At 46.3% G+C, this 121,896-nt stretch overlaps 6 protein-coding genes across 6 annotated transcripts; 2 read left to right on the top strand and 4 right to left on the bottom strand.

Moving 5' to 3' along the window:
* Positions 1-229: 229 nt before the first annotated feature.
* LOC135810687 (zinc finger CCCH domain-containing protein 11A-like) lies at positions 230-12,853 on the bottom strand. The gene is made up of 7 exons (XM_065324178.1): positions 12,665-12,853; positions 4,589-4,748; positions 3,752-4,110; positions 2,334-2,678; positions 1,498-1,834; positions 948-1,059; positions 230-474 (listed from the first exon to the last, which is right to left on the bottom strand). The coding sequence occupies exons 1-7, from the start codon at positions 12,851-12,853 to the stop codon at positions 321-323; spliced, it is 1,656 nt and encodes a 551-aa protein (XP_065180250.1). The 3' UTR covers positions 230-320.
* A 7,636-nt stretch (positions 12,854-20,489) lies between these two features.
* Positions 20,490-76,752, top strand: LOC135810946 (zinc finger CCCH domain-containing protein 11A-like). The gene is made up of 8 exons (XM_065324324.1): positions 20,490-20,700; positions 22,474-22,647; positions 31,122-31,275; positions 31,639-31,997; positions 32,433-32,777; positions 34,706-35,006; positions 75,589-75,700; positions 76,173-76,752. Exons 2-8 carry the CDS (start codon positions 22,474-22,476, stop codon positions 76,324-76,326), a joined length of 1,599 nt encoding a protein of 532 aa, XP_065180396.1. The 5' UTR covers positions 20,490-20,700; the 3' UTR covers positions 76,327-76,752.
* On the bottom strand, positions 53,087-57,822 carry LOC135810945 (sialidase-like). Its single transcript, XM_065324323.1, has 6 exons — positions 57,757-57,822; positions 57,031-57,389; positions 55,632-55,976; positions 54,735-55,071; positions 54,185-54,296; positions 53,087-53,711 (listed from the first exon to the last, which is right to left on the bottom strand). The coding sequence occupies exons 2-6, from the start codon at positions 57,217-57,219 to the stop codon at positions 53,558-53,560; spliced, it is 1,137 nt and encodes a 378-aa protein (XP_065180395.1). The 5' UTR covers positions 57,220-57,389; positions 57,757-57,822; the 3' UTR covers positions 53,087-53,557.
* Positions 76,753-84,883: 8,131 nt separating the features above from the next.
* LOC135810944 (uncharacterized) lies at positions 84,884-89,932 on the bottom strand. Its single transcript, XM_065324322.1, has 4 exons — positions 89,605-89,932; positions 88,769-89,105; positions 85,989-86,100; positions 84,884-85,515 (listed from the first exon to the last, which is right to left on the bottom strand). Exons 1-4 carry the CDS (start codon positions 89,863-89,865, stop codon positions 85,362-85,364), a joined length of 864 nt encoding a protein of 287 aa, XP_065180394.1. The 5' UTR covers positions 89,866-89,932; the 3' UTR covers positions 84,884-85,361.
* Positions 89,933-94,682: 4,750 nt separating this feature from the next.
* LOC135810347 (uncharacterized) lies at positions 94,683-96,905 on the bottom strand. The gene is made up of 2 exons (XM_065323837.1): positions 96,636-96,905; positions 94,683-96,544 (listed from the first exon to the last, which is right to left on the bottom strand). The coding sequence occupies exons 1-2, from the start codon at positions 96,740-96,742 to the stop codon at positions 94,867-94,869; spliced, it is 1,785 nt and encodes a 594-aa protein (XP_065179909.1). The 5' UTR covers positions 96,743-96,905; the 3' UTR covers positions 94,683-94,866.
* Positions 96,906-110,087: 13,182 nt separating this feature from the next.
* LOC135810943 (uncharacterized) lies at positions 110,088-118,388 on the top strand. The gene is made up of 7 exons (XM_065324321.1): positions 110,088-110,315; positions 112,495-112,668; positions 113,728-113,887; positions 114,234-114,592; positions 115,829-116,129; positions 116,564-116,675; positions 117,762-118,388. Exons 2-7 carry the CDS (start codon positions 112,495-112,497, stop codon positions 117,913-117,915), a joined length of 1,260 nt encoding a protein of 419 aa, XP_065180393.1. The 5' UTR covers positions 110,088-110,315; the 3' UTR covers positions 117,916-118,388.
* Positions 118,389-121,896: the final 3,508 nt, after the last annotated feature.

The following is a 121,896-nucleotide window of genomic DNA, read 5'->3' as shown; positions in this document are numbered from 1 at the left end:
TAGCATTATGCTGATATAACATTATGCTGATATAACGAGCGGCGCTCAAAGCATTATGAGTAATATAATCAAGCATTAGCCGAAGATGCCCAAATACGTGTGCCAGCGGATAGCTGAAATAGGGCATGATGCAAAACCACTTGGGGCCGTCAGGTTAATTTTCCTGGACCGAGCCAGCCGGGAAAAAACCCTCGCGCCGACGGACGCAGTAGAGAGGGAAAAAACCGGCTGTATATCCCCAAAGGCGATTGGGCATGATGTAGGCATGGCAAATGAGGAGCACACTGTGCACTCTGACAATACACAAAATTTCTCTTAGTCTAAATCATCAGCTCCGCTTCCAGGAGTAGATCTTCGCTGTTGACTGTTTCGTCAAGATCTGGCTTATTCAAGTCGACGTAGGTTACGTCACCAACAAATTCCTTCATCGCTTTCTCAAATGCATCGTCATCCAGCAGGTTGATGTCATCGAGCCTAGAACAGTCAAAAGAATAAGAAGTTATCTACAGCCGGTAAGACAATACGAAGGGACATTCAGATACTGCTATGGGAATGTCTTGGATGTGATATACTCAAACTACCATGTTGTGACTGCAGTAGTAATAACTGAACCACTCATGTTTATAATTAAATCCCAAAAATGACGGAATATTAAAAGCAAAATTACGTCTAGCATGGGACTCAGGTAGACTGAAATGTTCACAACCATAGGAACCGAATCACCCTCAAGGATCAAGGTGCAGATGCAGCTTCTAAAGCGGTCGGAGATGAGTAAGTCAGACCCACCATACAGTTGCCTATAAAATACGGAAAATTCAATCCGCTGAATCCATGCAAATTCAATTCGCGCCATGAATCCAAAAATGTGCAGTGTGAAAGCTCGGACACATTAAGGAATGGCATGTAAGGCACAGTGTGATGAGAATTAGCCCGTAACAAGCACTTACCAATCAAATTCAGACTTGGCATCAGACTTCATAGTAGTAGTATCAGCAGTGGAAGGAACTTCACTTCCTTCACTTTGGGACACCTTCGTAGTGGCTGGGCTTTCCTTCTTAGCTGATTAGTGCAGATGAAGAAGCAAGCATTTATAATTATTTAATATATTTACAATGGATCAAGCCAGATTATAGCATCCCATTAGCCATAGAATGCTGGAACATACATATCATACACGCAAGATCACCTACTACCAACCCCTACGTCAGGAATAGCGTTAACTATTTGCAAAGCCCTTAAATTGTACTGTAGCACACTGCAGCCGTGTTGAAGCAAATGGTCTTGCCACACGAGAATGAAGCAGGACTCACTATCCGAATGTAACGAGAGGTGTAGCACATATCCCAAAGACCATACAGTAAATACCAAGCCAGGCCACACAAATAAACAACCAGAGAAAGGTATCGCTTAAGAAAAGGCACAGGAAAGGACAACAGATAGAAATTAACGTCTTCACGCACATTTCTAATACCAGCATGCATTAGCAATACAACTTACCAGAAGAATGACTGCTGAGTCTTGTTATCTTAGCAGGTGTTACTGCTTGAGTGGAACTCTTGGTAGGTGCAGTACTCAGTACTGAACTACATACACTCTTGCTTGCTGGACTGACAACTACTGATGTGGATTCCTTGCTGGTTGAATCGGCCGGTCTCCTTTGAATAGTGGAAGACTGACTATCGGCCGGTCTCCTTTGACAGGTGCCTGCTGCAGATATAGTGCTGTGACTAGTGGTCTCATGGTGCTTGCGTTTCTCAGCACGGATTTCATCTAAAGACTTGATGTGAAGACCAGCAGCGGTGGACGCTGGTGGGGTCGCTGGAACATCACCAGGCTATGGAGCAGTCAGAAGAATGACAACAGAGAGAGCGAGAGAGAGAGAGAGAAGGAGATAGTGAGAGAGCGAGAGAAAGAGAGAGAGAGAGAAATAGGGACAGAGAGAGAGAGAAAGAGAGAGAGAGAAAGAGAGAGAGAGATAGAGACAGAGAGAAAAAGACAGCTAAAACAGCTGAGAGGCCTGGCATTGGCTGATGAATTAAAAAGACAGTGCAACACGTAAACCATAATCCGCAGGACATTATGACGACGCACCTTAAAGCAATGAATGAAGTTGTGAGCTTTATTTGACACATAACTGGCGCAAAGAACTAATGGCACCTTTCCGGAAAAAAAATGAAGAAAGCAAGCCATGCACAAAATTAATAGTGGTGCACATGCAAGCTTCACTTTCAAGTTTGGTGCAAAGTTTGGTCTTGTAGTGTTGTGCACTGATGTGGTCAGTAGCATTGGGGGTACTGCAACAGTTACTAATTATACATGTTAGCAAGTAGTACCTTTTGGGTTGCTTTCACAGGCAGTGGCTTGGTGTTGGCATGCACCTTAGCCCAGGGTTCTCTTCTCTGTTCTTGTTCTGTGTCCTGCTGACGCTGCTGCTGGAGTTGCTGTTGTATTGAAAAGCGTTTGGCTCTTAGCTCCTTGACGGACAGCCCACTGGACTGAAGAGGGCACGATGGTAGTGTCTGCCTTTGAGCAGATGATGATGTCTGCCTTTGAGCAGATGATGATGTCTGCCTCTGAGCAAATGAAGATAGCATTGACAGAGGCTTCTTGGTGAAACAATTTGTATGACCAATTTTATTCAGCGACTGAACTTTGAATGTATCCTCCTTAACTTCCACCTGCAATGAAAAGCAACATAAACAGGACAGGCACAGAGCCACATACCACCGGCAAGAAGAAAAAGAACACCTGACGTCATTTAAAGGTTCAATAAGCACCCAAATCAGCCACACACAGAGAGGAAGAGATGCACACACGTTTACACAGGAACTCAAGAACGCAAAATTAATATTGCAAAGTAACCGCCAGTGAGGTTGAAGTTCTGCAACTAAAAGATAAAGGGTGAAACGACCGGGATCCTAAAAGGACACCGCCAAAGTCGTCAACAAAAAGGATGGCATATGAATCTGTTAACTTTCAGCACCAGGACATACATATCCTTGCATGTGTCCGTCAGAAAGAAAGGATTACCAAGTTGTGCTCTAGATTTATGTCTGCAAAAATGAAATATTTCCTTTTCATAAATGAAGGCAATGCCACTATAAGAAGCAAGCATATTGGTGCATGCATGCGCTGACAGTTACAGACAGCCAGACAGACACAGACAGACCGACACACATCACGCACAGTTACACCAAGTCACACACACATACACACACACACACACCTTTGACCTTTGACGCCCATCGCCGGAGGGGATGATAGCAATGCTACGGCAGAAGCCATAGCAACTTGGGCTGGGATTGCACCATTCAACAGCTTGCAAGGCTGAAGAATTGCCCGTCACTATTCAGCCTGGCCTACACCATACAGCTATTTGAAGTGATTTTTTCTGGCTAATGAATCCCTATTTTTGGTCTTTTTCATGTTTTTCCCGCACACACATCACACCACATCCTCCGGCATGCACTGGCTGTTGGTAACCACCCAGGAGAATGAAAGAAAAGTCAGGAAGAGTCTGAGAAAGAGAAGAAAGACGTGTGTGACCATATTCGTCGGGAATCGAACCCGCAACTTATCGATTGGAAATCGCTGCACATACCACTGCACCATATGGGACACACACACACACACACACACACACACACACACACACACACACACACACACATACACATACACATACACATACACATACACGCACACACAACTCATTCATTGATATACCAATGAATGTTCACTGTTATAATACCTCAGGCCTGCGTCGTTTGGCTAACGGCTTTGTTTGGTCTTTTTGCTGAACACATGCTGCCCTTTTCGTTGGTAACAAACGAATTGGACCATGCCTTGCAGGTCCAGATCCATGCTGTTGATTTGGATGATCGCGAGCATGAACCCAATGGTATCGGCTCATGGCTCGAGTTGCTCTTCTCATATCCATTCTGGAGTCAGCGGCAGTTGAGTCGGTGGCAGCCCCTTGTGTTCGGGCGTGTCGCAGTCTTTCTTGAGAATTGCCAATAGTCCGGATGGTAGGGCTGCGCTGTGCACTGCTGTCACCAGGTATGGTTATCAGCAACTTGAAATCAGGTGGAATCACCTGCGCTGGTCCAGCTGCAGAGTAGATAGGACAGTAAGGGTTAGCATCAATGATAGATTGTCTTGATGCATGGCAAGCAGTATAGATACGCCGCATCCAGCAACATTGCATTCACCATGAGCAAAAGTACGCAAGTAACCGGTAAAACGCAACTCCCGCAGCCGTTTCCGTACCAAGGACGTATAACATGTTTGTTTGATTTTCCTAATATTTCAGGTGAAATGGGCCTTGCGTTCACCGTGAGCAAGAGTACGCAAGTAACCGGTAAAACGGACCTCCCGCAGCCCTTTCCGTACCACGGACGTATAACATGTTTGTTTGATTTTCCTAATATTTCAGGTGAAATGGGCCTTCTTGCTTCATACAACTAACAGCAGTGTAGCAGCCATTTTGCCGTGCAGATTTCTATATACATAAATTAGTACCTCGTACACACGCTATTATTGTGCACGAGGGCTAAGTACAGTCTTACAGCAAACCGAAAATGCTTACCTTTGACTGGATTTCCTTGGGGTGCAGTCGTAGTGGGTTGTACTTGGCCAATTTGCAGAGGCGCATCAGGACGGGGCTTCAAAAGCTTGAATGGGCAGAACGGCTTGATGCACCCCATTTGCTGAGACTCCCAGTAGCATGGCATGCTGCCACGGTCTTTCTGCAAGACAGTCACCAAGAGCACATCGAAAACAAAGAAACTCAGAATGCATCACCGTGCACTAGGTTTCCCCAAATCGCGATTTTATCGCCTGATGGGCTTTTCGCTCGGCCCGAAAATGACCAAAATTCATCAGATTCGGCTGAAAAATCAGCTGATTGTTTGATTATCGGCTGCAAAATTGGAATATACTGGGCTCAGGTAGGGTTGGAACGATTGTGGATTCTCACCTTTCGATTACTGTTTAGCTTATTTAAAGGTGGCGCTACACCTTTCTGGCACCTTTCAGAGGGTCAAAAATCGAATTTTGACCCCATTTTCGCTTCCAGATCCTCCGGGTAGGTCACAACCGCACATCCTGAAGTGAATTGCTTCAGTAGTTTTTAAGATATGGACTTTCAAAGGCCGCTATTGTCAAAAATAGTAATTGTAAATTCAAAAAATTCAAATTTTAACGCAGTAGAATTTACATTACACATGTTTTGCATGTAACTTTGATTTCGCTGGCATTTTAGCGATGAAACTTCGCGGAAAGACTGAAAATCTACCTGGTTTTCCCTTGCTGCGCCCTACGCAGACACGGTGACTTCATGTGCACCAACTAATGACATGGCGTCCTTTCATGCGGTTTACCGCACGGATTTATGAAGTCAGACATATTCCGATTTATTTGCATCAATCGCACAAAATTAGGCACATTTCTCTTGTAAACCCTGTCAGTTTGAGAATTTAGACAAACACCGAACAAATTTTATCCGCGACGAGGATCGGGAGGAATCCATCATTATCATAGCTACTACCATCACGTCGACCGAGTGAAGATCGAAATGATAATGGAGTGGAGAGAAGAAGACCTGAACTAGAGTGCTTGAGAGACTATGTAGTGTCACATGAGAATTGCTTCGTTAGGAAGGCTCTCCTTTTGAATGGAGAAGCCCAACGTCGCTGATTTGCATCGCCGTTTTCAAGCGCTGATCTGCAGTCGGAATGTTTTTGTAAATTATTCGTAGTTGTGGACGTGGATGGATTCAGCGCTCTGTTCTCTCCGCAAGCCTACTCAGTCCAACACGAAGGACTTCCATGAGCGAAACAACGTGCTCCTCAAGCAAGTGCAGCTCGGGGTAATATGGCAAATGCCACGGGAGACCACCTCGTGCCTGCATAAGGCCAAGAATTGATGGCAAGACATCTTTGATGAGCGCCTTCGACTTCAAGGACGCAATATATCTCCTCAGCAGTAACTGCAGCGCTCTTGCTGAAAATATCACTGCAAGCATGCACTAGGCATGATTTAGTGAAGAGCTACTTGTACTAGCGATTGGAGATTTGGTTTTGGCTTCCAGGGCTGGGCATATCTGCTCCATCATGGTAACTGGTGCGTTTGTCAAGGCAGTGCCGTTTCTGCTGCTGTTTCACAAGCCATATGCGCATATGCGCAGTGAGTAGGAATTTGTTGTATGATAGCTGAGGATCACCAGCCTTCATGGACAAACCTATATTGGGACTGGTTGCTGAACAGTGCACACCTAAATCTCTCAGCAAGCTCTCTTGCTCAGCTGGTGACGAACACTATATACCCGCTGCTTTGGGCTTGCAGCCCCGTCTCCCGACCGTAGACAGATCGAAAGGCTGTCACGGTCCTGTGACCATCGGCGTACAGTTGACGCTGATGGGGCATCGGATAAAGTGCTGGCGTCAGTAATTGTCTGGTATACCTGGAATCTACATCTACAGCTGGTTTTGACTTCCAGCCATCCTTCGTTAGTTATGCTTGTGACTATCATGCCAGCAAGTCGATCAGCAGCATCACCTCGCATCTTTGATGGTGAGGCCTGCAAAACGTCACCGACCAGTGACGATGCTCAAAAGGGCACCCTACCAGAGCTGGCGCAGTGTATGGTGCAGTCTTTCATGAATCCATGAACTATGCTGTTTGGCTGCTGTAGCTCTGACGCTTGCGTGTGTGCCTTACATTAAGGGCAGCGGGCCGTCTGCTCTAGCCATTTGCCAATGCATGCACGGCTGAACGTCTACCAGCAAGCTGCAAACACTTCTCTCCCTACCACACTGTGACATAGTGGACATTGTGCGTGTGTTGTTGCATTCCTATCTGAACTGAACTGTTCTGGATGCAGAGATTTACCCACTTAGCCCTAGAGAAATATGAATAAATACTATACTACTACTATTACTAAACTTGGTATGCGGGTGTGACGCGCTGCTGCTCATCAGATTCGGTCCATGCGACGCTCGTGTTTTTAGTTTTGTTATTTTGTCTGCCTTTTTTGAATTCGTAAACCGAACAGACTAAACTATCCAGTGATCAGGTACTGGTGTGGTGGGGCGAGGTTTTGTTGGTGATGCTGCTGTCAGTGGTGGCGGCGTGCATGTGCTCGTGCTTGCGGGCGATGGCCCGCGTTTTCTCCCATGCCGCAAGTTTGTCTTGCGTTTGTGTTCTGCATTTGGACTTCCTGCCAGGCTTGGGCTTGCATTTCAAATAGTTTGTCCCACTGTGTGGCTCCCAGTCTTTGAGCGGTGTACATCCACCTCTAGAGCTCCAGAGAATGTTGGGCCCCTGGCAGTAACAGTGCATTCCATGGCCAATTTTCAAGTGTGGCAAAAATGTTCAGGGTGTATTTGGTTTCATCCACATTGAGATGAAACATTGCCAAAATGGATTCAGTATGATCTGCCACACGATACTTCGTCTGTCCACTCCTTGACGCGAATTTCTCCCCTCCAATACGACAACACGACGACAGGAAGCTAACATGAGCCTCCATTTCTGAACAAAATTACGTCTCTAACATGGCCACGAAAAGCTACAGTTATGCACGTCAAGCTTAGGACTACACGAAATCGAAAGGCTAGGACATCGAGGTATACTAGAAAAATGTCTGCGAGGCGGAGAAAATTCGCTGACGAGGTTGGCGAGCCCTTAAAATCGAGCGACGATCCAAAAATAATTGCACCCACGTCGAGAAAGAAACCATGCGTAGCGCGTGGGTAACCCAAGAAGATCGCTCGAGCGGCGGCACAGTCGAAGGCAAGGCCAGTCCAAGCTCTAAACTCTATCGAATGACCTGGCAAACACCCGTGGTTTCGGTTGACCTTGCCCGTTTGAGATGGAAGTCGAGCGAAATTGCAAACATACGACTAGGCCAGGTCGCGTAAAAAATGAAAAAGATTAAAATTTGGCCGCCATATTTAATGAACGCGCATCGCATGCATGGGACAGCCGTGCAGAGCTGACATCACCATCGGCATCAGCAGTGCCAGTGCGCATGTCACCATACACAGTGCGCATGTCGTACTTCAAATTTTTGGTAAATATTTTTATACCAGCAATCTCCAATCTCAGCAATCTCCAAACTGTAGCTCTTTATCAGTTTAGCTGCTTTGTTGGCTTTCATCGGTTTTGTGGAACCTTCCTTGATCACTATTGGCAAGAGGCAATACGTAGACCGTCCTGGTCGTCCAAAGAAGCGCAAATTCCATAGAAATCAATGTGCTAAATTATTTCATTGTCGAGTGAAATTACGAAAATTGTCGTGGCAGAGGACTCTTCTGTGTTGCCAGAAGATATGGATGATGCTAAAGTCCAACAGTCTAATTCTGGTGAGAGTGAGACATCTAGTGACAGTGACAGCGACAGCTCTGGAGATGAGCGTGATGATTACCTGATGACCGGGGGCCAAATTATTTATTTAGAATTTTTACAAAACTTACTTGCTGATAGTGCCTGTTGCTCAGCGTGCCATGGCACCCTTACACTATGTGAAGTACGTCGTGAAGGATTGGCTTCAACTCTATCGCTGGCCTGTGACAGCTGCGAGGCTGAAAGCCGTGAAGCTATGTCCAAGAAGACTGGGCACTACTGGGATGTGAACAGAAAGCCGGCTAGTGCAATGACATGGATAGGACGTGGGCATCCCTTGTGAAATTCTGCACTGTCATGAATACGCCTGCACCCATGAATGTCTCTGCATACCAGAAGCACACCAAGGTACTAGCAAAGGCCAGTAGAGTTGTTGCCACCAGCAGCATGACTCATGAGCGTGCAGCTGCGAATGCCAAGGAGTTGGCGTCTTCCCCTGATATTGCCGTCACTTACGACAGAACGTGGATGCGACGCGGCTTTACCTCGCTACATGGAGCGTTTCTAGCCATCTCGTGGGATACTGGCAAAGTCATCGACTACGAAGTCCTCTCCCGGCACTGCCAGCAGTGCACAATATTCCAGAGGAAGCTGAGCAAACATGAGATCAGCAAGGAGCAGTATACTGCCAACGTACGTGGACATGGCAATGGCCTGCAAGGCAGGGCACGCGCGATATGGGCATCGGTCATGCATTGTGTTTCAACAGATGACAACCCGCAGCATCAATTCTGCCCCCTGGACCAGATAGTTGGTGCAAGTGGCAGAGTCATCAAGCTGGTGGCCCTGATTACCAACATGAGAAGAGCCTGCCGGATGCAGTCTTCAAATTGAATCAAGCCTGTGTACTTGCGTCCGACTGAGAGGCAACTTCTCGAGAAATGCTTGCGTGGCGCTACTCAGAATCGGAACGAGTGCATCAATGGCCTCATTTGGCAGATTTGTCCAAAGACTGGCTTTTGCTCGTCAAGGACTGTCCAGACAGCTGTTGCCATAGCCACTGCTTGCTTCAACAAGAAGAAGACAAGGCCTTGGAGGAGATTCTTGAAGCGTTGGGCCTGACAGCTGGTCACTACACGCGGACAGCGCTTGAGAAGTTGGACCGTGAGCAAGCCAAGAATGCAGCCAGGAAATCCTCAGATGAAGTGAAGAGTGCAAGGAAGAGGCGAAGGAGAGTGAGGTAGGGTGTGGAGGAGCAGACTGGTGATGACGAAGGTCTCACGTATGAGACTGGGGCCTTCTAAAAAGTAGCTGGCGTGGTGGACAGAGATTGTAAATACATGCATTATACTACAAATTTCCCCCTTTTTGGCTATTCCCACAAATCTTAACCAGGCTACTGAGATAACCGTGGCCTGCAGACCCAGCTAAGTATACATTTTTGAAATCTGTGAAGCATTAGCTAGACATTGAACCGAAGATTCTGAGGGCTGCACTTCATATGCTCATGATAGCAGAGGTCAAACCTTTTGTAATTTTTTGCACTTATCGTTCTTTTTTTTCAATCTCCTGCACTTGCTGGCTTGTTTTGCTGGTGTCCCCTTTCTTTGGTTCAATGCCTAGCCATGTGTGTGTGTGAGACGCTGCAGTGGCACTCATTGTATTGCATAGGACGCATGGTCTTCTATATTGTGGTTACAGGCGAACCTTTCGGCGGATTTTGCGAACAGATCCGCCACTTGTATGCCAACAGTGGATAGATGGCATCTATGGCTTTATGTGTGCTGTTTCTGAAACGGGTATATCCAATGAGTAAATGCTGAAAATGTTATAAGAATCTGATTACCCATTGCTCAGATATGTGTGCTTGCGTGGGACGGTGCCGGAAAGGTGTGGCGCCACCGATTAATGATGGATTAAGGGGGCAGCCTACCCATAAATTTCATATGGCATTCAATTGGCCGTAACGTTTGTTTCTCAATGGATTTGAGTGAAATTTTGACCACACACTACTGTCACTATGGTGGCCCTCAGGCCATGATTTACAAGTTCTTGCGCCTCATTGACAGGCTTTCCAGGCCGGAAAAACTCAAATTTCCGGCATAGTGCCACGGTGTGCGAGCCAACCATCAGCCAAACAAATGCATTTACAATTTTTTCACATTGTCGTGCCCATTCTGTTCGTGCGCGAGTCCCAAACCCAAAATAAGTCCAGAAGCAGCCATGGGTGGTGGGGTAGGGCCCCTCAACGTGGCCCTGGAATCTGTCACAACGGAACGAGTGGGCGTTCTCTCACAGACTCCCACAGACCAAAGTTAATTATTTTTAAAGGTTTAGCACGTGCTACGAGGTCGTACCTTTGAGAAAACATCCAGTGCTGGGACATCCACAGCAAGCTCTTTCCCGTTTTCTGTCATCTCAGTATGACCGCTTGCCAAGCGAAATTGTAAGGGCTCCACTCAGCTTGAAGCGGCTCCATACGTTCAAAGAAGATGTCCATAAATGCCTCACGCACCAAAACTTGCTCATGGCTTCCGACTTCTACGGATGAACTCTTGATTGTGGCACGGGTCATGTTCCTTGGTTCGGCTATGCTGGTGATATTGGGCTTCATTTACCATTTTTATTAGTTTGTTTTGTTTGTTATGATTTCTTGGTTTTCCACCCGGTTAAGTTATAATTTAAATTATTATTTGGTGCAGCTTTAGCGCTATTTGGCTTATGATGTTCCTTTTTCTTAATTTCGTATTTAGCGCTTTGGGGCGTCATTATTTTCTTCGTATTATTTCGCACCAAGTTATTATTTTTGTGGTATTCTCTATCTTCTGTTTGTTTTGCAGTTGTTCTTGTGCAACACCCCACCCATTTTTCGATGCCTAGTGACGCCGAGACCTCTGGTCGGTTGAGTTGTTCCCAGCACATCAGCACGTCATCTCTACATCCCCTATGTTTTGTCCTTTTCCTCGTTTCTTTTTGTTCTCCACCTGATTTCCAGTAGGGCTGTGTCAATAGTAAAAAAAAAAAAAAAACATTTCCACAGCGCTGCACACCAAATCCAGGATACCCTCAGAAACCGGCAAAGACTACCACTCACGTTCCACTACTGCCTAATACTGAATCCTACCCGACTTCTTGACACGACTCAAACTTGCCAAAGTCACTAAATCAACGTCAACCACAATAATCAAGCCACATATCTGCAACGTCATGAGGGTGCTGGCAAAAGTCCTGCTGCACCGCGCCTGCTGCACGGTGGCAGACTACCAAAAAAATCGCGAATTTTCGGGTAGTCTGCCACAGTCTGCCACCTTAATCGATTATAGTCGTTAGCAATAAGAGTCAGAATTTTGTACAAAAAAACTCTTGTTTCCACAAGCTATGTCTTCACAATACGAACAAATTTCCAGGGGAAAGGGTAGCTCCAAAACATGGCAGTTTTGAAGGCAATTGACCTTCAGGACATGGAGTATGCCCCTGGCAACTGCGTAGTGCGTACTCACAGCGGCACGTTATTCAAAATCACGAAAACGTGGGTTTTCAAAGTCCATAACGAAAAAACCTATAACGTAACGATTTGTTCATTGGAATTATCGATCGCGTAATGAGTAATGGGTATAATTGTTTCAGCCGGAATTGCTATACTTGTTTCAGCTCTAGTTGAAAATACAATGTAGGCTATATGAATTGTTGGCATATTGGCTTCACAATTGGTGAGATATTGGAAGATTTGGTAAATTCTCGGCGATTCTCAATGGAACCCTCCAAAATCGGCGAAAAGCTTAGCGATTTTGACCTCTCAATTAACATATCAGTTTTGTGTCCTGTTACAGCACTTTCTGACTGCTTATTCAAAACTTGTTACAGTCGTGGAACGTTGCGTCGTACATGTAAACCGTTCCCATGTAACTTCTTGTATTTTAATTATAATGTGCTCTAAGTATTGGCTCAGTATCCGAGACATTTACTTCGAAGTAATAATATTAATAATAATAATCCAAAGGTTTAGTTGGGGAAGTGAACTGCCTGAAAAGAGAATAAAATTGCCAGACCCACCAAGACTCGAACCCGCGAACTTGCTTGTCGTGAGCAATGCTCTAACCACTGAGCTATGGAACCGGGCTGAACCTAGTAGGCTCTGACAAGTTTTTCACTCCAAAGGCAGCTCACACCACGTGCCACACAATCATACTGATCGCACTTGGATCTTTCTCCCTCCCCATGGCCCAGGAGACCAACCACGGTCAGTTTCTGGACCCTACCAGAAAAAAAGGCAAGAGAGTGTGCAGGCAAAGCAACCACACATGCTGGCTTTACTTACATGTATTGCCATGTGGCGACGTGCACAATTCGGAACAATACAGCTTCCTTTGGCCCAATCTTGACAGACGTCTTCCTTGCCAAGTGCAGGTGCACTGTGTCGGAATGAACAAGCGGGTCCCTTCTTGCAGCTCGAGTAGTAGAAGAAGTAGCAATCATTACCAACTTGAGCCATCTGTTGTTCAAACATTATTTTGTTGAAAAGAAACACAACAGATTCAACGCCAATTAACTATAAAAAAGATTGAACTGGCGATGAAGGTTTTGTAGCCTCATGACTCCGGTTTGGGGCAAGATATTCCTTTCAAATTTTAGATTATGATCCTCTGTCCAGTCGTGTTATTTGTTGGTAATATTTCCAATTTCAGGGCTCACCACTACCATACAAAATTCAAAAAGCGTCGACCACAGTTTTGAAAAATGGCGATGGCCCGGAAACCAGAGCTTGTGCAGTCATAGCGGCTACGCACCCGAGTTAATGCTGATCGATGTACGCGATGTACAGTCGAGTCCTAAATTACAGTTATTTTACGACTCCCTGGTCAAGTCTGCACAGCAAAGCGCCAGAGCCAAAGCAAATCTTGTTGTTCAATGCCGGTAAAACACGCGGAGAAGACGTCCTTTCTCCAAGACAACTTTGGTCATTTTTCTCAATCCGCTGGTGAATGTCAACCTAGATAATATAAATTCTTTGAGGTATTGGTGAACTGGGTTCCTCGCATCTACACGGTAGAACTCAGCGTTTCCTGATCACGGCTCGACACACTCTTTTCTGTTTGGCCTCGCAGCTTTCACCCTGCGAGTGTGCAGTTTCCTGGCCACAAATGAATTCCTTAGTCATGACCATGATGACAATTGACTGGTATGATCCCTGATGGACCTGAGTCATCAACTTGAGTCAACACGAAGGTAAACTGTTCACTTGGAACGCTTGCTGCTTCCTCAGTCCATTCTTGTTGCACTAGCAGATATGCGTACGAGAGGACCCAAACAGACACTATTAGATACTGAGATATGGGATAGGTGGTCTCCGGTCCGGGATGGACAGTGAGACTCTGATACAGAGGGGCAAAGAGAGAAAGAGAGCGAGAGAGAGAGAAAGAGAGAGAGATAAATAGAGAGAGAGAGAGAGACAGACACACACAGACACAAACAGAGAGAGAGAGAGAGAGAGAGAGAGAGAGAGAGAGAGAGAGAGAGAGAGAGAGAGAGAGAGAGAGAGAGAGAGAGAGAGAGAGAGAGAGAAAGACAGAGAGAGAGAGAGAGAGAGAGAGAGAGAGAGAGAGAGAGAGAGAGAGAGAGAGAGAGAGAGAAAGAAAGAGAGAGAGAGAGAGAGAGAGAGAGAGAGAGAGAGAGAGAGAGAGGGAAAGAGAGAGAGAGAGCGGGAGAGAGAGAGAGAGAGAGAGAGAGAGAGAGAGAAAGAGAGAGAGAGAGAGCGAGAGCGAGAGAGAGAGAGAGAGAGAGAGCGAGAGAGGGTGAGAGAGAGCGAGAGAGAGAAAGAGAGAGAGCGAGAAAGAGAGACAGAGAGAGAGAGACAGAGAGAGAGACAGAAAGGCAGAGACAGAGAAGGAAAGACAGAAAGAAAGAAAGAAAGAAAGAGGGGTGAGAGAGAGAGTGAGAGAGAGAGAGTGAGAGCTAGAGTGAGAGACAGAGAGACAGAGAAATTAAATGAGTCAGAGAAAAGCAGATCGGGAAGTAGAGAGAGATAAAGAGAAGGAGAGAGAGAGAGAGAGAGAGAGGCTCAGTGAGAGAGAAACTCAGATAGGGAATAATACAGCAGTGAGAGAGGAATTGTGTAAATATAATGCCAAAACAAGCGAAAAAGGACATTATCCCGAACTTTGGGCATTTTTGGAGTTATCAACAGATAGCCAGAAGATGGACAAATCACATGGAAAAAACCAATTGGAAATCCATCCACGGATAGCAAAGGTATGGGCAATTCGTTGGCGGTGAAACGTTTACGGTAGCTCATGGTGAGTAGTCACGCCTACCCAAGGACTCAGGGAAAAGCGAAGGGAGCAAGGCAGCTGCGCTGAAAGCAAGCTCCTTAGTCTTTTACGCTCGGGCATGCTGCGCGTGCAGCGGAGGTCGCGCGGTCGATCGATCGATATTTGATGGCCAATGCGTGGTAAGTGGGTCGATTAAGACAGTGTTTTCTTCTACAGAAGCTGTGGGATGCTGGCTCTGCTATCCACAGAGTGAATTAGCTCCAAAGAAATCACATATCACCGAAAAACGCACAGTTGCAAGTCATCCGAACGTGACAGCCGGAAATCAGCTGATTTACTTCAAGTGCGATTTTCTCAAAATCAAGTGCCGCGGGATAACGTCCCTTTTCGCTTGCGCTGGCTAAATTATTAAATAAAATTAAAAATTAAAATAAAATAGAAGAGTGAAAGAATGAGGGGGACAGAGAGAAACACAGAGCGGAAGACAGAGAGGGAGAAAGAGGACAATGGGGAAAGATAAAGATATAGGACAACACCTTGAAAGAAGGAAGATAGACAAACAGATACTTACAGTAAAATTCACAATTCCCGTCCGACTTCAGACCGAGAATCCTATAATCCCAACTCTTCTGCAAGGACGATACTTAGCAAGGCGCTAGAGGGATCTACACAGAGAGAACCTGATTCTGATATCTGTTGGGAGACGGCGACTCACTCAGGCACGCAAATAATCAATCTCTGGTGGGAAGCAAGGTGTTTGAAGGAAGATGCTAGAAAACCAACCGGTGACAGAAACTTATCGTGCAGAACTGGCTAGAGACTGAAGCAAACCTAGGGTTTTTATACATGTACCTACGCTACGTGACGTCGCATTGCGGTTGATGATTGGCTGCTGATTCGTCAGCGTGTGGTATAGGGCACTCCGCGATGACACTGGACTTGGGCTTCAATGTGAAGGACCCCACTATAGGCGGTCTGCCTTTGGGTCATCCTAGTTGTCACGTGTAGAAGAGGTCGCCGGCGTATCACTTTAAAATCGAAGGATGTGTGTTCCACTGTGAAGCGTATGTCTGGGTGTCTGCTGCTCAAGACACACAACAACACACTTCACCATTGCTGCTGGTAACCACACTTCTCGTGCTTTCCCTTCACGCCGCACTAACACATATTCACACTTACAGACACAGCTCTTCACTGGTCTCCTTCGCTCCTTCCCTTTCTACCAACACACTTCACCATTGCTGCTACCCTCCACACATACAAACATTTCCAGCACTACCACACCACACAGCATTATATACTCGGTTCAGTTTTTGTTGGCTTTTAAGTTGAATGGGGTTTTCACCCTGAAGATGGGCCATGCCCGAACATTTGGTGCATTCCATTTATATCTAGTATTATTTATTTATTTTGGAAGTGGAGTGAACTTATGCAGCGAAGAGACCGTAGTTGGAGAGTCTGAAGTGAGGTACCCTGTAATGTGTGGGTGGCTGCAATGGAGTCTGCGAGTGCTTAGAATTTTAATTATTATTGTTGTTACTATTATTTTTAACCCCTTGACTTGAGCGCGGATGACTTGTACTAGTACGTCATAAGACCCACCCAGTAGTGCCTCACGGATGTGCTTTTATTATTCTTATTACTGTATTATTATTAATCTTATTATTATTATTAGACTCAATCTCGTAGCATGTGAACGGATTGGTAATGTGTGTGTGTATTCAAACTAATGGCTCGCACAATCAGTCTTCAGGTCTCTTAGCCAAGTGGTGAAGTCTATGCCTAGTGCACGAGAGGTTCCACTGCTAGGAACTCATGATGGAGAAATGATAGAAAAGAAAATAATAATAGGACAAAGAGAATAAGTTTCAAGGCACCTGAATAAACGGAGTCCCACATACAGTAGTCAGCAGCTCAGCAAATTGCAGTGCGGTGCACAGTAATGCTGCTACTAATGCACTACGTGGACTGGAGCGGACAATGACGACAGCATAGCACTGTCATCCAGATGTGAGCACTGAGTAGGCTTGCCCACAAAATGTGTTCAATTATTTTTGAATTTTGGTTGGATTTTCGCACTTCGATTTATTTTGGAATTTTGGCCCCATCAGATTGAATTTTGGCCGTTTTTGGAGAACGACAGTGATCAAGAGGGGGGTTATCAACTTATCATTGTTATGTACTCTTGCAGTGATGTCACATCAGGAGATCTACTCGAGAGTACATGTGCTGCTCAATATATTTATTACCAAGTTTAGTTTGACATGTGAAAACAGTACTTTCAAATACACACAGCTTTGGCCTTTGCCCTTTTGTCACCCATCCCCGAATTTGGAAGCACACAGACACACATGATAAGCAGTTTGTGGATTTTATTGTTTTTTTGGAACTATTGGGTACGAGTACTGTAAAAACCATGGCAACGGTTCGAATTTTTTCTGCATTTTGGGGGATTTTTTTGAATTTTCCTTAAACATTTTGACCGTTTTTTCGCTTTTTGAATTTCAATTTTGGACAAAATAATTCGCATGATGTGGCCACCCTTAGCACTGAGCAGCTCCTACCGATTAGTAATCATGGTAATGCACTACGTGGACTGGAGCGGACAATGATGACAGCATAGCACTGTCATCCAGATGACTGTGAGCAGCTCCTCGCGATTAGTGCTGACCAAACACTCTCTGCAGAGCGCATTGGTTTCGCAAGCAAAGCCGTACAGCCTATACTACAGCCTACACTACAGCCTACACTACAGCCTACACTACAGCCTTGCACTGCTACCATGGTCACAGGACAAGGCCAGGCCACCGGTGAGGCTCTGCATGAAAAGCCGCGAGGCCAAGCTGTCAGTGTATCGGTGCGCTCGCTGCGCTCGCCCTCGCTCGCTCGACGCTTTTGTCGATCCTGGCCTGACTAAGTTCTCAGACAGTAAATAATTATTGGCACTTCAGCATTTTTTTGGCCAGAAACAAAAATTAATGTTATGATGAGCAAAGCGCACCACGCATCATTCGTTGTATTAAATGCGTGGTGCTCTGTGCCGTGTATAGGGTAGCTCTATTCGAATCATGATCGAGCACTATGATAATATTATCTACAGTGCCCCTGGACTCAAATAATTAATTGATGTGGAAAGCCAACATGATTTTGTGGCATGCGCGGCCAGAGGAAGCCCTACACGATGCTACTAGTCTACGAAATCCTACAGGTAACTGGTTACACGTCACGTGGGTGACAGTCTACGAAGCCCCATACTACAGTGCTGCTCAATGAAATCCAGTCTCGGCACTCAAGTTTGCGCCTTGCATCATTTCGCAGCCCAGTGTTCACTGGTCTAGGGCTGTGCAACGCCCGGCGCGTACTTGAGAAACTTGACTGGATTTCAATGAGCAACACTGTAGTATACTACAGCAGTACCATGACTCAATGACTCATGAGTACATGCTTCAAATACGTGTATGCAAAAGTCCATAACCTCTTGTATTGCTTGTAGTTGTACAGTGCTGGCAACTGATATACGACCCCCCTATCGCCAGTATCGGTACGCTAGCCGCGTTAGCGATTCGTACGAGACGCTAGGGGGTCGGATTTCATTTGCCAGTACTGTAGCTTGTATTGGTGCATGGCTTAGCTACATGTCGAAGTTTACGCATATGCTCTGGCATACCCGTATGAGTAATGAAAATTTGTTTCGATAAATCTTTTGGAACACCTGTCATCTGTGCCTGGGCCAAGTCCCAGCCTCGTAGAACCTAACTGAAGTGCTGCTATAACGCCTTCAAACACCCCCTACTTCGAGCAAAAATGCGACGAAATTTATTTATTTATTTATTCAACATCTCCTGGCCCGTCCGAAGACTGCCAATAAACATGAGAGGTCAGGTGATAGCCAACCACGGCAAGCTAAAAGGGAAAAAAAAAAGAAAGATGCTGTCAGAGAGGGAAAGGAGATAGGGAGAGAAAAAGAAAGGGAGGCACATTAATAATACATGGGATCACTTCGGATGAGACAGTGTGGAAAGCTGGACTGTGAATTTCCTGATATCCTGGCATGTCTTGATGCTAGTAGGCAGGTTAGACCAAAGGGAGTATGCTGAGAAGAAAGGGGATTTCAAAAACAGAGAGGAACTAGCTCGGGGCAGTGATAAGGCATTGCGTGTTGGTCTAGTGGTAACAAACCAGTTGTACTTGGCAATATGTTTCGGGACTTGGGCTAGGAAGATTTTTTGCACAAGGATACAAAGATGCTGCTGATGTCGGGCAAGAAGAGGGTGCGTGGAAGCAAGTTTATAAAGACAAAGGGAGGCAAATGTTTGGTCTTTTCGAAACAGAATTTTCAGAAGCAAGCGTTGATGTACCTCCAGTCTGTGGAGTAAAGTCTGAGACAACCCGCACCAAGCTATATCGCAATAGTCAAATATAGGCAAAATGTACGACTTAAAGAACAATTTTCTGCAGTTATCATTCAAGTGTTGGCAGTGGGGTTGTAGCATACCTAAGGACGCACTCGCACGCCTGCACACAGACTGGACTTGTGGAGACCAGGAGAGTTGGCGGTCGAGAATAACGCCCAGGTGCTTGTGCTCGTTAACAACTTTAATAGGTGTACTATTTAGACCAGGAAAATACAGAAGTTGAGTGGGGGGCGAGGGAGAGAAGAACATGGCCTCGGTTTTGGCGAGGTTAGGCTTCAGTTTCCAGGTTTCCATCCATGTTACTGTAGCGTTGACCCCGGACTGCATGGAGGCCGTGAGGTTGTCTGCCGAGCTGTCGGAGCACATCAGAGCAGTGTCGTCAGCAAAAAGACTTACATTTGGTACAAGGGCTGGCAAGTCATTAACGTACAGTAGAAATAGGAGCGGCCCAAGTATGGACCCCTGTGGTACCCCAGACACGACCAGTAATGGGTCTGATAGGGAGGTAGATACTCTGACAGTCTGGTGGCGGCAGGAAAGATAGGATGAGAGCCATTGCAGGGCTGGACCGTGTACCAAGAAGACGGACTCTAGCTTTGCAAGCAGACCACGATGCCAGACGGTGTCGAAAGCTTTCGCTAGGTCAAAGAACACGATGCCAACATGCCGCCTGAGGTTCCGCTGGGTGTAGATGTCTTGTACTAGAAATGCTGACTGCTGATTGTTCAACTTGGAATTTTGGAGCACGTGCGACGCCCCCATGTACATGTAATCGACGCTTTTCCACACAACCATGAACGCTGATTACCTGTAGAGCTTCCTCTAGCCGCGCAAGCCAAAAAATCACGTTGGCTTTCCACATTAATTAATCATTAGAGTGCACCGGCTCTGTAAATTATCAGAGTGCTCAATAATTATTCGAATAGAGCTATCTTATACACGGCACAGAGCACCACGCATTACAACGAATGATCCACAAGTACTTGTACAAGTACAAGTACTCCGCGCTCAAGGGGTTATAATAATAATAACAATAATAAAATTAACGAAGGTAAGTTTTAGCTCGCAAGTACCCACGCAATTACACACATCCAGTCAACTGAGGCACTTGTAATTCCTTGGTCCTTTTTAATTATTTTTAATTAAATTATCCTTGGCTGTACATCTGAGTGCAGACCTAATGCTTACATGTTCCTCTTTTTTTTTAGTATTATACGCCTACGACCTCTTCTACACGTAACTAATGACCCAAAGGCAGACCGCCTATCGTGGGGTCCTTCACATTTAAGCCCCAGTCTAGTGTCATAGCGGAGCGCCCTTACAGTTATACCACACGCCGACGACTGTGCTGCCAACCACCAGCCGCAAAGTGACGTCACGTAGCGTAGGCACATGTATATAAACCCTAGCTTTGCTACAGTCTCCAACTAGTTCTCCAGGATCGGTGTCTGTCACCGGTTGGTTTTCTAGCGTCTTCCCTCAAACACCTTGCTTCCCACCAGAGATTGATTATTTGCGTATCTGAGTAAGTTGCCGTCTTCCAACAGATATCAGAATCAGGTTCTCTCTGTATAGATCCCTCTAGCGCCTTGCTAAGTATCGTCCTTGCCGAAGAGTTGGGATTTATTCGATTCTAGGTGTGAAGTCGGCCGCGAAGTGTGAAATTTACTGTAAGTATCTGTTTGTCTGTCTTCCTTCTTTCAAGCTGTTTGTCCTATATCTCTATCTGTACCCCTTGTCCTCTTTCTCCCTCTCTGCCTTCCGCTCTGTCTTTCTCTCTGTTCCCCTTAGCCTTTCACTCTTTATTATACACTCCCTCTCTCACTATTATTCTCCCTTTGAGTTTCTCTCTCTCTAAGCCTCTCTCTCTCTCTCTCTCTCTCTCTCTCTCTCCCCCCTCTCTCTCTCTCTCTCTCTCTCCCTCCCTCTCTCTCTCTCTCTCTCTCTCTCTCTCTCTCTCCCTCTCTCTCTCTCTCTCTCTCTCTCTCTCTCTCTCTCTCTCTCTCTCTCTCTCTCTCTCTCTCTCTGTCTTTCTCTCTCTGTGCTTCTCTCTCTCTCTATCTCTCTCTCTCACACACTCTCTCTCTCCCTCTTTCTCTCTCTCTCCTCTTTTTCGATACTCTCTCTCCTCTTTTCGATACTCCCTCTCCTCTTTTTCGATACTCTCTCTCCTCTTTTTCGATACTCTCTCTCTTCTTTTTCGATACTCTCTCTCCCCCTTCCTACCGAATCTCTCTCTCTCTCTCTATTTCCCTCTCCGCCTTTCTCTCTGACTTTTTCTCGTTCTTTCTCTCTCTATCTCTTTCTTACTCTCTCTCTCACTATCTCTTTCTTTCTTTCCCTCTCTCTCTCTCTCTCTCTCTCTCTCTCTCTCTCCCTTTGTATTTCCCTCTCTCTGTCTCGCTCTTGGTCTCCCTGTCACTCTCTGTGTCTCTGCTTATGTCGCTATGTCTCTGTCTCCCTGTCTCTGTAGCTCTCTCTCTTTCACTCTCTTTCTCTCTTTTTTCCCCTCTGTATCAGAGCTCTCATTGTCCATCACGGACCGGAGACCACCTATCCCTTATTCCAATATCTAGTAGTGTCTGCTTGGGTCCTCTCGTACGCATATCTGCTAGTGCAACAAGAAAGGACTGAGGAAGCAGCTAGCGTTCCAAGTGAAGAGTTTACCTTCGTGTTGACTCAAGCTAATGATTTAGGTCCATCAGAGATCATACCAGTCACTTGTCATCTATGGTCATGACTAAGGAATTCAGTTGTGGCCAGGAAATTGCACACTCGCAGGGTGAAAGCTGCGAGGCCAAACAGAAAAGAGTGTGTCGAGCCGTGATCAAGAAACGCTGAGTTCTACCGACAACATTGGTTAGCTAGGCGCGGCGAATTCTTGTTGATGCCAGGACCCCAGTTCACCAGTACCTCAAGGACATATCTTGGTTGACATGCACCAGCGGGAAAAATGACCAAGGTGGCTTGGAGAAAGGACGTCTTCTCCGCGTGTCTTTGCCGGCATCAAACAATAAGATTTGCTTTGGCTCTAGCCTTTCACTGTGCAGACTTGACCAGGGAGTCGTACAATACCAGTAATTTAGGACTCGACTGAACATCGTGTACATCGATCAGCATGAACTAGGGTGCGTATCCGCTATGACTGCACAAACTCTGGTTTCGGGGGCATCGCCATATTTTCAAAATGAAGGTCGAAGCTTATTGAATTTTGTATGGTCGTGGTGAGCCATGAAATTGGAAATATAAGGAACAAATAACACGACTGGATATAGGTACCTCTGCACATCTTATGTGAAAAATTGAAAGGAATATCTTGGCCCAAACCGGAGTCATGAGGCTACAAAACTTACATCGACTGTTCCATCTTGCGCCACATTTTTTTATAAAGTTGGCGTTGAATCATTTGTGTTTCTTTTCAACAAATAATGTTTGAACAACAGATGGCTCAAGTCGGTAATGATTGCTACTTCTTCTACTACTCGAGCTGCAAGAAGGGACCCGCTTGTCCATTCCGACACAGTGCACCTGCACTTGGCAAGGAAGACGTCTGTCAAGATTGGGCCAAAGGAAGCTGTATTGTTCCGAATTGTGCACGTCGCCACATGGGAATACATGTAAGTAAAGCGAGCCTGTGTGGTTGCTTTGCCTGCACACTCTGTTGCCTTTTTTCTGGTAGGGTTCTGAAACTGTTATCCCAATCGCGTTCAGTGACCATGCAGCAGTTCTCAGTGAATTTCAACTCAGCCCAGTAAGAAGTACTGTAACTTCTGGGCTACGGCGACACTACCGAAACATAAATCATGAACAGTTCAAGGCAGATTTGGTCCAACAGGATTTTTGTGAAATTGACGGAAGCCCAACTGTCATGTGGACTGAGTGGGCCAGCCGCTTTCTACAAGTGTTACACAGACATGCTCCTCTTGCACCAAGCCCTCGACGCAAGAAAAAATCAGTACCATGGATGAACCGCCAGTTATTACACCTCTTGACCAAGCGCAACCGGCTCCATAGGAGGTGGCTTAATGATGGAACAGAACATTCCCACTCAGCTTTCAAGGCTGCCAGGCGGGAAGCTACCAGCTATAATAGGCAACAGAAAGAGACCTACTACCAATCCAAGTTTCGAGCTGCGTCTGGCAATACCAAACAGACATGGCACACGATCAAAGAACTGAGTGGTAAACATCGACAATCTCAGCCACCTCAATGTTCCGTTGATGCCATCCGAAACACCTTTGCAGAGATAGTAGAGGACGCCAGCCGCCCAGTGCATCTCTCATTTCCCTACGGGCCCGCCTCAAGCACTGATCTGACAGCCTTTGCGCCAGTGTCTATTGCCAGAGTGAGGAAGCTCCTCGAACGTTTAAATCCGGCCAAGTCCAGCGGTGATGATGACATTTCTGCAGCCCTTCTCCCCGCACATGCAGACGTACTGGCGCCATCCCTGACTTTGATCTTTAACAAGTCCCTGAGAGAGGGCATATTTCCTGCCCAGATGAAAAGTGCTAGTATATCGCCACTCTTCAAAGGCGGAGATCCGAGCATGCCAAAGAATCATCGACCAGTGTCCTTGTTATCGATTGCGTCCAAAGTGTTGGAAAAGATAGCCCACGAGCAACTCACACGATATCTAGTCCAGAGCAATTTATTCCCGCCAACTCAATTCGGCTACAGATCCCACCACTCTACATCCGACGCACTAGTGCTAGCTGTGGAAGGTATCTGTGAGGCCCGTATGAACAGACTCAACACAGGTGTAACCCTTTGTTGATATGTCAAAGGCATTCGATAAAGTGAAACATCAAACTCTTGTGCAAGATCTGTTCGAACTTGGCATCTGCGACACGGCACTCTGTTGGCTGGTGGATTACCTCTCTGATAGAGAACAGTACGTTCAGGTTGGCCAGACTACTTGAGTAGAAGTCTCCCGTACACCAGTTACTCAGGTGTCCCCCAGGGGTCGGTACTGGGCCCACGGCTATTTATTGTCTATGCCCGCGGCATAGCAGAAGAACTATCGCCGTTTAATGTGGGAGCAATCCAGTTTGCTGATGACACTCTATACGATGTAGCAAGCTGTTTCTGCACACTTTTCAGCCGCTGTTCAGCACCTGGCCACCTGGCTGAAGGGCCGTGGTTTAATGGTGTACTAGCTGTGCTAGTACTTGTTAGCAACAATCCGAACTAGCGCACACACTGCACTGCATTGCTTTGTACTGCATTCAAGACTGACGTCACGCGCTTTGTTTTGCTGCGTAATCACAAATGGCACCAGCCCATTTTTGCGGAAAAGAAAAAACAAATCTTGCTTGCCCTGTTGTGCTCTTCCAGACAACGGATCGTGCTTCAGCAGTGTTTCTTTTCCTTTCGTAGCTTTGCTGCCAGCCCGAGTGTCACCTCGACACTGTATTTCTTCAGTATGTCTGACCTTACTGTCGACACTGTCAAGGCAATGCCTTGCCAAGCCCTCCGCGGCGAGCCTTCTCAGCGCGGCTTGAATCCGAAAGGAAACTTAGTAAAAGTATTTTACAGGACCGTTTGCTGGCACAACTAGCCCTTGGTAGTGAGGTCTGCTCCGGCCAGGAGAACCAGCAACATGACAGTGCGGACACGGCTCGCGAGCCCAGAAGCCCGACGTGCACCAATGCCTCCTCCGCCAGCTCAGGTGACGCGGGCTCAACGGATCTCTGCGCTCCCGTACGGGACGAGGTGTAGTCGGCTTTGTCGGCCGCCATTTTATTATTATCGGAGAGCATTGTGCCGCTCCTCACTCAAGGCCAAGGCAATGCGGCAGCTGCCGCCACTACGCCAGGCCAAGCTCCGGTAACCCACCCGATCAGCCACCTGCACCAGCTGTGCCCAAGGCTGTGCATGCAAGAACGTATCTTGCGAGGGGAGTTCGTAGATTTTTTCAAGTTTGTTGCCTGAAATTCTTGCACACTTCCGGCCCAACATTCCGGCTGGTGCACAGCCCGAATAACGATAGCCAGCTAAATATCGTTGAGTCGGATGACGCGAAGCAGGTGCGTCGCAAGGTTCACGATAATTACACATGTAGCTACCCCGCTCGAGGCATGGACCACATACATGTCTGTTATCACGGCTCCTGCCCTACACCGCACTGCTGAAGTGATTGCGTACCAGCAGTTGATCCTGACTGCTAACTGCCAGTTCTTCCCAAGCGCGTGGCTAGAGTACGACCGCCAGCTGCGGATGCTCGTGGCCCAGTAACCAGGCACGAAGAGGTTGGACACCATCGACGTGAACCTATGGCAGATAGCTGTCACAGGCCATGCAGACCCAAAATGCGCTCAATGTAAGACTGTCCATCCAGGGGCGGTTTGTGTCCTTTTCGTCCCGAAGCCAGCAGCATTTACCTCCAGTGGTCGCAACCATACCAGCGACGGCCAAGAAATTTGCCGCAACTTCAATGGAGGTCGCTGTTCTTCGTCGTCGTGCCGCTTCTCCCACACCTGCAGCCAGTGTGGCAAGGACCACCCATGCATCATGTGCAACCAGCAGCAGCGCGGAGCCAATCGGCCACCCCGCCGCTCCTAGCAGAATGGCTACTGAATCGCTTGACTCGGTACGTAGCTTCTTTCCTATACACTCTGCAGACACCACACTGCTAGCTGACCACTTTGCCCGCCTGTTACGTAACCACTCAGATCAATCATGTGTAGCGTATGTTCTCCATGGCCTGCGCCGTGGCTTTATCCTTGGATCTGCCGGCCAACACGACATTTCGGTTTTCTCTAATAATCTACCATTGGCTTTCACTCACTCGGCATTTATATCCGAGCAATTAGCTGCTTCCTGCGCCCACAGCGAGACCACAGGCCCATTTTCGTCACCTCCATTTCAGTTCATGCGCCGCTCTGGTATTGGTGCCATCCCCAAAAAGAACGGCAAGCCGCGAATGATCCACCATCTGTCTAGTCCGGAGGGCACCGGCGCGAACGACAGCATTCCTGCCGAGCCGCTCTCTCTGCACTACGCGAGCATTGACAACGCGATCAACATCATCATGTCATGCCCACAGCCTGTGTATTTGTCCAAGCTTGATGTACGCAGTGCATTTCGGCAGATCCCAGTCCGCCGTCAGGACTTCGCTGGGAAGGCTCCTACTACTACGAGCGCTTTCTGCCTTTCGGCCTCCGCTCCAGCCCAGCCGTCTTTGACTCAGTAGCCACAGCAGTCAACTGGATCATGCAGCACGAGTTTGCTATAGATCACCGGCTTCACTACCTCGATGACTTTCTCGATATCTCCACTGGTTTGGCTGCAGCCAACCAGCAACTCACCATCCCCCTCCGGGCGTTCACGTATCTCGGCACTCCTCTTTGCTTCATCCCAGCTCGAAGGGCCATCACCATCATTGACCTTCCTTGGTATTGTCCTAGACTGCGAGCGCCACGAAGCTCGGCTACCGGAGGACAAGCTGTCCGAGATCCGTGCGCCACTCATGGCTACTATCAGCGAGCGCAGTATCGGCCAGCGTCAACTCGAGTCCCTCCTGGGGAAGCTCACTTTTGCTGCCCGAGTCATCGTTCCTGGACACACATTCATGCGTGAACTATGATCAGCGTGCCCTGAACTGTATCTGTGTATGCGAGTGCGGTGCATAAAGCCTACCTTAAGAATGGGTTTGCCGGCCCCTTAGTAGATGCGTGGCTTCTGAAGAGGGTGTTGAAGGGCAGCCAGCGATGCCATGGTACGGCTGCACTCACCCCTCGCCTTCCTATAACTATGCCAATCCTACGACACCTGACGGATGCACGCCGGAAAAGTAATATCCTGAATGGCCATGACAAGCTGCTCTACCAAGCCGCCATGCTGCTTCTTTGGATTTCTTCGGTGCGCTGAATTCACTAATGGCATCACACGGGGCTGTACTAGCTCCCCTGGTGACGGACGCCTGCAACTCTTCCTGCTTTCATCCAAGACGGACCCATTCGGTAAAAGGCGTTACTAGTGACATTGGCCCGTCTGTACCGCCGTACTGCCCGGTCCGTGCCATTGTTAGCTACCCATTTGTCACTCGTCGCGAGGGGCCGGAGCAACTCTTGTTCGTACTCTCGAACAGACAGCAGCTGACCAGGCAGTCATTCACAGTAACAGTATGGTCTCTTGTCGCTGCGGCCGGTGTACCATCCCAGTCGAACTACTCCGGGCATTCGGTCCACATTGGTGCAGCCACCACCGCTGCTATGGCTAGTGCCCCCGACTCCTTCTTCCGAGTGGCAGGTCAGTGGAAAGAGCGATGCGTGTCTATGCTACATCCAGACTACAACAAGCGCATAGCGCCAGCTATCGTCCCGGCTTGCTGCCGTGCCATGGATGCCATGATCCCCAACTCGGGTGAGTAATGAGCTACTGAACTCTAGCTGCGCAATGCTTGCCTGTGCTGACATTAATTGACCCTTGCTGTGCGTCAATAGTGCTTAGCTAACGGAGTGCTGGTTTCATGGGTCCACTCTCACAACTGGTGTTAGCTATTTGCTGCGGCTCTGCCTTGCGCTATATTACATCCATTTAGCATTGCAGCTCTACGTTGAGCTAACAGCAGCTCTACTTTGAGCTAACAGCAGCTCTACTTTGAGCTAACAGCAGCTCTACTTTGAGCTAACCGCAGCTCTACTTTGAGCTAACAGCAGCTCTACTTTGAGCTAACAGCAGCTCTACTTTGAGCTAACAGCAGCTCTACTTTGAGCTAACAGCAGCTCTACTTTGAGCTAACCGCAGCTCTACTTTGAGCTAACAGCAGCTCTACTTTGAGCTAACAGCAGCTCTACCTTGAGCTAACAGCAGCTCTACTTTGAGCTAACAGCAGCTCTACTTTGAGCTAACAGCAGCTCTACTTTGAGCTAATCGCAGCTCTACTTTGAGCTAACAGCAGCTCTACTTTGAGCTAACCGCAGCTCTACTTTGAGCTAACCGCAGCTCTACTTTGAGCTAACCGCAGCTCTACTTTGAGCTAACAGCAGCTCTACTTTGAGCTAACAGCAGCTCTGCTCTGAGCTAACAGCAGCTCTGCTCTGAGCTAACACCAGCTCTACTTTGAGCTTCAAACCAGTTGTTTCGAAACCAGCACTCCTCAATCCAAAGATGCCTCTTTGTTGACTTGTTTGTGTGAGGGATGGGGCTAATGGTGTACTAGCTGTGCTAGTACTTGTTAGCAACAATCCGAACTAGCGCACACACTGCACTGCATTGCTTTGTACTGCATTCAAGACTGACGTCACGCGCTTTGTTTTGCTGCGTAATCACAAATGGCACCAGCCCATTTTTGCGGAAAAGAAAAAACAAATCTTGCTTGCCCTGTTGTGCTCTTCCAGACAACGGATCGTGCTTCAGCAGTGTTTCTTTTCCCACCATCCCTCCCTATCCAACTTATTCACACCATCATAATATTATCGTACCCACTAACCGGGTCCACTCTCACAACTGGTGTTATCTAGCTATTTGCTGCGGCTCTGCCTTGCGCTATATTACATCCATTTAGCATTGCAGCTCTACGTTGAGCTAACAGCAGCTCTACTTTGAGCTAACAGCAGCTCTACTTTGAGCTAACAGCAGCTCTACTTTGAGCTAACCGCAGCTCTACTTTGAGCTAACAGCAGCTCTACTTTGAGCTAACAGCAGCTCTACTTTGAGCTAACAGCAGCTCTACTTTGAGCTAACAGCAGCTCTACTTTGAGCTAACCGCAGCTCTACTTTGAGCTAACAGCAGCTCTACTTTGAGCTAACAGCAGCTCTACCTTGAGCTAACAGCAGCTCTACTTTGAGCTAACAGCAGCTCTACTTTGAGCTAACAGCAGCTCTACTTTGAGCTAATCGCAGCTCTACTTTGAGCTAACAGCAGCTCTACTTTGAGCTAACCGCAGCTCTACTTTGAGCTAACCGCAGCTCTACTTTGAGCTAACCGCAGCTCTACTTTGAGCTAACAGCAGCTCTACTTTGAGCTAACAGCAGCTCTGCTCTGAGCTAACAGCAGCTCTGCTCTGAGCTAACACCAGCTCTACTTTGAGCTTCAAACCAGTTGTTTCGAAACCAGCACACCTCAATCCAAAGATGCCTCTTTGTTGACTTGTTTGTGTGAGGGATGGGGCTAACTCTTAATGAAAGAAAGACACAGATATTGCCTATTCCCCCATCCCCATCTCAAGCACTTGAGCTCAAGCACTTGAGCTGCATGTCATTTGTAATGGGCAGACGCTGCCTGTTGTGAAAACGGCCAAGTATCTTGGCCTACATTTCGACTCAGACATGAGCTGGAACACCATGACAAGCCATGTTGCACGCCGCGTTGCCGCTAAGATTGGGCTACTAAATCGAAGTGCAGCATGTTTGCCTTTTTCTTGCCGTGTTCAGGTTTTCAGGTCATTTATACTATCAGAATTTGACTATGCATCTGCTGCCTATGCCCCTTTCTTATCGTCTTATCAGGATAAGCGCCTAAATAGTTTGTTCAAACGTGCGGCTCGCTCGGTGTGCAGGGCAGCCCCTCGCACTCACACGGCTCGCTTACTTGAACGCATGAATGCCCATACCCTCAGCATATACACCCACATGCACATTCTTGTATTCATTTGGCGCTGCCTGAAAAAATCTTCAAGTACTCTGTTTGCAAGCTTTTTCACCCGTAGTCCCTCTCTCCGAACACGAGGAGGGAGCAGCAAATTACTCATTCCTGTCTCCCCCACTGCATCCTCACCTAAGCGCATTAGCCATGCTGGAGCTATCCTGTGGAACCAGCTCCCGGACACAGCACGCCTCGAAAGAAAGCGCTCCACTTTCAAATCGCTAAGCCTGGCCTTTCTGTTAGGCAGTACCGTCAACTAGGATGAACTCATCTGCTTCACTACCTCTCTCTCTCCCTCCCTCTCTCTCTCCCTCTCTCTCTCTCTCTCTCTCTCTCTCTCTCTCTCTCTCTATCTCTCTCTCTCTCACTCACTCACTCACTCCTTTCTTCCCGGTTGCCATGCTTGTGACTTTTTTTTCCCCTGCTGCCGTGCTCATATTAGTTATCTAACTACAGCTGTATCTTCTTCTTGGTTCTGCTTGTCCGCTTATTATTATTTTTTTCTTTTCTTATTATCAGTGGGACCATTGTCATTAGGTTTAGGCCTGTTTTGGAACTCCACTTTAAATAAAGCCAAACAAACAAACAAAACAAACAAAAACTGAAAGTGGTTGGTCCCCTGGGCCATGGGGAGGTTCAGCCCGGTCCCATAGCTCAGTGGTAAGAGCATGGCTAATGACAAACAAGGTCCCGGGTTGGAGTCCTGGTGGGTCTCGCGATTTGTTTCTCTTTTCAGGCAGTTAACTTCCCCAACTGATCCTTTGAATTATTATTATTATTATTTGAAACTCGGGTGTTGAGCGATAAGTAAATGTAGAAAGGAAAAGGACATTACGGATACGAGTTAAGAGTAACTCTTCATCACTGTAACTGGATACTATAATACAGTCAAAAAGTGCAATATCTAGGCACAAAACTGCCAAGAGTACTGAGACATTCGACGTCCTGACACCTAGCTTCAACACATCTCAGTAGCGCTAACCGACAGCCTTCCAACTTGGAAGGTTCTAGGTTATGAATAGACCAAAGAGGGTAAGGCAAGCGCAACGAAAACGAGCAAAAGCCACAGTCCCAACGGAACAAAGAATGTCAATTGTTACTGGACGATGACGAGACCAGTACGATATTTGACAAAACGGTCTAACTACAATTCGAAGCAGCAAAGCAGCACACCACCCAACTTGGGTGGGTCATAAATATCGAAGATACGTAAAGAAACGGGAAGCTTTGCGAAAACCAATTGTACAAGTCGAAAGCCAAACTCCTACAGTACTCCTCCTGCATGACATTGTGATGGACTAGTTGACTACAAAACAAGTTGTTTCACACGACGTTCCAATATTCAAACAATCAGCTGATTTTTCAGCCGAATCTGATGTATTTTCGAGCCGAGGGAAAAGCTGACCAGGCGGTAAAAACGCGCTGATTTGAGGAAAACCTAGTGCACGGTGATGCATGCTGAGTTTCTTTATTTTCGATGTGGTCTTGGTTACTGTGTTGCAGAAAGACCGTGGCAGCATGCCATGCTACTGGGAGTCTCAGCGAGTGGGGTGTACCAAGCCGTTCTGCCCATTCAAGCATTTGAAGCCCCGTTCTGATGCGCCTCTGCAAACTGGCCAAGTTCAACCCACCGCATCCCAAGGAAATCCAGTCAAAGGTAAGAATTTGCTGTTTGCTGTAAGACTGTACCTAGCCCTTTTGCCAATGATAGCGTGTGTATGAGGTGCTTTTTTGAGTATATAGAAATCTGCACCGCAAAATGGCTGCAACACTGCTTTTAGTTGTATGAAGCAAGAAGGCCCGTTTCACCTGAAAAATTAGGATAATCAAACAAACATGTTACACGTCCTTGGTACGGAAAGGGCTGCGGGAGTTGCGTATTACCGGTTACTTGCGTACTCTTGCTCGTGGTGAGCGCAATGTTGCTGGATGTGGCGTATCCACACTGCTTGCCAGGCATCAAGACAATCCATCAAAGTCATCATTGATGCTAACCCTTACTGTCCTATCTACTCTTCAGGTGGACCAGCGCAGGTGCTTCAACCTGATTTCAAGTTGCTGATAACCATACCGGATGACAGCAGTGCACAGCGCAGCTCTACCATCCGGACTATTGGCAATTCTAAAGACAGACTGCGACACGCCCGAACACAAGGGGTTTCCTACGACTCAACTGCCGCTGACTCCAGAATGGATATGAGAAGAGCAACTCGTTCAATGAGCCGATACCATTGGGTTCATGCTCGCGATCAGCTAAATCAACAGCGCAGACCTGAAACTGCAAGGCGTGGTCCAGGTCCTTTGTTACCCATGAAAAGGACAGCATCTGTTCAGCAAGAAGACCAAACAAAGCCGTTAGCCAAACGACGCAGGCCTGAGGTACTGTATCCATGTACATCCATTGGTATATCAATGAATGAGTTGTGTGTGCGTTCCTGTGTGTGCGTGTGTGTGTGTGTGTGTATGTCTGTGTGTGCAAGGATATGTATGTCCTGGTGTTGTCCTGGTGCTGAAAGTTGACAGATTCATATGCCATTCTTTTTGTTGACGACTTTGGCGGTGTCCTTTCAGGATCCCCACCGTTTCACACGTTACCCTTTAGTTGCAGAACTTCAACCTCACTGGCGGTTACTGTGCAATATTTTATTTTGCGTTCTTGAGTTCCTGGGTAAACGTTTGTGCATCTCTTCATCTCGATGTGTGTGGCTGATTTGGGTGCTTATTGAACCTTAAAATGACGTCAAGTGTTTTTTTTCTTCTTGCCGGTGGTACGTCGCTCTGTGCCTGTCCTGTTAATGTTGCTTTTCATTGCAGGTGGAAGTTAAGGCGGAAACATTCAAAGTTCAGTTGCTGAATAAAGTTGGTCATACAAATGGTTTCACCAAGAAGCCTCTGTCAATGCCATCTTCATTTGCTCAGAGGCAGACATCATCATCTGCTCAAAGGCAGACATCATCATCTGCTCAAAGCCAGACACTACCATCGTGCCCTCTTCAGTCCAGTGGGCTGTCCGTCAAGGAGCTAAGAGCCAAACGCTTTTCCAAGCAACAGCAGCTCCAGCAGCAGCGTCAGCAGGACACAGAACAAGAACAGAGAAGAGAACCCTGGGCTAATGTGCATGCCAGCACCAAGCCACTGCCTGTGAAAGCAACCCAAAAGGTACTACTTCCTTACATGTACAATTAGTAACTGTTGCAGTACCACCAATGCTGCTGCCAACACCAGTGCGCAACACTACAAGACCAAACTTTGCACCAAACTTCAAAGTGAAGCTTGCATGTGCACCACTATTTGGGCATGGCTTGCTTTCTTCATTATTTTGTTGTCGAGCTGTTGCGCAAAGGTGCCATCCGCTCTTTCCGCCAGTTATGTATCAAAATAACTAACAACTTTGTTCACTGCTTTAAAGTGCTTCGTAATATGTGTAATGTCCTGCAGCTGGTTTACATGTTGCACTGTCTTTTAAAAGGTGGCAGACTACCCAAAAATTTGCTGAAAAATTGAATTTGTAAATTCATATTGAGTGCTACGTCAGTTGAAGGAGCATGAATAGCTGCAAATTCTCTGAATATTGTGTCCCTATCTGACCAGCCGTTCAAGAGCTATGGCCGAAAATGTGCCCTTGCAAGGAAAGATTTTTTTGTTGCATGCTGTCATTTGTTGGCAGCACTGTATTTGATTGTGAGCAGACCGTGCGCAACTTGTCGTATGTCCAAAAAAGTCCAAAAAATCACGTTAGAAACCCACGTATTGGGCAGCACGGCGGGGGGCGAAGCCCACCACCGTGCAGCAGGACTTTTGCCAGCACCCTCGTGACGTTGCAGATATGTGGCTTGATTATTGTAGGTGACGTTGATTTAGTGACTTTGGCAAGTTTGAGTCGTGTCAAGAAGTCAGGTAGGATTCAGTACTAGGCAGTAGTGACACGTGAGTGGCAGTCTTTGCCGGTTTCTGAGGGCATCCTGGATTTGGTGTGCAGCGCTGTGGAAATGGCTTGCTGTGGAGGTCCCAGCACTGGATGTTGTATCAAAGGTACGACCTCGTAGCACGTGCTAAACTTAAAAATTCAAAAATTGACTTGGGTCTGTGGGAGTCCGTGAGAGAACGCCCACTCGCTCCGTTGTGACAGATTCCATGGGCCACGTTGAGGGGCCCTACCCCACCACCCATGGCTGCTTCTGGACTTGTTTTAGGTTCGGGTCCCGCGCACGGACAGAATGGGCACGAAAATGTGAAAACATTGTACAGTCAACTTCGCCAATAACGACATTCGGCGGGGCAACAGAAAAGTGTCCTTATTCACGAAGTGTCCTTATAACCGAAGTCCCATTTGAATGTATGTGAACCCATATTTTGTATAGTATGACATGCATATCAAAATCAAGCTCTTTTCTTGCTCTATGTCAATGTGTACTTTATTTTCATATTGCAGTTGAAAGGAACTAAAAATTCAATATGCAAGGGAAATCAATTGAAAAATATGCCTTTTTGAGCCATCTACAGGGCCAGAGACATGTACATGTATGATGATTTCTGTACAATCATGTACAACTACATGTACATTGTATACATATAGGTGTGCTGGTAAATAGGCCTTGACGGATTATGCTAGCATAATTTTTCGCATAATTCCTACCAAAATCGAATAATCGCATAATTCGAGGCAAATTGCATACGAATCGCATAAATCCGCCTGTTCGCATCAAATTCCATACAGCTGTACATGTAAATGCATTTGTTTGGCTCCTGGGTGGCTCGCACACCGTGGCACTATGCCGGAAATTTGAGTTTTTCCGGCCTGGAAAGCCTGTCAGTGAGGCGCAAGAACTTGTAAATCATGTCCTGAGGGCCAGCATAGTGGCAGAAGTGTGTGGTCAAAATTTCACTCAAATCCACTGAGAATCACCAAAGGTACGGTCAATTGAATGCCATATGAAATTTATGGGTAGGCTGCTCCCTTAAATCATCAGCCGATGCAAGGCCTCTCAGATGTTTTAAGTTTCTCTTTTTCTCTCTCTCTCTATCTCTCTCTCTCTCTCTCTCTCTCTCTCTCTCTCTCTGTCTCCATTCTTCTGACTGCTCCATAGCCTGTTGCTGTACCAGCGTCCCCACAACCGTCCACTGCTGCTGGTCTTCGCATCAAGTCTTTAGATGAAATCCTAGCTGAGAAACGCAAGCATCACGAGACCATTAGTGACAGCACTGTATCTGCAGTAGATACCTGTCAAAGGAGACCGGCCGATTCAACCAGCAAGGAATCACCATCAGTAGTTGTCAGTTCAGCAAGCAAGAATGTATGTAGTTCAGTACTGAGTACTGCACCTACCAAGAGTTCCACTCCAGCGACACCACCTGCTAAGATAACAAGACTCAGCAGTCATTCTTCTGGTAAGTTGCATTGCTGATGCTGGTATTAGAAATGTGCTTGAAGACATTACTTTCGATCTGTTGTCCTTTCCAGTGCCTTTTCTTAAGCGATACCTTTCTCTTGTTGTTTATTTGTGTGGCCCGGCTTGGCATTTACTGTATGGTCTTTAGGATATGTGCTTCACCTCTCGTTACATGTGGATAGTGAGTTCTGCTTCCTTCTCGTGTGGAAAGACCATTTGCTTCAACACGGCTGTAGTGTGCTACAATGCAGTTTAAGGGCTTTGCAAATAGTTAACGCTATTCCTGACGTAGGGGTTGGTAGTAGGTGATCCTGCGCTAATGATATGTATGTTCCAGCATTCTATGGCTAATGGGATGCTATAATCTGGCTTGATCCTTTGTAAATATATTAATAAAAGGCGCTTGCTTCTTCATCTGTACATTTCAGCTAAGAAGGAAAGCCCAGCCACTAAGAAGCTGTCCCAAAGTGAAGGAAGTGAAGTTACTTCCACTGCTGATACTTCGACTATGAAGTCCGATGCCAAGTCTGAATTTGATTGGTAAGTGCTTGTTACGGGCTAATTCTCATCACACTGTGCCTTACATGCCATGCGTTAATGTGTCCGAGTTTTCACACTGCACATTTCTGGATTCATGGCGCGAATCGAATTGACATGGATGCAGCGGATTGAATTTTCCGTATTTTACAGGCAACTGTATGGTAGGTCTGAACTACTCATCTCCGACCGCTTTAGAAGCTGCATCTCACAATCTGAACGCATTCGCCAAACTAGAATCACTGCAGTACCGTAGACAATTCATTAGCCTAGTTACATTGCACAAGTTTATTTTCAAATACCGGAACACCTTGGCTCAGTTCAGTTTTAATATTTCCCGTAGTGAGAGACGCCCCAACAAAATTATCCTCCCCAAAGCCTTGACAACTTTCAAATCTCTTTTTTTATTCAAAACCTCCCTTTTGTGGAATTGTCTCCCACCCACATTGACTTCGGAATCTTCTGTCCATGTATTCAAGAGAGAGCTGCGCAAACATTCTTGTCAGTATTCAGGTCTACTCGCTGGCATGCCCTTACCCTGTTCATCGTAGCCCCCCCCCCCCCCTTCCCAATCTGTACTCTCTTGTACCATCATCCTTCAATGCGACGGACCCCACGATAGGCGGTCAGCCTTTGGGTCATCCTAATAATGTTATTATTATTATTATTATTATTATTATTATTATTATTATTATTATTATTATTATTATTATTATTATTATTATTATCTGGACTTTGATCCTCCAGGGTGATTGAGTTCCTATGGGTGTGAAATTTCAGTCTACCCGAGTCCCATGCTGGACGTAATTTTTCTTTTAATATTCCGTCATTTTTGGGATTTAATTATAAACATGAGTGGTGCAGTTATTACTACTGCAGTTACAACATGGTAGTTTGAGTATATCACATCCACGACATTCCCATAGCAGTATCTGAATGTCCCTTCGTATTGTCTTGCCGGCTGTAGATAACTTCTTATTCTTTTGACTGTTCTAGGCTCGATGACATCGACCTGCTTGATGACGATGCATTTGAGAAAGCGATGAGAGAATTTGTTGGTGACGTAACCTACGTCGATTTGAATAAGCCAGACCTTGACGAAACAGTCAACAGCGACGATCTACTCCGGGAAGCGGAGCTGATGATTTAGACTAAGAGAACTGTTGTGTATTTCCACATTACGCAGTGTGCTCACCATTTGCCATGCCTACATCATGCCTAATTGCCATTGGGGATATACACCCGGTTTTTTCCCTCTCTACTGCGTCCGTCGGCGCGAGGGTTTTTTCCCGGCTGGCTCGGTCCAGGAAAATTAACCTGACGGCCCCAAGTGGTTTTGCGTCATGCCCTATTTCAGCTATCCGCTGGCTCACTTATTTGGGCATCTTCGCCTAATGCTTGATTCTTATTACTAATAATGCTTTGAGCGCTGCTTGATATATCAGCATATAACGGTAATTTGAATGCTCGCTTTTCACTTTCTCGCTGGCTGTGTTGTGCAGAATCATGTGCCAACCTTCACTACATGTACATTGCATTGTCATTTCATTCAGTACAATGCAAACATATATTATTATGGTCATATTTTCGACAACGCTGCTCAAACTTGATATGAATCAACTCACCTACTCCGAAGCCACATTCTGCCAGTCTGCAATAGGTTCTGGCACAGCCCAGAAGTTGATGTTGCTTTGAAGGATGCTAAGGAAACGTGCTTTCCCGGCTCCTAGACAGCAGAATACTTGTACCAAATTGGAATGAGTATAACTCAGACAAAGAACTGAGGGTAGAGAGTAATTGTAACAGTTTTCCCCTGTTCTCTATAACTTTACACTCCCTCGCACCTCATGCGTCTTACGCCTGTCTATTAGCACCTTCATTGGCGCCATTGCCACATGTATACTATCACATTTTGCATATAACTGGTCGAGGCACGCTCAACCAGGCCTCTTACTTTTCAAGTTTGATTAAACCTGTTACACTGGTAGCAGAGGATGGTTACTACTCTGCTTTTGGCAGGTGTTCTGGTCGCTCTGCTTACGCTCCTCGTACTCGTCGTTCGGCTGATAAACAATATCAAGACCGCTCAGCGCGTTAGCCAAGGAAACCGAACGATACATCCGAACTCGGAACCGTGGGAGCCAACACCCCGCCTTACGAAAGAGCCGCCTGTGTTTGGAGGAGATTCCGCTACATTCAAAGAATGGACGTTTGCAATGGACATGGCCCTACGGTCGTTGGCACTCCCAAATGCGGCACAGAGGGTCGACTACGCGGCAGGATTTTTGACTGGAAACGCTCGTCTTTGGTTGATAGCGGCATTGGAAGCTAACCAAGTGTTTTCCGACTGGCCTGCTCTGAAAGCGGCACTTGGCGATGTGTACGGACCACGGCACAACGAGGAAACATCGCGTATGGGACTAATTTCCGCAGCGCAGCGCGGGTCGCTGGACGCATACATTGCTGCTTTCACTCGCCTCAGCCTGCAAGTGCCGGAAATCGACCACCACACCAGAGCGCTGCTGTTCGTCAGGGGTCTAGTGCCGCACATCCAGCGACAGGTCATGCGTGAGCATCCACGTACCCTGGAGCAAGCTGTCATGGCAGCAAACACCGTGGAGCAGTCGTCAGGGCCACCGGCGTCGGGGCCACCAGCCAGTAGAGAGTCGCGTTCCGTGCCCAGCTTCCGTGGTCAGGGCCTCCGCAAGCTGACGGACCAAGAGCGTGTCCAACTGCGCGCAATGGGACACTGCTTTGCTTGCAGGAAGCCAGGCCACCTCGCTAAAGACTGTACTGAGGGTGGACAGCGCTACCCAAACGCTGGTCGCCAGTAAGAAAGGGGGTGCGCTTACTGGCGACGACCCAAGCGCCCACGCCGGTACCAGTCGCTAACCGGTTCGGAGCTCTGGAGGTTGAAGACGTTGCTCTCCAGGAACCTACGGAGCCGGAGACACCCATAGCTGTAGGAAATTGTCCCGTTGCAGAAAGGTGTCATGTCAGCAACGTCAGCGTCGGCAATGAACCTGAACACGACCTACTGCGCATACAGGGAAAGATCGGCGGTCGCCGTGCAGTGATGCTGATAGATTCCGGTTCGACGCATGACTTCATTGGAGACAGTTTTGTTCGAAAGCATCATCTTGACACGGATGCAAGCTCAGCAGTGCTGAGCGTAACATTGGCGGACGGCTCGACCAGCGAGGTCCCGCAGATTTCCACACGCACGCTAAGGGTGACAGTCGGGGGCTTCAGTGAGGAACAGCACTTTCCTGTGTATCCCCTGACTCGCTACGACGCTATTCTTGGCAAGCCGTGGCTTACAAGGAACAACCCCAGCATCAACTTCCGTACGAACGAAGTTCAGTTGGACGGTGAGCCCTTTGTTGCCAAATTGCCTTCAGCTAACCCGCCGACAGCCGACCGGCCATCTGTGGAAAGCATGTTTATCAGTGGCCGACAAGCTCGTCATGCCCTGAGGAGTGGAGCCGAGGGGTTTCTTGCATGGGTCACTGCTGCAAACGAGGAGAATCGTTCCGGGCCACAACTCCAGGAATCAGAGCAACAAGACATCCAGAACCTGCTCAAGAGGTACCAGGATTTATTTCCAGACGAGCTGCCGAATGAGCTTCCACCGAAGAGACCAGTCGACCATGAAATCCAGATAGAAGATGGAGCCAGACCACCGTCTCGACCCGCCTACCGCCTGCCGAAACCAGAGATGGACGAGCTCCAGTCACAGCTATCAGAATTACTTGAGAAGGGATTCATTGAGCCAAGTAAGTCGCCATACGGTGCACCTGTGTTTTTTGTGAAAAAGTCGGATGGTACTCTGAGAATGGTGTGCGATTGGCGAGAATTGAATAGAATTACGATCAAAAACAAAGCTTGTCTTCCTAATATTGATGACTTATTCGACACGATCCAGGGCAGTGCATATTTCTCCAAGTTGGACTTGCGGTCAGGCTACAATCAAATCAGAATTCAAGACTCGGATGTTTCTAAGACGGCCATTAATACGCCGTTCGGCCACTTCCAATTTAGAGTCATGGGATTCGGGCTGACTAATGCCCCGGTCACCTTTCAGTCACTCATGAACTCTATTCTGCAACCGCATCTCCGAAAATTCGTTGTAGTATTCTTGGATGACATTCTAGTTTTCAGCAAGACCTGGGAAGATCATCAGCATCATCTTCAAACAGTTCTAGAAACACTTAGAAATAGTGAGCTGTATTGCAAACAGTCTAAATGCGAATTCGGCGTGAGAGAAGTTCTCTTCTTGGGGCATAAAATCAACGGCACATCAATTTCCCCTGATCCCAAGAAGATAAGTGCTGTGGAAACATGGCCAACTCCGTCGTCAGTAACTGATGTGAGGAAGTTTCTTGGCTTTGCAAACTATTTCCGAAGGTTCATAGATCGACACTCGACCATCTCTCGTCCATTAGAAGAAATCACCGGAAAAAATTCACGCTTTGAATGGAGCGCTGCTAGACAGAAGGCATTCGAGTCTCTAAAATCAGCATTACTCGAGGCGCCAGTGTTGCAACTGGCCGATGTTGAGAAAAGCTTCATGGTAGAAACTGACGCAAGTGACTTTGCCGTGGCGGGTGTGCTCCTGCAGCAGGGAGAAGATATGGATTTGCATCCCGTAGCCTATTGTAGTCGGAAACTGTCAGCTGCAGAACGCAACTATACTGCGGCCGAGAGGGAAACGTTGGCTGTGGTATTTGCATTAAAGTGCTGGAGAATCTATCTATTCCGCCACTTTGACCTGATGACTGATAATATGGGTGTTGTCTATTTACGAACCAAACCGACTCTCACCAAGCGTGAGGCAAGATGGGTAGAGTTTTTAGCTGACTATGACTTTACGGTCTTTCACAAACCAGGAAAGAAAAACATTGCCGACCCGCTTTCACGCCGTCCAGATCTGTTCAGTGATTCTGAAATAGGCGGGTCATCCTATCCTCCTAACATTCAGTTGAATGCCATAGAGCATACCCTAGAGATTAATCCAGACTTAGCGCAGTTAATTGTCAGCGGTTACAAGTGCGACAAGGATCTTGCTCCCATTATCAGGAGACTGAAAAATTCAAGCCATGACAATCTGCATGACCGTTACCTTCTAAATGAAACACCCGGTTATCTTTATCTCAGATCTTCACCACAGAACAGGTTATGCATTCCAAAGAGTAGCAAACTCCGACTCGCCCTGCTTCAAGAATACCATGAATGTGTGACTGCGGGGCATCCCGGTCGAGATCGCACCTATTTCAGACTCTCTAGATATTTCTATTGGCCCAGAATGGGACTGGATGTAAAGGCGTTTGTCAAGTCATGTGACGTCTGCCAACGAGTTAAAGGCGGTCAGCTAAAAACTGGTCTCTTGCAGAATTTACCAGTGCCCAGTCAGCCGTGGGCGGATATCTCGATGGATTTTATCATGGGTTTGCCTAGGACCGATACAGGTCATGATGCTATATATGTATTTGTAGACCGCTTGACAAAGTGTGTACATTTAGCACCTACTTCCTCTACTATTGACGCTAAAGGAAGTGCTGATCTGTATATTCAACATGTATTTCGACTTCATGGTTTGAGTTATAGTATTGTATGTGATCGTGATCCAAGATTTACGGCAGCATTTTTTCAGGAATTGTTTGATCGCTTAGGAACGAAACTAGCATTTAGTACTGCCAATCACCCTCAGACAGATGGCCTAACTGAACGAGTAAACAGAATAGTAGAGGATGTGCTGAGGGCTTTTGTAAATCATAAACAAGATAACTGGGATATGCTCCTACCTCTCTGTGAGTTTTCTATCAACAGCGCTACTCAATCATCTACAGGAAACACACCGTTCTTCTTAAATTACGGTCTAAATCCCAGAGCGCCACCCGACTTCCTCAACCCTATTCAGGGAGGCAGAGATTCAGCTGATTGGTTGCAAGCAAGACAAGACGCGGTCAAGATCTCACAAGATGCGCTAGTGGCAGCTCAAGCTCGTCAGGCCTTCTATGCAGATCGGACAAGGGTCGAGGGAAAGCTGAAGGTGGGAGATTTGGTAATGGTCTACCGGGATTTCCTCCTGACTCCTGAAGCTCGGGACCGACCATCCCATAAATTACGCCCCAAGTGGTTTGGCCCCTTTCCTATAACCCATGTGGTCGGCCCGAATGCCTACAAGCTCAAGTTGCCTCATACCAGCCGCTGTCACCCGGTATTTAATGTGTCGGCACTCCGTGCCTACGAGAAGAACGCTATTCCTAATAGGAGACAGCCTACGCCTCCGCCTATCACGGACCTTGATGGTCATGCCCGCTATGTGGTGGAGAACATTCTCAGTCACCGCCGCCGGCAGAATCAGCTTCAGTACCTAGTCAAGTGGCAAGGCTACTCTGATGCCACTTGGGAGCCTGAACATTATTTGTTGGATGAATCTGGTAATGACATTGTTCCACTTCAGAAGTACAAAACCTTGGCTTCTGCCCGCTGAGTTTTGCAGTTGAACTTCTAGTTTCACCTTACACATTTGTTGAGCTTATTACACTTTATTTGCATGGAGTTTCAGTCGTCTTATTGTGTTACTTCAAGCCTTTTTTCGTCTCGCACGTGTTTGCGCTTATTGTACTCTATTCCACTTGAGCATTTGGGTTATAAGCTCCTTCCTCTCCATAGGAGGGGGATGATGTAACAGTTTTCCCCTGTTCTCTATAACTTTACACTCCCTCGCACCTCATGCGTCTTACGCCTGTCTATTAGCACCTTCATTGGCGCCATTGCCACATGTATACTATCACATTTTGCATATAACTGGTCGAGGCACGCTCAACCAGGCCTCTTACTTTTCAAGTTTGATTAAACCTGTTACAGTAATCAGTAATGCTAGATCAATATACAGTCGTCCCTCTCTAATCCGGCACTTGTTTATCCAGCACCCTTGCAAACCAGCACACTTTCTGGCAAAACGGATTTTTCAGTTCATTTTCTACGCTTTAATCCGGCACTTGAATTCCGCCTCCAGCAGCAATTTTCTGCAACAAATCACTCAAACTGTACATAATTCGATTTTCTCATCCAGCAGTTGTACATCGCAGACTGTCAGGGACCATTGTAACATACACAACACATGCAACGTACACTTGGGAATATCCCATGCCAGCACATAGGATATTCCTAAGTGTATATGTAGGACTCAGTGAGCAGTCACGTCTCGATGACCGATCACGATCCCCGTGACCAATCAAACAGTCACAAATCCCCGAAGAGCAGTCATAAAGTCACACACCAGTTTGAATCCCGATGACCAGTCACAAACAGCCGCGACTTTCTCTGTGAACGGTCACCGGATCCACGTCAAAATATTACGACTCAACTGTAGGCATTCACGCGATCAGCATACTTTTTTCCTTCACTGGTTTCAGAAGTGAGGAAGAAAGATTTCGATCAACTCTCGATTTCCGCGTAGTTTACTTGTACATGTAGCTCGAGTCTGGTGTGTGTGGGCTCCTCTCCAAAACGAAGGGTGGTCGAAAATCTTGCAGGCTTCAGATAGAATCTCTTTGAGAGGACGTTCTGGCTAGTAGATTGTGCTATTCATCATAATTATTTGAAGAACAAACTTCGTCGTTCACAAAAGCTATTTTCGGAATATTTTCAGTCAAGTAATTTTTTGCATGCCGATCTTGCTAGAACGGAGACTGATTTCAACTGATCCAGCATACAAGCAGCACTCGCTTTGTGTTTTTGGAGAGGATGGGTGACAAGATTACGGAGTCAGAAGTGGACATCGTCGACGATGCAGAGACGAAAATATGGAAATGAAAATATGTTCATCTCCAAGAAGGTACTGAGTACATCAAGCACCTTCGTGTGTGTAGCTCTGTCTTTCTTGTGGAAGACTCCACAGAAAACAATGTCCAGCTTGTTGAAACTGAAACTGCCTCTCAGTTGAAGTCGTTCAGGGAAGACGTCTATTCAAGACATCATTGATCCATTCTCAAGAACCATCGTAAGAAATTAAATCAAGTCATGTTAGCGATAAGAATGGCGACCTAGACCAGAGAAGTGTGAGTGTCTTGTTTTGACTGCAGGAAACTGTATTTCAATATTGTGGAACAACGTAGTGCTTACGCAGTTTATTGCTTCGAACACATCTTCATTCCTACTCCCAAAATAACTCTGTAAAATGTATTGATGTAACATTATGGTAGATCTACATGGTCTTTCTCGTTGTGCTGCTATAACGTGTATTATAAGTACATGCATACGAGTACTGTGTACCGTTTACTGTCTCCTTGTCAGTGTTTTTGGGCGATCCTCCACATCTTCATTTGTCCATTACGTATTTTCCTTCTAATTATTAATTTTATAGAAATATTCACTCACTACAAATTCTTGTGATTGCTGGTGCGAATGTAGCCTGCGATGCCTGCTTTTTAGTGAGACTGCACCAGACATGTATCGATATGTATTGTCTGACGAGATTTTCTTGAACTGGCATGCTGATTGACAAGAACTTTGGTTAGATAAGGTTTAGAATTGGGTGCTCAATGGCCTGGAGGAATTAATCGTGTTTGTGATCAGTATCACCAAGAGTACGGTTCTTCCGTCTACGCATCTCTTCTCGTCTGGTGGATTGGTTGAAAAGAGATAAAATAATAATACAGAATTGCTTGTGTCCAAGTGTCGTCATGAAAAAAAGTTCTACCTCCGTAACTTTGTCCGCAAGGTCACGTCAATCTAGCTGGTAGTCCCGCTGCCTATTTGTGTGTGTGCGTGCGCGTGAGTGTTTGTGTGTGTGTGCGCGCATGCTCATGTGTGAGTGTGTGTGTGAGAGAGAGAGAGAGAGAGAGAGAGAGAGAGACAGAGAATGTGTGTGGATGTGTGTGTGTGTGTGTGGTGCAATCCCAGCACAAGTTGCTATGGCTTCTGCCGTAGCATTGCTATCATCGCCTCCGGCGATTGGCATCAAAGGTCAGGTCAGGTGTGTGTGTGTGTGTGTGATTTAGAGAATGAATGTGTGTGTGAGAGAGAGAGAGATTTAGACAATGCGTGTGTGTGTGTGTGCGCGTATACGTGCGTGTGAGTTTATGTGTATGTGAGAAAAGGGAGAGAGTGTGGGTGTATGTGTGTGTAATGGTGTGGGCATGTGTGGATTTGGCATTTAAGTCCACAGCTCTATTCTATGTCATTCACGCTGGAACTGCTGCTGCATAGCCCCAAGTCTGAAGACTTGGCAACTTCACGCCTGCATCTGACTCTTGCGCTATGATACGCGTCGCCTATGATACCCCTCAGAATTTCCCACCTTACTCCCCCTTATGTTCAGGCTGCCCGTTTAGGAGCCATCAGTTGCCTGGCGATCGTTGTAATACGTGAAACTCAGAGTTGTGACAAACCTTCCAATCTCTCTTGTGATACAGAAATACCTATATTCTGCCTGTGACTACTCACAGAGAAAGAGTGGTCGCAACTGTACATTCCGCATGTAACTGTTCGCATGGAATTATAGTGGTCACAGCTGTATTCTGTGACCGCTCATAGGGACTTATAGTTTCCACAACAAATCCTGCAGTACGAAGCACTCTACGAGCAGTCACGAACTGTGTACTTTACACATGTACATGTATGGTTATTTGTGACTGGTCATGGGGCATTGTGACTGGTAAACTAATTTGTGACTGGTCATGGGGGGTTTGTGACTGTTTGACTGGTCACGGGGACCGTGATTGGTCATGGGGCCTTGACTGGTCACTGAGTCCTACATATAACTTATAGACATGCATTCCAGAAAGTACTTGGTTTGACACAGAAAATCCCTACGTTTTGACGTAGGACACAAACATGTATGATAACATCCGGGCCGGGTTGGAGGGGAGGATTTCATAATCCAGCACCCTTGTTTATCCAGCAGAAAATGCCGTTGCAAAAGGTGCCGGATTAGAGAGGGACGACTGTATATATGAGAGAGTCATGCTTACCAATATTACCCTAGATAGCTACTTTCTTAACGAGATTCGTGGGCTGCATGCGTAGGTCTAATGAGAACGGAATGCAGTAAAACCTGTCAAGGCGACCACCTGTTATAGAAGACCACTGCAACCAGGACTAATGGGTGCTATTTCCAGTCAATTGACCCTGGACAAGGCGACCACCTGGTGACAGAGACCACATTTTGAAGTTCCCTTATGCGGTCGTGTTCGACAGGTTTCACTGCTACGCATCGGCGGCTAATGGTAAAATTATCAGTAGAATTATATGCTGGTTTTAGTAAACTAGCACTGCATGCCGAGCATAAAAGTGGCATAATTGCAGCAAACTGGCATTATGGGTGCTTTTGATGCCGACTACTGAACTAACAGACTAGCCAAAACTGGTGGTGTAGTCCGCAGCCCTCTGAGGCGTGGTGTCTCCAGCAACATTATGAATCATGGTCTCCATCTGTTCCCATCTATTAGCAATGATGCGTCGGACGCCTTGCGACACACCATTGTCCTCGCCCGTGAACCTGGCGCCTCGAGTTGGCTGACTTTCCGTCCATTGAAAAAGTATGGTTTTTCACTGAGCAAAGCTGAGTTCATGGACGGCTTGTGCCTCCGTTATGGTTGGATGCCGCCGAGGTTACCAACTCATTGCTCTTGTGGACGGGACAATGGTATTGACCATGCCTTGTCATGTCCCCTTGGTGGGCTTACCATTATCCGCCATAATGAGAACCGGGATGTGACAGCCTCTCTCCTTCAAGAGACCTGTCACAATGTCTCCATTGAACCACGAGCTGCAGCCACTCACTGGAGAGAGAATGAGATACAGGTCTGCTATTGTGGAGGAGCATGCGCGGCTTGATGTAGCGGTCAGTGGTTTGTGGGGCAGTCGTTTTGAGCGTACTTTACTTGATACACGGGTTTTTAATCCTCATGCACGCTCAAATCGATCTGCACCACACACCACTGTCCATTGGCGCCATGAAAAAGAAAAGCGACGATGTTATGAAGAGAGCGTGAGAGAGGTGGAGCATGCGACGTTCATGCCTGTTGTGCTGTCGGCAAGTGGTGGCATGGGAAGAGCGGCGACATCACTCTATCGCCGAATCGCGTTATTGAGAGCGGAAAGGAGGAAGGAGCAGTACTCCCACGTAATATCTTACATCAGATGCCGTCTCTCATTTGCCCTGTTGCGATCATGCATCATGTGTTTGCGGGGTTCATGGGGTCTTTTCCGTGAGCGATCGGTTCGGCATCCGGAGTCTTCTGAGCTGGTTGTTGCTGAGGCCCAGGTTGCTCGCATGTGAGAATCTATAAATTGCAGCAGATTATTTTTATTATAAATACTGGACATGGATACTCAGTGACTTTTTACATTCTACAGGCTACGTTTTATTGTTGTTATTATTGCAAAGCTTTCCTTTTGATCTTCAAAATTTGAGTAATAAATTTCTAATGTATATCCAAAAAAAAAAATTCGGCTATATCCAGCACTCCTACAATCTACATGCTTGATGTACATGTATGTACCTATATACAGAAGCCTTGCTTGGTAGTTTAACATGTTTTTCGATTTTGACAGCATGTTACGGTTCAGATGGTCGTAAGACCGGGACTCTGCCAACCGGGTTATGGTTGTAGTCAGGTGCACTACGCGTCCTCGCCTTGTAACATGCTGTCAAAATCGAAAAACATGTATGTACCTGTAGGTCAACATGGTTCAACATGGTTCAACATGGTTCAACATGGTTCAACATGGTTCAACATGGTTCAACATGGTTCAACATGGTTCAACATGGCATGCTTATCCAATACTAGGCGAAAATCTGGCAACAATGATGACTGTGATTGTGTTGTTGCGCTGGTCAAAATGCTACAGAGTACAGTATTCTTGCAAGCTAGTCAGCTACCGCTGCAGTAGCTACTACAGTGTATTACAATACCTTCTAGGTTTGACTCCCACTGTAAAACGGTAAACATCACCGCACACAATTTTGGCTATTTTGAGGGAAAAAAGTGATATTAGTCTACTTAGTCGATCTTCCTTCCACTTCAGTTCTAGTCACGTGATTTAGTTGGAGCAGCCAGGTATGGATGATGACGGAGGTAGTTGGGATGGCAAGAAGTCATATGAAATGGGCCAAAATGCCTGAAAATGTGTCAGAGTCGGAACAGTGGGATGAAATTGAACCAGAAAAAAATCAAAAATTGAAAGGAGCGGGAATATCGCGCTGAAGATCATTTGAGCGGATCTGAAAGTCAACGCAAACTAGGACAAGAGTGAGTCAAGGATAATCTACGATGGTGGTGCGTATCAGTCCTGCGGCTAGAGTTACGGAGTTTCCTCAAGAGTTTCTGACAATCTCTACTGGAAAGTTGTTTTGTGAAGCCTGAGTTTATCACCTTGTAATGATGCCAACGTGATGCAAAAAAGGCAAAACGCCTTTTGAAATGCTTCGGAGCGACATTGCCGCAGTAAGCAGCAGAAGGTGGCAGACATAGCCAAAATATCGAAAAAAGGTTTAGCATCTGCTTCGTCATCGGCTTCTTGCGGTTCTTCGGCGCCGCCAGCAGTCGTTTGGAGGCCTGGACTAGGTTCCGAACCTGTGCGTTGTCTGTGGGGTCCGGTAGGCCTCGCACCTTGTGCGACCAGGCCAACGCGCAAATAGCGGATGTTATTGGTGACGCTGTCCGTGCCTCCTGGAGCAGCTTCACGACATACAAACATATGTGCCAAGACTCGGCTGGTACGCTCGGGATCTCTTGACTGCTAGCCCACTCTTGCCAGCGCTGAAATGTCGACAAATACTTGGTCACTGTTCCCGGTGCCCTACTCGCCAACATGACTTCTGGAATCTTCCTGGATAGGTTCACGAGCTCCTGGGTTAGCTCCACTTGAACCGCCCTCAGCTCTAGGCATGAACACAAGATCATAACGTGAGGCGCCTGTCAACAGAGTCATCAGCATTAGCGTCGGCTTCAGCATCTGCAGCAGCTATCAGCATCATTTGAAGAGCATTATACAACGGCATCAGCAGCAGCGTCTGCCGAGCCCTGAGGGCTACAACATCGTCATCGGCATCACCAGCAGCAGCATCCGTCCGCCCTGCGGATTATGACATTGTCAGCAGCATCTGCCTCCTGCCCTGTAGGCAATGGTGTTCCCTGAACACCAACATAGGACAATGCCTCTTGCACCGTGCACTCACATATGCTCGCGCCACAAAACCACAGCAATCGTGTCAGTACGCAAATCAGCAACAGTTATTCTTCATGCACACTCTTAAAGCCAGCATTTCTGTATAATATTGCTTGCCCTCCCCCCCCCCCAGCAAGTTGTAAGGGCAGGTACCTTCCAGAAATGGGTTTTCATCATGGGGTAGCACCAAAACTTCTTTTACAAATTGCCTAGGGTACCCTGTAAAAAGACTCACAGTCTGTGGGGATTGCCCTAGTAAAATAATAAATACTACTACTACTACTACTACTACTACTACTACTACTACTACTACTACTACTACTACTACTACTACTACTACAAATGGTTTCCAGGTTTGCCTCCCATGTAATTTTGGCCACCAATCCACTGACACCCACTTAGGCACGACCAGTGTGCCATGGCCGCAGCACATTTTTAACATACTCAAAACCCTGGGTATTAGGTGGAACGGAGGTGTAAGCCACACCGTTTCCATTGACCAATCAACCGTAAAGGCATCGATCGCATAACATCCCGGATTCCACCACCTTGAACTGAAACGCTTTAACTGTTTCGTCCTCAGACTCGCAAAGCAATCTAGCGTATGGGGACCCCACAAACGCTCGATTTGTTCAAAAACAGCCGGGTTTAGCCACCAATCATCTGTGTCAACTATTTTCGAATAGTAGTCCGCCAGTTCATTTTGTTCTCTGGGAACCCATTCGGCAATCAGGCGGATTCCGTGCTTCATGCACACCTGGAGGATTCGCATGGCCTCCCTTTGCAAATGCTCCCTTCTGCTGCCCACCTGGATAATGTGCACAGCTGCCTGGTTATCGCTTCAGTGAATGCAGATACCTCCTTCTAGTTTGTGTGCTAATGATTCAAGCACCAACGCGTTTGCTCTCAATTCTCTCCACGTGGAGCTTCTTCGGTCATTCAAAATCTCATTGGACCACTCTCCTCTGGCTACCTCGACTGCACTGCCGTCTACTAAAAATCCGCCCCAGCCAGAGTCGCTCGCATCGGACCAGGTCAGGACCGTTGCCTTTGGGCAGTTTTTCCAAAATGGTTGGCCGTGCCAGTCTTCAAAAACCGTGCTCCAAAATTCCAAGTCGCACCTTGCCGCATCCGGCCATTTCACTGGGGCGTACCAAGAACTCCTAGACAATAGCATGCTGTAGAATGCCCTGGTACGCAGACGGCAAATTGGCCCGAGCGCAAGCGACATAGACAACAGGAAGCCGGCTAGCCTTGCCACTTCCCTCGCGGGTGGCGCTGCTAGACCGCTCAACCGTGCTAGGCACTCTTTAAGCCTCGCCACTCTGCGCTCTGTCGCAAAAATTCGACCCTCTTTGAGGTCAATGCACATGCCTAGCATTTCGACCGTTTGTGATGGCTCCCACTGGGATTTTAGTTCATTGGGCACAAACCCAGCTCTCAAGAGATCAGCTTTCATCTGTTTTGCCACCACCTTTGCCCCTTCGACAGTTAGGCCTTGACGGATTATGCTAGCATAATTTTTCGCATAATTCCTACCAAAATCGAATAATCGCATAATTCGAGGCAAATTGCATACGAATCGCATAAAATTGTAATAATCCGCCTGCTCGCATCAAATTCCATACATCGTATATGTTCTACAAGTACAAGTACAAGTAGATGCACTAGGAATTTGTAGGTTTACGACTCCCTTGATAACATGTCCAGCCCACTACAATCAGTGATGGTCGTAGCTACATGTAGGTCGGACGGTGCGTTGATCCCGTTGAACTTTTGCTACTACAGTAATACGCCCTCTACAAAAAAATTCCCCTGCTACTTTGCACAGAACCATCATGCATTAGCAGCATACATGTATGTGAGAATAATGCGGCATAATATGATAACTTTTAGCATAAAAATAGCATAATTCTGCATTTTTTTCAGCAATGCGAAAAGCATAATTATTTTCACGAAAATATTAGCATAATCCGTCAAGGCCTATCGACAGTAGAGTGCCTACCAGACCCGTCGTCCATGTAGAGCTGACATCTTATGCCCAACTCCCTCCAACGCCGCAGTAAAACACGTGTCACTTTTGTGAAAACATAAGGAGCCGTGGAGAGGCAAAACGGTAACACGCAAAATAAGTAGGTTGTGATAGTTCCCTCCGCATTAAACCACTTAAACCCCAAGTACTTTTGATGCTCCTGTGCAATTTCAATGTGGTGGTACCCGCTTTTCAGGTCAAAAGTAATCACGTAGTCACCCTTTTCGTAGACTCTTGCGACTGTTTTCAGGTCTTCCATTTTGAATTTAAATTTCGCCAGATAAGTATTGACGTACCTCAAATCCAAAATGAATCTTAACTTTTTCCATTATTTACCACGCCTTAAGGGCTGCAAATCACTGCCTCCTCACTCTTGACCTCCTTTATGCACCCTCTTTCCATCAAGTCTCTAATTGAATCTGTGACAAAATCAAATTGGCACTGAGCGCTACTGTGATTTTTTACAGTTTTCGGCCTTGGTAGCTGCACGAACGGGAGTAGATACCCTTCACAAATGATCCTTGGCACAAATTCGGATGCCCCCATTTTTTCCGAAAATGGCTTGCACCTAGCTAAACTGCTCACCACCACCCCTTGCCCCTCTAGTTCCCCTTGATCGTCAGATTCACACATGCCCGCCACGCACCCCTCGTCAACGACACTCAGCACCGAATACACTTCATCATCTATTACATCAGGGGGGAGTCCGTCCGCACAGCCCTCAGAGCTATTTCTGAGCGGCTAGCTTCTGGCAGAAATTGATGAAGTGGCCTGGCTCGCCGCAACGGAAGCAGACTTTGGGGCCAGGCTGGATGGGGTTTCTCCCCGGTTGCGTCCTTGGTGCCTCGCTGGGCCCAGAAGGTGACTGCTGTTGTGGTGGCTGCTCAGCCCCTCGTGCGGCTGCTTCAGGGGTGACCACCCCGCCCCTGCCGAACCTGGATGGGATGCCCACCCCCCCCCCCCCCTCCGAAAGGGCCGCTGCATGGCCACGGACTGCACGGCCGCATTCAGTCTCTTGCTCTTTTCGGCGGAGGTCACACTGCTGAGGATTTCCCCTCCCTCCACAAATTTGTTCGCCACCTCTAACCCATGGGTATCGGCGACGGCGAGCCACTCTTGCCTGTCCTCTAGAATGTCCTCTCCTTTCTTTAGGTTTTTCGTTACGCTCCTCAGCCGGTCGGACTTCAGTGCCCTCCGCATTTTCTCCAGGCGCTCCTGGAGCCGGGCGTTTACTGTGTGCTGGTGCTCATACGCCACGTTCCTCCATTTACTGGGGCCCGTTGACGTAGCACTCGAGCGATGGCGATGACGGCGAGCCTTCTTGTTGGAACTTTTTGATTTTTTGAATTTTTTGGACCTGGATCTCCGGATCCTTGGGCGGGGTGACCGCGATGCACTGCTGGCACTCGACTATGATCTAGATGATGACGACGACGATGGCGACGATGACGACGATAACGGAGAACGTCTCCGTCTGCGACCTCTGCCGCGTGGGGATTCCGGGGCCCTGGCCCTTTCGAGCTCGATTTGGGCCTCGAGCAGCCTGATGCGAGTTGCCTGCTCCTCCAGGCGTGCCGCCGCCGCATGGACCTCGATCGCGTTCCGCTGCGCGTCAGCCTGCAGTCGTGCGGGTTCTGCGCTTGCAACACGACGGGTCCTTTTACGGGGAGGCATGTTCCTAAAAGGATCCTGAAAGTACGTTGAAAAAACGGGATCAGAAATACACTACACTTGCAAAGCAAGAAGAAAAAGAATGCCGCAGCCGGGGCGCATGCTCCTAATATCTCGCATTTGCGAGCAGCAAATGTTACGTCATGCAAAAGAAAGACTAAAAAGAACTACATTCTCGTTTCTTTCCTACGTCAGCCAACGAGAAATGAGGCATAAACCTGTCTATCACGACCGGTCAAAGGACCTTCAATATGTGGTCTCTGTCACCAGGTGGTAGCCTTATCCAGGGTAAAATAACTGGAAATATCACCCCTGGGTTCTGGTTGCAGTGGTCTTCTAGAACAGGTGGTCGCCTTGACAGGTTTTACTGTATTCCGTTCTCATTAGGCCTACGCATGCAGCCCACGAGTCAACAACGATCGAGGGTAATATTGGTAAGCATGACTGTCTCTTATTGATCTAGCATTACTGATTACTCTCTACCCTCAGTTCTTTGTCTGAGCTATACTCATTCCAATTTGGTATTCTGCTGTCTAGGAGCTGGGAACTCAACGTTCCTTAGCATCCTTCAAAGCAACTTCAACTTCCGGGCTGTCTCAGAACCCATTGCAGACTGGCAGAATGTGGCTTCGGAGTAGGTGAGTTGATTCATATCAAGTTTGAGCAGCGTTGTCGAAAATATGACCATAATTATATGTGCGCATTGTACTGAATGAAATGACAATGCAATATACATGTAGTGAAGGTTGGCACATGATTCTGCCCAACACAGCCAGCGAGAAAGTGAAAAGCGAGCATTCAAATTAGCATTATGCTGATATAACATTATGCTGATATAACGAGCAGCGCTCAAAGCATTATGAGTAATATAATCAAGCATTAGCCGAAGATGCCCAAATACGTGTGCCAGCGGATAGCTGAAATAGGGCATGATGCAAAACAACTTGGGGCCGCCAGGTTAATTTTCCTGGACCGAGCCAGCCGGGAAAAAACCCTCGCGCCGACGGACGCAGTAGAGAGGGAAAAAACCGGGTGTATATCCCCAAAGGCGATTGGGCATGATGTAGGCATGGCAAATGAGGAGCACACTGTGCATTCTGACAATACACAAAATTTCTCTTAGTCTAAATCATCAGCTCCGCTTCCAGGAGTAGATCTTCGCTGTTGACTGTTTCGTCAAGATCTGGCTTATTCAAGTCGACGTAGGTTACGTCACCAACAAATTCCTTCATCGCTTTCTCAAATGCATCGTCATCCAGCAGGTTGATGTCATCGAGCCTAGAACAGTCAAAAGAATAAGAAGTTATCTACAGCCGGTAAGACAATACGAAGGGACATTCAGATACTGCTATGGGAATGTCTTGGATGTGATATACTCAAACTACCATGTTGTGACTGCAGTAGTAATAACTGAACCACTCATGTTTATAATTAAATCCCAAAAATGACGGAATATTAAAAGAAAAATTACGTCTAGCATGGGACTCAGGTAGACTGAAATGTTCACAACCATAGGAACCGAATCACCCTCAAGGATCAAGGTGCAGATGCAGCTTCTAAAGCGGTCGGAGATGAGTAAGTCAGACCCACCATACAGTTGCCTATAAAATACGGAAAATTCAATCCGCTGAATCCATGCAAATTCAATTCGCGCCATGAATCCAAAAATGTGCAGTGTGAAAACTCGGACACATTAAGGAATGGCATGTAAGGCACAGTGTGATGAGAATTAGCCCGTAACAAGCACTTACCAATCAAATTCAGACTTGGCATCAGACTTCATAGTAGTAGTATCAGCAGTGGAAGGAACTTCACTTCCTTCACTTTGGGACACCTTCGTAGTGGCTGGGCTTTCCTTCTTAGCTGAATAGTGCAGATGAAGAAGCAAGCATTTATAATTATTTAATATATTTACAATGGATCAAGCCAGATTATAGCATCCCATTAGCCATAGAATGCTGGAACATACATATCATACACGCAAGATCACCTACTACCAACCCCTGCGTCAGGAATAGCGTTAACTATTTGCAAAGCCCTTAAATTGTATTGTAGCACACTGCAGCCGTGTTGAAGCAAATGGTCTTGCCACACGAGAAAGAAGCAGGACTCACTATCCGAATGTAACGAGAGGTGTAGCACATATCCCAAAGACCATACAGTAAATACCAAGCCAGGCCACACAAATAAACAACCAGAGAAAGGTATCGCTTAAGAAAAGGCACAGGAAAGGACAACAGATCAAAATTAACGTCTTCACGCACATTTCTAATACCAGCATGCATTAGCAATACAACTTACCAGAAGAATGACTGCTGAGTCTTGTTATCTTAGCAGGTGTTACCGCTTGAGTGGAACTCTTGGTAGGTGCAGTACTCAGTACTGAACTACATACACTCTTGCTTGCTGAACTGACAACTACTGATGGGGATTCCTTGCTGGTTGAATCGGCCGGTCTCCTTTGAATAGTGGAAGTCTGACTATCGGCCGGTCTCCTTTGACAGGTGCCTGCTGCAGATACAGTGCTGTCACTAGTGGTCTCATGGTGCTTGCGTTTCTCAGCACGGATTTCATCTAAAGACTTGATGTGAAGACCAGCAGCGGTCGACGTTGGTGGGGTCGCTGGAACATCACCAGGCTATGGAGCAGCCAGAAGAATGGCAACAGAGAGAGCGAGAGAGAGAGAGAGAGAGAGAGAGAGAGAAAGAGAGAGAGAGAGAGAGAAAGAGAAGGAGATAGTGAGAGAGCGAGAGAAAGAGAGAGAGAGAGAGATAGGGACAGAGAGAGAGAGAAAGAGAGAGAGAGAGAAAGAGAGAGAGAGATAGAGACAGAGACAGAGAGAAAGAGACAGCTAAAACAGCTGAGAGGCCTGGCATTGGCTGATGAATTCAAAAGACAGTGCAACACGTAAACCATAATCCGTAGGACATTATGACCACGCACCTTAAAGCAATGAATGCAGTTGTTGGTTTTATTTGACACATAACAGGCGCAAATAACGGATGGCACCTTTCCGGAACAGCTCGACAACAAAAAAATGAAGAAAGCAAGCCATGCACAAAATAAATAGTGGTGCACATGCAAGCTTTACTTTGAAGTTTGGTGCAAAGTTTGGTCTTGTAGTGTTGTGCACTGGAGTTGTCAGTAGCATTGGTGGTACTGCAACAGTTACTAATTATACATGTAAGCAAGTAGTACCTTTTGGGTTGCTTTTAAAGGCAGTGGCTTGGTGCTGGCGTGCACCTTAGCCCAGGGTTCTCTTCTCTGTTCTTGTTCTGTGTCCTGCTGACGCTGCTGCTGGAGCTGCTGTTGCTTGGAAAAGCGTTTGGCTCTTAGCTCCTTGACGGACACCCCACTGGACTGAAGAGGGCACGATGGTAGTGTCTGGCTTTGAGCAGATGATGATGTCTGCCTTTGAGCAGATGATGATGTCTGCCTCTGAGCAAATGAAGATGGCATTGACAGAGGCTTCTTGGTGAAACAATTTGTATGACCAATTTTATTCAGCGACTGAACTTTGAATGTATCCTCCTTAACTTCCACCTGCAATGAAAAGCAACATAAACAGGACAGGCACAGAGCCACGTACCACCGGCAAGAAGAAAAAGAACACCTGACGTCATTTTAAGGTTCAATAAGCACCCAAATCAGCCACACACAGAGAGGAAGAGATGCACACACGTTTACACAGTAACTCAAGAACGCAAAATAAATATTGCAAAGTAACCGCCAGTGAGGTTGAAGATCTGCAACTAAAAGATTAATGGTGAAACGACCGGGATCCTCAAAGGACACCGCCAAAGTCGTCAACAAAAAGAATGACATATGAATCTGTTAACTTTGAGCACCAAGACATACATATCCTTGCATGTGTCCGTCAGAAAGAAAGGATTAGCAAGTTGTGCTCTAGATTTATGTCTGCAAAAATGAAATATTTCCTTTTCATAAATGAATGCAATGCCACTATAAGAAGCAAGCATATTGGTGCATGCATGCGCTGACAGTTACAGACAGCCAGACAGACACAGACAGACACACATCACACACAGTTACACTCTGTCACACACACATACACGCACACATACACACACACATACACACATACACATACACACACACACACACCTTTGACCTTTGACGCCCATCGCCGGGGGGATGATAGCGATGCTACGGCAGAAGCCATAGCAACTTGTGCTGGGATTGCACCATTCAACAGCTTGCAAGGCGGAAGAATTGCCCGTCACTATTCAGCCTGGCCTACACCATACAGCTATTTGAAGGGATTTTTTCTGGCCAGTGAATCCATATTATTGGTCTTCTTCATTTTTTTCCCGCACACACATCACACCACATCCTCCGGCATGCACTGGCTGTTGGTAACCACCCAGGAGAATGAAAGAAAAATCAGGAAGAGTCTAAGAAAGAGAAGAAAGACGTGTGTGACCATATTCGTCAGGAATCGAACCCGCAACCTATTGATTGGAAATCGCTGCACATACCACTGCACCATATGGGACACACACACACATACACATACACATACACGCACACACAACTCATTCATTGATATACCAATGAATGTTCACTCTTATAGTACCTCAGGCCTGCGTCGTTTGGCTAACGGCTTCGTTTGGTCTTTTTGCTGAACAGATGCTGCCCTTTTCGTTGGTAACAAACGAATTGGACCATGCCTTGCAGGTCCAGATCTATGCTGTTGATTTGGATGATCGCGAGCATGAACACAATGGTATCGGCTTTTGGCTCGAGTTGCTCTTCTCATATCCATTCTGGAGTCAGCGGCAGTTGAGTCGGTGGCAATCCCTTGTGTTGGGGCGTGTCGCAGTCTTTCTTGAGAATTGCCAATAGTCCGGATGGTAGGGCTGCGCTGTGCACTGCTGTCACCAGGTATGGTTATCAGCAACTTGAAATCAGGTGGAAGCACCTGCGCTGGTCCAGCTGCAGAGTAGATAGGACAGTAAGGGTTAGCATCAATGATAGATTGTCTTGATGCATGGCAAGCAGTATAGATACGCCGCATCCAGCAACATTGCGTTCTCCATGAGCAAGAGTACGCAAGTAACCGGTAAAACGCAACTCCCGCAGCCCTTTCCGTACCAAGGACGTATAACATGTTTGTTTGATTTTCCTAATATTTCAGGTGAAATGGGCCTTCTTGCTTCATACAACTAACAGCAGTGTAGCAGCCATTTTGCCGTGCAGATTTCTATATACATAAATAAGTACCTCGTACACACGCTCGTACACACGCTATTATTGTGCACGAGGGCTAAGTACAGTCTTACAGCAAACCGAAAATGCTTACCTTTGACTGGATTTCCTTGGGGTGCAGTCGTAGTGGGTTGTACTTGGCCAGTTTGCAGAGGTGCAGCAGGACTTTTCGCTCGGCCCAAAAAATGACCAAAATTCATCAGATTCGGCTGAAAAATCCGCTGATTGTTTCATTATCGGCTGCAAAATTGGAATATACTGGGCTCAGGTAGGGTTGGAACGATTGTGGATTTTCACCTTTCTATTACCGTTTAGCTTAAAGTTGGCGCTACACCTTTCTGGCTCCTTTCAGAGGGTCAAAATCGAATTTTGACCCCATTTTCGCTTCCAGATCCTCCGGGTAGGTCCCAACCGCACATCCTGAAGTGAATTGCTTCAGTAGTTTTTAAGATATGGACTTTCAAAGGCCGCTATTGTCAAAAATAGTAATTGTAAATTCAAAAAATTCAAATTTTAACGCAGTAGAATTTACATTACACATGTTTTGCATGTAACTTTGATTTCGCTGGCATTTTAGCGATGAAACTTCGCGGAAAGGCTGAAAATCTCCCTGATTTTACCTTGCTGCGCCCCACGCAGAGCATCGGCATCAGCAGTGCCAGTGCGCATGTCACCATACACAGTGCGCATGTCGTACTTCAAATTATTGGTAAATATTTTTATACCAGCAATCTCCAATCTCAGCAATCTCCAAACTGTAGCTCTTTATCAGTTTAGCTGCTTTGTTGGCTTTCATCTGTTTTGTGGAACCTTCCTTGATCACTATGGGCAAGAGGCAATACGTAGGCCGTCCTGGTCGTCCACAGAAGCGCAAATTCCATGGAAATCAATCGCTAATTAATTTAATTGTCGAGTGAAATCACGAAAATTGTCGTGGCAGAGGACTCTTCTGTGTTGCCAGAAGATAGGGATGATGCCGAAGTCCAACAGTTTAATTCTGGTGAGAATGAGACATCTAGTGACAGTGACAGCGACAGCTCTGGAGATGAGCGTGATGATTACCTTACGACCGGGAGCCGAATTATTTATTTAGAATGTTTACAAAATTTACCTGCTGATAGTGCCTGTTGCTCAGCGTGCCATGGCACCCTTACACTATGTGAAGTACGTCGTGAAGGATTGGCTTCAACTCTATCGCTGGCCTGTGACAGCTGCGAGGCTGAAAGCCGTGAAGCTATGTCCAAGAAGAGTGGGCACTGCTGGGATGTGAACAGAAAGCTGGCTACTGCAATGACATGGATAGGACGTGGGCATCCCTTGTGAAATTCTGCACTGTCATGAATACGCCTGCTCCCATGAATGTCTCTGCATACCAGAAGCACACCAAGGTACTAGCAAAGGCCGGTAGATTTGTTGCCACCAGCAGCATGAGTGTGCAGCTGCGAATGCCAAGGAGTTGGCGTCTTCCCCGGATATTGCCGTCACTTACGACGGAACGTGGATGCGAAGCGGCTTTACCTCCCTACATGGAGCGTTTTTTGCCATCTCGTGGGATACTGGCAAAGTCATCGACTATGAAGTCCTCTCCCGGCACTGCCAGCAGTGCACAATATTCCAGAGGAAGCTGAGCAAACATGAGATCAGCAAGGAGCAGTATACTGCCAACGTACGTGGACATAGCAATGACCTGAAAGGCATGGCACGCGCGATATGGGCATTGGTTATGCATTGTGTGTTCAACAGATGACAAGCCGCAGCATCAGTTCTGCCCCCTGGACCAGCCTGTGTACTTGCGGCTGACTGAGAGGCAACTTCTCGAGAAATGCTTGCGTGGCGCTACTCAGAATCGGAACGAGTGCATCAATGGCCTCATTTGGCAGATTTGTCCAAAGACTGGCTTTTGCTTGTGAAGGACTGTCCAGACAGCTGTTGCCATAGCCACTGCTTGCTTCAACGAGAAGAACAAGGCCTTGGAGGAGATTCTTGAAGCGATGGGCCTGACAGCTGGTCACTACACGCGGACAGCGCTTGAGAAGTTGGACCGTGAGCAAGCCAAGAATGCAGCCAGGAAATCCTCAGATGAAGTGAAAAGTGCAAGGCAGAGGCAAAGGAGAGTGAGGTAGGGTGTGGAGGAGCAAACTGTTGATGACAAAGGTCTCACCTATGAGACTGGGGCCTTATAAAAAATAGCTGGCGTGGTGGACACAGATTGTAAATACAGGCATTATACTGCAATTTTTCCCCTTTTTTGGCTATTCCTAGAACTCTTAACCAGGCTACTGAGATAATCGTGGCCTGCAGACCCAGCAAAGTATACATTTTTGAAATCTGTGAAGCATTAGCTAGACATCGAACCGAAGTTTCAGAGGGCTGCTCTTCATATGATTATGATAGCAGAGGTCAAACCTTTTTGTTATTTTTTGCGCTTATCGCTCTTTTTTTTCAATCTCCTGCACTTGCTGGCTTGTTTTGCTGATGTCCCCTTTCTTTGGTTCAATGTCTTGCCATGTGTGTGTGCGTGAGACACTGCAGTGGCACTCATTTTATGCATAGGACGCATGGTCTTCTATATTGTGGTTACAGGCGAACCTTTCGGCGGATTTTGCGAACAGATCCGTCACATGTATGCCAACAGTAGATAGATGGCATCTTTGGCTTTATGTTTGCTGTTTCTGCAACGGGTATATCCAAGAAGTAAATGCTGAAATTTTTATAAGAATCTGTTTACCCATTGCTCAGATATGTGTGCTTGCGTGGGACGGTGCCGGAAAGGTGTAGCGCCACCGATTAATGATGGATTAAGGGGGCAGCCTACCCATAAATTTCATATGGCATTCAATTGACCGTAACTTTTGTTTCTCAATGGATTTGAGTGAAATTTTGACCACACACTACTGCCACTATGGTGGCCCTCAGGCCATGATTTACAAGTTCTTGCGCCTCACTGACAGGCTTTCCAGGCCGGAAAAACTCAAATTTCCGCCATAGTGCCACGGTGTGCGAGCCACCCAGGAGCCAAACAAATGCATTTACAATTTTTTCACATTTTCGTGCCCATTCTGTCCGTGCGCGAGTCCCAAACCTAAAACAAGTCCAGAAGCAGCCATGGGGGGTGGGATAGGGCCCCTCAACGTGGCCCTGGAATCTGTCACAACGGAACGAGTGGGCGTTCTCTCACAGACTCCCACAGAGCTAAGTTAATTAATATTTTTAGGTTTAGCACGTGCTACGAGGTCGTACCTTTCATACAACATCCAGTGCTGGGACGTCCACAGCAAGCTCTTTCCCGTTTTCTGTCATCTCAGTATGACAGCTTGCCAAGCGAAATTGTAAGGGCTCCACTCAGCTTGAAGCGGCTCCATACGTTCAAAAAAGATGTCCATAAGTACCTCACGCACCAACACTGGCTGATGGCTACCGACTTCTACGGATGAACTCTTGATTATGGCACGGGTCGTGTTCCTTGGTTTGGCTATGCTGGTGATATTGGGCTTCATTTACCTTTTATTAGTTAACTTTTTATTATTAATTTTTTATTTACTAGTAGCTTGTTTTGCTTGTTATAATTTCTTGGTTTTCCACCCGGTTTAGTTATAATTTAAATTATTATTTGGTGCAGTTTAGCGCAATGACTGTGGTTTATGATTTTTCTTTTTCTTAATTTCGTATTTAGCGCTTTGGGGCGTCATTATTTTCTTCTCATTATTTCGCACCAAGTTATTATTTTTGTGGTATTCTCTAGCTTCTGTTTGTTTTGCAGTTGTTCTTGTGCAACCCCCACCCATTTTTCGATGCCTAGTTGCAACGCTGATGCCGAGACCTCTGGTCGGTTGAGTTGCTCCCAGCACATCAGCACGTCGTCCCTACATCCCCTATGTTTTGTCCTTTTCCTCGTTTCTTTTTGTTCTCCACCTGTTTTCCAGTGGCGCTGCACACCAAATCCTGGATACCCTCAGAAACCGGCAAAGACTACCACTCACGTTCCACTACTGCCTAGTACTGAATCCTACCTGACTTCTTGACACGACTCAAACTTGCCAAAGTCACTAAATCAACGTCAACTACAATAATCAAGCCACATATCTGCAACGTCACGAGGGTGCTGGCAAAAGTCCTGCTGCACGGCGCCTGCTGCATGGTGGCAGACTACCAAAAAATTCGCGAATTTTTCGGTAGTCTGCCACAGTCTGCCACCTTAATCGATTATAGTCGTTAGCAATAAGAGTCAGAATTTTGTACAAAAAAACTCTTGTTTCCACAAGCTATGTCTTCACAATACGAACAAATTTCCAGGGGTGAAAGGGGAGATCCAAAACATGGCAGTTTTGAAGGGAATTGACCTTCAGGATATGGACTATGCCCCTGGCAACTGCGTAGTGCGTACTCACAGCGGCACGTTATTCAAAATCACGCAAACGTGGCTTTTCAAAGTCCCTAACGAAAAAACCTATAACGTAACGATTTGTTGATTGGAGTTATCGACCGCGTAATGAGTAATGGATATAATTGTTTCAGCCGGAATTGCTATACTTGTTTCAGCTCTAGTTGAAAATACAATGTAGGCTATATGAAGTGTTGGCATATTGGCTTCAAAATGGGTGAGATATTGGAAGATTTGGTAGATTCTCGGCGATTCTCTATGGAACTCTCCAAAATCGGCGAAAGGCTTTGCGATTTCGACCTCTCAATTAACATATCAGTTTTGTGTCCTGTTACAGCACTTTCTGACTGCTTATTTAAAACTTGTTACAGTCGTGGATCGTTGCGTCGTACATGTAAACCGTTCCCATGTAACTTCTTCTATTTTAATTAGATGTACTCTAAGTATTGGCTCAGTATCCGAGACATTTAATAATATTAATACTAATAATAATCAAAAGGTTCAGTTGGGGAAGTGAACTGCCTGATAAGAGAAAAAATCGCCAGACCCACCAAGACTCGAACCCGCGAACTTGCTTGTCGTGAGCAATGCTCTAACCACTAAGCTATGGAACCGGGCTGGACCTAGTAGGCTCTGACAAGTTTTTCACTCCAAAGGCAGCTAACACCACGTGCCACACATACTGATGGCACTTGGGTCTTTCTCCCTCCCCAGGGGACCAACCACGGTTAGTTTCTGGACCCTACCAGAAAAAAGGCAAGAGAGTGTGCAGGCAAAGCAACCACACAGGCTGACTTTACTTACATGTATTCCCATGTGGCGACGTGCACAATTCGGAACAATACAGCTTCCTTTGGCCCAATCTTGACAGACGTCTTCCTTGCCAAGCGCAGGGGCACTGTGTCGGAATGAACAAGCGGGACCCTTCTTGCAGCTCGAGTAGTAGAAGAAGCAGCAATCATTACCAACTTGAGCCATCTGTTGTTCAAACATTATTTTGTTGAAAAGAAACACAACAGATTCAACGCCAATTAACTATAAAAAAAGGTTGAACTGGCGATGTAGGTTTTGTAGCCTCATGACTCCGGTTTGGGGCAAGTTATTCCTTTCAAATTTTAGATCATGATCCTCTGTCCAGTCGTGTTATTTGTTGGTAATATTTCCAATTTCAGGGCTCACCACTACCATACAAAATTCAAAAAGCGTCGACCACAGTTTTGAAAAATGGCGATGGCCCCGAAACCAGAGCTTGTGCAGTCATACCGGCTACGCACCCGAGTTAATGCTGATCGATGTACGCGATGTACAGTCGAGTCCTAAATTACAGTTATTTTTACGACTCCCCGGTAAAGTCTGCACAGCAAAGCGCCAGAGCCGAAGCAAATCTTGTTGTTCAATGCCGGTAAAACACGCGGAGAAGACGTCCTTTCTCGAAGACAACTTTGGTCATTTTTCTCAATCCGCTGGTGAATGTCAACCTAGATAATATTATGTCCTTGAGGTATTGGTGAACTGGGTTCCTGGCATCTACACGGTAGAACTCAGCGTTTCCTGATCACGGCTCGACACACTCTTTTCTGTTTGGCCTCGCAGCTTTTTTTCACCCTGCGAGTGTGCAGTTTCCTGGCCACAAATGAATTCCTTAGTCATGACCATGATGACAAGTGACTGGTATGATCCCTGATGGACCTGAGTCATCAGCTTGAGTCAACACGAAGGTAAACTGTTCACTTGGAACGCTTGCTGCTTCCTCAGTCCATTCTTGTTGCACTAGCAGATATGCGTACGAGAGGGCCCAAAAAGACACTATTAGATACTGGGACATGGGATAGGTGGTCTCCGGTCCGGGATGGACAGTGAGACTCTGATACAGAGGGGCAAAGAAAGAAAGAGAGTGAGAGAGAAAGAGAGAGAGAGATAGATAGAGAGAGAGACAGACACACACACAGACACACACAGAGAGAGAGAGAGAGAGAGAGAGAGAGAGAGAGAGAGAGAGAGAGAGAGAGAGAGAGAGAGAGAGAGAGAGAGAGAGAGAGAGAGAGAGAGAGAGAGAGAGAGAGAGAGAGAGAGAGAGAGAGAGGAGAGAGAGAGAGCGGGAGAGAGAGAGAGAAAGAGAGAGAGAGAGAGAGAGACAGAGAGAGAGAGAGAGAGAGAGAGAGAGAGAGAGAGAGAGAGAGAGAGAGAGAGAGAGAGAGAGAGAGAGAGAGAGAGAGAGAGAGAGAGAGAGAGAGAGAGAGAGAGAGAGAGAGAGAGAGAGAGAGAGGGAGAGAGAGAGCGGGAGAGAGAGAGAGAAAGAGAGAGAGAGAGAGAGAGAGAAAGATTTAGAGGGAGAGAGAGAGAGAGAGAGAGAGAGAGAGAGAGAGAGAGAGAGAGAGAGAGAGAGAGAGAGAGAGAGAGAGGGAGAGAGAGAGAGCGAGAGAGAGAAAGAGAGAGCGAGAGAGAGACAGAGAGAGAGAGACAGAAAGACAGAGACAGAGAAGGAAAGACAGAAAGAAAGGAAGAAAGAGGGGTGAGAGAGAGAGAGAGTGAGAGAGAGAGTGAGAGCTAGATCGAGAGACAGAGAGAGAGAGAAATTGAATAAGTCAGAGAAAGGCAGAGCGGGAAGTAGAGAGAGATAAAGAGAAAGAGAGGGAGAGAGAAAGAGAGAGAGAGAGAGAGAGAGAGAGAGAGAGGCTCAGTGAGAGAGAAACTCAGATAGGGAATAATACAACAGTGAGAGAGGAAGTGTATAAATATAATGCCAGAACAAGCGAAAAGGGACATTATCCCGAACTTTGGGCATTTTTTGAGTTATCAACAGATTCTAGTAGCCAGAAGATGTACAAATCACATGGAAAAAACCAATTAGAAATCCATCCACGGATAGCAAAGTTATGGGCACTTCGTTGACGGTGAAACGTTTACGGTAGCTCATGGTGAGTAGTCACGCCAACCCAAGGACTCAGGGAAAAGCGAAGGGAGCAAGGCAGCTGCGCTGAAAGCAAGCTCCCTTGTCTTTTACGCTCGGGCATGCTGCGCGTGCAGCGGAGGTCACGCGGTCCATCGATCGATATTTGATCGCCAATGCGTGGTACGTGGGTCGATTAAGACAGTGTTTTCTTCTACAGGAGCTGTGGGATGCTGGCTCTGCTATCCACAGAGTGAATTAGCTCCAAAGAAATCACGTATCACCGAAAAACGCCCAGTTGCAAGTCATCCGAACGTGACAGCCGGAAATCAGCTGATTTACTTCAAGTGCGATTTTCTCAAAATCAAGTGCCGCGGGATAACGTCCCTTTTCGCTTGCGCTGGCTAAATTATTAAATAAAATTAAAAATTAAAATAAAATAGAAGAGTGAAAGGATGAGGGGAACAGAGAGAAACACAGAGCGGAAGACAGAGAGGGAGAAAGAGGACAATGGGGAAAGATAAAGATATAGGACAAACACCTTGAAAGAAGGAAGATAGACAAACAGATACTTACAGTAAAATTCACAATTCCCGTCCGACTTCAGACCGAGAATCGTATAATCCCAACTCTTCTGCAACGACGATACTTAGCGAGGCGCTAGAAGGATCTACACAGAGAGAACCTGATTCTGATATCTGTTGGGAGACGGCGACTCAGTCAGGCACGCAAATAATCAATCTCTGGTGGGAAGCAAGGTGTTTGAAGGAAGATGCTAGAAAACCAACCGGTGACAGAAACTTATCGTGCAGAACTGGCTGGAGACTGAAGCAAACCTAGGGTTTTTATACATGTACCTACGCTACGTGACGTCGCATTGCGGCTGGTGATTGCCTGCTGATTCGTCAGCGTGTGGTATAGGGCACTCCGCGATGACACTAGACTTGGGCTTCAATGTGAAGGACCCCACGATAGGCGGTCTGCCTTTGGGTCATCCTAGTTGTTACGTGTAGAAGAGGTCACCGGCGTATCACTTTAAAATCGAAGGACATGTAATTGTTAGGTCTACACTCAGATGGACAGCCAACGATAATATAATAAGTAAAAAGGACGAAGGAACTACAAGTGCCTCATTTGACTGGATGTGTGTGTTTGCGTGGGTACTTGCGACCTCAAACCTACCTCAAACGTTATTTTTATTATTAATAACAGGGTACCTCACTTCAGACTCTCCAACTACGATTTTTTCGCTGCATGAATTCTCTCTTTGTTTCTCTCCTTATTATTCAGTTCGCCGTGGTTAGCTACCACCCGAACAACTCCCATTGCACAACACCACTCGCCACAGAGATAGACAAGTCGAGGTAGCTGAATGTGTGCGAGGAATTCTCCTGGGTGTGTTCCACTGTGAAGCGTATGTCTGGGTGTCTGCTGCTCAAGACACACAACAACACACTTCACCATTGCTGCTGGTAACCACACTTCTCGTGCTTTCCCTTCACGCCGCACTAATACATATTCACACTTACAGACACAGCTCTTCACTGGTCTCCTTCGCTCCTTCCCTTTCTACCAACACACTTCACCATTGCTGCTACCCTCCACACATACAAACATTTCCAGCACTACCGCACCACACAGCATATATACTCGGTTCAGTTTTTGTTGGCTTTTAAGTTGAATGGTTTTTCACCGTGAAGATGGGCCATGCCCGAAAATTTGGTGCATTCCATTAAATATATCTAGTATTATTTATTTATTTTGGAAGTGAAGTGAACTTATGCAGCGAAGAGACCGTAGTTGGAGAGTCTGAAGTGAGGTACCCTGTAATGTGTGAGTGGCTGCAATGGAGTCTGCGAGTGCTTAGAATTTTTATTATTATTGTTGTTACTATTATTTTTAACCCCTTGACTTGAGCGCGGATGACTTGTACTAGTACGTCATAAGACCCACCCAGTAGTGCCTCACGGATGTGCTTATATTATTATTATTACTGTATTATTATTATGGGGGTGGCTTTATTGGTTTTGTGTTTGTATTATGCAGCATCCCGGGTCATTTAAGACCATGGGGATTACTGCTGTTGCATGTGAAGAAAATGTAATAAGGAAGACTGAGAAAAACGAAAGAAAAAAGAGAGAAATACTGTGAACAGCAAATCTACAATGATGCATGTACAATCTATTGTACAACTAATCTGCGAGAATGAGACTTAACACAGGCAGGTACAGTAATAGCAAGAGAGCTAAATCAGAAAACAAAATCCGTTGAAAAGCAACCGTCATCAAATCTGAAATCGAGCCCTTCAGCGACACAATAGCACTGAAGGCAGCACTATAATTCTTCTCATTCAACATCAGTGAAGCACCGTCAAAACCGGTGAATGGGGGCTGATGGTATTATTGTTGTCTTTGTTATTGGCAAGTGATTAATATTACGAGCATAATATTATTATTTTCTGCAAATAGGTGCTTCAACTAATAGCAGCAACCATAACCATGGGCATTCGCAAACCAATGTAACTTATTAGAGTGTAATTATTATTTCATCTGAGTTATTGACCTGATGATGTCAACTGTGCCAAGGAGCGCCTCCTTTTGCAAGATCGATACACTGGCAATCTCGTAGCATGTGCACGGATTGCTAATGTGTGTGTGTATTCAAACTAATGGCTCGCACAATCAGTCTTCAGGTCTCTTACTCTTAGCCAAGTGGTGAAGTCTATGCCTAGTGCACGAGAGGTTCCACTGCTAGGAACTCATAATGGGGAAATGATAGAAAAGAAAATAATAATAGGACAAAGAGAATAAGTTTCAAGGCACCTGAATAAACGGAGTCCCACATACAGCAGTCAGCAGCTCAGCAAATTGCAGTGCGGTGCAAAGTACTGCTTTACGTGGACTGGAGCGGACAATGACGACAGCATAGAACTGTCATCCAGATGTGAGCACTGAGCAGCTCCTACCGATTAGTAATCATGGTAATGCACTACGTGGACTGGAGCGGACAATGACGACAGCATAGCACTGTCATCCAGATGACTGTGAGCAGCTCCTCGCGATTAGTGCTGACCAAACACTCTCTGCAGAGCGCATTGGTTTCGCAAGCAAAGCCGTACAGCCTACACTACAGCCTACACTACAGCCTACACTACAGCCTACACTACAGACTTGCACTGCCCACCATGGTCACAGGACAAGGCCAGGCCACCGGTGACAGCGGCGGATCCAGAGTTCAGCTGAGTGGAGGGCGCGGGTAATATTCATGACAGAGAACCCATGCGGTACATGTATTTTGTACACATTACGACATAGCGGCTATTTTACGTCTCAGGCTTACCGTAATTCCGTGCGTATAAACCCACGGGCATATCCGGATATAAGCCCACCTCCGTTTATAAGCCCATGGGCTTATAAACAGACACAAATGCAACTCGCGTGTCAACAAGATTTTTTCACAATGTGGACTCTTCCTACCAAGGTACAGCAGGTCAGTGCAGTTTACCAGTAGAGTATGGTAGACCCACTATGAGCATGGACTTGTACTTTTTCGTTAACCTTCAAAATTCGAATATTGGCCCATGGGCTAAAAAACGAACTTGTTTTACTGGATATTTTATCCCCAAACTGGCTTATATGCGCGGAACTACGGTAGCGGTTATGTCTATTTTAGCACATGCACTCACTCCCACTTTTGCAACCACTTCATTGCGTTGAGGACTCTGGCTGTAGTGGAACATCGCCGTACTACACAACTGATATACGACCCCCCTATCGGTATGCTAGCCGCGTTAGCGATTCGTACGAGACGCTAGGTGGTCGGATTTCAGTTGCCAGTACTGTAGCTTGTATTGGTGCATGGCTTAGCTACATGTCGAAGTTTACGCATATGCTCTGGCATACCCGTGTGAGTAATGAAAATTTGTTTCGGTAAATCTTTTGGAACACCTGTCATCTGTGCCTGGGCCAAGTCCCAGCCTCGTAGAACCTTACTGAAGTGCTGCTATAACGCCTTCAAACACCCCCTACTTCGAGCAAAAATGAGACGAAATGCTGACTGCTGATTGTTCAAGCTGGCATTTTGGAGCACGTGCGACGCCCCCATCTACATGTAATCGACGCTTTTCCACACAACTATAACCCCTGATTACCTATAGGGCTTCCTCAAGCCGCGCAAGCCAAAAAATCACGTTGGCTTTCCACATCAATTAATCATTAGAGTGCACCGGCTCTGTAAATTATCAGAGTGCTCAATAATGATTCAAATAGAGCTATCTTATACACGGCACAGAGCACCACGCATTACAACGAATGATCCACAAGTACTTGTACAAGTACAAGTAATCCGCGCTCAAGGGGATATAATAATAATAACAATAATAAAATTAACAAAGGTAAGTTTTAGGTCGAAAGTACCAACGCAAATACACACATCCAGTCAACTGAGGCACTTGTAGTTCCTTGGTCCTTTTTATTGATTTTTAAATTAACCTTGGCTGTACATCTGAGTGCAGACCTAATGCTTACATGTTCCTCTTTTTTTTTAGTATTATACGCCTACGACCTCTTCTACACGTAACTAGGATGACCCAAAGGCAGACCACCTATCGTGGGGTCCTTCACATTGAAGCCCCAGTCTAGTGTCATAGCGGAGCGCCCTTACAGTTATACCACACGCCAACGACTGTACTGCCAACCACCAGCCGCAATGTGACGTCACGTAGCGTAGGTACATGTATATATAAACCCTAGCTTTGCTACAGTCTCCAACTAGTTCTCCAGGATCAGTGTCTGTCACCGGTTGGTTTTCTAGCGTCGTCCCTCAAACACCTTGCTTCCCATCAGAGATTGATTATTTGCTTGCCTGAGTAATTTGCGTCTTCCAAAAGATATCAGAATCAGGTTCTCTCTGTGTAGATCCCTCTAGCGCCTTGCTAAGTATCGTCCTTGCAGAAGAGTTGGGATTATTCGATTCTCGGTGTGAAGTCGGCCGCGAATTGTGAAATTTACTGTAAGTATCTGTGTGTCTGTCTTCCTTCTTTCAAGCTGTTTGTCCTATATCTCTATCTGTACCCCTTGTCCTCTTTCTCTCTCTCTCTGCCTTCCGCTCTGTCTTTCTCTCGGTTCCCCTTAGCCTTTCACTCTTTATTATACACTCCCTCTCTCACTATTATTCTCCCTATGAGTTTCTCTCTCTCTAATCCTCTCTCTCTCTCTTTCTCCCCCCCCCCCCTTTCTCTCGCTCTGTCTTTCTCTCTCTCTGCTACTCTCTCTCTCTCTCTATCTCTCGCTCTCTCACGCTCTCTCTCTCCCTCATTCTCTCTCTCCTCTTTTTCGATACTCTCTCTCCCCCTTCCTTCCGATTCTCTCTCTCTCTCTATTTCCCTCTCCGCCTTTCTTTCTGACTCTTTCTCTTTCTTTCTCTCTCTAGCTCTTTCTAACTCTCTCTCTCTCTTGTTATCTCTTTCTTTTTTCCCTCTCTCTCTCTCTCTCCCCCTTTGTATCTCCCTCTCTCTGTCTCGCTCTCGGTCTCCCTGTCACTCTCTGTGTCTCTGCTTATGTCGCTATGTCTCTGTCTCTCTGTCTCTCTGTCTCTCTCTCTCACTTTTACTCTCTTTCTCTCTCTTTGCCCCTCTGTATCAGAGCTCTCATTGTCCATCACGGACCGGAGACCACCTATCCCTTGTCCCAATATCTAGTACTGTCTGCTTGGGTCCTCTCGTACGCATATCTGCTAGTGCAACAAGAAAGGACTGAGAAAGCAGCTAGCGTTCCAAGTGAACAGTTTACCTTCGTGTTGACTCAAGCTAATGACTTAGGTCCATCAGAGATCATACCAGTCACTTGTCATCATGGTCATGACTAAGGAATTCAGTTGTGGCCAGGAAACTGCACACTCGCAGGGTGAAAGCTGCGAGGCCAAACAGAAAAGAGTGTGTCGAGCCGTGATCAGGAAACGCTGAGTTCTACCGACAACATTGGTTAGCTAGGCGCGGTGAATTCTTGTTGATGCCAGGAACCCAGTTCACCAGTACCTCAAGGACATATCTTGGTCGACATGCACCAGCGGGTTGAGAAAAATGACCAAGGTGGCTTGCAGAAAGGACGTCTTCTCCGCGTGTCTTTGCCGGCATCAAACAATAAGATTTGCGTTGGCTCTAGCCTTTCGCTGTGCAGACCTGACCAGGGAGTCGTACAATACCAGTAATTTAGGACTCAGCTGTACATCGTGTACATCGATCAGCATGAACTAGGGTGCGTAGCCGCTATGACTGCACAAACTCCTGTTTCGGGGGCTTCGCCATATTTTCAAAATGGAGGTCGATACTTATTGAATTTTGCATGGTCGTGGTGAGCCATAAAATTGGAAATAATATAACGAACAAATAACATGACTGGATACAGGTACCGCTGAAAGGAATATCTTTGCCCAAACCGGAGTCATGAGGCCACAAAACTTATATCGACCGTTCCATCTTGCGCCCCTTTTTTATAATGTTGGCGTTGAATTTGTTGTGTTTCTTTTCAACAAATAATGTTTGAACAACAGATGGCTCAAGTCGGTAATGATTGCTACTTCTTCTACTACTCGAGCTGCAAGAAGGGACCCGCTTGTCCATTCCGGCACAGTGCCCCTGCACTTGGCAAGGAAGACGTCTGTCAAGATTGGGCCAAAGGAAGCTGTATTGTTCCGAATTGTGCACGTCGCCACATGGGAATACATGTAAGTAAAGCAAGCGTGTGTGGTTGCTTTGCCTGCACACTCTCTTGCCTTTTTTTCTGGTAGGGTCCAGAAACTGACCGTGGTTGGTCCCCTGGGCCATGGAGAGGGAGAAAGATCCAAGTGCGATCAGTATGTGTGGCACGTGGTGTGAGCTGCCTTTGGAGTGAAAAACTTGCCAGGGCTTTCTAGGTTCTGCCCGGTCCCATAGCTCAGTGGTTAGAGCATGGCTAATGACAAACAAGGTCCCGGGTTGGAGTCCTGGTGGGTCTCGCGATTTGTTTCTCTTTTCAGGCAGTTAACTTCCCCAACTGATCCTTTGAATTATTATTATTATTATTATTATTTGAAACTCGGGTGTTGAGCGATAAATAAAAATAGAAAGGAAAAGGACATTATGGATACGAGTTAAGAGTAACTCTTCATCACTGTAACTGGATACTATAATACAGTCAGAAAGTGCAATATCTAGGCACAAAACTGACAAGAGTACTGAGACATTCGACGTCCTGACACCTAGCTTCAACACATTTCAGTAGCGCTAACCGACAGCCTTCCAACTTGGAAGGTTCAAGGTTATGAAAAGACCAAAGAGGGGAAGGCAAGCGCAACGAAAACGAGCAAAAGCCACAGTCCCAACGGAACAAAGAATGTCAATTGTTACTGGACGATGACGAGACCAGTACGATATTTGACAAAGAGGTCTAACTACAATTCGAAGCAGCAAAGCAGCACACCACCCAACTTGGGTGGGTCATAAATATCGAAGATACGTAAAGAAACGGGAAGCTTTGCGAAAACGAATTGTACAAGTCGAAAGCCAAACTCCTACAGTTCTCCTCCTGTATGGCATTGTGATGGACTAGTTGACTACAAAACAAGTTGTTTCACACGACGTTCAATATTCAAACAATCAGCTGATTTTTCAGCCGAATGTGATGTATTTTCGAGCTGAGAGAAAAGCTGACCAGGCTGTAAAAACGCGCTAATTTGAGGAAAGCCTAGTGCACGGTGATGCATGCTGAGTTTCTTTGTTTTCGATGTGGTCTTGGTGACTGTGTTGCAGAAAGACCGTGGCAGCATGCCATGCTACTGGGAGTCTCAGCGAGTGGGGTGTACCAAGCCGTTCTGCCCATTCAAGCATTTGAAGCCCCGTCCTGATGCGCCTCTGCAAACTGGCCAAGTTCAACCCACTACGACCGCACCCCAAGGAAATCCAGTCGAAGGTAAGAATTTGCTGTTTGCTGTAAGACTGTACCTAGCCCTTTTACCAATGATAGCGTGTGTATGAGGTGCTTTTTTTGAGTCTATAGAAATCTGCACCTCAAAATGGCTGCAACACTGCTTTAAGTTGTATGAAGCAAGAAGGCCCATTTCACCTGAAAAATTAGGATAATCAAACAAACATGTTACACGTCCTTGGTACGGAAAGGGCTGCGGGAGTTGCGTATTACCGGTTACTTGCGTACTCTTGCTCGTGGTGAGCGCAATGTTGCTGGATGTGGCGTATCCACACTGCTTGCCAAGCATCAAGACAATCCATCAAAGGCATAATTGATGCTAACCCTTACTGTCCTATCTACTCTTCAGGTGGACCAGCGCAGGTGCTTTCACCTGATTTCAAGTTGCTGATAACCATACCTGATGATAGCAGTGCACAGCGCAGCCCCACCATCCGGACTATTGGCAAATCTCAAAAAAGACTGCGACACGCCCGAACACAAGGGGTTGCCACCGACTCAACTGCCGCTGACTCCAGAATGGATATGAGAAGAGCAACTCGAGCAATGAGCCGATACCATTGGGTTCATGCTCGCGATCAGCTAAATCAACAGCATAGATCTGAAACTGCAAGGCGTGGTCCAGGTCCTTTGTTACCCAAGAAAAGGACAGCATCTGTTCAGCAAGAAGTCCAAACAAAGCCGTTAGCCAAACGACGCAGGCCTGAGGTACTGTATCCATGTACATCCATTGGTATATCAATCAATGAGTTGTGTGTGCGTTCGTGTGTGTGCGTGTGTGTGTGTGTGTGTATATGTGTGTGTGTGTGATTGTGTGTGTATGTGTGTGTGTGCGTGTGTTTGTATGTGTGTGTGTATGTGTGTGTGACAGAGTGTAACTGTGTGTCATGTGTGTCTGTCTGTGTCTGTCTGGCTGTCTGTAACTGTCAGCGCATGCATGCACCAATATGCTTGCTTCTTAAAAGTTTTAGTGGCATTGCTTTCATTTACGAAAAGGAAATTTTTCATTTTTGCAGACGTGAATCTAGAGCACAACTTTCTAATCCTTTCTTTCTGAAGGACACATGCAAGGATATGTATGTCCTGGTGCTGTCCTGGTGCTGACAGTTGACAGATTCATATGCCATTCTATTTGTTGACGACTTTGGCGGTGTCCTTTGAGGATCCCCACCGTTTCACCCGTTATCCTTTAGTTGCAGAACTTCAACCTCACTGGCGGTTACTTTGCAATATTTTATTTTGCGTTCTTGAGTTCCTGGGTAAACGTGTGTGCATCTCTTCATCTCGATGTGTGGCTGATTTGGGGGCTTATTGGACCTCAAAATGATGTCAAGTTGTTTTTCTTCTCGCCGGTGGTTTGTAGCTCTGTAAGAATTGCAGTACCACCAATGCTACTGACAACTGCAGTGCACAACATTAGAAGACCAAAATTTGCACCGAATTTGAACGTGAAGCTTAAATGTGCACCACTATTTGTGCATGGCTTGCTTTCTTCATTTTTTTGTTGTCGAGCTGTTCCGCAAAGGTGCCATCCGCTCTTTGCGCCAGTTATGTGTATAAATAACTTACAACTTTATTAATAATCTACGTGGAGATAAAGGTTTAATAATAGCTATGGAAAGTATGAATGCCGCAGACATCACCAGGCAACATGACAATTTGTTCAAGGTGGAGCGGAGCGTGAAAATCGATTTTGGAAACACACAAAACCAAATCTTGAACAAAATGTCATGTTGCCTGGTGATGTCTGCGGCATTCATACTTTTCATAGCTATTACAACTTTATTCACTGCTTTAAAGTGCTTCGTAATAATTATGTCCTGCAGCTGGTTTACATGTTGCACGGTCTTAAATAATCAGCCGATGCAAGGCCTCTCAGATGTTTTAAGTTTCTCTTTTTCTCTCTCTCTATCTCTTTCTCTCTCTCTTTCTGTCTCCATTCTTCTGACTGCTCCATAGCCTGTTGCTGTTCCAGTGTCTCCACAACCGTCCACCGCTGCTGGTCTTCGCATCAAGTCTTTAGATGAAATCCTTGCTGAGAAACGCAAGCATCACGCGACCATTAGTGACAGCACTGTATCTGCAGAAGACACCTGTCAAAGAAGACCGGCCGATTCAACCAGCAAGGAATCACCATCAGTAGTTTCCAGTTCAGCAAGCAAGAATGTATGCAGTCCAGTACTGAGTACTGCACCTACCAAGAGTTCCACTCCAGCGACACCACCTGCTAAGATAACAAGACTCAGCAGTCATTCTTCCGGTAAGTTGCATTGCTGATGCTGGTATTATAAATGTTTTTGAAGACATTACTTTCGATCTGTTGTCCTTTCCTGTGCCTTTTCTTAAGCGATACCTTTCTCTTGTTGTTTATTTGTCTGGCCTGGCTGGGCATTTACTGTATGGTCTTTGGGATATCTGCTAAACCTCTCGTTACATGTGGATAGTGAGTTCTGCTTCCTTGTCGTGTGGAAAGACCATTTGCTTCAACACCGCTGCAGTGTGCTACAATACAGTTTAAGGGCTTTGCAAATAGTTAGCATTATTCCTGACGTAGGGGTTGGTAGTAGGTGATCTTGCGTGTATGATATGTATGTTCCAGCATTCTATGGCTAATGGGATGCTATAATCTGGATTGATCCGTTGTAAATATATTAATTAATAATAAATGCTTGCTTCTTCATCTGTACTATTCAGCTAAGAAGGAAAGCCCAGCCACTACGAAGGTGTCCCAAAGTGAAGGAAGTGAAGTTACTTCCACTGCTGATACTACTACTATGAAGTCCGATGCCAAGTCTGAATTTGATTGGTAAGTGCTTGTTACGGGCTAGTTCTCATCACACTGTGCCTTACATGTCGTGCGTTAATGTGTGCGAGTTTTCACACTGCACATTTTTTGATTCATGGCGCGAAACGAATTTGCATGGATGCAGTGGATTGAATTTTCCGTATTTTATAGGCAACTGTATGGAAGTTCTGAACTACTCATCTCCGACCGCTTTAGAAGCTGCATCTGCACTTTGATCCTCCAGGGTGATTGAGTTCCTATGGGTGTGAAAATTTCAGTCTACCCGAGTCCCATGCTAGACGTAATTTTTCTTTCAATATTCCGTCATTTTTGGGATTTAATTATAAACATGAGTGATGCAGTTATTACTACTGCAGTTACAACATTGTGGTTTGAGTATATCACATCCAAGACATTCCCTAGCAGTATATGAATGTCCCTTCGTATTGTCTTACCGGCTGTAGATAACTTCTTATTCTTTTGACTGTTCTAGGCTCGATGACATCGACCTGCTTGATGACGATGCATTTGAGAAAGCGATGAGAGAATTTGTTGGTGACGTAACCTACGTCGACTTGAATAAGCCAGACCTTGACGAAACAGTCAACAGCGAAGATCTACTCCTGGAAGCGGAGCTGATGATTTAGACTAAGAGAACTGTTGTGTATTTCCACATTACGCAGTGTGCTCACCATTTGCCATGCCTACTTCATGCCTAATCGCCATTGGGGATATACACCCGGTTTTTTCCCTCTCTACTGCGTCCGTCGGCGCGAGGGTTTTTTCCCGGCTGGCTCGGTCCAGGAAAATTAACCTGACGGCCCCAAGTGGTTTTGCGTCATGCCCTATTTCAGCTATCTGCTGGCTCACTTATTTGGGCATCTTCGCCTAATGCTTGATTATTATTACTAATAATGCTTTGAGCGCTGCTTGATATATCAGCATATAATGCTAATTTGAATGCTCGCTTTTCACTTTCTCGCTGGCTGTGTTGTGCAGAATCATGTGCCAACCTTTACTACATGTACATTGCATTGTCATTTCATTCAGTACAATGCAAACATATATTATTATGGTCATATTTTCGACAATGCTGCTCAAACTTGATATGAATCAACTCAACTACTCTGAAGCCACATTCTGCCAGTCTGCAATAGGTTCTGGCACAGCCCTGAAGTTGATGTTGCTTTGAAGGATGCTAAGGAAAGGTGCTTTCCAGGCTCCTAGACAGCAGAATAGTTGTACCAAATTGGAAAGAGTATAACTCAGACAAAGAACTGAGGGTAGAGAAAAATCAGTAATGCTAGATCAATATGAGAGAGTCATGCTTACCAATATTACCCTCGATAGCTACTTTCTTAACGAGATGCGTGGGCTGCATGCGTAGGTCTAATGAGAATGGAATGCAGTAAAACCTGTCAAGGCGACCACCTGTTCTAGAAGAGCACTGCAACCAGGACCAATGGGTGCTATTTCCAGTCAATTGACCCTGGACAAGGCGACCACCTGGTGACAGAGACCACATTTTGAAGTTCCCTTATGCGGTCGTGTTCGACAGGTTTCACTGCTACGCATCGGCGGCTAATGCTACCATTATCAGTAGAATTATATGCTGGTTTTAGTAAACTAGCACTGCCGAGCATAAAAGTGGCATAATTGCAGCAAACTGGCATTATGGGTGCTTTTGATGCCGACTACTGAACTAACAGACTAGCCAAAACTGGTGGTGTAGTCCGCAGCCCTGTGAGGCGTGGTGTCTCCAGCAACATTATGAATCATGGTCTCCATCTGTTCCCATCTATTAGCAATGATGCGTCGGACGCCTTGCGACACACCATTGTCCTCGCCCGTGAACCTGGCGCCTCGAGTTGGCTGACTTGCCGTCCATTGAAAAAGTATGGTTTTCACTGAGCAAAGCTGAGTTCATGGACGGCTTGTGCCTCCGTTATGGTTGGATGCCGCCGAGGTTACCAACTCATTGTTGTTGTTGTTGTTGTTGTTGTTGTTGTTTATTTATTTTACATCGCATGGCAAACGGGCAGTTCTGCCCAATATTATGAAAGCGATGACAACCAGTAAGAAGAGTCAGAAATGAAGAGAAAATAAATGAAAATAAAAATACGAAAACGGAAGTAGCAATGAGGGGAGGCAGGGTCAAGACGAGCAGAAAAAAATGGATCTCAAATTTACAAGTCGGGTCATCGTAGCATGCTTCTATCGAGTCTCATCAGCAGGTTACGAAAGCCATTACATTTAACCGAAGTAGAATACGCGTAGCATGCGTTTGAATTCACGGACAGATAGTATGGACTTCATACAGTCGGGCAGGCCATTCCAGAGTCGGCAGCTGGCTAGAAGCGGTCATTGCTCTTGTGGACGGGACAATGGTATTGACCATGCCTTGTCATGTCCCCTTGGTGGGTTTACCATTATCCGCCATTATGAGATCCGGGATGTGACAGCCTCTCTCCTTGAAGAGACCTGTCACAATGTCTCCATTGAGCCACAGCTGCAGCCACTCACTGGAGAGAGAATGAGATGCAGGTCTGCTATTGTGGAGGAGCATGCGCGGCTTGATGTAGCGGTCAGTGGCTTGTGGGGCAGTCGTTTTGAGCGTACTTTACTTGATATACGGGTTTTTAATCCTCATGCACGCTCAAATCGATCTGCACCACACACCACTGTCTATCGGCGCCATGAAAAAGAAAAGCGACGATGTTATGAAGAGAGAGAGTGAGAGAGGTGGAGCATGCGACGTTCATGCCTGTTGTGCTGTCGGCAAGTGGTGGCATGGGAAGAGCGGCGACATCACTCTATCGCCGAATCGCGTTATTGAGAGCGGAAAGGAGGAAGGAGCAGTACTCCCACGTAATATCTTACATCAGATGCCGTCTCTCATTTGCCCTGTTGCGATCATGCATCATGTGTTTGCGGGGTTCACGGGGTCTTTTCCGTGAGCGATCGGTTCGGCATCCGGAGTCTGCTGAGCTGGTTGTTGCTGAGGCCCAGGTTGCTCGCATGTGAGAATCTATAAATTGCAGCAGATTATTTTTATTATAAATACTGGACATGGATATTGAATTAAACTTTACTCAGTGACTTTTTACATTCTACAGGCTACGTTTTATTGTTGTTATTATTGCAAAGCTTTCCTTTTGATCTTCAAAATTTGAGTAATAAATTTCTAATGTATATCAACAAAAAAATCTAGCTATATCCAGCACTCCTACACTCTACATGCTTGATGTACATGTATGTACCTACTATATACAGAAGCCTTGCTTGGTAGTTTAACATGTTTTTCGATTTTGACAGCATGTTACGGTTCAGATGGTCGTAAGACCGGGACTTTGCCAACCGGGTTATGGTTGTAGTCAGGAGCACTACGCGTCCTCGCCTTGTAACATGCTGTCAAAATCGAAAAACATGTATGTACCTGTAGGTCAACATGGTTCAACATGGTTCAACATGGTTCAACATGGTTCAACATGGTTCAACATGGTTCAATATGGTATGCTTATCCAATACTAGGCGAAAATCTGGCAACAATGATGACTGTGATTGTGTTGTTGCGCTGGTCAAAATGCTACAGAGTACAGTATTCTTGCAAGCTAGTCAGCTACCACTGCAGTAGGTACTATTACAATACCTTCTAGGTTTGACTCCCACTGTAAAACGGTTAACATCACCGTACAAAATTATGGCTATTTTGAGTGAAAAAAAGTGATATTAGTCACCTTAGTATATCTTCCTTCCACTTTAGTTCTAGTGACGTGATTTAGCGGGAGCGATCAGGTATGGATGATGACGGAGGTAGTTGGGATGGCGACAAGTCTTATGAAATGGGCCAAAATGCCTGAAAATGTGGCAGAGTCGGAACAGTGGGCTGAAATTGAACCAGAAAAAATTCAAAAATCGAAAGGAGCGGGAATATCGCGCTGAAGATCATTTGAGCGGATCTGAAAGTCAACGCAAACTAGGACAAGAGTGAGTCAAGGATAATCTACGATGGTGGTGCTTATCAGCCCTGCCGCTAGAGTTACGGAGTTTCCTCAAGAGTTTCTGACAATCTCTACTGGAAAGGTGTTTTGTGAAGCCTGAGTTTATCACCTTGTAATGATGCCAACGTGATGCAAAAAAGGCAAAACGCCTTTTGAAATGCTTCGGAGCGACATTGCCGCAGTAAGCAGCAGAAGGTGGCAGACATAGCCAAAATATCGAAAAAAGGTTTAGCATCTGCTTCGTCATCGGCTTCTTGCGGTTCTTCGGCGCCGCCAGCAGTCGTTTGGAGGCCTGGACTAGGTTCCGAACCTGTGCGTTGTCTGTGGGGTCCGGTAGGCCTCGCACCTTGTGCGACCAGGCCAACGCGCAAATAGCGGATGTTATTGGTGACGCTGTCCGTGCCTCCTGGACCAGCTTCACGACATACAAACATATGTGCCAAGACTCGGCTGGTACGCTCGGGATCTCTTGACTGCTAGCCCACTCTTGCCAGGGCTGAAATGTCGACAAATACTTGGTCACTGTTCCCGGTGCCCTACTCGCCAACATGACTTCTGGAATCTTCCTGGATAGGTTCACGAGCTCCTGGGTTGGCTCCACTTGAACCGCCCTCAGCTCTAGGCATGAACACAAGATCATTACGTGAGGCGCCTGTCAACAGAGTCATCAGCATTAGCGTCGGCTTCAGCATCTGCAGCAGCTATCAGCATCACTTGAAGAGCATTATACAACGGCATCAGCAGCAGCGTCTGCCGAGCCATGAGGGCTACAACATCGTCATCGGCATCACCAGCAGCAGCATCCGTCCGCCCTGCGGATTATGACATTGTCAGCAGCATCTGCCTCCTGCCCTGTAGGCAATGGTGTTCCCTGAACACCAACATAGGACAATGCCTCTTGCACCGTGCACTCACATATGCTCGCGCCACAAAACCACAGCAATCGTGTCAGTACGCAAATCAGCAACAGTTATTCTTCATGCACACTCTTAAAGCCAGCATTTCTGTATAATATTGCTTGCCCCCCCCCAGCAAGTTGTAAGGGCAGGTACCTTCCAGAAATGTGTTTTCATCATGGGGTAGCACCAAAACTCCTTTTACAAATTGCCTAGGGTACCCTGTAAAAAGACTCACAGTCTGTGGGGATTGCCCTAGTAAAATAATAAATACTACTACTACTACTACTACTACAAATGGTTTCCAGCTTTGCCTCTCATGTAATTTTGGCCACCAATCCACTGACACCCACTTAGGCACGACCAGTGTGCCATGGCCGCAGCACATTTTTAACATACTCAAAACCCTGGGTATTAGGTGGAACGGAGGTGTAAGCCACACCGTTTCCATTGACCAATTAACCGTAAAGGCATCGATCGCATAACATCCCGGATTCCACCACCTTGAACAGAAACGCTTTAACTGTTTCGTCCTCAGACTCGCAAAGCAATCTAGCGTATGGGGACCCCACAAACGCTCGATTTGTTCAAAAACAGCCGGGTTTAGCCACCAATCATCTGTGTCAACTATTTTCGAATAGTAGTCCGCCAGTTCATTTTGTTCTCTGGGAACCCATTCGGCAATCAGGCGGATTCCGTGCTTCATGCACACCTGGAGGATTCACATGGCCTCCCTTTGCAAATGCTCCCTTCTGCTGCCCACCTGGATAATGTGCACAGCTGCCTGGTTATCGCTTCAGTGAATGCAGATACCTCCTTCTAGTTTGTGTGCTAATGATTCAAGCACCAACGCGATTGCTCTCAATTCTCTCCACGTGGAGCTTCTTCGGTCATTCAAAATCTCATTGGACCACTCTCCTCTGGCTACCTCGACTGCACTGCTGTCTACTAAAAATCCGCCCCAGCCAGAGTCGCTCGCATCGGACCAGGTCAGGACCGTTGCCTTTGGGCAGTTTTTCCAAAATGGTTGGCCGTGCCAGTCTTCAAAAACCGTGCTCCAAAATTCCAAGTCGCACCTTGCCGCATCCGGCCATTTCACTGGGGCGTACCAAGAACTCCTAGACAATATCATGCTGTAGAATGCCCTGGTACGCAGACGGCAAATTGGCCCGAGCGCAAGCGACATAGACAACAGGAAGCCGGCTAGCCTTGCCACTTCCATCGCGGGTGGCGCTGCTAGACCGCTCAACCGTGCTAGGCACTCTTTAAGCCTCGCCACTCTGCGCTCTGTCGCAAAAATTCGACCCTCTTTGAGGTCAATGCACATGCCTAGCATTTCGACCGTTTGTGATGGCTCCCACTGGGATTTTAGTTCATTGGGCACAAACCCAGCTCTCAAGAGATCAGCTTTCATCTGTTTTACCACCACCTTTGCCCCTTCGACAGTTAGGCCTTGACGGATTATGCTAGCATAATTTTTCGCATAATTCCTACCAAAATCGAATAATCGCATAATTCGAGGCAAATTGCATACGAATCGCATAAAATTGTAATAATCCGCCTGTTCGCATCAAATTCCATACATCGTACATGTTCTACAAGTACAAGTACAAGTAGATGCACTAGGAATTTGTAGGTTTACGACTCCCTTGATAACATGTCCAGCCCACTACAATCAGTGATGGTCGTAGCTACATGTAGGTCGGACGGTGCGTTGATCCCGTTGAACTTTTGCTACTACAGTAATACGCCCTCTACAAAAAAATTCCCCTGTTACTTTGCACAGAACCATTATGCATTAGCAGCATACATGTATGTGAGCATAATGCGGCATGATATGATAACTTTTAGCATAAAAATAGCATAATTCTGCATTTTTTTCAGCAATGCGAAAAGCATAATTATTTTCACGAAAATATTAGCATAATCCGTCAAGGCCTATCGACAGTAGAGTGCCTACCAGACCCGTCGTCCATGTAGAGCTGACATCCTATGCCCAACTCCCTCCAAGGCCGCAGTAAAACACGTGTCACTTTTGTGACAACATAAGGAGCCGTGGAGAGGCAAAACGGTAACACGCAAAATAAGTAGGTTGTGATAGTTCCCTCCGCATTAAACCACTTAAACCCCAAGTACTTTTGATGCTCCTGTGCAATTTCAATGTGGTGGTACCCGCTTTTCAGGTCAAAAGTAATCACGTAGTCACCCTTTTCGTAGACTCTTGCGACTGTTTTCAGGTCTTCCATTTTGAATTTAAATTTCGCCAGATAAGTATTGACGTACCTCAAATCCAAAATGAGTCTTAACTTTTTTCCATTATTTACCACGCCTTAAGGGCTGCAAATCACTGCCTCCTCACTCTTGACCTCCTTTATGCACCCTCTTTCCATCAAGTCTCTAATTGAATCTGTGACAAAATCAAATTGGCACTGAGCGCTACTGTGATCTTTTACAGTTTTCGGCCTTGGTAGCTGCACGAACGGGAGTAGATACCCTTCACAAATGATCCTTGGCACAAATTCGGATGCCCCCATAGTTTCCCAAAATGGCTTGCACCTAGCTAAACTGCTCACCACCACCCCTTGCCCCTCTAGTTCCCCTTGAACTTCAGATTCACACATGCCCGCCACGCACCCCTCGTCAACGACACTCAGCACCGAATACACTTCATCATCTATCACATCAGGGGGGAGTCCGTCCGCACAGCCCTCAGAGCTATTTCTGAGCGGCTAGCTTCTGGCAGAAATTGATGAAGTGGCCTGGCTCGCCGCAACGGAAGCAGACTTTGGGGCCAGGCTGGATGGGGTTTCTCCCCGGTTGCGTCCTTGGTGCCTCGCTGGGCCCAGAAGGTGACTGCTGTTGTGGTGGCTGCTCAGCCCCTCGTGCGGCTGCTTTAGGGGTGACCACCCCGCCCCTGCCGAACCTTAATGGGATGCCCACCCCCCCCCACCCCCCTACGAAAGGGCCGCTGCATGGCCACGGACTGCACGGCCGCATTCAGTCTCTTGCTCTTTTCGGCGGAGGTCACAATGCTGAGGATTTCCCCTCCCTCCACAAATTTGTTCGCCACCTCTAACCCATGGGTATCGGCGACGGCGAGCCACTCTTGCCTGTCCTCTAGAATGTCCTCTCCTTTCTTCAGGTTTTTCGTTACGCTCCTCAGCCGGTCGGACTTCAGTGCCCTCCGCATTTTCTCCAGGCGCTCCTGGAGCCGGGCGTTTACTACGTGCTGGTGCTCATACGCCACGTTCCTCCATTTACTGGGGCCCGTTGACGTAGCACTCGAGCGATGGCGATGACGGCGAGCCTTCTTGTTGGAACTTTTTGATTTTTTGAATTTTTTGGATCTGGATCTCCGGATCCTTGAGCTGGGTGACCGCGATGCACTGCTGGCACTCGACGATGATCTAGATGATGACGACGACGATGGCGACGATGACGACGATGACGGAGAACGTCTCCGTCTGCGACCTCTGCCGCGTGGGGATTCCGGGGCCCTGGCCCTTTCGAGCTCGATTTGGGCCTCGAGCAGCCTGATGCGAGTTGCCTGCTCCTCCAGGCGTGCCGCCGCCGCATGGACTTCGATCGCGTTCCGCTGCGCGTCAGCCTGCAGTCGTGCGGGTTCTGCGCTTGCAACACGACGGGTCCTTTTACGGGGAGGCATGTTCCTAAAAGGATCCTGAAAGTACGTTGAAAAAACGGGATCAGAAATACACTACACTTGCAAAGCAAGAAGAAAAAGAATGCCGCAGCCGGGGCGCATGCTCCTAATATCTCGCATTTGCGAGCAGCAAATGTTACGTCATGCAAAAGAAAGACAAAAAAGAACTACATTCTCGTTTCTTTCCTACGTCAGCCAACGAGAAATGAGGCATAAACCTGTCTATCACGACCGGTCAAAGGACCTTCAATATGTGGTCTCTGTCACCAGGTGGTAGCCTTATCCAGGGTAAAATAACTGGAAATATCACACCTGGGTTCTGGTTGCAGTGGTCTTCTAGAACAGGTGGTCGCCTTGACAGGTTTTACTGTATTCCGTTCTCATTAGGCCTACGCATGCAGCCCACGAGTCAATAGCGATCGAGGGTAATATTGGTAAGCATGACTGTCTCTTATTGATCTAGCATTACTGATTACTCTCTCCTCTCAGTTCTTTGTCTGAGCTATACTCATTCCAATTTGGTATTCTGCTGTCTAGGAGCTGGGAACTCCACGTTCCTTAGCATCCTTCAAAGCAACTTCAACTTCCGGGCTGTCTCAGAACCCATTGCAGACTGGCAGAATGTGGCTTCGGAGTAGGTGAGTTGATTCATATCAAGTTTGAGCAGCGTTGTCGAAAATATGACCATAATTATATGGGCGCATTGTACTGAATGAAATGACAATGCAATATACATGTAGTGAAGGTTGGCACATGATTCTGCGCAACACAGCCAGCGAGAAAGTGAAAAGCGAGCATTCAAATTAGCATTATGCTGATATAACATTATGCTGATATAACGAGCGGCGCTCAAAGCATTATGAGTAATATAATCAAGCATTAGCCGAAGATGCCCAAATACGTGTGCCAGCGGATAGCTGAAATAGGGCATGATGCAAAACCACTTGGGGCCGTCAGGTTAATTTTCCTGGACCGAGCCAGCCGGGAAAAAACCCTCGCGCCGACGGACGCAGTAGAGAGGGAAAAAACCGGGTGTATATCCCCAAAGGCGATTGGGCATGATGTAGGCATGGCAAATGAGGAGCACACTGTGCACTCTGACAATACACAAAATTTCTCTTAGTCTAAATCATCAGCTCCGCTTCCAGGAGTAGATCTTCGCTGTTGACTGTTTCGTCAAGATCTGGCTTATTCAAGTCGACGTAGGTTACGTCACCAACAAATTCCTTCATCGCTTTCTCAAATGCATCGTCATCCAGCAGGTTGATGTCATCGAGCCTAGAACAGTCAAAAGAATAAGAAGTTATCTACAGCCGGTAAGACAATACGAAGGGACATTCAGATACTGCTATGGGAATGTCTTGGATGTGATATACTCTAACTACAATGTTGTGACTGCAGTAGTAATAACTGAACCACTCATGTTTATAATTAAATCCCAAAAATGACGGAATATTAAAAGCAAAATTACGTCTAGCATGGGACTCAGGTAGACTGAAATGTTCACAACCATAGGAACCGAATCACCCTCAAGGATCAAGGTGCAGATGCAGCTTCTAAAGCGGTCGGAGATGAGTAAGTCAGACCCACCATACAGTTGCCTATAAAATACGGAAAATTCAATCCGCTGAATCCATGCAAATTCAATTCGCGCCATGAATCCAAAAATGTGCAGTGTGAAAGCTCGGACACATTAAGGAATGGCATGTAAGGCACAGTGCGATGAGAATTAGCCCGTAACAAGCACTTACCAATCAAATTCAGACTTGGCATCAGACTTCATAGTAGTAGTATCAGCAGTGGAAGGAACTTCACTTCCTTCACTTTGGGACACCTTCGTAGTGGCTGGGCTTTCCTTCTTAGCTGATTAGTGCAGATGAAGAAGCAAGCATTTATAATTATTTAATATATTTACAATGGATCAAGCCAGATTATAGCATCCCATTAGCCATAGAATGCTGGAACATACATATCATACACGCAAGATCACCTACTACCAACCGCTACGTCAGGAATAGCGTTAACTATTTGCAAAGCCCTTAAGAGAGCATGTCTGAGAATACCAAAGTATGTGTGCAAGTGGATCTCTCCGATTTCGCTCAAAATTTGCAGGTAGGTTCCCTTTGGGGTGTGGATCGATTATGCAAAGCCCTTGAAAAAGTTTCTGAAGGGAACCTTGAAATTTGCATACCCCTCAAATATGGCCGAAATATCACATTATTTATGGGTCTAGAAACGAGTCACGCCACAGCGTATACGAACAAGCTATGAACAAAACTCAATCAAGCCAACATTGCCTCACCTTAGAAGAGTTCCTGGAGCAGTACCGCTTAGCCACGCCAGCATCCCAGAAGACGAGGTCCATCACCCCCTGACGCCACAAATGATCGTCTTGAAAATAGCCAATTTACAAGTGCTGGCAAAACAGCCAGCTACGTCCTCAATTGGCCAGAACTATACACCGGCAGATAGTAGAACACCTCTTCTAGCGCTGAGGACATGTCCCCCATCTTCCTTTTGGGGTTTTCTTGAAATAAACTTTTTTGAATTTTTCCACTCGACCATGCTGAAATACGGCCAAAGTCATACCTGCGCAGGAAAGCTCGCCACTCCGCGACGTCTCCTCAGCAATTTCTACTTCAACACTACTCCCAAGGCCGCAGAACAAAGTGTAGTGTTGACTCTGACAAGGAAAAGCAGCGGTGATCACTTGTCACTCCAAACGACAAGCTTCTCCTTGCGCCACCAATAATTTTTTGTGCGACTGTTGCTGCAAAAGTGACTGAACTAGTCTGAAGGCCTGAGCGCAGTTTTTGAATTTTATTGCAAGATGCACGGTGAAATCACGTGCCTTGTAACGCAAGAATGCCAAGTCGCGTGGCCCACGGCTCACGAGATTTCAGAGTCACCTTTGTCAAGTGCGCTTGTTACTCGCCTAGAACGCCCGTTGGTCTGGAAGTGATCACACTTGTGTTGTTACGGCGCTCAAGAACACGCTGACCGTGTTGTAGGCCTACGAACCGGGACTTTCCCTGACCATGTAGGTCGAAGACCAGTGAAATGATGATGAAATCACATTCTTTATGACGTAAGAAATCTCTCATGCAGTTCACGCGACAAGTGCGTGCAGCCAGTGCTGCTCGCGTGCCAGTCAACACAAAGGGACCGAGCTAGTCGCTTTTGTCGAGCATCGACATGAAAACGAGGGACTTTTACTGTTGGACTATGTTCGGGATTGCAGGAGGTAAGTGTGAAAGACGAATAACTCTCCATGATGTACGGGGCATATTTCAACGGCTTGCTGCCATTGCAACACTCCTAGGACAGTTTGTGGGGGTTCTCAGCAGTTCAAGCAGGAAATGAAGCTCATCTTACCTCTGCCATCATGGTCCGTTCCGAGTAGCGTTCCAGGCACATTCGCGATCGATGGCCGCGTAACGTGATGCAGGAAGCGTCATCCTACGTCACAGAGCACGCGATCTCACCGTGCATCTTGCAATAAAATTCAAAAACTGCGCTCAGGCCTTCAGTCACTTTTGCATCAACAGTCGCACAAAAAATTATTGGTGGCGCAAGGAGAAGCTTGTCGTTTGGAGTGACAAGGGATCACCGCTGCTTTTCCTTGTCAGAGTCAACACTACACTTTGTTCTGCGGCCTTGGGAGTAGTGTTGGAGTAGAAATTGCTGAGGAGACGTCGCGGAGTAGCGTGCTTTCCTGCGCAGGTATGACTTTGGCCGTATTTCAGCATGGTCGAGTGGAAAAATTCAAAAAAGTTTATTTCAAGAAAACCCCAAAAGGAAGATGGGGGACATGTCCTCAGCGCTAGAAGAGGTGTTCTACTATCTGCCGGTGTATAGTTCTGGCCAATTGAGGACGTAGCTGGCTGTTTTGCCAGCGCTTGTAAATTGGCTATTTTCAAGACGGTCATTTGTGGCGTCAGGGGGTGATGGACCTCGTCTTCTGGGATGCTGGCGTGGCTAAGCGGTACTGCTCCAGGAACTCTTCTAAGGTGAGGCAATGTTGGCTTGATGGAGTTTTGTTCATAGCTTGTTCGTATGCGCTGTGGCGTGACTCGTTTCTAGACCCATAAATAATGTGATATTTCGGCCATTTTTGAGGGGTATGCAAATTTCAAGGTTCCCTTCAGAAACTTTTTCAAGGGCTTTGCATAATCGATCCACACCCCAAAGGGAACCTACCTGCAAATTTTGAGCGAAATCGGAGAGATCCACTTGCACACATACTTTGGTATTCTCAGACATGCTCTCTTAAATTGTACTGTAGCACACTGCAGCCGTGTTGAAGCAAATGGTCTTGCCACACGAGAATGAAGCAGGACTCACTATCCGAATGTAACGAGAGGTGTAGCACATATCCCAAAGACCATACAGTAAATACCAAGCCAGGCCACACAAATAAACAACCAGAGAAAGGTATCGCTTAAGAAAAGGCACAGGAAAGGACAACAGATCGAAATTAACGTCTTCACGCACATTTCTAATACCAGCATGCATTAGCAATACAACTTACCAGAAGAATGACTGCTGAGTCTTGTTATCTTAGCAGGTGTTACTGCTTGAGTGGAACTCTTGGTAGGTGCAGTACTCAGTACTGAATTACATACACTCTTGCTTGCTGGACTGACAACTACTGATGTGGATTCCTTGCTGGTTGAATCGGCCGGTCTCCTTTGAATAGTGGAAGACTGACTATCGGCCGGTCTCCTTTGACAGGTGCCTGCTGCAGATATAGTGCTGTCACTAGTGGTCTCATGGTGCTTGCGTTTCTCAGCACGGATTTCATCTAAAGACTTGATGTGAAGACCAGCAGCGGTGGACGCTGGTGGGGTCGCTGGAACATCACCAGGCTATGGAGCAGTCAGAAGAATGACAACAGAGAGAGCGAGAGAGAGAGAGAGAAGGAGATAGTGAGAGAGCGAGAGAAAGAGAGAGAGAGAGAAATAGGGACAGAGAGAGAGAGAAAGAGAGAGAGAGAAAGAGAGAGAGAGATAGAGACAGAGAGAAAAAGACAGCTAAAACAGCTGAGAGGCCTGGCATTGGCTGATGAATTAAAAAGACAGTGCAACACGTAAACCATAATCCGCAGGACATTATGACGACGCACCTTAAAGCAATGAATGAAGTTGTGAGCTTTATTTGACACATAACTGGCGCAAAGAACTAATGGTACCTTTCCGGAAAAAAAATGAAGAAAGCAAGCCATGCACAAAATTAATAGTGGTGCACATGCAAGCTTCACTTTCAAGTTTGGTGCAAAGTTTGGTCTTGTAGTGTTGTGCACTGATGTGGTCAGTAGCATTGGGGGTACTGCAACAGTTACTAATTATACATGTTAGCAAGTAGTACCTTTTGGGTTGCTTTCACAGGCAGTGGCTTGGTGTTGGCATGCACCTTAGCCCAGGGTTCTCTTCTCTGTTCTTGTTCTGTGTCCTGCTGACGCTGCTGCTGGAGTTGCTGTTGTATTGAAAAGCGTTTGGCTCTTAGCTCCTTGACGGACAGCCCACTGGACTGAAGAGGGCACGATGGTAGTGTCTGCCTTTGAGCAGATGATGATGTCTGCCTTTGAGCAGATGATGATGGCTGCCTCTGAGCAAATGAAGATAGCATTGACAGAGGCTTCTTGGTGAAACAATTTGTATGACCAATTTTATTCAGGGACTGAACTTTGAATGTATCCTCCTTAACTTCCACCTGCAATGAAAAGCAACATAAACAGGACAGGCACAGAGCCACATACCACCGGCAAGAAGAAAAAGAACACCTGACGTCATTTAAAGGTTCAATAAGCACCCAAATCAGCCACACACAGAGAGGAAGAGATGCACACACGTTTACACAGGAACTCAAGAACGCAAAATAAATATTGCAAAGTAACCGCCAGTGAGGTTGAAGTTCTGCAACTAAAAGATAAAGGGTGAAACGACCGGGATCCTAAAAGGACACCGCCAAAGTCGTCAACAAAAAGGATGGCATATGAATCTGTTAACTTTCAGCACCAGGACATACATATCCTTGCATGTGTCCGTCAGAAAGAAAGGATTACCAAGTTGTGCTCTAGATTTATGTCTGCAAAAATGAAATATTTCCTTTTCATAAATGAAGGCAATGCCACTATAAGAAGCAAGCATATTGGTGCATGCATGCGCTGACAGTTACAGACAGCCAGACAGACACAGACAGACCGACACACATCACGCACAGTTACACCCAGTCACACACACATACACACACACACACACCTTTGACCTTTGACGCCCATCGCCGGAGGGGATGATAGCAATGCTACGGCAGAAGCCATAGCAACTTGGGCTGGGATTGCACCATTCAACAGCTTGCAAGGCTGAAGAATTGCCCGTCACTATTCAGCCTGGCCTACACCATACAGCTATTTGAAGTGATTTTTTCTGGCTAATGAATCCCTATTTTTGGTCTTTTTCATGTTTTTCCCGCACACACATCACACCACATCCTCCGGCATGCACTGGCTGTTGGTAACCACCCAGGAGAATGAAAGAAAAGTCAGGAAGAGTCTGAGAAAGAGAAGAAAGACGTGTGTGACCATATTCGTCGGGAATCGAACCCGCAACCTATCGATTGGAAATCGCTGCACATACCACTGCACCATATGGGACACACACACACACACACACACACACACACACACACACACACACACACACACACACACATACACATACACATACACATACACATACACATACACGCACACACAACTCATTCATTGATATACCAATGAATGTTCACTGTTATAATACCTCAGGCCTGCGTCGTTTGGCTAACGGCTTTGTTTGGTCTTTTTGCTGAACAGATGCTGCCCTTTTCGTTGGTAACAAACGAATTGGATCATGCCTTGCAGGTCCAGATCTATGCTGTTGATTTGGATGATCGCGAGCATGAACCCAATGGTATCGGCTTTTGGCTCGAGTTGCTCTTCTCATATCCATTCTGGAGTCAGCGGCAGTTGAGTCGGTGGCAACCCCTTGTGTTCGGGCGTGTCGCAGTCTTTCTTGAGAATTTCCAATAGTCCGGATGGTAGGGCTGCGCTGTGCACTGCTGTCACCAGGTATGGTTATCAGCAACTTGAAATCAGGTGGAAGCACCTGCGCTGGTCCAGCTGCAGAGTAGATAGGACAGTAAGGGTTAGCATCAATGATAGATTGTCTTGATGCATGGCAAGCAGTATAGATACGCCGCATCCAGCAACATTGCGTTCACTATGAGCAAGAGTACGCAAGTAACCTGTAAAACGCAACTCCCGCAGCCCTTTCCGTACCAAGGACGTATAACATGTTCGTTTGATTTTCCTAATATTTCAGGTGAAATTTGCCTTGCGTTCACCGTGAGCAAGAGTACGCAAGTAACCGGTAAAACGGAACTCCCGCAGCCCTTTCCGTACCAAGGACGTATAACATGTTTGTTTGATTTTCCTAATATTTCAGGTGAAATGGGCCTTCTTGCTTCATACAACTAACAGCAGTGTAGCAGCCATTTTGCCGTGCAGATTTCTATATACATAAATAAGTTCCTCGTACACACGCTATTATTGTGCACTAGGGCTAAGTACAGTCTTACAGCAAACCGAAAATGCTTACCTTTGACTGGAATGGCACCTATGCATAATTTTCCCGCGGTTTTTTGTGCGGGGCAACTTCACGACCTCGACACTGTACTTGCACCACGCAGCGCAGCATGCAGTCTCATGCATGCACGCGTGGAAACTCTGATGATCGTAGAGCCCTACGTACCTGCTTCGCGTTTGCTGAGGCTGAAGTACAATGTACAATTTTTTTTCCTTTGTGTTGGTGAAGAATCAAACTCAAAGCAAGACATTTATTTCCTTCTTGGAAGGCAAGGGTTGTCACAGTTTGCTGTTGTGTATAAGTAGCAAGTTAGTTAGAGATCAGTAAGCAGCTGACACAATCATGCCAAGCAACGCTCATTGTATCGTCCCTGGCTGCTCAAATCGTAAAAGCAGCTGCAAGTTTGGTTTGTTTGAGTCTGATGATGCGAACTCGCAAGGACGAAAAGTGTTTGGGAAGCGTCGTCTATGTGGATCAGACCTGGCTCGTGTTGGCTGCGGAGGAACAGCAGAGGTCTGTAAAGCTGTATCTTTTCATCGTTTGCCTAAAGATTCGGATCGACGCCGGCATATCAGGGCCGAGTGGCTTGCCAAAATACCAAGAGTCAACACTCCTCTTTCTGGAAACTCGTATGTCTGTGGGGTGCACTTTCCTGGTGGTCGACCTGTGACGGAGGACGAGCCACCTTCCCGTTTCTTGGACAAAGCCGTCGTAGTGAAGAGGAAGAGCCGTGTTTCGACAGGCGAAGTCAGTCGACCCGTTGAAGCGATTGATATTGATGACGATGTTGATTTACCAGTCACAGATGAATCGGTGCCTGAGGCTGCAACACTTTTAGCTGACCATGATTATGGTGAAGTTCCCGTTCTCCAAGAGAACAAAATAAAGACTTTGGAAGCACAAGTGGCTAAGTTGCGGTCCCAGTTGGAGCAGGCCTTGTACAATTTGGATGAATCGGAAGAAGCTTTGCGTAAATGCCAACTCCATTACTCGAACATCCGACATGACAACAAGATTGTACTGTTTTACACGGGCCTGAGTTCTCTGGCGTTTGACTTGTTGCTGGATCAGTTGCGGTGTGGATGTCAAGACATGTGCTTTGCTACTAAAGTGCCAACTGATTTCCTTGGCCAGGACAGCCGTGGCAGACGAAGAGCATTGGCGTATGAAGACGAGTTGCTATTGACCCTTGTCAAACTTCGGCATGCTTTCCCTGAGTCAGATTTAGCACTGCGATTCGGAATAGATCAATCCACGGTGTCCCGAATATTTTCAACGTACATTCGTTGCATGTACTTCTCTATGAAAGAAGTGGACATTTGGCCGAGCCGGGCTCTGATTGATCGCTACATGCCCGACGTCTTCAAAGACAAGTACCCACGCACCCGGGTAATTATTGACGCAACAGAGTTTCCCATTGAGAAGCCAGCCAACCCAACTGTACAAGCCGCCACCTGGTCGAATTACAAAAACAGGAACACTTTCAAACTGTTAGTTGGTGTGACACCTACCGGTGCAATATCGTTTCTGTCTCCTCTTTATGGCGGGCGCATTTCTGATAAGAAACTGACAAAGCGAAGTGGGCTAATGAAGTTGATGGAGAAGGGTGATGCCATCATGGCCGACCGTGGTTTCGACATTGCCGATCTGCTACCGGAGGGTGTCGATCTCAACATACCCCCGTTTCTTGGTTCTCGAGATCAGCTTGATGAAGAAGAGGTGATCGAAACTCGGCGTATTGCTAGCGTGCGTATTCATGTGGAGAGAGCAATGGAAAGGATCAAGAACTTCAGGATAACTCACTTCTTATCTTCCGTGTTGTGCCCTTTGGCTGAGCAGATCATATTTGTGTGTGCATTCCTCACTAACTACATGGAGCCCCTGGTACCTCCGCCTGTTAGTAAGCCATCGACACAGTCTGCACACTTTTCCTCTGCTGCAGAAGTTGCCCAGATATCACCAGATGCAAACATTTCTGCAGTGGCTGTTTCAGCTGGCACATTTCTTTCACCTGCCATTACTGCTTCTGCTGCTGCTTCCGCTGCTACCAAGTTGTCATCTGCTGTAGCTGCTACTTCTGCTGCTACGAACGTGCCATCTCCTGTAGCTGCTACTGCTGCTGCTATCAGCGTGCCATCTTCTTCTGTAGCCGCTGCTGCCTATGTGACCACTCCCGTATGTTTGTTTTGCAAGCGCTCAGATGGCCCACTTCTTAGAGTTTGTAGGTCTTGTAACTCACGCTACCACCATATGTGTCAGAATGATGATGAAGATGGGCGTCTATGTAATTCTTGCTTTATGACCAGGCCGCTCTGTTGAAAGCTTTTTGCGCATGCCGATATTCCTACGTGGCCTCGGTATTTTCTTCCCCTCTTTTCTTTGTGTTATGTTGTGAGTAATGGTGCCCCTACACAATGATGCTTATTTCACTCAGGACTTCGTACTTCGAAGTAGAAGTAGTGATGCTCCTATTTGTCTGTTTGTGCTGTTCACCAGGTAGGAAATGTGGCCTGTGACTGCTGCAAGTGCCGCTTACTTTGAAGTAAATACGAATACTCATGTAACGTTCATGCCTTTTTGAACTCTGTTGTAACACGGAATGGCGAGCTATTGTAAACCAGTTGTACGTGCCGTTTTTTGTAGTGGTTACCAGTAATGGCAGTATAATTTACTATAACGCACTGTTTACAGCAGAGTTCCACTGTCTTGGGTACATGTATACAACACTACCTAATCATGTACAAATGCAGGAAGCCGGTAGCTGATGGAACTATCCACCATCTAATCACGGCGTTTATATCAAGGAGCTACAGAACAGGGCAGAACAGAAAAAGCTATAATAAAGAACATAAAGTGCAGCGTATAGAACAGTTCAGACACACTTACAGAAGAAAAGATTGCCACAAATCAGGGAAGAATGTAAACAGTCAAGACTACAGGAACTGGAGCAAAGTGAGCAATGGTCATCTCAGATGACGAGGAATATATCTATTACCAAGAAACTTGATCACAGAGCCAGTTTCGGGAGAACATGATCAAAATAAAATGTTCGGCAAGCTGCGAGAGTTTTCTTGACATGCACTTCACAAAATGAAATGCGCTCAACAAAAAGATCATTGCAGGGAGACCACACTACAAAGTCACAAAATTGAAGGCCTGCAGCAAAGAGCTGCATTTGCACTTGTGTATAGTAGGCATGTGTTGTTTTGAGAGAAAGCACACCATCCTTGTTGGACAAACAAAATGATGCAGTAGACCCAGCTACCTCTGCTAGACTTTGGTCTCTAGCAACAAACGGGCATTTAATCTCGAGCAAAAGTGATGTATCACCATCCCTAACAATGCCATCGGGACTGGCACCAAACCAGCATTCATCAGCATGCACAAATAAGCCACATGCAACAACATCTATCAGCTTGCCAGACTTGGCTTGGTGGGCTACGTAGGCACATCGTGCCTCTTCTTCATGATCAATCCCCCATCTGGTTGCAGGAGTGGTAAACGCCGGCCGATCAATGATAGTTTTTATGAGGGATGACGGGTCAGTCTGAGGTCGTCGATGAGCTACAGTATGGGCAATGGAAGCTGTAATACGCTTCTTTCGTTCATTCCTCCAGAGTTCACTTGTTGTTTGGGATGCAGTGGCTTCTTGCAGGGCATTAGCTTCTTCACAAGTAAGTATGACATTGGACTCGTACCACAGCATCTGCTTGTCCTCAGTTAGCCACTCGCAGTCAGATGGCACAGGTGTCACATCACCTGATCTGCTGTGCTCAACCTGCCACTTGTCCTTCTGTTCCCCTGCCCTAGCCAGTCTCTCCTTTTTCTGCGCTTGGGCTCTGTGCAACCTGTCCTCCTTCTGCTTAGCAGCAAATCCTGAGCTACCAGCAACAAGAGGCAATGCTAGGTGGATGGAGTTGGAGTGAATGGTTGAGTTGGCGTATTCCTCCACACGCCGGGCAAAGTCCATCCGCTTTGCAACAGCACGAGGGTCAAGTACTTCTGCAGCAGAATGCTTACGTTTCTTTGGCGCAGATTTGTCAGTGGTACTGCCACCTCTACGCCACTCCATGTCTTGAACCAGCATGGGCTCACTCTTTTTACCTGCACCTGCAGGAGGCTGGTTCCACTTTTGCAGCATGTCCGTGCACGTCGGAGCGTCACTAAACCCAAGCAGAGTGAACTCGGACAAGCCATACATCAGTGCAGCTATATGCTTGCAACTGGCAGTAACACCCTTGCCAGCAGGACAAGTGCACTGAGCACCAACAACACTGGTGGCAGATCCTGAGTCACACTGAGCAACGAGCCGAAGTTTGTAGTCAGCTTTGGTCTTCATTTCAGGCTGACAGCGGGCACGGTAGTACACACGGCTGTTGGCCTTCATCAGTTCGATTTTCTGGACATAACCTGCTCGATACAGACGAATTGACTTGCTATCAGTGGCAGCAAGCGCTTTGAAATTCTTGGCAGGTCCATCGCTGGTCATAGTGTCCACGAAATAAGAAACCATAGTTTGCATGGAGAACGACAGGGAGAGTAGCCTTCCACTCGCAGATTTAATCGGCTGCCACCCAGTAACAGGAAAATCCAGAGGGTCGTGGGGAATAACAGCAAGCGCTGCAGCTGGCGGAGGTGGCCCTTCCTTGCCATCACCGTCGCCTTCAGAGAAATGCTGAGCAAGTCTGTAAACGACACGAGCAGATAAATAACAAACTCAGATTCACAAATAATTTCAAAAAAATAAGATTTTGTTGTGGGAAGAAAACAACTCACCTCGCAACTAGATCGGCTTTCTTTCCCGACTTCTTGAGACCATACTCTCCACACTTCACCTTCAGAAGGTTCAAGGTGAGCTGGGAAAAATCCTGACTGACTGCCATCTTCCTGTCAACTAATATCGAAACTGTCTTCCACTGCAACGACTGAAAACAAAGGAGAGCCTCGCGTCGAGCAAGTTGCCCCGCACAAAGGTGCGAAGTCGCGATGGCGACCTGGCCGCCATGTTTTATGCATAGGTGCCATTCCTTGGGGTGCAGTCGTAGTGGGTTGTACTTGGCCAGTTTGCAGAGGTGCAGCAGGACGGAGCTTCAAAAGCTTGAATGGGCAGAACGGCTTGATGCACCCCATTAGCTGAGACTCCCAGTAGCATGGCATGCTGCCACGGTCTTTCTGGAAGACAGTCAGCAAGAGCACATCGAAAACAAAGAAACTCAGAATGCATCACCGTGCGCTAGGTTTCCCCAAATCGCGATTTTATCGCCTGATGGGCTTTTCGCTCGGCCCGAAAAATGACCAAAATTCATCAGATTGGGCTGAAAAATCAGCTGATTGTTTGATTATCGGCTGCAAAATTGGAATATATTGGGCTCAGGTAGGGTTGGAACGACTGTGGATTTTCACCTTTCGATTACTGTTCAGCTTAAAGGTGGCGCTACACCTTTCTGGCACCTTTCAGAGGGTCAAAAATCGAATTTTGACCCCATTCTCGCTTCCGGATCCTCCGCGTATTATTATTATTAGACACAATCTCATAGCATGTGACACTCATAGCTAATGCAGTGACAGAATCCCCTGAGACAAGGGCGTTGAGCCAGCCACGGCAACAGTAAGCTAGGAAAACAAAGCAAATATGAATTAGAGCAGAAAATGAATGGAAAATTACAAAGAAAAACGGTTAACGGAAGTGAGCACTATCAAAATTCGTGCATCACCCAGGTATTCGAGAATTTTCTTCGATGATAATTATTGCATCTAGTTCAGTTGTGATAGTAGATCTTTAAACTGACCAATAGAAGAACAAGTTTTCAGACCGTATGGTAATGATAACCAATGAGAGTAGCCGGAAAACAAAGGGGACTTTAGATACTGGGCTGACTTAACAAGAGGCAGGATGAGCGCGTTACGGGTTGAGCTTGTCGAAAACCAATTGTACTTCATCATGTGTGAAGGGGTTTTATGAAGAAATATTTTATGAACCAGTGTACAGAGATGGTGCTTATGACGAACGGAGAGAGGAGAAGTGTGTGCAAGTCGATAAAGGGCATCCGAAGGAAAACATCGATCCTTGTTGTAAAGAATTTTAAGTATAAATCTATGGTGGACTTCTAATTGGTTCAGAGTTGTGTCAGAAAGGCCACACCAAGCGGTATCGCAATAGTCGAATATAGGGAGAATATAGCACCGATAAAATAATAGTTTACACTGGATCGGCAAATGAGTGCAATGTGGTTGTAGTACCCCTAATGCTGAACTGGTTCGCTTGCATACACAGTTGACATGTGCAGCCCAAGAGAGTTTGCAGTCAAACATCACACCTAGATGTTTGTGCTGAGTAACAACACGGATAGGCAGGGGTGGAATCAGAACCGATAAGGCCAGTGTCATCCGCATACAAACTAACATCGGGGACAACTGAAGGTAGGTCATTAACGTAAAGCAAGAATAACAAAGGACCCAGAATGGAACCTTGGGGCACTCCAGACTTTACAGGGAGGGGATCAGACAAGAAATAAGACAACCGAACAGCCTGAGAACGAGCAGACAAATACGAGGATATCCAACGCAAGGCAGCATCCTCCACCTGGAAGGTGACCTCCAACTTGGCAAGTAAGCCACGATGCTAAACGGTGTCGAATGCCTTAGGGTAGGTCACAACCGCAAATCCTGAAGTGAATTGCTTCAGTAGTTTTTGAGATATGGACTTTCAAAGGCCGCTATTGTCAAAAATAGTAATTGTAAATTCAAAAAATTCAAATTTTAACGCAGTAGAATTTACATTACACATGTTTTGCATGTAACTTTGATTTCGCTGGCATTTTAGCGATGAAACTTCGCGGAAAGGCTGAAAATCTCCCTGGTTTTACCTTGCTGCGCCCCACGCAGAGCTGACATCACCATCGGCAGCAGCAGTGTCAGTGCGCATGTCGTACTTCAAATTTTTGGTAAATATTTTTATACCAGCAATCTCCAATCTCCAAACTGTAGCTCTTTATCAGTTTAGCTGCTTTGTTGGCTTTCATCTGTTTTGTGGAACCTTCCTTGATCACTATGGGCAAGAGGCAATACGTAGGCCGTCCTGGTCGTCCAAAGAAGCGCAAATTCCACGGAAATCAATGTGCTAAATAATTTAATTGTCGAGTGAAATTACGAAAATTGTCGTGGCAGAGGACTCTTCTGTGTTGCCAGAAGATAGGGATGATGCCGAAGTCCAACAGTCTAATTCTGGTGAGAATGAGACATCTAGTGACAGTGACAGCGACAGCTCTGGAGATGAGCGTGATGATTACCTGACGACCGGGAGCCGAATTATTGATTTAGAATGTTTACAAAATTTACTTGCTGATAGTGCCTGTTGCTCAGCGTGCCATGGCACCCTTACACTATGATTGTGAAGTACGTCGTGAAGGATTGGCTTCAACTCTATCGCTGGCCTGTGACAGCTGCGAGGCTGAAAGCCGTGAAGCTATGTCCAAGAAGACTGGGCACTGCTGGGATGTGAACAGAAAGCCGGCTACTGCAATGACATGGATAGGACGTGGGCATCCCTTGTGAAGTTCTGCACTGTCATGAATACGCCTGCACTCATGAATACGCCTGCACCCATGAATGTCTCTGCATACCAGAAGCACACCAAGGTACTAGCAAAGGCCGGTAGATTTGTTGCCACCAGCAGCATGAGTGTGCAGCTGCGAATGCCAAAGAGTTGGCGTCTTCCCCTGATATTGCCGTCACTTACGACGGAACGTGGATGCGAAGCGGCTTTACCTCCCTACATGGAGCGTTTCTTGCCATCTCGTGGGATACTGGCAAAGTCATCGACTATGAAGTCCTCTCCCGGCACTGCCCGCAGTGCACAATATTTCAGAGGAAGCTGAGCAAACATGAGATCAGCAATGAGCAGTATACTGCCAACGTACGTGGACATGGCAATGACCTGCAAGGCATGGCACGCGCGATATGGGCATTGGTTATGCATTGTGTGTTCAACAGATGACAAGCCGCAGCATCAGTTCTGCCCCCTGGACCAGCCGGTGTACTTGCGGCTGACTGAGAGGCAACTTCTCGAGAAATGCTTGCGTGGCGCTACTCAGAATCGGAACGAGTGCATCAATGGCCTCATTTGACAGATTTGTCCAAAGACTGGCTTTTGCTTGTCAAGGACTGTCCAGACAGCTGTTGCCATAGCCACTGCTTGCTTCAACGAGAAGAACAAGGCCTTGGAGGAGATTCTTGAAGCGATGGGCCTGACAGCTGGTCACTACACGCGGACAGCCCTTGAGAAGTTGGACCGTGAGCAAGCCAAGAATGCAGCCAGGAAATCCTCAGATGAAGTGAAGAGTGCAAGGCAGAGGGGAAGGAGAGTGAGGTAGGGTGTGGAAGAGCAGACTGTTGATGACAAAGGTCTCACCTATGAGACTGGGGCCTTATAAAAAGTAGCTGGCGTGGTGGACACAGATTGTAAATACATGCATTATACTGCAATTTTTCCCCTTTTTTGGCTATTCCCAAAACTCTTAACCAGGCTACTGAGATAACCGTGGCCTGCAGACCCAGCAAAGTATACATTTTTGAAATCTGTGAAGCATTAGCTAGACATCGAACTGAAGTTTCAGAGGGCTGCTCTTCATATGCTCATGATAGCAGAGGTCAAACCTTTTTGTTCTTTTTTGGCCTTATCGTTGCTTTTTTTCAATCTCCTGCACTTGCTGGCTTGTTTTGCTGATGTCCCCTTTCTTTGGTTCAATGTCTTGCCATGTGTGTGCGTGAGACACTGCAGTGGCACTCATTTTATGCATAGGACGCATGGTCTTCTATAATTGTGGTTACAGGGGAACCTTTCAGCGGATTTTGCGAACAGATCCGTCACATGTATGCCAACAGTAGATAGATGGCATCTTTGGCTTTATGTTTGCTGTTTCTGCAACGGGTTCATCCAAGGAGTAAATGCTGAAATTTTTATAAGAATCTGTTTACCCATTGCTCAGATATGTGTGCTTGCGTGGGACGGTGACGGAAAGGTGTAGCGCCACCGATTAATGATGGATTAAGAGGGCAGCCTACCCATAAATTTCATATGGCATTCAATTGGCCGTAACTTTTGTTTCTTTAATGGATTTGAGTGAAATTTTGACCACACACTACTGCCACTATGGTGGCCCTCACGCCATGATTTACAAGTTCTTGCGCCTCACTGACAGGCTTTCCAGGCCGGAAAAACTCAAATTTCCGCCATAGTGCCACGGTGTGCACCCAGGAGCCAAAAAAATGCATTTACAATTTTTTCACATTTTCGTGCCCATTCTGTCCTTGCGCGAGTCCCAAACCTAAAACAAGTCCAGAAGCAGCCATGGGGGGTTGGATAGGGTCCGTCAACGTGGCCCTGGAATCTGTCATAACGGAACGAGTGGGCGTTCTCTCACAGACTCCCACAGACCAAAGTTAATTAATATTTTTAGGTTTATCACGTGCTACGAGGTCGTACCTTTCATACAACATCCAGTGCTGGGACGTCCACAGCAAGCTCTTTCCCGTTTTCTGTCATCTCAGTATGACAGCTTGCCAAGCGAAATTGTAAGGGCTCCACTCAGCTTGAAGCGGCTCCATACGTTCAAAGAAGATGTCCATAAGTACCTCACGCACCAACACTGGCTGATGGCTACCGACTTCTACGGATGAACTCTTGATTATGGCACGGGTCGTGTTCCTTGGTTCGGCTATGCTGGTGATATTGGGCTCCATTTACCTTTATTAGTTAATTTTTTGTTATTAATTTTTTATTTAGCTTGTTTTGCTTGTTATAATTTCTTGGTTTTCCACCCGGTTTAGTTATAATTTAAATTTTTATTTGGTGCAGCTTTAGCGCAATGACTGTGGTTTATGATTTTTCTTTTTCTTAATTTCGTATTTAGCGCTTTGGGGCGTCATTATTTTCTTCTCATTATTTCGCACCAAGTTATTATTTTTGTGGTATTCTCTAGCTTCTTTTTGTTTTGCAGTTGTTCTTGTGCAACCCCCACCCATTTTTCGATGCCTAGTTGCAACGCTGATGCCGAGACCTCTGGTCGGTTGAGTTGCTCCCAGCACATCAGCACGTCGTCCCTACATCCCCTATGTTTTGTCCTTTTCCTCGTTTCTTTTTGTTCTCCACCTGATTTCCAGTGGCGCTGCACACCAAATCCTGGATACCCTCAGAAACCGGCAAAGACTACCACTCACGTTCCACTACTGCCTAGTACTGAATCCTACCTGACTTCTTGACACGACTCAAACTTGCCAAAGTCACTAAATCAACGTCAACTACAATAATCAAGCCACATATCTGCAACGTCACGAGGGTGCTGGCAAAAGTCCTGCTGCACGGCGCCTGCTGCATGGTTGCAGACTACCAAAAAATTCGCGAATTTTTCGGTAGTCTGCCACAGTCTGCCACCTTAATCGATTATAGTCGTTAGCAATAAGAGTCAGAATTTTGTACAAAAAATCTCTTGTTTCCACAAGCTATGTCTTCACAATACGAACAAATTTCCAGGGGTGAAAGGGTAGCTCCAAAACATGGCAGTTTTGAGGGCAATTGACCTTCAGGATATGGACTATGCCCCTGGCAACTGCGTAGTGCGTACTCCCAGCGGCACGTTATTCAAAATCACGAAAACGTGGCTTTTCAAAGTCCCTAACGAAAAAACCTATAACGTAACGATTTGTTGATTGGAGTTATCGATCGCGTAATGAGTAATGGGTATAATTGTTTCAGCCGGAATTGCTATACTTGTTTCAGCTCTAGTTGAAAATACAATGTAGGCTATATGAAGTGTTGGCATATTGGCTTCAAAATTGGTGAGATATTGGAAGATTTGGTAGATTCTCGGCGATTCTCTATGGAACTCTCCAAAATCGGCGAAAAGCTTAGCGATTTCGACCTCTCATTTAACAAATCAGTTTTGTGTCCTGTTACAGCACCTTCTGACATTTTATTTAAAACTTGTTACAGTCGTGGATCGTTGCGTCGTACATGTAAACCGTTCCCATGTAACTTCGTCTATTCTAATTATATGTACTCTAAGTATTGGCTCAGTATCCGAGACATTTAATAATATTAATAATAATAATAATCCAAAGGTTCAGTTGGGGAAGTGAACTGCCTGAAAAGAGAAAAAATCGCCAGACCCACCAAGACTCGAACCCGCGAACTTGCTTGTCGTGAGCAATGCTCTAACCACTAAGCTATGGAACCGGGCTGAACATAGTAGGCTCTGACAAGTTTTTCACTCCAAAGGCAGCTCACACCACGTACCACACATACTGATCGCACTTGGATCTTTCTCCTTCCCCATGGCCCAGGGGACCAACCACGGTCAGTTTCTGGACCCTACCAGAGAAAGAGGCAAGAGAGTGTGCAGGCAAAGCAACCACACAGGCTGGCTTTACTTACATGTATTCCCATGTGGCGACGTGGACAATTCGGAACAATACAGCTTCCTTTGGCGCAATCTTGACAGACGTCTTCCTTGCCAAGTGCAGGGGCACTGTGTCGGAATGAACAAGCGGGACCCTTCTTGCAGCTCGAGTAGTAGAAGAAGTAGCAATCATTACCAACTTGAGCCATCTGTTGTTCAAACATTATTTTGTTGAAAAGAAACACAACAGATTCAACGCCGATTAACTATAAAAAAGATTGAACTGGCGATGTAGGTTTTGTAGCCTCATGACTCCGGTTTGGGGCAAGATATTCCTTTCAAATTTTAGATTATGATCCTCTGTCCAGTCGTGTTATTTGTTGGTAATATTTCCAATTTCAGGGCTCACCACTACCATACAAAATTCAAAAAGCGTCGACCACAGTTTTGAAAAATGGCGATGGCCCCGAAACCAGAGCTTGTGCAGTCATAGCGGCTACGCACCCGAGTTAATGCTGATCGATGTACGCGATGTACAGTCGAATCCTAAATTACAGTTATTTTACGACTCCCTGGTCAAGTCTGCACAGCAAAGCGCCAGAGCCAAAGCAAATCTTGTTGTTCAATGCCGTTAAAGCACGCGGAGAAGACGTCCTTTCTCCAAGACAACTTTGGTCATTTTTCTCAATCCGCTGGTGAATGTCAACCTAGATAATATTATGTCTTTGAGGTATTGGTGAACTGGGTTCCTGGCATCTACACGGTAGAACTCAGCGTTTCCTGATCACGGCTCGACACACTCTTTTCTGTTTGGCCTCGCAGCTTTCACCCTGCGAGTGTGCAGTTTCCTGGCCACAAATGAACTCCTTAGTCATGACCATGATGACAATTGACTGGTATGATCCCTGATGGACCTGAGTCATCAACTTGAGTCAACACGAAGGTAAACTGTTCACTTGGAACGCTTGCTGCTTCCTCAGTCCATTCTTGTTGCACTAGCAGATATGCGTACGAGAGGACCCAAACAGACACTATTAGATACTGAGATATGGGATAGGTGGTCTCCGGTCCGGGATGGACAGTGAGACTCTGATACAGAGGGGCAAAGAGAGAAAGAGAGTGAGAGAGAGAGAAAGAGAGAGAGATAAAGAGAGAGAGAGACAGACAGACACACACAGACACAAACAGAGAGAGAGAGAGAGAGAGAGAGAGAGAGAGAGAGAGAGAGAGAGAGAGAAAGAGAGAGAGAGAGAGAGAGAGAGAGAGAGAGAGAGAGGGAGAGAGAGGGAGAGAGAGAAAGAGAGCGGGAGAGAAAGAGAGAGAGAGAGAGCGAGAGAGAGAGAGAGAGAGAGAGAGAGCGAGAGAGGGAGAGAGAGAGCGAGAGAGAGAAAGAGAGAGCGAGAGAGAGAGAGACAGAGAGAGAGACAGAAAGACAGAGACAGAGAAGGAAAGACAGAAAGAAAGAAAGAAAGAAAGAAAGGGGGTGAGAGAGAGAGAGAGTGAGAGAGAGAGAGAGTGAGAGCTAGAGTGAGAGACAGAGAGACAGAGTGAGAGACAGAGAGACAGAGAAATTGAATGAGTCAGAGAAAAGCAGATCGGGAAGTAGAGAGAGATAAAGAGAAGGAGAGAGAGAGAGAGAGAGGCTCAGTGAGAGAGAAACTGAGATAAGGAATAATACAGCAGTGAGAGAGGAATTGTGTAAATATAATGCCAGAACAAGCGAAAAGGGACATTATCCCGAACTTTGGGCATTTTTGGAGTTATCAACAGATTCTAGTAGCCAGAAGATGTACAAATCACATGGAAAAAACCAATTGGAAATCCATCCACGGATTGCAAAGTTATGGGCAATTCGTTGGCGGTGAAACGTTTACGGTAGCTCATGGTGAGTAGTCACGCCTACCCAAGGACTCAGGGAAAAGCGAAGGGAGCAAGGCAGCTGCGCTGAAAGCAAGCTCCTTTGTCTTTTACGCTCGGGCATGCTGCGCGTGCAGCGGAGGTCGCGCGGTCGATCGATCGATATTTGATCGCCAATGCGTGGTAAGTGGGTCAATTAAGACAGTGTTTTCTTCTACAGAAGCTGTATGATGCTGGCTCTGCTATCCACAGAGTGAATTAGCTCCAAAGAAATCACGTATCACCGAAAAACGCACAGTTGCAAGTCATCCGAACGTGACAGCCGGAAATCAGCTGATTTACTTCAAGTGCGATTTTCTTAAAATCAAGTGCCGCGGGATAACGTCCCTTTTCGCTTGCGCTGGCTAAATTATTAAATAAAATTAAAAATTAAAATAAAATAGATGAGTGAAAGGATGAGGGGAACAGAGAGAAACACGGAGCGGAAGACAGAGAGGGAGAAAGAGGACAATGGGGAAAGATAAAGATATAGGACAACACCTTGAAAGAAGGAAGATAGACAAACAGATACTTACAGTAAAATTCACAATTCCCCTCCGACTTCAGACCGAGAATCGTATAATCCCAACTCTTCTGCAAGGACGATACTTAGCAAGGCGCTAGAGGGATCTACACAGAGAGAACCTGATTCTGATATCTGTTGGGAGACGGCGACTCACTCAGGCACGCAAATAATCAATCTCTGGTGGGAAGCAAGGTGTTTGAAGGAAGATGCTAGAAAACCAACCGGTGACAGAAACTTATCGTGCAGAACTGGCTGGAGACTGAAGCAAACCTAGGGTTTTTATACATGTACCTACGCTACGTGACGTCGCATTGCGGCTGGTGATTGGCTGCTGATTCGTCAGCGTGTGGTATAGGGCACTCCGCGATGACACTAGACTTGGGCTTCAATGTGAAGGACCCCACGATAGGCGGTCTGCCTTTGGGTCATCCTAGTTGTCACGTGTAGAAGAGGTCGCCGGCGTATCACTTTAAAATCGAAGGAACATGTAATTATTAGGTCTACACTCAGATGGACAGACAACGATAATATATAAAAAGTAAAAAGGACCAAGGAACTACAAGTGCCTCATTTGACTGGATGTGTGTGTTTGCGTGGGTACTTGCGACCTCAAACCTACCTCAAACGTTTTTTTTATTATTCATAACAGGGTACCTCACTTCAGACTCTCCAACTACGATTTTTTCGCTGCATGAGTTCTCTCTTTGTTTCTCTCCTTATTATTCAGTTCGCCGTGGTTAGCTACCACCCGAACAACTCCCATTGCACAACACCACTCGCCACAGAGATAGACAAGTCGAGATAGCTGAATGTGTGCGAGGCATTCTCCTGGGTGTGTTCCACTGTGAAGCGTATGTCTGGGTGTCTGCTGCTCAAGACACACAACAACACACTTCACCATTGCTGCTGGTAACCACACTTCTCGTGCTTTCCCTTCACGCCGCACTAACACATATTCACACTTACAGACACAGCTCTTCACTGGTCTCCTTCGCTCCTTCCCTTTCTACCAACACACTTCACCATTGCTGCTACCCTCCACACATACAAACCTTTCCAGCACTACCGCACCACACAGCATTATATACTCGGTTCAGTTTTTGTTGGCTTTTAAGTTGAATGGGGTTTTCACCCTGAAGATGGGCCATGCCCGAACATTTGGTGCATTCCAATTATATCTAGTATTATTTATTTATTTTGGAAGTGAAGTGAACTTATGCAGCGAAGAGACCGTAGTTGGAGAGTCTTAAGTGAGGTACCCTGTAATGTGTGGGTGGCTGCAATGGAGTCTGCGAGTGCTTAGAATTTTAATTATTATTGTTGTTACTATTATTTTTAACCCCTTGACTTGAGCGCGGATGACTTGTACTAGTACGTCATAAGACCCACCCAGTAGTGCCTCACGGATGTGCTTTTATTATTATTATTATTATTACTGTATTATTATTAATCTTATTAATATTATTAGACTCAATCTCGTAGCATGTGAACGGATTGCTAATGTGTGTGTGTATTCAAACTAATGGCTCGCACAATCAGTCTTCAGGACTCTTAGCCAAGTGGTGAAGTCTATGCCTAGTGCACGAGAGGTTCCACTGCTAGGAACTCATGATGGGGAAATGATAGAAAAGAAAATAATAATAGGACAAAGAGAATAAGTTTCAAGGCACCTGAATAAACGGAGTCCCACATACAGTAGTCAGCAGCTCAGCAAATTGCAGTGCGGTGCACAGTAATGCTGCTACTAGTGCACTGCGTGGACTGGAGCGGACAATGACGACAGCATAGCACTGTCATCCAGATGTGAGCACTGAGTAGGCTTGTCCACAAAATGTGTTCAATTATTTTTGAATTTTGGTTGGATTTTCGCACTTCGATTTTTTTGGAATTTTGGCCCCATCAGATTGAATTTTGGCCGTTTTTGGAGAACGACAGTGATCAAGAGGGGGGTTATCAACTTATCATGGTTATGTACTCTTGCAGTGATGTCACATCAGGAGATCTACTCGAGAGTACATGTGCTGCTCAATATAATTATTACCAAGTTTGACATGTGAAAACAGTACTTTCAAATACACACAGCTTTGACCTTTGCCCTTTTGACACCCATCCCCGAATTTGGAAGCACACAGACACACATGATAAGCAGTTTGTGGATTTTTTTGTTTTTTTGGAACTATTGGGTACGAGTACTGTAAAAACCATGGCAACGGATCGAACTTTTTCTGCATTTTGGGGGATTTTTTTGAATTTTCCTTAAACATTTTGACCGTTTTTTCGCTTTTTGAATTTCAATTTTGGACAAAATAATTCGCATGATGTGGCCACCCTTAGCACTGAGCAGCTCCTACCGATTAGTAATCATGGTAATGCACTACGTGGACTGGAGAGGACAATGACGACAGCATAGCACTGTCATCCAGATGACTGTGAGCATCTCCTCGCGATTAGTGCTGACCAAACACTCTCTGCAGAGCGCATTGGTTTCGCAAGCAAAGCCGTACAGCCTACACTACAGCCTACACTACAGCCTACACTACAGCCTACACTACAGCCTTGCACTGCTACCATGGTCACAGGACAAGGCCAGGCCACCGGTGAGGCTCTGCATGAAAAGCCGCGAGGCCAAGCTGTCAGTGTATCGGTGCGCTCGCTGCGCTCGCCCTCGCTCGCTCGACGCTTTTGTCGATCCTGGCCTGCATAAGTAACTCTCAGTAAGTAAATAATTATTGGCACTTCAGCATTTTTTTGGCCCGAAACAAAAATTAATGTTATGATGCGCAAAGCGCACCACGCATCATTCGTTGTATTAAATGCGTGGTGCTCTGCCGTGTGTAGGGTAGCTCTATTCGAATCATGATCCAGCACTCTGATAATATTATCTACAGTGCCCGTGGACTCAAATAATTAATTGATGTGGAAAGCCAACGTGATTTTGTGGCATGCGCGGCTAGAGGAAGCCCTACACGATGCTACTAGTCTACGAAATCCTACAGGTAACTGGTTACACGTCACGTGGGTGACAGTCTACGAAGCCCTATACTACAGTGCTGCTCAATGAAATCCAGTCTCGGCACTCAAGTTTGCGCCTTGCATCATTTCGCAGCCCAGTGTTCACTGGTCTAGGGCTGTGCAACGCCCGGCGCGTACTTGAGAAACTTGACTGGATTTCAATGAGCAAACACTGTAGTATACTACAGCAGTACCATGACTCCATGACTCATGAGTACATGCTTCAAATACGTGTATGCAAAAGTCCATAACCTCTTGTATTGCTTGTAGTTAACAGTGCTGGCAACTGATATACGACCCCCCTATCGGTACGCTAGCCGCGTTAGCGATTCGTACGAGACGCTAGGTGGTCGGATTTCATTTGCCAGTACTGTAGCTTGTATTGGTGCATGGCTTAGCTACATGTCGAAGTTTACGCATATGCTCTGGCATACCCGTGTGAGTAATGAAAATTTGTTTCGGTAAATCATTTGGAACACCTGTCATCTGTGCTTGGGCCAAGTCCCACGCCAACCGTGAATGCCGTTGCCTTCTTGTTTATTATTGTTATTATTATCATTCGTTCTCACTTTTTTGTTTTTGTTGCTGATACACACTTGTCACGCTTAGTTCTTACTTGTATACCCTTGTGTTCTACACACTTTTGTGAGAAATCGCACCTCGATATTCCAGTGCTGTCATTGTATCGTGTCACCCTACCTTGATTGCTATATTATTTCCTTTGTTCTCATTTTGTTCTTTAGTACAACGGTGATTCCTGAAGAGTGTTGTACGAAAACTTGTTCGAATCATCTTTTTTTCCATTGCCCTTTTTCTTCTTACATGTATTTTATTTACCCTTAAGATTGTTTCTTGCATCGTCTCCATCGCTTACATTGTTAATAAAGTAGTCCACATGTCACTTCAGCTCGTCCTACTTATTGCCATAATAATAAAATTAACGAAGATAAGTTTTAGGTCGCAAGTACCCACGCCAGTACACACATCCAGTCAACTGAGGCACTTGTAATTCCTTGGTACTTTTATTTTTTAAATTATCCTTGTCTGTAAATCTGAGTGCAGACCTAATACTTACATGTTCCTCCTTTTTAGTAGTATACGCCTACGACCTCGTCTACACGTAACTAGGATGACCCCAAGGCAGACCACCCATCGTGGGGTCCTTCATATTGAAGCCCAAGTCTAGTGTCATAGCGAAGCGCCCTTATAGTTATAGTTATACCACACGCCGACGCGAGACTGTGCTGCCAACCACCAGCCGCAATGTGACGTCACGGATACTTATACCACACGCCGACGACTGTGCTGCCAACCACCAGCCGCAATGTGACGTCACGTAGCGTAGGTACATGTATATAAACCCTAGGTTTGCTACAGTCTCCAACTAGTTCTCCAGGATCAGTGTCTGTGACCGGTTGGTTTTCTAGTGTCTTCCCTCAAACACCTTGCTTCCCACCAGAGATTGATTATTTGCGTGCCTGAGTAAGTTGCCGTCTTCCAACAGATATCAGAATCAGGTTCTCTCTGTGTAGATCCCTCTAGCACCTTGCTAAGTATCGTCCTTGCAGAAGACTTGGGATTATTCGATTCTCGGTGTGAAGTCGGCCGCGAGTTGTGAAATTTACTGTAAGTATCTGTTTGTCTGTCTTCCTTCTGTCAAGCTGTTTGCCCTATATCTCTATCTGTACCACTTTGCCTCTTTCTCTCTCTGCCTTCCGCTTTGTCTTTCTCTCTGTTCCCCTTAGCCTTTCACTCTTTATTATACAGTCCATCTCTCACTATTATTCTCCCTCTGAGTTTCTCTCTCTCTTAGCCTCTCTCTCTCTCTCTCTTTCCCCCCCCCCTCTCTCTCTCTCTCTCTGTCTTTTCCTCTCTCTGCTTCTCTCTCTCTATCTCTCTCTCTCTGTCACACTCTCTCTCTCCCTCTTTCTCTCTCTCCTCTTTTTCGATACTCTCCCTCCCCCTTCCTACCGAATCTCTCTCTCTATTTCCCTCTCCGTCTTTCTCTCCGACTCTTTCTCTTTCTTTCTCTCTCTATCTCTTTCTAACTCTCTCTCTCACTATCTCTTTCTTTCTTTTCCTCTCTCTCTCCCCCCCTTTGTATCTCCCTCTCTTTGTCTGGCTCTCGGTCTCCCTGTCACTCTCTGTGTCTCTGCTTATGTCGCTATGTCTCTGTCTCTCTGTCTCTGTCTCGTTGTGGTTTTATATTTGAATTCGCAAAACCAAACAGGCAATAAGCCCAATTACATGGAAGCGAGTAAAAGAATGCTAAGAGTGAGGCATTTGGGTGAATATTATTTCAAGTAGAAATACTGATCCCGGGAGATACTACAAATACATGTAGGTACTGTACAATGAAAATCTGAAAAGGCCATGGTACTGATTGATTGATTGATTTTTTTTAACTTCGCAAGTTCAAACGAGTTCCTTGCCCAGTTACATGAAAGCGAAGGATAGAATTTTCCAAAATCCTAATGAGCAACAGCATAGGCAAGATTATCATAGAAGTGGTGAATTCGCACAGTAACCGTGCACTTCAGCTATTCTCTCCTCCCTCTTCTGAATTTGACTCTCCGCTGGCCTTCTCTCCTCCCATCCCTTTACATTGTATTGGGCCTCCGCAGCTCCCCCCCCCCCCCCCCACCACCACCACCCCACGCACACACTACATTGTCACATAGCACAACTCAACCATTCGCTACCCTGTTATTGAGCACTCCTGCTCGTTTGGTCTCGCGAATCCAAATAAAATCAATCAAATCAAGTGGAGTACTATGCGAGCGAGAATACTGAGAAGAAAGGAACATGTCAAAACCTGACGAAACACAAGTCTCTCTCTCTCTTTCACTCTCTTTCTCTCTCTTTGCCCCTCTGTATCAGAGCTCTCATTGTCCATCACGGACCGGAGACCACCTATCCCTTATCCCAATATCTAGTAGTGTCTGCTTGGGTCCTCTCGTAAGCATATCTGCTAGTGCAACAAGAAAGGACTGAGGAAGCAGCTAGCGTTCCAAGTGAAGAGTTTACCTTCGTGTTGACTCAAGCTAATGACTTAGGTCCATCAGAGATCATACCAGTCACTTGTCATCATGGTCATGACTAAGGAATTCAGTTGTGGCCAGGAAACTGCACACTCGCAGGGTGAAAGCTGCGAGGCCAAACAGAAAAGAGTGTGTCGAGCCATGATCAGGAAACGCTGAGTTCTACTGACAACATTGGTTAGCTAGGCACGGCGAATTCTTGTTGATGCCAGGACCCCAGTTCACCAGTACCTCAAGGACATATCTTGGTCGACATGCACCAGCGGGTTGAGAAAATGACCAAGGTGGCTTGGAGAAAGGACGTCTTCTCCGCATGTCTTTGCCGGCATCAAACAATAATATTTGCTTTGGCTCTAGCCTTTCGCTGTGCAGACTTGACCAGGGAGTCGTACAATACCAGTAATTTAGGACTCGACTGTACATCGTGTACATCGATCAGCATGAACTAGGGCGCGTAGCCGCTATGACTGCACAAACTCCGGTTTCGGGCGCATCGCCATATTTTCAAAATGGAGGGCGACGCTTATTGAATTTTGTATGGTCGTGGTGAGCCATGAAATTGGAAATATAAGGAACAAATAACACGACTGGATACAGGTACCTCTGCACATCATACGTGAAAAATGGAAAGGAATATCTTGGCCCATACCGGAGTCATGAGGCTACAAAACTTACATCGACAGTTCCATCTTGCGCCACATGTTTTATAATGTTGGCGTTGAATCTGTTGTGTTTCTTCTCAACAAATAATGTTTGATTAACAGATGGCTCAAGTCGGTAATGATTGCTACTTCTTCTACTACTCGAGCTGCAAGAAGGGACGCGCTTGTCCATTCCGACACAGTGCTCCTGCACTTGGCAAGGAAGACGTCTGTCAAGATTGGGCCAGAGGAAGCTGTATTGTTCCGAATTGTCCACGTCGCCACATGGGAATACATGTAAGTAAAGCCAGCCTGTGTGGTTACTTTGCCTGCACACTCTGTCGCCTTTTTGTCTGGTAGGGTCCAGAAACTGACCGTGGTTGGTCCCCTGGGCCATGGGGAGGGAGAAAGATCCAAGTGCGATCAGTATGTGTGGCACGTGGTGTGAGCTGCCTTTGGAGTGAAAAAATTGCCAGCGCCTTCTAGGTTCAGCCCGGTCCCATAGCTCAGTGGGTAGAGCATGGCTCATGACAAACAAGGTCCCGGGGTTGGAGTCCTGGTGGGTCTCGCGATTCGTTTCTCTTTTCAGGCAGTTAACTTCCCAAACTGATCCTTTGAATTATTATTATTATTATTTGAAACTCGGATGTTGAGCCATAAATAAAATGTAGAAAGAAAAAGGACATTATGGATACGAGTTAAGAGTAACTCTTCATCACTGTAACTGGATACTATAATACAGTCAGAAAGTGCAATATCTAGCCATAAAACTGACAAGAGTACTGAGCCATTCGACGTCCTGACAACTAGCTTCAACACATCTCAGTAGCGCTAACCGAAAGCCTTCCCACTTGGAAGGTTCAAGGTTATGAAAAGACCAAAGAGGGGAAGGCAAGCGCAACGAAAACGAGCAAAAGCCATAGTCCCAACGGAACAAAGAATGTCGATAGTTACTGGACGATGACGAGACCAATACGATATTTGACAAAGCGGTCTAACTACAATTCGAAGCAGCAAAGCAGCACACCACCCAACTTGGGTGGGTCATAAATATCGAAGATAAGTAAAGAAACGGGAAGCTTTGCGAAAACGAATTGTACAAGCCGAAAGCCAAACTCCTACAGTACTCCTCCTGCATGAAATTGTGATGGACTAGTTGACTACAAAACAAGTTGTTTCACACGACGTTCGAATATTCAAACAATCAGCTAATTTTTCAGCCGAATCTGATGTATTTTCGAGCCGAGGGAAAACTGACCAGGCGGTAAAAACGCGCTGATTTGAGGAAAACCTAGTGCACGGTGATGCATGCTGAGTTTTTTTGTTTTCGATGTGGTCTTGGTGACTGTGTTGCAGAAAGACCGTGGCAGCATGCCATGCTACTGGGAGTCTCAGCGAGTGGGATGTACCAAGCCGTTCTGCCCCTTCAAGCATTTGAAGCCCCGTCCTGATGCGCCTCTGCAAACTGGCCAAGTTCAACCCCCTACGACCGCATCCCAAGGAAATCCAGTCAAAGGTAAGAATTATTTTGCTCTTTGCTGTAAGACTGTACCTAGCCCTTTTGCCAATGATAGCGTGTGTATGAGGTGCTTTTTTTGAGTCTATAGAAATCTGCACCGCAAAATGGCTGCAACACTGCCTTTAGTTGTATGAAGCAAGAAGGCCCATTTCACCTGAAAAATTAGGATAATCAAACAAACATGTTACACGTCCTTGGTACGGAAAGGGCTGCGGGAGTTGCGTATTACCGGTTACTTGCGTACTCTTGCTCGTGGTGAGCGCAATGTTGCTGGATGTGGCGTATCCACACTGCTTGCCAAGCATATTTGATGCTAACCCTTACTGTCCTATCTACTCTTCAGGTGGACCAGCGCAGGTGCTTCCACCTGATTTCAAGTTGCGGATAACCATACCTGATGATAGCAGTGCACAGCGCAGCGCTACCATCCGGACTATTGGCAAATCTCAAAAAAGACTGCGACACGCCCGAACACAAGGGGTTGCCACCGACTCAACTGCCGCTGACTCCAGAATGGATATGAGAAGAGCAACTCGAGCAATGAGCCGATACCATTGGGTTCATGCTCGCGATCAGCTAAATCAACAGCGTAGATCTGAAACTGCAAGGCGTGGTCCAGGTCCTTTGTTACCCACGAAAAGGACAGCATCTGTTCAGCAAGAAGTCCAAGCAAAGCCGTTAGCCAAACGACGCAGGCCTGAGGTACTGTATCCATGTACATCCATTGGTATATCAATGAATGAGTTGTGTGTGCGTTCGTGTGTGTGCGGGTGTGTGTGTGTATGTGTGTGTGTGTGTGTGTGATTGTGTGTGTATGTGTATGTGTGTGTGTATGTGTGTGTGACAGGGTGTAACTGTGTGTGATGCGTGTCTGTCTGTGTCTGTCTGGCTGCCTGTAACTGTCAGCGCATGCATGCATCAATATGCTTGCTTCTTTAAAGGTATAGTGGCATTGCTTTCATTTACGAAAAGGAATATTTTTTTCATTTTTGCAGACGTGAATCTGGAGCACAACTTTCTAATCCTTTCTTTCTGAAGGACACATGCAAGGATATGTATGTCCTGGTGCTGTCCTGGTGCTGACAGTTGACAGATTCATATGCCATTCTTTTTGTTGACGACTTTGGCGGTGTCCTTTGAGGATCCCCACCGTTTCACCCGTTATCCTTTAGTTGCAGAACTTCAACCTCACGGGCGGTTACTTTGCAATATTTTATTTTGCGTTCTTGAGTTCCTGGGTAAACGTGTGTGCATCTCTTCATCTCGGTGTGTGGCTGATTGGGGGGCTTATACGACCTCAAAATGATGTCAAGTTGTTTTCCTTCTCGCCGGTGGTTTGTAGCTCTGTAATTATTGCAGTACCACCAATGCTACTGACAACTGCAGTGCACAACATTAGAAGACCAAAATTTGCACCGAATTTGAAAGTGAAGCTTCAATGTGCACCACTATTTGTGCATGGTTTGCTTTCTTCATTTTTTTTGTTGTCGAGCTGTTCCGCAAAGGTGCCATCCGCTCTTTGCGCCAGTGCTGTGTATAAATAACTTCCAACTTTATTAATAATCTACGTGGAGATAAAAGTATAATAATAGCTATGAAAATTATGAATGCCGCAGACATCACCAGGCAACATGACAATTTGTTGAAGGTGGAGCGGAGCGTGAAAATCGATTTTGGAAACACACAAAACCAAATCTTGAACAAAATTGTCATGTTGCCTGGTGATGTCTGCGGCATTCATACTTTTCATAGCTATTACAACTTTATTCACTGCTTTAAAGTGCTTCGTAATAATTATGTCCTGCAGCTGGTTTACATGTTGCACTGTCTCAAATCATCAGCCGATGCAAGGCCTCTCAGATGTTTTAAGTTTCTCTTTTTCTCTCTATCTCTTTCTCTCTCTCTCTTTCTGTCTCCATTCTTCTGACTGCTCCATAGCCTGTTGCTGTTCCAGTGTCCCCACAACCGTCCACCGCTGCTGGTCTTCGCATCAAGTCTTTAGATGAAATCCTTCCTGAGAAACGCAAGCATCACGCGACCATTAGTGACAGCACTGTATCTGCAGAAGACACCTGTCAAAGAAGACCGGCCGATTCAACCAACAAGGAATCACCATCAGTAGTTTCCAGTTCAGCAAGCAAGAATGTATGTAGTCCAGTACTGAGTACTGTACCTACCAAGCGTTCCACTCCAGGGACACCACCTGCTAAGATAACAAGACTCAGCAGTCATTCTTCCGGTAAGTTGCATTGCTGATGCTGGTATTAGAAATGTTTTTGAAGACATTACTTTCGATCTGTTGTCCTTTCCTGTGCCTTTTCTTAAGCGAAACCTTTCTCTTGTTGTTTATCTGTGTGGCCTGGCTTGGCATTTACTGTATGGTCTTTGGGATATCTGCTAAACCTCTCGTTACATGTGGATAGTTAGTTCTGCTTCCTTCTTGTGTGGAAAGACCATTTGCTTCAACACGGCTGTAGTGTGCTATAATACAGTTTAAGGGCTTTGCAAATAGTTAACGCTATTCCTGACGTAGGGGTTGGTAGTAGGTGATCTTGCGTGTATGATATGTATGTTCCAGCATTCTATGGCTAATGGGATGCTATAATCTGGCTTGATCCGTTGTAAATATATTAATTAATAATAAATGCTTGCTTCTTCATCTGTACTATTCAGCTAAGAAGGAAAGCCCAGCCACTACGAAGGTGTCCCAAAGTGAAGGAAGTGAAGTTACTTCCACTGCTGATACTTCTACTATGAAGTCCGATGCCAAGTCTGAATTTGATTGGTAAGTGCTTGTTATGGGCTAGTTCTCATCACACTGTGCCTTACATGCCATGCGTTAACCCTTTGGCTCCCCCATAACTCCACTATTTAGCAATAGCCATAATTTTCGCTCAAATTGTGTCAACTTTTGGTCATAACTTACGTTCTAGTAGCCTGATTTCCATATTCTTGGGCTCTCCGGAAAGCTCCTCTCAGCGCGAACGCAATGGGCCATCACCGAGTGTAATCAGAGTACCAGTCCCCGCTCTACAGCCCAGCGAAGGTACCACATCGCTGGGAATGCCCTCAGTCCCTTTCTTCTTCAGCCATTTCAATTTCCTTGCTCGCCTAGCACTGATTTTTTTTGTACTGCCGTAGCAGGTAGCCTGCACCATGATTTACGCAAGAAAATTCATCACAGGTACTTGAGAACAAGGGGAATTCCCCGGTTCATGCTGGAAAATGTGCTCGGAACGAGAAAAGTGCCGTCCTCCAACTTTCGAGCGCGATATCTCAACAACCGTTGGAGCTATCGTGAAAACGATTGCACCAACGGAAAGCTGAGGACTTCAGCTACACCATACATACTTCGATGTTCACGATAGATAGTGCAATATTTGAATGCGTTATGGCTGTTTGAAGGCATCGACGGGATACCGTCGAAATTTGTATGGTGGAGAGCCAAAGGGTTAATGTGTCCGAGTTTTCACACTGCACATTTTTTGATTCATGGCGCGAATCGAATTTGCATGGATGCAGCGGATTGAATTTTCCGTATTTTATAGGCAACTGTATGGTAGGTCTGAACTACTCATCTCCGACCGCTTTAGAAGCTGCATCTGCACTTTGATCCTCCAGGGTGATTGAGTTCCTATGGGTGTGAAAATTTCAGTCTACCCGAGTCCCATGCTAGACGTAATTTTTCTTTTAATATTCCGTCATTTTTGGGATTTAATTATAAACATGAGTGGTGCAGTTATTACTACTGCAGTCACAACATGGTAGTTTGAGTATATCACATCCAAGACATTCCCATAGCAGTATCTCAATGTCCCTTCGTATTGTCTTACCGGCTGTAGATAACTTCTTATTCTTTTGACTGTTCTAGGCTCTATGACATCGACCTGCTTGATGACGATGCATTTGAGAAAGCGATGAGAGAATTTGTTGGTGACGTAACCTACGTCGACTTGAATAAGCCAGACCTTGACGAAACAGTCAACAGCGACGATCTACTCCTGGAAGCGGAGCTGATGATTTAGACTAAGAGAACTGTTGTGTATTTCCCCATTACGCAATGTGCTCACCATTTTCCATGCCAACATCATGCCTAATCGCCATTGGGGATATACACCCGGTTTTTTCCCTCTCTACTGCGTCCGTCGGCGCGAGGGTTTTTTCCCGGCTGGCTCGGTCCAGGAAAATTAACCTGACGGCCCCAAGTGGTTTTGCGTCATGCCCTATTTCAGCTATCTGCTGGCTCACTTATTTGGGCATCTTCGCCTAATGCTTGATTATTATTACTAATAATGCTTGAGCGCTGCTTGATATATCAGCATTATAATGCTAATTTGAATGCTCGCTTTTCACTTTCTCGTTGGCTGTGTTGTGCAGGATCATGTGCCAACCTTTACTACATGTACATTGCATTGTCATTTCATTCAGTACAATGCAAACATATATTATGATGGTCATATTTTCGACAACGCTGCTCAAACTTGATATGAATCAACTCACCTACTCCGAAGCCACATTCGTCCAGTCTGCAATAGGTTCTGGCACAGCCCAGAAGTTGATGTTGCTTTGAAGGATGCTAAGGAAAGGTGCTTTCCCGGCTCCTAGACAGCAGAATACTTGTACCAAATTCGAATGAGTATAACTCAGACAAAGAACTGAGGGTAGAGAGTAATCAGTAATGCTAGATCAATATGAGAGAGTCATGCTTACCAATATTACCCTCGATAGCTACTTTCTTAACGAGATTCGTGGGCTGCATGCGTAGGTCTAATGAGAACGGAATGCAGTAAAACCTGTCAAGGCGACCACCTGTTCTAGAAGACCACTGCAACCAGGACCAATGGGTGCTATTTCTAGTCAATTGACCCTGGACAAGGCGACCACCTGGTGACAGACACCACATTTTTGCAGTTCCCTTATGCGGTCGTGTTCGACAGGTTTCACTGCTACGCATCGGCGGCTAATGCTACCATTATCAGTAGAATTATATGCTGGTTTTAGTAAACTAGCACTGCCGAGCATAAAAGTGGCATAATTGCAGCAAACTGGCATTATGGGTGCTTTTGATGCCGACTACTGAACTAACAGACTAGCCAAAACTGGTGGTGTAGTCCGCAGCCCTCTGAGGCGTGGTGTCTCCAGCAACATTATGAATCATGGTCTCCATCTGTTCCCATCTATTAGCAATGATGCGTCGGACGCCTTGCGACACACCATTGTCCTCGCCCGTGAACCTGGCGCCTCGAGTTGGCTGACTTGCCGTCCATTGAAAAAGTATGGTTTTTCACTGAGCAAAGCTGAGTTTATGGACGGCTTGTGCCTCCGTTATGGTTGGATGCCGCCGAGGTTACCAACTCATTGCTCTTGTGGACGGGACAATGGTATTGACCATGCCTTGTCATGTCCCCTTGGTGGGCTTACCATTATCCGCCATAATGAGAACCGGGATGTGACAGCCTCTCTCCTTCAAGAGACTTGTCACAATGTCTCCATTAAGCCACGAGCTGCAGCCACTCACTGGAGAGAGAATGAGATACAGGTCTGCTATTGTGGAGGAGCATGCGCGGCTTGATGTAGCGGTCAGTGGTTTGTGGGGCAGTCGTTTTGAGCGTACTTTACTTGAAACACGGGTTTTTAATCCTCATGCAAGCTCAAATCGATCTGCACCACACACCACTGTCCATTGGCGCCATGAAAAAGAAAAGCGACGATGTTATGAAGAGAGCGTGAGAGAGGTGGAGCATGCGACGTTCATGCCTGTTGTGCTGTCGGCAAGTGGTGGCATGGGAAGAGCGGCGACATCACTCTATCGCCGAATCGCGTTATTGAGAGCGGAAAGGAGGAAGGAGCAGTACTCCCACGTAATATCGTACATCAGATGCCGTCTCTCATTTGCCCTGTGGCGATCATGCATCATGTGTTTGCGGGGTTCACGGGGTCTTTTCCGTGAGCGATCGGTTCGGCATCCGGAGTCTGCTGAGCTGGTTGTTGCTGAGGCCCAGGTTGCTCGCATGTGAGAATCTATAAATTGCAGCAGATTATTTTTATTATAAATACTGGACATGGATATTGAATTAAACTGTACTCAGTGACTTTTTACATTCTACAGGCTACGTTTTATTGTTATTATTGCAAAGCTTTCCTTTTAATCTTCAAAATTTGAGTAATAAATTTCTAATGTATATCATAAAAAAATCTAGCTATATCCAGCACTCCTATAATCTACATGCTTGATGTACATGTATGTACCTATATACAGAAGCCTTGCTTGGTAGTTTAACATGTTTTTCGATTTTGACAGCATGTTACGGTTCAGATGGTCGCAAGACCGGGACTCTGCCAACCGGGTTATGGTTGTAGTCAGGAGCACTACGCGTCCTCGCCTTGTAACATGCTGTCAAAATCGAAAAACATGTATGTACCTGTAGGTCAACATGGTTCAACATGGTTCAACATGGTTCAACATGGTTCAACATGGTTCAACATGGTTCAACATGGTTCATCATGATTCAACATGGTTCAACATGGTTCAACATGGTTCAACATGGCATGCTTATCCAATACTAGGCGAAAATCTGGCAACAATGATGACTGTGATTGTGTTGTTGCGCTGGTCGAAATGCTACAGAGTACAGTATTCTTGCAAGCTAGTCAGCTACCGCTGCAGTAGCTACTACAGTGTATTACAATACCTTCTAGGTTTGACTCCCACTGTAAAACGGTAAACATCACCGCACACAATTTTGGCTATTTTGAGGGAAAAAAGTGATGATATTAGTCACCTTAGTCGATCTTCCTTCCACTTTAGTTCTAGTCACGTGATTTAGCTGGAGCGGCCAAGTATGGATGATGACGGAGGTAGTTGGGATGGCAACAAGTCATATGAAATGGGCCAAAATGCCTGAAAATGTGGCAGAGTCGGAACAGTGGGCTGAAATTGAACCAGAAAAAATTCAAAAATCGAAAGGAGCGGGAATATCGCGCTGAAGATCATTTGAGCGGATCTGAAAGTCAACGCAAACTAGGACAAGAGTGAGTCAAGGATAATCTACGATGGTGCGTATCAGCCCTGCCTCTAGAGTTACGGAGTTTCCTCAAGAGTTTCTGACGATCTCTACGGGAAAGTTGTTTTGTGAAGCCTGAGTTTATCACCTTGTAATGATGCCAACGTGATGCAAAAAAGGCAAAACGCCTTTTGAAATGCTTCGGAGCGACATTGCCGCAGTAAGCAGCAGAAGGTGGCAGACATAGCCAAAATATCGAAAAAAGGTTTAGCATCTGCTTCGTCATCGGCTTCTTCCGGTTCTTCGGCGCCGCCAGCAGTTGTTTGGAGGCCTGGACTAGGTTCCGAACCTGTGCGTTGTCTGTGGGGTCCGGTAGGCCTCGCACCTTGTGCGACCAGGCCAACGCGCAAATAGCGGATGTTATTGGTGACGCTGTCCGTGCCTCCTGGAGCAGCTTCACGACATACAAACATATGTGCCAAGACTCGGCTGGTACGCTCGGGATCTCTTGACTGCTAGCCCACTCTTTCCAACGCTGACATGTCGACAAATACTTGGTCACTGTTCCCGGTGCCCTACTCGCCAACATGACTTCTGGAATCTTCCTGGATAGGTTCACGAGCTCCTGGGTTGGCTCCACTTGAACCGCCCTCAGCTCTAGGCATGAACACAAGATCATAACGTGAGGCGCCTGTCAACAGAGTCATCAGCATTAGCGGCGGCTTCAGCATCTGCAGCAGCTATCAGCATCACTTGAAGAGCATTATACAACGGCATCAGCAGCAGCGTCTGCCGAGCCCTGAGGGCTACAACATCGTCATCGGCATCACCAGCAGCAGCATCCGTCCACCCTGCGGATTATGACATTGTCAGCAGCATCTGCCTCCTGCCCTGCAGGCAATGGTGTTCCCTGAACACCAACATAGGACAATGCCTCTTGCACCGTGCACTCACATATGCTCGCGCCACAAAACCACAGCAATCGTGTCAGTACGCAAATCA

This window comes from Sycon ciliatum, chromosome 2 (genome assembly GCF_964019385.1).
Source record: "Sycon ciliatum chromosome 2, ocSycCili1.1, whole genome shotgun sequence".
NCBI lineage: Eukaryota > Metazoa > Porifera > Calcarea > Leucosolenida > Sycettidae > Sycon > Sycon ciliatum.
Note: the sequence above shows the minus strand (reverse complement) of the source record. Positions and strands in the feature narration are given on the sequence as shown.

Bases quoted from the DNA above. Each gene is read 5' to 3' on its own strand.
- LOC135810687 (XM_065324178.1), bottom strand. From the start codon at position 12,853: ATGTTTGAACAACAGATGGCTCAAGTTGGTAATGATTGCTACTTCTTC. The intron at 4,111-4,588 runs GTAAGCATTTTC...TCTACTCTGCAG, and splicing joins CCAAGGAAATCCAGTCAAAG to CTGGACCAGCGCAGGTGATT. The intron at 1,060-1,497 runs GTAAGTTGTATT...TGCACTAATCAG, and splicing joins ACTCAGCAGTCATTCTTCTG to CTAAGAAGGAAAGCCCAGCC.
- LOC135810946 (XM_065324324.1), top strand. From the start codon at position 22,474: ATGGCTCAAGTCGGTAATGATTGCTACTTCTTCTACTACTCGAGCTGC. The intron at 31,276-31,638 runs GTAAGAATTTGC...TCTACTCTTCAG, and splicing joins CCAAGGAAATCCAGTCAAAG to GTGGACCAGCGCAGGTGCTT. The intron at 75,701-76,172 runs GTAAGTGCTTGT...TGACTGTTCTAG, and splicing joins GCCAAGTCTGAATTTGATTG to GCTCGATGACATCGACCTGC.
- LOC135810945 (XM_065324323.1), bottom strand. From the start codon at position 57,219: ATGGATATGAGAAGAGCAACTCGAGCCAAAAGCCGATACCATTGTGTT. The intron at 55,072-55,631 runs GTACTACTTGCT...GCTGCTCCATAG, and splicing joins CTTTAAAAGCAACCCAAAAG to CCTGGTGATGTTCCAGCGAC. The intron at 54,297-54,734 runs GTAAGTTGTATT...TGCACTATTCAG, and splicing joins ACTCAGCAGTCATTCTTCTG to CTAAGAAGGAAAGCCCAGCC.
- LOC135810944 (XM_065324322.1), bottom strand. From the start codon at position 89,865: ATGCTATCTTCATTTGCTCAGAGGCAGCCATCATCATCTGCTCAAAGG. The intron at 89,106-89,604 runs GTACTACTTGCT...ACTGCTCCATAG, and splicing joins CTGTGAAAGCAACCCAAAAG to CCTGGTGATGTTCCAGCGAC. The intron at 86,101-88,768 runs GTAAGTTGTATT...TGCACTAATCAG, and splicing joins ACTCAGCAGTCATTCTTCTG to CTAAGAAGGAAAGCCCAGCC.
- LOC135810347 (XM_065323837.1), bottom strand. From the start codon at position 96,742: ATGGCAGTCAGTCAGGATTTTTCCCAGCTCACCTTGAACCTTCTGAAG. The intron at 96,545-96,635 runs GTGAGTTGTTTT...TGTCGTTTACAG, and splicing joins AAAGCCGATCTAGTTGCGAG to ACTTGCTCAGCATTTCTCTG.
- LOC135810943 (XM_065324321.1), top strand. From the start codon at position 112,495: ATGGCTCAAGTCGGTAATGATTGCTACTTCTTCTACTACTCGAGCTGC. The intron at 112,669-113,727 runs GTAAGTAAAGCC...ACTGTGTTGCAG, and splicing joins GTCGCCACATGGGAATACAT to AAAGACCGTGGCAGCATGCC. The intron at 116,676-117,761 runs GTAAGTGCTTGT...TGACTGTTCTAG, and splicing joins GCCAAGTCTGAATTTGATTG to GCTCTATGACATCGACCTGC.